The 144179-nt window shown below is 39.2% G+C and overlaps 5 protein-coding genes across 6 annotated transcripts; 2 read left to right on the forward strand and 3 right to left on the reverse strand.

Annotated features, from left to right (window-relative positions):
- Positions 1 to 6198: 6198 nt before the first annotated feature.
- On the reverse strand, positions 6199 to 10170 carry LOC122659530 (zinc finger protein CONSTANS-LIKE 13-like). The gene is made up of 5 exons (XM_043854633.1): positions 9537 to 10170; positions 8426 to 8834; positions 7267 to 7290; positions 6865 to 7183; positions 6199 to 6344 (listed from the first exon to the last, which is right to left on the reverse strand). The coding sequence occupies exons 1-5, from the start codon at positions 10152 to 10154 to the stop codon at positions 6254 to 6256; spliced, it is 1461 nt and encodes a 486-aa protein (XP_043710568.1). The 5' UTR covers positions 10155 to 10170; the 3' UTR covers positions 6199 to 6253.
- A 3603-nt stretch (positions 10171 to 13773) lies between these two features.
- On the reverse strand, positions 13774 to 77805 carry LOC122657403 (WD repeat-containing protein 48-like). 2 transcript variants are annotated; one of them, XM_043852100.1, is made up of 19 exons: positions 77670 to 77805; positions 76372 to 76482; positions 75398 to 75556; positions 59617 to 59682; positions 59427 to 59516; positions 58946 to 59254; positions 58243 to 58340; positions 28847 to 28882; positions 28018 to 28138; positions 27657 to 27893; positions 26720 to 26815; positions 26536 to 26601; positions 26374 to 26412; positions 26139 to 26273; positions 25430 to 25791; positions 24611 to 24704; positions 17170 to 17364; positions 15117 to 15235; positions 13774 to 14378 (listed from the first exon to the last, which is right to left on the reverse strand). In XM_043852100.1, the coding sequence occupies exons 2-18, from the start codon at positions 76468 to 76470 to the stop codon at positions 15137 to 15139; spliced, it is 2301 nt and encodes a 766-aa protein (XP_043708035.1). In that variant the 5' UTR covers positions 76471 to 76482; positions 77670 to 77805; the 3' UTR covers positions 13774 to 14378; positions 15117 to 15136. The 2 variants fall into 2 exon arrangements, with proteins under 2 accessions (XP_043708035.1, XP_043708036.1); XM_043852101.1 differs by having other exon boundaries at positions 13774 to 14383.
- A 12982-nt stretch (positions 77806 to 90787) lies between these two features.
- LOC122658828 (kinesin-like protein KIN-14U) lies at positions 90788 to 93852 on the forward strand. Its single transcript, XM_043853955.1, has 9 exons — positions 90788 to 91031; positions 91116 to 91199; positions 91293 to 91454; positions 91553 to 91659; positions 91767 to 91954; positions 92031 to 92195; positions 92288 to 92506; positions 92717 to 92882; positions 92957 to 93852. Exons 1-9 carry the CDS (start codon positions 90806 to 90808, stop codon positions 93596 to 93598), a joined length of 1959 nt encoding a protein of 652 aa, XP_043709890.1. The 5' UTR covers positions 90788 to 90805; the 3' UTR covers positions 93599 to 93852.
- Positions 93853 to 106336: 12484 nt separating this feature from the next.
- Positions 106337 to 108139, forward strand: LOC122658829. Its single transcript, XM_043853956.1, has 2 exons — positions 106337 to 106708; positions 107138 to 108139. Exons 1-2 carry the CDS (start codon positions 106380 to 106382, stop codon positions 107790 to 107792), a joined length of 984 nt encoding a protein of 327 aa, XP_043709891.1. The 5' UTR covers positions 106337 to 106379; the 3' UTR covers positions 107793 to 108139.
- A 5939-nt stretch (positions 108140 to 114078) lies between these two features.
- LOC122658895 (protein TRANSPORT INHIBITOR RESPONSE 1-like) lies at positions 114079 to 118027 on the reverse strand. Its single transcript, XM_043854048.1, has 3 exons — positions 117241 to 118027; positions 115472 to 115964; positions 114079 to 115361 (listed from the first exon to the last, which is right to left on the reverse strand). The coding sequence occupies exons 1-3, from the start codon at positions 117699 to 117701 to the stop codon at positions 114564 to 114566; spliced, it is 1752 nt and encodes a 583-aa protein (XP_043709983.1). The 5' UTR covers positions 117702 to 118027; the 3' UTR covers positions 114079 to 114563.
- Between the last annotated feature and the right edge of the window lie 26152 nt (positions 118028 to 144179).

The raw sequence follows: 144179 nt of genomic DNA on the forward strand, positions 1-144179 counted from the left end.
ATTGACACCCTTAAGTGCACTTGTTCGCAAAAATGTGGGGTGAGACAGGCTCGAACTCTCGACCTCAGGATCACTCTAAGCTATGAGACCTACGCGCTAGCCAACTGCGCCACCACCCCACTTGTCTGACATGGTAACACATTTTTTTAATTATCTCGTTTTATTCCTAAATTTTTTTAAGATTCTAGTATAAACAGATTTTCAAAAATAATTTCGAAATAACATATCATTATATTATTATGGCATTATCAAAATATTTATTGTCATATATATGTTATCCGAATAAAAAAATTTATATACCATACTAAGAAAGTAAAAATAAAAAATTATTTGATGCACGGAGAGTGTCCATTAAGAAAAAATCCTTTATTTATATATCGTTGTTAAACACTCTCACAGTGTTTAAACTTTAAAGTCTAAATATCAAAGTTAGCTTCATTCTGACCTTCCAGAAAGATTTTGAAGTCTGTGGAATACAAAGTATTTCAAAAAACTATTAAATACAGTTTGGTTGGATTATTATCCTCCCGAATTCCTGAAGCTCGGATATCCAACGGTTTGAGCTCAACATAGTCAATGAGCTTGGACCGTTGGATGTCCGAGTTACCACATGTTGGCATCTCCACCTAGTACTATCGCACTGCCTTGCTTTAGCGAATTGGAGAGGATAATTTTCCTTTGTCTAGCACAAAAGGGATCCCAGCTCAGAAAAAGGTCCCCCTATCAACCGATCAACGAGTGTGGACTTTCCTTTCATATTTCAGTCAATCCCTCTTTTTTTTTTTTTTTTTTTTGTTTTTTTTGTTTTTGACTTAAAAAAGAAAAAAAAAAAGTCTCCAGCATGGTTTTAAAAAAATGGTATTGCATCTTAGGTATCGGTATATCATAAGCTAGCACCTTATGCGTCGATCTCACTCTTTTCCTTTTTGAAATTACTCCTTTAACTTTCAAAGGGCGGAAGAGAGAGATAGACACATATCTAGCTTACACTTTTGTTAGCTTTCCCAGCCTTTTCCCTAATAAAAAAATTCAAAGGGAAAGATGCCATGCAAATAAAATGTTACAAAAACTTATTAAAAGTGAAACGGTTCAGGTTTCGTTTATGGAATCATTTAGTTAAATGGTTTGGTTTTAATTTCTACCCCTAAACATGTTGAACTGAAGTAAACCGAATTGTTTAACACCCTTAATTAGAAGAGAAGGGATTTGCTGTCAGGTTACGTGACCCTTGCACCAATGCAGATGGCAATGGGAGCGTATGTAGGGACTTCCAAGGGGAGGGGCAGGGTGTTCATTTCACTACCCTATGTGAGACGTGCGTAAGGGGCACTGCCGTGCATGTGGTTTTTCCCAAATTCGAAATAACTTTTCCCAAAAGTAATTATTTGATCGTTTGCCAAAATTTTCTCTCACCAGTGTAAAAACGGTCCCATACCCAAATTTTCTTCTTTTCTTTTCTCGCTTTTGAGATTGCAGAATATTCTCTTCCCCATTCCCCATAGAATTTGAAAAAACGAATCGGATCAATTGACTCGGGTCTTCCCGACTCCAATCAATCTGATCCGACCAATCCTATACGAAAACTAGGGTTAGAGTGGTTTTTTAGCTGTTTTCCTCCTATTTTGGACTGATTCCAATCCAATACAATCTAATTAAGATCAGAATCAACCAAGATCGATCCGGATCTCGATTTTGGGTTTTTAAACATTGATTCCCAATGTCACACGTAGATGAGTACATCCCTTGTCTTTAATCACTAATCTATAAAACCTTATACAAAGGGGAGGGGTTATCTCTCTCTCTCTCTCCCCTATTTTCCTTCGGTTATGTTTCATGAGTTACATTTTGAAGATGATCTTAGCATGGTTAGCAATTAGGTATTCAGCTTTCCTCCGAGGATCCAGCCCAGTAAAAATAGGGATGTTTGGATTATTTCACGGCCCCCCCTCCCTACGAAATGACCAAACCCCTCTGTTTTGCTGGGCTGGATCCTCCAACTCCCGCCACGATTGGAGGAGAGCTAGGTCCAGCAATCAGAAGCAGCAATGGGAAATGATGCTCGAGTTCTACTTCTTTCAAACTGGATACTGTTGAACAATGAAGAAGCCAAGAGGGACATAAGGGTTTCAATTTGAGACCAGAACCAAGAACCATCATGGAACTAAACCCGTTAAAACCAAGAACAAAATCCATCTCAATTATCTTGGGAGCTGGTTTGGGGACCGATTACTAAAAAAGATGGAGCGATTATGAGAAAGATTTTTTAAAGCTTGTGCATTTTTCGTCGTTCCTAAGGTTGCACCGTTGCAAATCTCCTCTCCCATTCCCAACAAGGTTTGAAAACCGAAACGGATCAGCCAATCAGGGCCAATCTCGATTCTAATCCATCTAATTGATTTGATCCCAAATGGAAACTAGGATTAGTGTGTTTCTTAGCCAATTTTGAATCGATTCCATCCGATCCAAATTCCAATTCATATGATAGAGGATCAGACAAACATCTCATTGGTATAATTTCAGATTCAAATGTGTAAAGGAAGTACCTAAAAAAATTACAAAAGATGTCATTTTGATAATTTATTAAAACTTTGAATCAGAGTTTGAGCCAATTTTCTTACTTATTTTAGACTAAAATTTGGCCATTGAGATATATGTTTGATCCTCTATCACATGGACTAACTTATGTAGTGTCAAATGGCAATTAGTGAAACGTTATATTTCACTAGGCATAGAGTCACTTAGAAAGACCTATTTATTTTAAGAGACATTGTTTAAGAGAGTGTGTGAATGACACCTTTTAATTTCCATTGTTTTATACCTTTATTCTGGAAAAAAGTTTTTCAAAAATAATTTAAAAATGACATAAAGGGATATATTATTATAATATTATCAAAACATATCATTGTCATTCATATTTTTTGAGTTCGCACATGAAAGTGATTGAACCACACAATTACCCTCATTAGAAAAAAAATTATGTGTCACCTTGAGGGGTGTTAATGAGGAAATCACATTATTTATAACTATTGGATAAATTACAGATGGGTTTAATAGATTTAAGAATGAGTTTTCTTTCTCACCGTACGGAAAGAAGCAATGGAGGAAGAGAAAGATAACTTCGAGTTGTTTCTGAGTGTTTGGGGGACTGCCAGGTTCAAGGTATCGGTATTGTATCAGCCAACACATCGTTACAGATGCAATGTATCTGTCTGTATTGAGGGTAAAATGGTTCAAAAATATATTTTTTTTTAGAAAGAGAGAAAAACCACTTGATATGTGCTCGTATCGGCCTATTTGAATCACTATAGCCTATAGGTATTGCTGGTACCAAATAACGATACGATATCGACACCGGTGCAATGTGTACTGAGGGCAAAATGGTCCCAAATTTTTTTTTAAAAAAAATTAAAAAAACAAGGGCAAAACCCTTTGATACGGCTTTGAATCGGGCACATAGATCTTCTATGACGCGCTGCCATATCTTGCCTGTGCTGTGCAGACACAAGATCACACGCAATGACTGTCTTACACCCCGCTCGGGCAAGACACTTGGGCAGGAGTAAGGCAATCAATGCTCGTCACCTTGTGTCTGCGCAGCACGGCAGGACGGGCAGCCTACGCCATAGAAGATCTGGAACCTTGTATCGGCTGATTCGGAAGGGCATCGGTTGAGATGGATACCGGATGACTGGTGGGACTCTGTAATTAGCTTCCTTGTAACACTTTCCATTTCACCTCAAACCATCAGCACCAGAAGTCCAGAACCACTAGTAGCAGAAACAGAGACAAAATTCTGAACTAGAGCAGAAGTTGCAGAAAGAGACATGTACCCACAAGAATTCGTCAGTGGAGGTGATGGTTTCCGGCGACATTGCCTTCTTTAGGGTAGACCGGTAGAGGCGGCGAATGGCGATACATAGCAGTGAGGGCATTAATGGTGTTGGAGCAGCACCAGGCAGAGATACTGCCATCCAGATTAGCCTCTAATGACCATAACTCAACATTAAAGATCACAGAAGTAATCAAGAAGAGCGATGGGGATGAGATCCAGAGGATCAAAAGGTACTTCTTGATCTGGAAAAAGGTAGGACCAGAATGAGGCATTGTGCCGTTCCAACTGTGCTACAGTCTCTTTCCTTCTCTGCAACAAACCAAAACAAACTACGACGGAATCGAAATATCATCATTGATCTTCCGTACATCGCACATTCTCCTCTCAGCTCTTCTCTCTCTCTCTCACACACACACACAGGAAAAGTGAGGCACTGGGCACAGAAATCACTCTCTCTGCTCCAGAAAATATTCCTTAACACGTAGTAGAACCGCCATGATTCACCAAGATCGACCCACACACCCATTTCTTGTTATATTTGCTTAACGGTTTTTCTTGGAAGAGAAGCAAAAGAATGGAAGAGGAACAGGAATGGCTTGAAGGAGTCACAATGAAGAAGAGTTCCAGGAACGTTGTTAACCCTTTATCGTCGGCTTCAAGGGGTATCATCAGCATTAACGAAGAGAAAGCTTCAACTTCAAGCGCAAGAAAAAGAACTAGAGACGGTGCTGCTAGGAAAGAGAATCAGAACGAACGAGAAAGGAGAGATAAGGTGGCTGAGTTCTACTCAACTCTTCGATACTTGGTTCCCGATCTCTTCCCTAAGGTAACTAATTAATTAATATATTCCAGATCCTTTTTAGTTTATGGAATTGGAGATCGATCGATCTTCTTCTTGTTGCTGCTGATGATGATTTGTGTTTGGGTTTATTGGAAATCACAAAAAAATGAAGGCTACGAGAGTGAGGATTCTCGATGAAACAATCTCTTACACAAGAAAGCTTGAGCAAGACCTGAAGATTTTGCAGGAACGGAAGGCAGAGGCGGAGGTGGTGACGCAAGAGACTACTTCTATACGAACCCATCAGAATTCATCCATGGAAGTGACGGTTTCAGGCAACGTCGCATTGTTCGGTATACGTGCATTGATAATGAAGCGCCGGATTACTGTAGCGATTGAGAGAATCTTCAGGGTGTTTGAAGAGCAAAAGGCGGAGGTGTTGGCTGCTAGTGTCGTTGTTAAGGACCAGATGTTGACGCTAACGATCACTGCACTGGTGAACGCCGACGGAGACGCGGATGCTAAAATTATGGCAGAGCGAATCAAAGGATACCTCACGCTCTTAACCTTCTAAGTTCTGGCATGATACGTCTTCTTCCTCTTCTACAGTACTTAATTCCTCCTCTTCCTCTTTTGGGCTTTTCTGTCTCGTTCTTTTGGGTTCCTTTTAAATTTATCAGTTTTTAGGTCGATAGGTTCAGTTGTTCATTGGTGTACAGGAAGTCAGGAATGCTAGAGAAATATATTCAAACAACATACTTTTTTACGAAGGTTGAGCCAATTAAGGAAACAAGAATATGGATTATTGGAGCTTCTCTTTGTGTGCATAGAATATTACCCAAACCAGCTCCATTGGAGTTTCATAATTCATAAGGTCTGTTTTAATTTGGTTTGATGTGTATCCTCCATGGTTGATGGAGGCAAAGTCTCTGATTTTATTTCCTGTACAGGAAACCAATTTTAACCTTGACCCTCCCAAACCCTGTCTCTGGTGAAGCAGGAGTGTCATACCCAGTAATCTTCTGTAAGGTAAGGACCATTCCACCCCAAAAAAAGGGATAATATTGGTTTGATGACAGATTAAATGAAAAAAAAACAATCCATGACTGAGTTTTAGGGAGCAGATGATGCTGGTTTGTGCGTTTTGCGTTTGGATTGAAAGCAAGTTCATTTTTAATATCTGGTCATCATTCCATGTAAATTCAACATTCTTTAACTGATTTGTCGACAATGTTAACGGCCAGCCATGGAGGTGCCCGCAGAAAATTCAGGTTTCAGACCTTTCTAGGGGAGAACATTGATATCAGTCCACAATGGAAAATGTCATCTGCAGAATTTTCAACATCTTCTCACCTCCAGAAATCTGAGCTGGGATTCTTTCTCCATGGCAATATCATCAACTATCAAGCAGAAAACTCAGTTCTTGCACTTATTCACTAATTACAAATCAAGGCCAATGCAGCAACACCTAACAATTTAACTGAACAAAAAAAGGGAAAATGTAATACTAATTTCGTGATCTTATATCTTTACAAACTATTTAGATGTACAAAAAATTCATAAAATAAAAAGATTGAAGACTCAAAGGGGTCTGTTAAAACACATATACAAGCCTCCAAGAAACCCAGTTGATCCAAATTTCAATGATCCACTTTTGCAAAACGTCCCCTAATTCTTGTCCTGCTTTCTGCACGAGCTTTTCGGGTTTCATACCGGATGTGCTTGTCAAATCTAAATTTAAGAATATCAGCTCATGAAATTGATGATAATGATGACACCATTAAGTGCATATGGAGATTCAGGATAACATTGAATCTAATGTAAGACTCCACATTAGACAAGTGATTCCATAGAACCATACTGGTTGCACAATCTGAAAGATTTAATGCAAGTAATGCAGCTTTGGAATATAAAACATGCATCTAGAACAGAATCAATCAAGACCAAATGGAACAATTGAAATACGTGTGCTTGAACTAGTCGTAATACATGGAATAGCCAACTCTTTGGCACCAAAAAGGGCATACTCAGTGCACGAGACTCCCGCCACTGCGGGTTCTGGGGAGGGTCATAATGTACACAGCCTTACCCCTGCTTTTGCAGAGAGGCTGTTTCCAGACTCAAACCCGTGACCACTTGGTCACAATGGAGCAACCTTACCGTTGCACCAAGGCCTACCCTCAACTCTTTGGCACCAAAAGCCCTTAATAAAGAGATATCATATCGGCGACATGGGAAATAGAATGGTTACCTCCTCATTTTCCTCTTCTCCTTGTATCGTAAGATCATGGAGTCTCTCTCTTGGCTTGATAACTCATGCGGAGCAACTGTTGGCAGGCCCTGCAAGCTTTCTCTGACAACTGGATGCTTCATTTGCTCTTTGAAACCACCATTGATGTGGCAGCCACTGCCACCAACCTCTGTAGGTTTCTGATGAAACGGCAAGCTTTCCTCTGCATAGCTTTCTAAAGAACTAGAAGGGATGGGTTCGGGACCAGCTGATTTACAACTGTTACTGTGCCATCGAAGTGCAACTCCCTGAATCAAGAGGAACTCAACATTCTGATGTCAAATTCTAATATGGCATTCAAGTTGACAGAAGGTTGAACCTAATAATAAATTATCCAACACTCTTAGAAAGTCACAAAAATACCATGATCGATTGTAACATGAAACACTGAAAAAGTTCCACATATAGGTACTGAAACACTGCAAAACCATAACGATGGGCTCACACTATGGCTGCCTAATTGGATGAAACCCACAACTCTTCTGTACTCCATACACAAGCTTATAATTGGGATCCTTCATAGGACTCAGTATATGACTGGTCCATCAGGTCATATATAGATGTACTTTAACACCATTATGTAGATCATCTAAGAAGGGTTTGGTCATAGACTCATAGCAATCTCTGGTGTGGGAGCCCATCAATATGAGAAATCCATCCTCAGTTCCAAGCCAATCTGATTGTATCATTGCACCAGTTACTAGTCAGTGTACCATTAAAACTAAATTTCACAATAAAATGAGCAGAAAGCCTCATCTATCTTTCTACACTGAAAATTGAAAGCTTTGTGTGACCAGTTTTAATCTCTTATAGCTTAGACTAGTCTTGATACTACAAATTTATTACAACTCAACAAGCAGTCTCCTTGTCATTGACTTTTGTGCAAAAGATCTAATGGCTGATGTGATTCTATCTTTCCAGATTGCCCAAGATAACAGAGCTAAATGAAAGCATGAAAACTGAAGTTCAAGGACCAGCATTACATGAATCAGTTAGTCTGACATCACACCACACATAATAAAAGATCCAAAAAAAAAACCTGCAAACCCCACAAGCAAAAGATCTGGGAAGAAATTGTCATAATTATCTCTGATCTCAACAAACTGAAAGATCATATAAGGAATATCAATGAAATTCCAGACATCACAATTTAGCACAAATTGCTATGGGGGAGCAGGAAAATTTACATAACATACAATAATGAGTTTACCAATCAGGTAAACAAATAAATAACCTTGTTAAGCCTGAACCAATGAACTGTACACCTCTTTCAATGAGAAACAATTCTCATGGACTCCAAACCAAACCTGAAATGGATGGCCAATCCAAAAGATCCTCCTCCTAGTAGCTAGTCAAGTAAATGTACTCACCATCCACTCAAACAAAGGAGGGCAACCCTCAGGACATGCAATATCAATTGCTCTCACCACTTAATCACATGCCTCCTATCCAACCCTCCAGATTGGCCTAAAAACTAGATCCTTTCTTACCTCTTTCAGTCTGCTCACTACTACACCTTAACTTCTGCACCACACCCCATGGAAATGATTAAGAATGAGCTGATCAGAAAATGCAGAGCAACCTACTGTGATGTAATTCCAATTTCTAACCAAACATAACCTCCACACCAACAGAACATATGGAAGTGGAACACAAACAACAACTAAAGAAACTATTCCAGAAAAAGCACTCAAACAAAACCAAACAGGAAAGAAGCTTACCTTGTCAATTTGTTCCAGATCATGTTCAAATCTAGCTTCCATATTATCCATATTTAGAGGTTGAATATTTGGTTCTGCCACCTGTGGTTCGACTCTGATAAGTGATTCAACATGCGCATGATCGATATTCAAACAGTTCTCCAACTTTGCCAATTCATGGAGTTGAGAGAGAATATCTTCCTTGTGTCGCCCGCAAGTTGTATTTTGGTTCTGATACAAAATCAGAAGGCTTTTAAATATAATTATATAGTAACAAACAAGCTAACCATTCAAACAGCATGAATGAAATCTTGCCCTGAACAAATTGAAGCTATATTCATAAGCAGTTACAAGAGAGAGTTCAGATAGACATGTAACTGAAGCAAACAAAAAAAATCGAAATAATCCCAATTCTCATCTTTCTAAAGGAATATCAAAACCCAGATTTTGAAATTTGAACACAAAATTGAAATCGATATGATATCAGATCAGAAGACAATTGCCACAAAACTATTGTATAGTAGAGATCAACTATGAATAATTTATCAACTACCCAGGACTCAAAACTCAACGGACTAGTGAACCTGTGTAATATTTGTCATTTTTGCTGTTGAGACTTGAGAGTCTGAAGTTGAGCAGCAAGAATGAAACCTATGTGGTATCTGAAAACCACTGCTAGGAAACCATAGTTACAGTAAAGACCAATTAAGAAGAAACTTTACAACCTTCCATGATTCAAAACTCGAAGGAGAAAAAATAGTTCCTTTTATAAGAGGAGCAAGAGCAGCAAATCATGAGTATAATAACAACAATGGTTAAACGTATTCACCCTAAACACCACCGGCCCTGAAAAAACAAAAAGCCCTCAAAAGAGCGATAAATTTATTGAACCAGAAACAGAAGAAACAATCCACTTGTGTGGTTATGTCTCACCATGGGCAGAGGAGGATTTCCAGTAGCTTGGAAATTATGGTTGGAATTAGTGAAAAGAATGAGATCGTCGAGACTAACAACAGGCAGAGTCTCCCAAGAAAACGCAGCAGAAATCTCATCCACTATTCCTCCCATGGAACCATAAAGCTCAGAACTCACTAAGCCGCCACCATCAGCCTGATCTTCCATCGGCAAAAAGGACTTGTCCCCAACGTTTTCAAACCCAAGAATTGATGAAAAATCAGTCACCGACGGACACCCAGAAAAGCCATCGAACGGCCTCCTCTCATGCCGCGAGGACAAGGATTGACCATGGGTGTCCCAATCACAGGTCTGGCAGAGAACAAGACTCTCTGTAGAACAGAAAATTGAAGCCAGGCTCGAATCACAGACATCACAGAGCAGCGAACGAGTGTGCTTCCTGAAGAGCGAGTTTCCAGAGTGGACTTTATGGTCGCACGAGAAACAGAGCTTGGCGCTGTCGGCTCTGCAGTACAAGATGGCCAATGATTCTCCACAGAAATCACAAATTCGCTGGTGGGTTCTGTCATTCTGTTCCAATTTTGTCTCTTCTTCTTTCTCCCCTGCAACTACTAGCATTCCGCCACTGCCTCCCATCTTTTCTTCTTTTCTACGTTGTGGGTCTATTGCAGAATCAGCCATTTTAGTATTTTCTATCTCTGTATTGCTTTGTTTTCCTTTTTTTTTTGTTCACATCGAAAGAAGTAGTCAGTCCCCTTTGTGGTGGTCTACTTGTCCCCTTTGTTTCTCTGCGTTTTGTTGCCATTTGGGGAAAGAGACGGAGAGAGACAATGACTAGGTTGGCCCAGGTTTTTACTGAGAATTGAAAGGTAAAGATGCGTAACTCGTAAGCCTACTGTGTACATTAAATGAATGAGTGGAAAGTTCCATAACCCACCCAAATATCTGTGACTTTCTATTCCTGAAAGAAGCTTTCATTGTAGTCTTAACAGGCAGGCAGCGGCTTTGAACTTCTTCTGCTGTTGTTGACAGATGAGAAATGGATTGGACTCTTTTAAAAATCCAAGTGCTGAGGAGAGAACCCATATCGGTTTCTGATTCAGCTTCTTAATCAAGATGGTTTAAGAGAACAAATGGGTAGTTGTTAATCTTCTTCCTCTAGTCAGATATGGTCCCCTTGAAGTTATTGGCGTCAGTTAGTCTTTTACCATTTAATTTGCCTATTATCCATGATAAAGAGAGTTGGGTTCCAAGATAGAACATTCATTTGGGAGTTGAAACCATTCAATCACGCTCCTGCAATATCTGCAACTTGGTCCTTTCTGAATAGAATGCTTCATAAGTCAAGGGAAGAGGTAATTAAATTAACACCAAGTTGATTTAAAGAGGAAGTAACACATGATAAGTACAGATCTGTACTTTCTAGAAAAAACTAACAACCTTCCCTCCTATCTGAACAAGCGGCACTAAAAAACGCATCAATGAATAAGATGCAATAAAAAGAGAAGGAAAAGGAAACAGTCGCACGTGAAATGATCATTGCACCCCTAGTCCTTTCTATCTTTTCAGGGATATGCACCAGTCAATCATTTTGCCTATGACTATGTTTGGATGCAAGTATACGTCGCACTGCATGACCCGTTAGCGTTTTTTTATCTCAAAAAGAAAATAATAAATAGGAGGAAAGTAGTTTTCGGACAGAGAATGTGGCTTACGTTAGCACTCTCATGTGTCTATCTCTCTCCTCCTCAAAATAGGGAGGAGAGGTGTCTTTTCATATGGGAATGAGAGGGATAGACTCATGAGTGTATTGGCGTAAGCCACAATTTCGGACATAGTTCTTTTTTCCTAAAAAGAAAGGTCATTACTTTGCTTGTAAGCATATTCGTTTGCCTAAAAGGTTTAGGTGGGCTTGGATTGAGAGACTCAACTATCCATAACAAAAACCTACTGATTAGATTGGCATGGGATTGTTAATCAATTGTAATGGGCTTTGGTCTTCAGTCCTGAAAGCTAAATACCTGCAGTCAAAGTCTCTTCTGGATATGATTGTTCAAACTTCAAACTAAGAAGAGGTCATGGGTTTGGAATAGTATAGCTAAGGTCATGTCCATTCATAGGAGAATAGTGTATATTTGTGTTTGTAATGGGACGATCACTAATTTTTGGACATATCCTTGGATCCCATCTCTTCAAGGTTTTTACTTACCTATCGACTTTAATCCTTTGTTAAAGTTAGTGAATTCATCATAAATAATAATTGCAATCTTCCTCACTTATGTAATCTAATACATCTTTATTGTGTTTTTGCTATTCGAAAGATATCTTTATTCTCTGGCTTATTTCAAGATGTTTGGGCTTGCTCATTGACTACATTTAGCAACATATCCTCCAAGTTGGTAGTTTCCTTTATCATGCGTTCCTCCGGTATGTTCTCTCTATCAAGCTCAAGAAACAAAAAAAAAGGATCATAGAGCTCAGACCGTTGGATGTCGCACCTGCCAGGTGTCGACTTCTCCACCTAAACTGCACTGCACCTGAACCATTGGGGAATTGGAGGGTATTTAAATCCGTGAATAGAATACATTTAGTCAAATGGTAAAAATTCTTATGCAGATTGAAGCTTCATCCGAAGTTCAAATTTTTTTTTCCTGGAGGATGTTTTTTGTTGGAGTGCCCTTAAAATTTAGAATAGTGAGTTGCGTGTGTGATGGGGGGGGGGGGGGGAAGGGGAGGAGGGGCTGATGAATTCCTCTATGGAGAGTCCATATTGGGGCTTTGTCTTTCCTTATTTTCTAATTCTAACCTGTGTGATTTCTGATTTGAAATGGCTCTTTAGTGTTAAGGCTATTACTTTCTATTTTCTTTAGGCCCGTCGAAACAAAATTTTATAAAAATGTATCCCATAGAATCAACAAATTTGTCTCTTAAGTCCTTGGAACCCCAGCCTTGTTTTTTGTGGACCAGAGGACTCTGTTTCTTATGTTTATTTTAAAATCCATGATTTACTTGTATTGGATCTTCTCGTGGTTAATGTGGCTGCTTCTTTTGATATTCGCACTTGTGAAACTTGATGGGCATGTTTGATTGTCCATCAAAAATAGTTCACTTTTGTCTAATTTGATTCTGGTTGGGTAGGTGACAAGGTCTAGGTTGAAGCCAGGAGTCTCGCTCAAGGGGTTGCAGAAACAATAAGAAAGGGGTCAATTGCAGGGTCTTGGTCAAATTCAGCAGAGGTGGTGTCTTTAATTCCAAAATCTAGCCGGGTGATATAGTCTTGTGGGGTCATTTAGTTTACGACTTGACATTTGAATAGATAGTAATATCTTTGAATGTTCAATTTTAAGTTGTGACAATGATCTGGTGAAGCTACATGTTGCTACCTTGATAGAGCAAGCAAAAAACAATAGAAAGAACTATGTGGTAGACGAGGATGTGGTACACTTAGTTTCTTGGTTGTCTTTAATTTGTGTATTTAATTTCTTTCATCAAAACAAAAAATGAAGAACCTTGATGAAGATCACTAGCATGATCCAAAGTGCAGTTACTCTCTTATTCTCTTTTCATTAGGTCTCTATCACCCATAGCATCGCCCCTGGCCCTCCTTCTGTGCACCCAAAAAGGAACAATCAACCCCATCTTATCTCCGCCAACAACCGTCTAATAAAAACCCACCACCTGCCCCGTCGGTAGACACCCGCAGTTGTGGGGTGCTTACACACTGGCTTTGAAAGAGACCCAATACAAAGGTAGATGGAGATGCAGTTTGTTGTCTTTTCTCCATCATCAGGCTCTTGGAAGAGAGTCATGATACAAACTTGATGATGTTAACTAAACACCAACTCTGAGATTAATAATTGAAGCCAATGGTTTAAGTTCTATCATAGGGAGAAGTGGAATAGAGAACTAAATGAGCCAGATCTGCAACACCTGAAATTTCAAGTGAAATTTGTTGCCATTAGCAAACTCCCATTTGCTGGAGGATGACGGAATCTAGCAAAATTTGGGGAAAAACCTGTCAAAATTGGCATAATATATCTGTTCCAGACATTAGCTAGATGTAACCACTTCCAGCCCAGGTACTGTAGATTTGACTCACATCGTTGTTTGGCCATTATAGTTCAACCTTTATGCCCCGGAGTTGGTTCAGGTTTGGAGAGCTTGGCTGAAACTGTTTGAAGAGTTAATTCCAATCCAAAATTAACCCCTTAAGAAACAGACACAGAATATACTGAGTACATAGTAAGAAAAAGAGAGCACATGACAGGTATGGCAAAACTTCATTTGATCCTTACTGATTTAACATTTCACAGAAGATAATTGAACAGAACGATAAAAGAAAAAGAAATATATAGACATATATTGAATTGACACGTTTGACATATATGGAATCCTTTTATTCGAAGGCCAATTACCTCCAAAACAAAAGTCTTCCCATTAGGCACCCCACATTCACATCTACAAGGCTCTCGACCATATTGTTCCTACTTTTATCTCCTCTTGGGGGGATTCCTGAGCTTGTTCATACCTGCCAATCTCCTGTTCTCTTCCACCAACTTGAGACCTTTTGCTTTAAGCTGGCAAACTCATCCTAAACCACATCCAAAGTAAATAACCACCCCATCTGCATGCCTGAGAAACAAAACTTGGAAGATCACTCATCAAAACAGGAAGTTCCCTCCGTGCCCTCTCTACAAATTTTGGAGAAAATCCAAAGCTTCATCTCGAGTGATCAGCTTCCCAGATTTACAGTTCTGATCATGATCAGCACCCCCAAAAAATCAATTACGCTTTATATTTTATACAGCAGAAGATTGGCCCCCACAATCTCCAGACCAGAATGCTCATTCCCACAAGTATCTACATTTGGAGCAGAAAAAAACCCCATTAAAATGTCAAATGTAAAATATTCACACTAAACCGCTTCTCAGGTTCTGTTTTACCATATTAAAAATCTGAACAGATCCGAAATCAACAACATTGATTTAATTCGACAGGGATTTCAAGAGTAAAGTCATGTTTGTCAAGAAACACAGCTCAATCAAATGCCCAGTAGTTATTTACCCCACAAGACAATATTCCTCAAGGTAGCAAAAGGTTCATCTCACAGGCCAAATAGGAAGGCCTGCAGTTCACCTAATTTTGCCATGTAGAAAGGTGATGTTCTAGCCATTGGATAAATAGGGCAAAGATTGGATTGGCTACAAGTCAAATTTTATAACCAAATTCAATCATATACCCCTTATGTATTAGCATTTTCCCTTGTATTTCAGCCATTCATTTGTTTTTAACCATTTTTTAAAAGCAAAATTTTCCTAGTGGATTTTCAGAGCTTTATTTTGAAACGTAGTGTACTCCGTTTGGGCTGAAACTTGACACGTGAGCAGGGGACCTCATGCCCTACCTGTCCACAAACTTTTGGCACCATCAGACTATCACATAGCAGATATCAAGGCCATACAGGAATGCATTCCTAACTGGGCCATCTAGGAAACAACCCCAACCCCCCACCCTTAAAAACAAAAAAACTATAGAAAGATCTAGCTGGAAAAAAAGACGTTAATATGCATAACACAGGATCAATCAGGCTGCACTCACCTGCTTGAAGCTCTATAGAATCATTTTCCTTGCAAAAGTCTGTAATTAAGGACCAAATCATCAGGTTTCTTCCATATATAAGCTCGAACTGTGGCTAAGCTCATGTCTGGAGATAAGACCTGAAAAAGGAATCCACTTGATCTAATGATAAAAAAGAAATTTCTGCAATTGTTGATAGACACAGAGGCAGTTATTCTCCCTTTGTAACAATGTGAATTATGAGAAATCTCTGCTGCAGCATTGAGCAAACTTTAATAAGCTCAAAGTGCATATTTTTGTCTTACAATTCCAATTGCCAAGATGATCTGAAACAAAAACAGGAACCAGGCGAGCTCTTTTTTCCCTTTTGGTTTTCATGTGAATATTTACTGGAGCAGATCTTGAAACTAGACCATTATAAACTATGTAAAAAAGGAAAGATTTTAAGGTACCAAAAAGAGATGTGTTCATGAGAAAGGAAACAAAGTAGAACAATGATCATATTTTCCATCTTCAGATACCAAAGTTGAACTTCATATGTACTTATCAAGATTATCTTCCCAGAGTAATACAGGAGATTTTCACTCGAGAGAACTCCCATTCAAAACAAGGATAAATGAACTAAGAATCTGCATGATTCTCTGAGGAAAGTTAGTGAAGAAATAATGCCAGCAGAACCATGATAATATTTCTTCGAGAGGGATCAGTTACACAATATCTTAGCTGTACATACTGTTAAAGACTGATACCGTGAGGGTGTTTGTCATTGTTAACGTGAGGAGTGTCCTTGTTTAGTTGTAATTGTTAGGCTATGAGTAGTTGTTGTAGTTTACTTTCCTTGTAATTAGACTCGTACTCTTAGTTGGTTTCCTACTAAGAGTCAATTGCTTTATGTTGTAGGACCACGGTTGGGAATAATCTAAATCCTATCGTGGTCCACTCTCTCTCAGTCTCTCTCCACAGGTTCTGGTTGTTGAGGTTTTGTCACACATTTGTTCATATAAAAGACAAAAATTTTCCTTTTGGGGTTAGGGAGTTGTTTTCAAGAAGTTTAAAACACTGAATTGACGTTACAGAAAAGAAAGTAAGCATCATATTTATAAAAGGGTAAAGAAGTATATTATTTGATAAGTTACCAACCTTGTTTTTTGGACATTGACAGCTCTTTGAGACTATCTATTTTAAATTTTGCTCTAGTCTAGACAGGAATCAGAGCCTGGTGTTAGAGAGTCTATAAGGCATCCTAAACATCTGTGCGTCTGTTTATGAGCTATGACCTAACTTTATGGTGAAGTTCTCCTTCAATGATCTATTAGGCCCAATAACTGTTTGTGCAATTGTAGTGTTACTTGCCTGCTATTTTTATCAAAGCAAAAGTGTCCAACTTTTTTTTTTTTTGGATGAATGAAAAAATAAATACGAAGAAAGGAGAAGGAATATAAGTGCATTAGCATGTAAGCAGATCCGTTCCAGGACTTAGAAACCATAGGTAAAGAGCTTTGTTTCATATGAAACCAATATCTGCATGAGTATCCTTCAAAACCCCAAAAGCTAACATCATGCATAGCTGATTGCCTAGGGAGTAGGTATTCTGTGTTGGACAATTATGGCAACAGCCTGAAACAACCAGTTGCGAAAATCAGCTAATTGTCCAACAGGGACTTAGATTGTGCCAGACTCAATGTGGTATATACTCGTTTAGAGTTGTTTATAAGCCCTCTGTCTTCCTCTAAAGCTTCAGGTTGTTTGGACTTTGACACTATGAGAAACAGAAGTCATTGTTGACCCTCAATAATAGAATTTCTGCTTTTTCTTGTTGGGTTTATTGACCATCATTAACATGACCCACTACTAGTAGAGCATTGATCACTTCTTTGCATGAAAGCCAAATAAATGATTACCTTTTTTTTTTTTGGAGGGGGGGGAATAAAAAGCAAGTAATTTTTGGGATTCTAAACCATCGATCAGTCTCACTGGCTTTGAATCACGTTGATGCAAGGAAATCCTTTTTTCAGTTGTTATGTCAACAATGAGTGAAAACAACAGGAATTGTATTGCAACTAAATTCACTTGCCTGATTATTGCACAATATCTCTATTGAAGGTTTTAGCTTCTGCCAGGGCTTCAAGCTAGGCCGGAAGGAGCCTTCTCCCCCAACTGTTGACAGTTGCGAATGTCCAACACCCAATACTGGAGCAAATGTTCCATCGGAATTCCCACCATCCAATGGTTTGTCAAGAACTATTTTTTCTATGACATAGTTTATAACCTGCAGAGACAAACCCGACATTTCAAAAATCCAATTCTGAGCAGGCCAATATAAGGGTAAATGCCAGGAATTTCATACCAACAAATTTCCCCCCAAATACAAGTAAGGAAATAAAAAAATCAACCCGCATCATATCACGCACACACACACACACACATAGTTGATAACCTGCAGAGACAAACTCGACATGCAAATGAATCCAATTCTGAGCAGGCCAATATAAGGGTAAATGCCAGGAATTACATATCAATAGAGGTGTAAATGAATAGCCGAAATCCGTTTCCGTATCCGTGTCCGTATCCGTTTAGCACTATCCAAATCCGTCCGAAAGCTAAACGGATGCGGATACGGATAGGCTATAGCTATCCAAAAAGCTATATTTACATGTAAACGGATAAAATATCCGATCCGTATCAGTGTCCGTATCTGTTTAGCACTATCTGAATCCGTCCGATAGCTAATCGGATGCGGATGCGGATATAGCACTATCCGAGCCGAATCCGATCCGTTTACAGTCCTACATATCAACAAAGTTCACCAGTGAACTAAGCCTACATCAATTTGATGCTACAACAATTTAAACACAAACATGAATTCAGATAAGTACATCCAAATACAAATAAGGAAATAAATAAATAAAAAAGCAACCCGCATCATATGTATAAATAGAGAGAGACTCGAAACCTATTTCCTTGAGTGGCCCCTCACTGTAGAGACAATGAGCAAACCCTCTGCTATCCAAGATGCCCAAAATCTCCCTAAAACTATCCCCCGCCTCTCTCTCTTATGTACGCCTTCCCTCTTCCATTCCCCTCCTTTCCTTCAACTCAAACCATAAACAAGCTTCACTCCCCAAATCTCCTCAAATACAACCTACAACCTACAAGCATTTCATCGAGTGCTGAAAATTCCACAAATTTATAAGGCAATAAGAGATAAAAATAGACAAACATTTTTTGATGAAAAAATGAGGGCTGGAAGTTAATTCACAAACTGATCAAAAAGAATTATTGTTCTCTCTCTATCCACCAAGATGACCGATCTAGGACACCCTAGAATTTCACAAGGCTGGAGTTCTCTCCACTGAAAAACAACTTTATTTCATTCCAGTAATCTGGATGTGCAAAATTAGGACATTGTCATGGACACAAACTCAGCAACTGAAGTAGATTGATGTGGAAGATCCAACCACTCCTGCAGCCTAATAGTCAGCCCATCGAACCAGCATATTTGGGCCATATTCTGTTATTACTTGGGCCCATATTTAAGCGTATAGTCTGGCCTATGAAGCCATCGAAAAGCAGGATTTAAACAGATTAATTTAGGGTTGTAGACTGTAGTAGTTCCCTTCTTTCTTATTTATAATCTCTAATCAATACAGAAAATAAAACCTTCCTTGCATGGCTTACAACTTTGGATCTTTTAGAAATAGAAACCCCCTAAAAAATAGAAACTAGAAGGTTTATAGAATCCAACATTCTAAAACAAACATGGGTACGAAAAATAGAAACTGCTATGTAACCTAAACAAGTAGTAATCAAGAAGTAATCTCAACTCAAAATTAGAAACTAATTACTAATAGTGAACCCCTCCATGCAAGGACTAGGTAAGAAATATAAACTACGATACCAAGTTATAGGAATCTTAACACATCTCTAATCAGCTGGGCCCCACAAGAAGATCTCTCACGCAATCACACTCAAGCCTTAAAGAATAATCCCCACACAATCTGGTCCAGCCCCCAATCGACCCCTCCTCCATCCTTCTTCAAACTACATCAACTCTCCCCATGTTGGAAAAAAACTCATTCACGAGTTTGGTAGAGATGTCGAATCAGACTTGCACGATTGGGAAGTAGAATTCAACAACCGTCAACTCCGTTTGTCATCCCTCCACGGCTTTGATATCAATTGATGGAATTTAGACAACAACTAAACAATCAAAATATAAATCTTCCTCCAACTCTTTCCCACACAAGCTGGCTATGGGGCCCACTAATCTGGGAGGGGGGGGGGGGAAACTCTTCTTTAAAGCCTGTTGTTCGATGTCTACATAGACCAGAATAAAGACTTAAATCTGGGCCCAAGTAATAAAAGAATACACATGCTGGTTCGATGGGCTGACTATTAGGCTGCAGGAGTGGCTGGATCTTCCGCATCGATCTACATCAACTCGCCCCTTCTTAAAGAAAACTCGACCTTGAGTTTTAGACATTTGAACGATCACCTTGGTGTTATGAAGGTCAAGCTTCAGTCCATAACAAAACTCCAGCAACTCTTGAAAACAGGGTATGAAATCTTCTAGGCAAGGAGTCTGCTCTTCATAATATTTTGGTGGGATGACAAACTCTACACGTTCGTCTTCTAAATCAGAGGTGTAGTCAAGTCTCATGAACCTAGAGTCCTTAACTTTGGGAACTAGCTCATCAAAGACTTGAGATATGAACTCCCTTTCTTCAAGGACAGCAGCATGCTTGTTCATGATTTCTTGTGGAGTGTTCTCGACCACTACATCATCTAAAACCACTTCAGTTGAGTCTAATATGATGTCTACGTCAACTGTAGAACCTTCTACTTGCTGCTCTTCCATCTTCAAAACTTTAACTGCAGTCACGGTAGTATCCCTTGGTTATTGAGGGCAGAGCTTGGCTAGGTGACCAAGCTTGGCTTCAAACTTTTGCTCAACAGCGGTCATGCGGTCTGTTAAATGCTTCACCATCTCAATTACTTGAGCATGAAATTGAGAGGTCTGGTTTGGGGTCTTTGATGCACCTTATCCATAGCTCTGATGCCAAATGGTGTGATCCAATAACCTATAGGACAGATTACTAGACAACTACTAAATAGAAAGTAGATTGTCTCCCAGGTCAACAGTAACCAACTCCTGATTTATCTCCATGCAAAGACTAGATTGGATCCCTCACAATCTGAAAATCCTCCACCAACTCTTTCCCACTCAAGCTGGCTATGGTGTCCACTAAATCTGAAAAAAAAAAATCCCTTCTTTAACTCCTCTGCTGTTTGATGGCTACATAGGCCAGAATATAGACTTAAGTACGGGCCCAAATATGCAGGTTTGATAGGCTCCCTATTAGGCTGCAGGAGTGGCTGGATCTTCCACATCAATCTACATCAGCAACATGGTCAGTTCATTAGATGTTGATGGTCCCAAGCTGAAACTGAGAGGGAAGAGGTGAATCAGTGTCTTCTAAAAATTTTGAACCCTTGACCTGATTTGCATTGCTTGACATGGAGACAATGAAACCCTTGTAGTCACGATTGGCTGGTGCTGACCAATTTTACCAATCACACAGTTGTATGCAAACCCCACCTCGCAAGCACAACGTGGCCAGGTATACCAGGTAGTGTACACCCACCCTGCAAAACACACACCACAATATCCAAAATAAAGACCAAACCACAAAGACACAGATTTACGTGGTTCGGCAATATGCCTAAGTCCACGGAGCAATGCCCTAATAAGACTCTGTATTTTGCTCAATACACCACACAATTTTGATCGCCACAACGACCAAGGAGCCTCTACCTCAAATACACATCTTTGCTCCAACAAAGGTATTTAGGGCCACATCCCAAACTCTATCAAGCCCCAACTTGATAGCCCTTACAATGATAACGATAAAATAAAATAACATAAAAAAATCCCAACCCTTACATAAAAGAAAATAGGTTTTCTCAACACGAATCTAAACTTAGAATCATAAATACAGGGATTTGCTTAATGAGTTTACCATGACCTCAGTACTCCAACTGGAAGAACTGTAGACAATGTTCTCCCCTTCAATCTCACCTTCTAGCAGGCATAGATGGTGAAGATCTTCTTTTCCCGAACTTCTTAGAGAACCATTGGCATGGATGAATCACAGTCTTGGCTTGGAATGGTCTCTCACTCTTTTATTTCTCTTCAACTCTCTTAGGGGTTTTCTCTTTTTTTGCACAGGAAAGAATTAAGAATGAAGCACTAAAAACTTCATTAAGTTGGTTAACAATAGCCCCAATCCCATGCATGGTCCAACTGCTTGGTTCAAATCGGTGCCTGCGCACCATTACCAAAACTTTGATATCTCTCTCAATTTAAGTCTGATCAACCTGATTCCAGTGGCATTTGAAAGATAACTTCAAAATCCTCTAATTCTGCCCGGAACGTGCTCAAAAATCGATCCAAAGTCACACAATTCGAAAATGTCACGTGTTGACAACACTTGCCATTCAAATGGCCAGACTTGACACATAGGGACTGTCTATCGACAGTGGCTCATTGTATAGAGACCCCCCTTTGAGTGTCGAGTGGAATCTTCTGGTTGTCAAGCTTCTCAGACATAAAACTCGACATTGGGATAGCCTGGGTTGACATCTAGGCATCATCGATCGAAAATTGTCATTGTCAATTCTAGGCAGTTGCACGCTTCTGCCAAAATGCCCATATTTTCCTTGTCTGAACTCCGATTGACACAGTATTTTTCCTATTTAATGAAGACTCGAAGTATTTCTCATGAATACCCTTTCAGCTCAGGAACAATGCACAATCCCCAAAACTGAGCTTGAACCTGACAGATGTGCAGAACATGTCAGATGTTCTTGCCATAGCTTCCAACTCTGTTATCGGATTGAACTAATACTTGAATAGTTGGAAAGATGACTGAGAAGGATTCCTATCTCATGTTTTGAGCTTCCACAAAAAACAACTAAAGGATAGCTCAAAATCCCTATGAAGTCACTGCTATTGCAACATACCAAGAAGTTGCCAACAATGACAACACATCAACATGCCCAACAATCTTTTTGAAGCTCTTCCAACTCCACATGCCCAACAAATGTTAACTAGCCTACAAAATTTTACAGATTGAAACATGGCTACAGTTCTTAAGACACGAGAGGTGGCTACAAATCAACAATTCGAAGTCCTTGATGCATATCATCCAAATAGGTACTCTAAAAACTACCAGAGGAAGAAGAAGCACTTGAAGCACTCTTGACTCAGTTCTGTAACTGATTTAACTCAGTCATTGATTGGCATTAGTTAGCCTAGAACCTCTTTTTTTGGGTGAATAAATAATTCATTACCAAAAGGAGAGAGATACAAGGAGCCCCTATAATAGGGGGGGGGGGGGAAGCAACAAGGGAGCTATACAAAGCAAAGCAAAACCCAACCGCCAAGGAAAGGCAATAGAGGGCTGCAGTAAAGAGGTAGGCAAACCCCAGGACACAAAAATGAGCATGTTCCTTTGGGAATCAACCACACTACGAAAGGAGATCAAGGATAGCTTACTAGTCACATCCAAAGAAATGGACTTCCAAATCTGCTCATAGGGTCTACAGGTAGAGGACCATTTTCTGATATTACGTTCCATCCAAATGTGATTGATGGTGGCACCAAAGCAAGCTTGCCGATGATACCACAGATAGTCTTGTCACCATAAGTCATATCCACCCCAATCCATTCTCTGGCTAGAGGAAGGATTCTTCTACTTGGCCAGCATTTATCGAAGAGACCTTTCCAAACTGTAGAGAAGGGACAAGAAAAAAAGAGGTGGTCTACATCTTCCCTAGCATTCTAGCAAATGCAACAAGGGGAGACGGGAATCTGGCGATGGAAGAGAAATGACTGCGTTGGGAGGCAGTTGGAGAGGGCCCGCCAAACAGTGAAGCTGCGATGAGGTTACTGTCCAGGACCTTTTATTTCTGTTTTATTGTAAGTAGTGGGCTATGCCCATTAAGGCCAGGCCCATATTAATACATTGTTTTTATTAAAAGTACCTTAAGTAGCCCAGGATAGGAGTTGGGATAGTTTTAAACTCTGTTTCAGTTTCCTATATGTTTTTACTTTCCTTCTTAGAGTATGAGTCATATTAACTCAACTCTTTCTAGTTTTGTTTAAGCCGCAAAGCTCCCAATAATTTTGAGTAAAGATTTTAATGGCTCATTGCAATATGGAGCTGTGAGAGACATATTCAGCTACTGTGGGAGACAGCGGCAACCTCAGCGAGACTGAGATCCACAGGAGGGAGTCTGGTCAAGATCAGGTGGGAGATCTGATCATATCACATTCCCTTAATTCTCCTTCTTCCTTACAGTTGCAAGTAAGTACAGCTCCTATTGTCTGATTTCTTTCTTTCATTTTCTATGGTATTCATTAAACTATTACTAAATATTCATCAGTCTGTTCATTGGGGGAATACTGGAATTCTTTTTACATGAGTCGCTGTTTTCTCAAGTGGTGGCTGTTTTGGGTACTTCCCTGGTGCAACTAGGAGTCGACTCCAAAAGACATCTAGCCCTTGGATTGAACAGATATATGGAGGGTTCGTTCCTCACTCCATAGGGGATATACAGTCCAAGTTTGGTTCTGATCTAACCACTGGATTAAGAGTTACTGAAGTTCCTAATTCTATGGCGTTTGACTTGCTACTTCTGAAACATATTCTGCATAGCCTAATCTAACCATCAGATTTCTATCATATTTTGGGGATTCATTCCACCCCTTTAGGCCTTCCTTCGACCAGAATTTGAGGGTGATCAGACCCTTGGATTTTGAGTAATTAAATCTTTAATTCTGTTTTTTTGAGTAGTTATTGTGATCCTGTGAATTGAGTTGCAGCTTAACACCTATTGCTAGGGTTTGTCAACCTCATTGGTCCGGGAAGCAGAAGCAGATACCAAACAAATTCACAGAGCTTTGGTTTCATTAAACTAAATTCAATATGCTACTGTTTAAATCACTTCTTTTCATTTAAACATTTCGGTTCTCCTGGTCTTTTCTTCATTTGCTTGGTAAGATAATTTAAGTATTTCTCCTTCATAAACATGTATAAAACATACTGAAAATCTAGTTATAGGGGATAAAAATAATAATTCATTGAATGCTTCAGCAGTAAAAAGCAGTCCCCACACAGTTTGTAAACATTAAGCATTTCAAAGGAATTTTTTTTTGGCATCCTTCAAAACTTCCCAGCTTTTCCAATAAATATCAACTGTGTTGCATGCACAACATTTTAAATATGGGTATGTCTACAACACAAATTGCATTCATCAGCACACAACATTAAAAACATCAGCATTCCATGCATCAATAACCATATCTGATATCCTAGTCATAATTGTCAGCAGGTCACATGTCCATGCACCATCAATTCCAAGAAAACCAGGCGACCATTTCAAGTCCTGCAGATGGAGGCTGATCCCAAATGCAGAATTCATGGCCAAGTATACCAAAGATAAATCCTTACTTTATGCATTCGCAATATCCGAGGTGCACTCAGTTTCCCCTGTGTGACAATTTGGACAGTTGCTCCTTCACAAGGTTGTAGATAAAAGCTGCACCTGTAGAAAATAACAGGAAACATATTTATGAGCTGCTTTATTTCAGCCACATACAGAGACAAGCAACCAAACCATCTTGCAGAAAATAATATCACACATAATTTAAAAACATTTCGGCCATAAGCAGAGAACAAGAAACTGAAGCAGTTGCATACTATTGTAAAACCATAAATGAAAAACTGAAGGATTATTTCCCATCTGGATCTACTTTTCTTGCTCTATTCTTTTCCTTTGTACAACCCCTTTCCCCCCCCCCCCCCCCCCAAAAAAAAAATGTCACAAAGGAGAGTACTACATAACATAATCCACATGGAACTGGCAAGCGATAGGGATTTTTTTTTCTTTGTTTTTGCCCCCCGGGGGGGTGGGGTGGGGTGGGGTGGTTCAAGAAACAAGAAAGATGCACTCGAGATGTGAGCAACAATAACAAAGAGGGATTAAGAAAATTGAAGTGCAATATCTCTCTTCAACCTTGGACCCTGCAAGTTTTGGTGTGCTCGATAAGAGCATAAATGCAAGTGTAATCACAAGTATTCCCACCAAATCATTAGTTTATCCGACTATAAAATGCCTTTCATGAAAGTTGCCCATATCCTTCACAGATCAACAGCAAAGCAACAAAGCATTTCAACATAATAAGATTAAGACTAGCGGACTAATCAATTGACTTTTACATTCAATGTATCTATAAAACATTCACCTATGCATTAAGGTCAGATTATTACTTGGTATTTTCTTTTGGCGGCAATCGACTATTTAAAGTACAATCAAGACACCACCATGGAAAATCCTTCTCATCTTGAGTACCATCCAACTCAGTGATCTGCTTTCTCCATGGACCTCCATGAGAGCCCTCAGTAATTATAGAAGGAGGAGAAACCGTAGAAAACTCAAACGGAGGGTAAACCATCGAGTCATTTTCTGCATTACCATCAACCTCAACTCTTGAATGGGAATGATTTCTAGCAGAAAAATCCTTCCCTGATGAACCATCACCATTGGCTGAAGCTTGGGATGTTGCTCTTTGCCTTCTTTTGGTCAACCAATGAGCCAATAAACCTTTAAGCGTCTCCCGTGCTAGATTGACCTGCAGAATTGCATTCACATGCACGTCAATAAAATAAAAAGTTAAGCCCATATCAAGCTAGAAAATGAGATTGAAATTTAATCATTTCACTGGAATCCGCTAGTTCTACAATAGGTTAGGTTGCAAAAAAACACATTGGAGTTTTCCAGCAATTACAAGATGATCCCTCTCACAATCAACACTAAACACAAACCTTCGAAAAATTTACAAAAGAAAGTTGAAACTAAACTAAAAGGTTGGCACAAGAGGCCTGATGTAGACTACACCAGAACTTTTGAAGCTTCCAAGAATAACACAACAAAGAATACATCCTTAACCCTTAAGTGATTCATGAAGAGTCTTTTTACCTTGTCATCCTCAGGTTTCCCAGGTATAGTCAGGTCAGCAGAATACATTTCTGCAGAAAAGCATTGTGGTGTGTCCAAATGGATAGACAAGCTTCCAAGCCTAGTATCTGTAGTGAACCATGCAGGAATACTGACCTGGAGAAGCCAAATGACAAAACACAACGATAAGTTCAAAAAACTGAGTATTATAGGTTTAAGACTACCAAATAGGGAAACAAATCTAAAAAATCTATACCATCTCAAATAGTTCTTCCTTCTTCTCTTCAAATGAAACCTGCTGCAGATTAGATATTATATGAATAATTATTATAAGCTAGCCCACGAGAAGAAATCTTTAATTATTACTTTTAATTATTTAAGAATGGCCTAGGCAATGGAACTATTTTATTCTTGAAACCTTGCCATAATCCTCAACCACAATTCCTCTGGTGATCTCCCATAATTTCACTGAGCCTGCTGTATCCTATCAAAAAGTCACAATAAAATTACATTATAACTATAGACAAAGACAATTTCAAGGTGTCAAATCTCGATGGGTATTTAGATAAAAGTAATAGTTGTGGAGCAAGCATCATGATCACCTTTGTCAGGACATGCCTTCTGTTGTTTAGAATTTCATGTTGAACAATTCCTGGAGTTCCAGGAATTGTAAATGATGGTTCTTTGTAAACAGGCACCTGGAAAAAAGGTCAAATAGTTAAGTCCCACATATAACAAAGAAAGTAACAATTATATACAAAAACAAAAAAAACAAAAACAAAAGAAAATACACCAGCGTAGCATGGCAAATTATTAGTATAAATATCAAACCACAAGTTTAACATCCAGATTTCAACTACCCTTTCACCTACCTTCAGGATTTTCTTATTTTATTATTTGATCTGAGGAGAAACAATTCCATAAATACACAAGCTAGCCTTGAAAGAAACCTAGGATTCAACCAGGTCTCTTCAACCATTTATTTCAGAATTGGGGGGGGGGGGGGGGTTGAGTGGGAGGGAGGGGATAGATATTTTCAAGTTTCCATCATCCATGCAAAATGAAAACAGAAGTTCATAAGTGAAATCAAATATGAAGTTCATAAGTGAAATCAAATATGAACTCAGAACATATCAGGACTCACCATTGGAAAATGCTATGATAAAAGTATAAAAAAAAAGGGCGTACCCAGTGCACGACGCTCCTGCCACTGAGGGGTCTGGGGAGGGTCATAATGTACACAGCCTTACCCCTGCTTTAGCAGAAAGACTGTTTTCAGAATTGAACCCGTGACCCCTTGGTCACAACGGAACAACCTTACCATTGCACTAAGGACTACCCAAAAGTAAAAATGGCAAAAGAGGCTTGACAGTTACTACAGAATTAAGACAAGAAAAAATTCATTTTGAAAACAAGATATGGCATGCATAAATGCATGTCAAATTGTCCATCCGCAATGAAGGCATTAAACTAGAAGTATGACAGTTTCATATGAGAGAAGGATTCTGTATGGAGTAAATAGGGACATGTATGACTTACGGGAGTAGATCCTTCTAAACAAGCTCTTGCCCTGGAAAAGGACAAATTGCCAGCCAAAAATGAACCACCTCTCTGAAAAGCCTTCTGCGGGTTACGTCCATCAGAGGGCCACCTATGTACAGAAGAATCTGTTGTTGCGACCCATATGCCATCATCATGCAGTGCAAGTTGCAAAACAGGGTGTTCTTTTGTGCAAAGCAGCACACTTTCTCTTGTAGCCAAGTCTGTGAGATATAACTGAAACAACATCGAGAATTTTCCAAAAGAGAACAAAGATCACAGCAAGTCAAATATAAAAACTTGGGTTCTAGCAAAACATCTAAATAAGATTCATTAAGCCCTTCTGAGAAACGTTACATACAGAAAGGTCCCTCCCACCACTATAAACATGGCTGAATGTTGGGGTGCTGGCAAGTGCCCAAACAGAATCTGTATGCACAGCATAGGAATGTACACAACGCTGCTGACCAAGATCCCATAGTCTACAGTGGGGAAAAAAGACAATCAACATATGAAGCACTAAATCTCCTCTTTATTTCTACTTTTAACATCCATCCAGTTCTTCAAGAGTGAATACAAATGTTCTCACCAGAGGGAAAATTATTGCCTCTAGTGTAAAATCTTTTTGTTTTGACATAAAACAAAGGGAAATTATCAGTGACACCCCCTCCGATAGCCCGTTAAATTAATGCAACCCCACTAAGCACCAAAATATCAATTTTGGCCCAAAAACTAACGGAGTTAACTGAGTTGAATGCAAATGACTAAAATACCTGAGACCCACTAGCATCTTTTAGGCCGTTGGATGAAATGGAAGGCATCTCAACCATGAAATCAATCCGCAAGTTATCTTTCTCTCTCTCAACCATTCAATCAATCCGCAAATTGATATTTTGGTGCTTAGTGGGGTTGCATTAATTTAACGGGCTATCGGAGGGGGTGTCGCTGATAATTTCCCTAAAACAAATTAATCGAAAACAAGAATCTTGCATAGGAAAAGTAAAGTTCCACATCACAGATCTTCCCAAGCCAAAGAATTCCAATCCATGGTGAGCTGACAGTTGCTCACTATGGTATTAAAGATATGCAATAAAATATATAGTAAAAGTTTGAATAAAGACTGGTTAAAAAGATTTAATTATAGGATATATGATTAACCAAAAACTAGTTTACCAACTACTAATACTTACCTGATCATAGAATCAGAGGATCCTGATAAGCAAAATCTGCAACAAAATAACGAAAATAATGGTTGGATTATATAAAACAATGACACTTGGATAGATGGCTAAGGAGAGTTCCAAACAATTACATCTATGCCTAACAAACTCATATAAAAATCCAGGTATAGTTTTTGTTTGGGGTTCCTTCGAGGATGTTCTTTGAAGGGGTCCACACATTCTAACCATTTAATAAGCATTTTGTGTTTGAGTCGGCATAACAGGCCATGTCATGTATGAGTGTTTTTTTAGCATAGGCCCCCCTGACCCACTGCCAACACCATTGAAAACTCAGAAGTGAATGATGATAATAGAAATTAAAAGCAGTGGTACCCACCAAAACTAATTATAAGCTACTTATCAATGGAAGGATCAGTGCATCTTATAATTAAGAAAAACCAGCCTTGTTACTAGGCCATTATTTTCGCTTAGCCATGCAAACAATTGCTCCAAACCCAGTGCCACCCATCAGAGGTGGGAATATATATTGTCACAAATCTGTCTGATGGATTGTTGCAACCTAGGGTCCCCAAACCTAATTTTGGGCACTATAGGCCCACCAGAATGATAAAATTCCAAATATAAAGGAACAATGGTAATTTCGTAAGTATTCAGAACAGTTCAGGACTCTTGAGGTATGGTCAAGGATTTAAGTCTCGGTATCGGGTATCGTATCGGTCAGGCGATTTTAAGAGACGTATCGTATCGTATCGGAGATACGTATCGATCGGTGCAGAAACGCATGAAAATGATCAAAATACACATGAAAATACACTTTTGGACACAAAAAACAATATAAACAAGCAATTTGTGTCATATATCATGCATATATACTAAGAATTGTGAATAATCAATAACCAGACAAGTGCAGCACCTTGAAATTGTTATAAAAGATTAAATGATGAAATTCTTTACATATAGAGTCACTCTATTGCCATGAAGAATGTCGGGGTGGATCAAAGTCATGTCCGTAAGGGTCTTTAACAATAGGAGCGACTAGGATGATGTTGTGTCTTGTCCGAACATAAGCACAATCATCGAGCCCAGTCAAAATATCGATGGTAGTGACTCTCCCACTCATAGTAGAATCGTGTGTACTGCTGGAGTGGCTAATGTCACGACAAAGACTAGGTTGTGCTTGTGCTTAATTCTCTCCGTATCCATAACTTCCATACCCTACAGAAGCCCCATGTCCATAGCCTGAAGAAGAACCTGATGCATAATGCCCATGGCCTGATGAAGCACCAGCATAATCAGAACTAATGCTAAGTGACTCCATGCCACTCATAAGCATATCACTATCATATGGATTGTGGGAGCGCTTGGCAGACTTGCCTTTATGCGGCTTCCGCGAGTAAGTCTTATGGCCAGCAGGCTCAGCACCATGATCCATATCTTGGGTAGTATGTGTGTATCCTGCCTCACATGTGAACTGAACCCCAGCACGATGTTGTGAAGCCTCATGGCCACCACCACTACCTCCAGCACCATGGCCACCACCACCACTACCATCATCATCATCGTCATCATCATCATCATCATCATCATCATCATCATCATCAGCAGCAGCAGCAGCAACAAAACCACCACCACCATCACCATCACCATCGTCGTCTTCATCCTCATCATCAACATGTTGTTGAGTTCCTCCATACGGATGACCTGACCTCGTCCTCCTGACTAAACCTTCTTCAGAGCTACTTTCATTTTCTTCAACATTAGGACAAGGATCTTGTGATGGTGGCTGTGTTGCATCCTCATCCATCTGTTGAATGATGCTCTCTATCACTGGATCAGGTTTGGTTGTCTGGCGATCCTCACTTAATTGATCCATCACCAATACCTTATCGGTATCTTCTATCCATGCTCTAACTGGATCTTCATCGTCAAGTAGGTGGTTGATGTCGATTGGGTTGACATCTACATCATCTCCTTCTCTTTCCAGCTCTAAATATTTAAGCTTCAGCTTTATGTTGTAATGGACATACACTAGCTTCTCCAACTTTGAATAATCGAGACGATTCGGGGTTTGGTGTGTATCAACCCGAATGTACTCCGATTCACGTTCGCGCCACTAGAGGATGCCGTCAGGATAATACTCAATTGCAATTCGGGTTAAGTGTGGAGCACTAGTACCCCATAATTGAGCCACCAATCACCGCACAATAATAAATGAAATATTAAAAGACAAAACCTTAAAACAAATTTTAAATGATATAATAAATTAGGTAAACCTAACTTACCAGGCGTTGTGTGTTCCTAGCATGGATAGCCATTCTATCAGCAAAACCACGAGTGGCCTCCCGAAAATACTTAGCCTAGAGAGGTATTAAAAAAATATATATATTAGTTCCACTTCCACCAATCACTCTATTCTTGGTTTCAATCATTTATACAACTAATTTAGTTCTAACCTCATCCATGGCAAGTGTGGCCTTCGCTACATCTGGCTCCATTCTGTTCACAACATTCCTTAGGGCACGCAATAGATCCGATCTACACCCTATATCATTGGAGTATTGGATATCCGGATTCAAATAATATGCGCACATGGTTTGTAATGGATGGTTAGAAACCTAGAAATTCTAATAATGAATAAATAAATAGTAACTTACTAACTACTAAGTGTTTAAAATGAAACCAAAGTCATATACTTATAAGATTACCTGCCCAATGAACATCTTGAACCAACATATTTTCCCATCGATCGGATATAATCTTTAAATACTTCTTGTTTGATGTTGGATTATTCTCATGTATTTTTCTCTTCACACATCCCATGGCATCTGCCATCTTACCCATGGTCTGCTCTTTATCCCCATCAACCTCTCGAAGCATAGAAAAGAGTGGCATCATAACATTATAAAGTCGGCCCATTGCAGCCCAAAAATTTGAGGAGGTAACAAGATCTTGAACAAATCTCCCAATTTCAGACCTTGCATAATTGCTAGTCAACCACTCAGTAGAGGTGAACATCTGTAGCAGCCCATGCTTTCGGGAAATGAGGCTATCAATTGCAATGTAATTTGTTGCAAATCTTGTTGTTGCAGGCCTCACTAAATCCCCTTGTGTATAACTCCTCATCAATGCCAAAACCCAACTATGGTTGTAAATAAAGTTGGTGATTTTCCTTGCATTACCAACCAACTTTTGGACCTTGGGCAATTCTCCTATGTCCTTAAACATCAAATCTATGCAATGAGCTGCACATGGTGTCCAAAATAAATGTTGCCTCTTTAACATAAGCAACTGACCAGCTTTCTTGAAATTTGCTGCATTGTCAGTTACTACTTGGACAACATTTTCTTCTCCTATGTCCTCCACAACTTCATCCATTAACTTGTACAAGTAGTTGGCATCTTTGATTTCACTAGATGCATTGACCGACTTATGGAAGATCGTCCTTCCATCATAGTAGATAAGAAAATTGATGATGGATAATCTTGTTGGTCCACTCCATCCATCACACATGATGGTCACTCCATATAGTGGCCACTTCTCCTTGAACCTCTCTACATACTCATGCACCTCTTGGACAATATCATCCAAGTAAGGCCCAGCAATCTCATGAGGTGTGGGTGGCTTAACATTTTTCCCACACCGCTGAATCTCCTTTACCATGGTCTTGAAGTGGGATCTTTGGCCTTATGTGGTGGAATCATAGAACTGTGGAACCATCCGGAGATTGCTCGCCTATCCTTTTACTAAGTGTTTTGGGTTGAAAGCTTTCTTCAATCCTCTGTTGGCTAGCATCCCTTGCTCTATAGACATTAGGATCCATGTCTCTGATATCTGGGCTCTTCTTTCTCTTACCCTTACCACTCTTTGTAAACCAGTCAAACATCCCCTTCACACTGGTTGCTCTACTAAGGCCAACAGGCTGCTTACCCTTACTTAGAGATGGACGACAAGAGGAGCCAACACCAATATCTATAGGGCCCTGGCTGGGTCGAGTTGATTGACTTCTAATCAATTGCTCAGCTCTCCATTGTTGCTCTTTTGCTTCATGTCTTGATTGTTTCATCGCCAATGCCAACTCTGGGTCCTCCTCTGCTTCCATATCCGATCCTTCATAATCTTCAAAATCTTCCATCAAATTTTTCACCAATGCATCAACATCATCATGTGCTTGCTTGGATTTTTTTTTTGGAATCTCTAAGGTGTTTTTGCATTGCCCTGCTTAACTCTACAGGGCAATCGTGTACACTTGGAAACATTTCCATATCCTCCTGCCATGTGCTCTTTTTGCCGAGTTACCCCACCTCCAAGATGTTGGGTGTCACAGAAGTTGCACTGTGTATGCAATCTATTATTGTTTATTTTGGTACAATAAGACCACCCAATGTCTTGTTGTCGCGGCATCGTCCTAAATACCAAACAAAAGTAGATAACTATATAAGATATATATTAAACAATATTCAAATCCACACATCAATAATTTATTATTTATACAACTATACAAGTATAGACACATATTATGATGCATGTCATGCATTGCATCATCTTCTTTTATTTACTACCTAGCAAAGTTGCCATAAACAATATTTAAACATTTTTATATTTTCTACAACTAGTTACACATTATTTAATTTTTTAAATAATTAAAAAAAATGACATAATGTACTACATATATGAATCTAAGTCTTTGATTCTATTTCAGCCAATTATACATTTTATCAAACTACAATGAAAGAGTATAGATGGAAAAATCAGATTTTTTACATTTTTTTAAGTATTTTATAAATTCAGAAAATACCCAAAAAAAAAAAAAAATACAGATTTTAGGGTAAATGTATAATCTTCTTGGGATGTCATACATCTATACATAATGTACTCCATATCTTATAAACATTACCATTTGTTTTAAAGTTAAGAAGAAAAAAAAAAAAAATTTCATTTTAAAGAAGGAATTTTCGGTTTTGGGTAAAAATGGTCAAAGAAACATGGATTTGAAACCAAATCTTTGTAAATGCATACAAAGAATGCAATTTCTATGTTTGTTTAACATATTCTCTTTGATTCATACCAAAAAACATACCAATAATCAAAGATTAAAGCAAAAGATTCAAGTTTTTTTCAAAAAACTTACCTAACCCTTCAAGAACAGCTTTTGAATTCGAATGTAGGCTGTTAGATCCACCAAATGATGTGATTTCAGCTCCTCTAAGTTCGTTTTTGGCAAAGAATTGAAAGCCCTCAAGAAATCTTACCCAAAAAGCAAGTTTAAATGTGTTTTTAGAAGGGTTTCTCAAAGCTGGGAAGACCTTTTTTCCGCCTGGACTGCTAGAAATCGAGTTTTGGGTGAAAATGATGAAATGGCCATGTGTTTTTTAAGTTAACGATACATACCGAGACGTATCGAGTCGTCTCGATATGTATCGGTATGTATCGGTCGATACATATCGATACATATCGAGACGTATCGATACGTCTCGATACATATCGTTTTTTAAATATAATAAAATAATTTTTTTTAAAAACTCTCAGCTGTATCGATACGTATCGATCGTATCGTATCGTATCGGTACGTCTCGGTCGATACGTCTCGATACAGTCGAGACATTTACATTTTTTTTAAAAAAAGATACGTCTCGGCCTGTATCGTATCGACCACGACCGATACCGAGACGTATCGGCCGAGACGATACGATACGCACCGAGACTTAAATCCTTGGGTATGGTAACTAGGAACTGGGACCAAAATGAGAAATAAAATTGAAAGGTAATGATTAAATTGGGATTTCAGCAAAGCCTAGGGATAAAACAGAAGCAATTTAAGATAAAAATGGCTCTTTACAATTAACCAAAGAATCTTGCCTCAAGTGTGAATAACAGCACATGGTCAACCTCTCTAATCTGAAAACAGATCACTGGAAACACCTCCCTCCCTTGCAATAGTTCCTGCCCTTTACCCAGGGCTCCAAAACACATGTAAGTTTTAGGATTGGGACTGCATTCCCCAATCCTGTTGAACCCAACTGGTAGCAGACCAAAGTATTGATTGTAAATTAAGCAAAAAATATCTGAAATTGACACAGATGGTAAGGCAGAACTGTGTTTTGGTTGCAGAGAAATTTCACACATCAGAAAGTTATTTTAGGAACAAGCACCTAGGGTTTGGGTTGCCCCAGGATGGTGAAATATTACCAAAAATCTGGAGGAGAAAGGACCAGGGATGAAGTAGATCAATCAAATATCCCATAATCCTGTTGGTTCAGTAGAAACAGGGAAAAGATATAAAACAGAAAATAATGGAGGAAAAAATTAGTATAAGAAGGAGAATAGTAATGGAAGAAGACGAGTACCAGAGGGATAGAACCAGGACATCGTAGCTGATAGGAAAGAGTCGATTCGAAGAAGAGAAAGAGAGGGGATACAGGTTTATCACCAAACTGGGCTTCTTTCCCTAGAAATAAGTTATAGACATGTTGGGCCTTTGGTCCCATGGGTTTTCTATGTAATAGGCCACTTTTATGGGCCTAAAGTTGGGGTACATAAGTTGCATACGGGATTAGCCCTATACTTAGTTTATTTTCATGTTTTAGTCTTTGAAATTGAACCCGTTGAACCACTAGTTTAATTTAAGTGACTTTAGAATATTCTTTTAGGATAGAATCTTCTTAACTTAAGTTTTATTTTAGGGTCCACACCTCTACACGAATTTTAGAGAGGGAGTGTTTTGTTTTTAGACTCAGCCAAGGATTAGGGATCCAATTCCTAGGCTGCATAGGAATTTAGGCCTTTGGCCATTATAAATAAAGGCAAACCGTGGGGCTCCTCTTTACCTCACTATTTTATGAAATCTGCTCTTGCAAGCTGCTGCAACCTTTCTTCTATTGAAGATCTGCTCTGTCTGTGTGATCAAAGCTGGTGGAATTGGTGTGTGATCCAATCGACACCTCGCGGTGCGAAGCCCGGGTGGTTCGTTGGTGGTATTGGTGTTTGACCCAATCGACACTCTGCGGTGTGAAGCCCGAGTGGTTCCTCTCAAGTTCTGCTTTTAAGTTCAAGTTCAAAGATTCAAATTTTATTAAGTTTCATCCTCACAAAAGCTGCTTCCAAGAGTAATCTGCCAATACAATCCTGGTTTACTGGCTCCTAGTTGGTCTTCTACCAATCTAGGACGACATTAAGAGGGAACGAAGAACCAACCATACAACCACTACTCACAGCAGCACAGGTAAATCAAACTAACTTCATTAGAATTCTACTTGATCGTTGGGTACATCCATCTACATAAAGAGGAAAATACTCCTAATCATATCCTGAAACTGGAAACAACTTTAACTACAACTCCTAAGATTCTTTCAACGGGAATAAAATAATAAAAAGAAGGGAGAATGTTCTCTGTGCCACAGCGCAGCTTGCGCCCAAGCACATGGGCAGCCTGTGCAGGGGGGCAGGGTGATCACTGCGCCCACCCCCATGTGCCTGAGCGCAGGCTGCGCTGCGGCACAGAGAACAGCGCCCCTAAAAAGAAATTACAAAAGTAACATCTAATTAACCTTAGTGAACCAAGCAACTACATCAGCTCCCCACTTTCAAAAGAACTCGACTCCGTCAAGTTAGTCGCATACCCAATATGCCTTTGTAAGGAACTTGACGATGAGGTGACACATATCTCGGGAAAGACAGTTGAACTGCAACTCCATGAATAGGAAGATTAGTCTGATTTTTAGCTGAAGGAGAAGCAATCTGTTGCCGTCGAGGCATATCCGTAAACGAATGAGGCGACATAAGAAAATACCCCCTCCTTGTTTCGTATTGATGGTGTTCCGTGCGTCATATAGTATACCACCCTCAGGCTGCCATGATCACCCTAAGAGAACGTCACAATACGCCATAGTTAAAAAACTCGTCAAGATCTCGACCTGGTCGAGACGAGATTGCATACGAGATATCAAACATACATAGTTTCGATCAAGTTTTCTGAGATTTCGGTACTATTTGTACCATCTCGTCGAAATATTACAAACCCCTACATAAAAAGGCAAGGTCTCGAGCTTTAATTCGAAATTTTGGACATATTACGTCTGTTTCGTAGATTTCGACTTGGAGAAGAGAGAAAAGCCTGAAATCTTATTTTTTGCCACATCACCACTCAATACTACTAGGATACACTATTGGGGGTTGCCACATCACTACGAATAGATCGATTGCTGCTTACTGGGGAAGATTTGGCAACATTCAAATATTTCAGGCAAACTTACTATTCCCAAAAACTATTTTTTGAACAAAAAATGACAATATGTTGTATGGGGGTAGATTTTTTATATGTCAAAAATACTTTATATTTCTTAAATAATTATTCAATATTATGTGTTTTCATCTATTATTGCAAATTTTAGTTGTTATACTTGCTAGTTATGTCTCATAGCACTCAAACAAATGTGTAGAATAGGCAATATTACATAAGGGTTTGACGTTTACTACCAACCAAGGGACCAAAAAAAAAGGGTGCAAATCCAAAACACCAAATTGGGTGCAGTTTTTTACAATTTGAAATTTGAAATATGTTTATTAAGCCTAAAACAAGCTTCGCATAAAGTTTTGGAGCCAACTACGGTCTTTTGGCCACCGAAACCCAAAACAAAAAAAAATGCAGTGTCTCGCCAAGATCTCGAGCATAGTTCGAGAACTCCAGAGATCTCGTTTTTTTGAGAAGTCGAGTCGAGTTGGTATACGAGTTAAAAAATTACACTTTCTCGGTTGAGATCTCGGTTTTGTCCAAAAGCTGTTTTCTTCCCCATTTGAAGGTTGTGACTCATTTTAGCTCTAGATTTGAAGTTGTAACCTGCGGGAGAGCAGATTCAGCTACACATTTGAAGGATTCAGCTACACATCTTCAAGACTGTGTGGCACTATTAGGGATTGAAGGAGAGTATGCAACAGTGCAGCAACACTATGTCATGGGAAGACTATGTGGCACTACTAGGGATTGAATACTTGATTCAAACTCAGTTTATGTGATGATAGTTGTAACTTGTAACATTGTTAAACAGTTTGATGTATCATTTTAACATTTCTAATGCTTATTTAAGTTGTTTAGCTATTAATTGAATGTTTTGCTTGCTTTCTATACTAAATTATGTGTAGAGTAGGGTATTTTAGTGCGTCATCGCTTACCAACTTAAGGTCCGAAGTAAAACTCCTATTTAGACTTTGTTTTTGCAAAATCTGATAATGCCATTGTGTTTAAATGGCCTAAAATAGGCTGAATACCAAGTTTCAGACCCAAACTATGTCTAAAACCACCAAGTTGAGGTTTCGAGCTGAAAAAAAAACACCAACTCGACCGAGATCGCAGTTTTTCCCAGGTTTGAGTTGGGGTCGAGTTCCGAATTTTAGTACCTTGACCCCAACTAGTAGCAGACCAAAATATCAAGTACAAAATTAAGTAAAAATCCCTGAAATTAACACAAGCGGTAAGATAGAACTATGCTACAGTTGCATGGAAATTTCTCACAGCAGAAAGTTAGTTTAGGAACAAGCACCTAGGGTCATGGCATAGTTGTCATGGCGTCGCCATGGCGTCCTAGCGCTGGGAGAGGTGGCATATCGAGCTACGCCATGGTGGATGTAAATATATCGTTCGATATGGCTTCCATGGACGCCATACCACGATATGTTGGCATATCGGTCGATATTTGTACATATAAAAGTTAGATTTAAATTTTTTTTTTTAAACCATTTAATAGCTTAGATGCTTTGGCGTCGCCATGGAAGCCATATCACGATATGTTGGCATATCGGTCGATATTTGTACATATAAAAGTTAGATTTAAATTTTTTTTTTTTAAACCATTTAATAGCTTAGATGCTTTGCTCCAAATCACACACACTGAAGAAAGACCATTGCTATCAAGCTTCAGTAAACAGGTTAGCCTATCATTTGATTTTTACTATTGCTTTCAATTATTTGACAGGTTAATCTATATTTTCAATTTTTCATACTTTCATATACACTAATGGATATTAGTTACACTTTCATGAATTAAACCATAGTGGCATAGTATATTAGTAGTAGTGTAGTACACTTTCATGTTGATTTTTGATGTTATAGGACATATATTATAGCATACTAAATGACATTAAAAATACAGAAAATAAAAAATTAAACATGGTCGACATGCTCGCCATGGCAACGCCATGGCGGGCAACATGTCGATATATCGACGTGACACCCTTCCACCGACTTGGATCGCCGTGACGCCGTGACAACTATGGGTCATGGTTTAAAGTATCGACTGATACGATACGGACTGATACCTATCGGTATCGGTCGATACCGATACGATACATACCGATATGTATCTTCTTTTTTTTTTTTAATGAATTGTCTCGAAGTGTATCGAAATGTATCGACCAATACGGGCCGATACGATACGATACCATCGATACGTCCAGTAAAGGGTTCAGTGGGTGGTTTAATATGTATCGATACGTATCGGTCGATACGGCTCGATACATACCGATACGTACCGATACCATCGATACATTCCATAAAAAAGCCATTTTCACTCACAGACTCGATACAATTCCAAATCTAACGAAAAAATGAAGGAAAACTCTCAACCAAGAGTCTAAAATCTTGCATTTAATCTTGGTTTTTCACACTATTAAACTAAAAAACGAATCAAGGAGTGCTACAACATCATCCTTTGAATCATCCAATACTCTTCAGGGCTATAGACGATTACAACATGTGAGAAACTTCATCTTTTATAACAATTTCAATTTAATGCACTTGTTTGGTCATACATTGTTCACCATTTTAGGATTTATGCATGACACTTATTATATATTGCTTATTTATATTGTTTTTTGTTCCAAAAGTGTATTTTCATGTGTATCTTGACCATTTCTATGCGTATTTGTATTGTTCGATACGTATCTCCGAAACGATACGATATGATATGATACGTCTCTTAAAATCACCTGACCGATACGATACCCGATACCGATACTTTAAACCTTGCCTAGGGTTTGGGTTGCCCTAGGATGGTGAATTATCGCCCAAAATTTGAAGGAGAAAGGGCCAGGGAGGCAGGGATGGGGGAGATTGGTCAAACATCCCTCAATCCTGCTGGTTCAGTAGAAACGGGGAAAAGATATAAAGCAGAAGTATAAGAAGGAGAATAATAATTGTGGAAGAAGAGTAACAGAGGGATAGAACCAGGACATCGTACCTGATAGGATGGAATCGATTCGAAGAAGAGAAAGAGAAGGGAGGAAGAACCAACCATACAACTGCTACTCACAGCAGCACGGGTAAATCAAAATAACTTTATTAAAATTCTGCTTGTTGGTTACATGCATCTATATAAACTATAAAGAGGAAAAGACTCCTAATCATATCCTGAAACTGGAAACAACTTTAACTCAAACTCCAACTCTTATGATTCTTTCAACATGCATAAAATAAAAAAAAGAAATTACAAAAGTAACCCCTAATTAAGCCTAGTGAACCAAGCAACTGCATCATGGATCGGACATTCAGACCTGGGATTAACAGGGTTTGGACAAAGATCCAATGTCCAAACCCAAACAATTAGCTCTTGCCAAAATTAATACCAAGTCAGCTCAGAATCATAAATTCAAGCGACTTCATTTGGATTCATCCCATTCAAGGAATATAAGATATATTAAATAATAATTTAATTCAAGTTCGGAATTGTAACTAACAGGCTTTGAGTTCAAACCTCGAAAAAGGCACTCTCAGCATTAACTACGGTCAATTAAAGTGGTATTTTTGGCATTAAGTACTAACATTTCTGCAGCATTAATTGCCAAAAAAATGGTTGGAAACAGATGAAGTCTGTGTCCAAAATCAGGCCGGTCGGACAGATAGTAACAGACACCATATCATTGTCCAATGCAAACTTAGATTTGTCGACTCTTTTGCTACCCTCAGTCCACATCAAAACAATTCAAGCTTTGCACAGACAGAACATTAAGGGCATAAACTGAAGTAATCCTTTTGAAGTTACTCAGGCATCGCTTGGATAAGTTTAGGTTTGAATCTGTTTACAAATGAAATAATAGAAAAACTGCTTTTGATTTTGGTTTCTGTTTTAGTAACAAAGCCATATCCAAACGCCATTTTCCACAATTTTAAAATAAAATAAAAAGTCAGAAAAAGGAATCCACATTGAAATTGATTTTTATCAATACTCAAGGTAAAAGATTATAGTCCGACTCTGGTGAGGTGAGAAGAAGGAATCTCTGTTCCATTTTTACATCAATGCTCCATAGCTGCAATGGCAACTGCATGAGATGTTATCCAACCTCCACCTGTCTGAGCTGGTTGTTGCAAAATGGAAGAGAGAACAGAAGGAAAGAAACCAGTCACAGCAATCTAATCTCTGCCCAATTTGGGTGTTTTCACAGGGAGAAGAAAGAGATAGATAGAGGGGAGGGCATGGTCAGAATTTGTGGCCTGATTTGGGTGTTTCACGGTGATATCCTTCTTAGCAGTGGTGAAACCAGGCTGCCAACTTTGTGTTCAACAGGCTAGTGGAGTTTTCTGTGCCACTGTAAGCTTGGAAGGATGGTGTTTCCTAGATTAAAATGTGATGTATGTGAAAGAGAGAGTGTACTTCTCTTACTAATCTAGGGTTCTCCATCACTGTCTCTGATGGGGGTGGCGATGGCGACAAATCTGACGCAGTTAAGGGTGTCCAATTGGGCCTTGGAATACTTTGTTTTGATCCATGGTTGGGTTTCGTGGGCCTTGTGGGCTTGGTATTTTTGTGTTTATTGCAATCAGCCTCTTTTACAAATTCAAAAGTATATGGATAAGATTGTGTGGATCCCATGCACTATTTAGTAGTCAAGTTATTTTTAAGGGGTGCATGAGATTAAGTACATGAATAAGATTGTGTAGGTCCCATGCGCTATTAAGCAGTCAAGTTACTTTAATCTAGAGGAGTCCTTTTAAGTTAAATGTTGAAGTTTAGGAAGGTTAAGAGTCATTGGTGGAATCAATTTAGAAGATTTTATTTCTGTTTTTATAAATAGCAATGTAACCAACCCACCCCTTCCATGAATTATAAAAAAGAGTGTCCAAGTGCACGAGGTTCCCGCTATTGCAGGATCTGGAAGGGGCAAATGTACACAGCCTTATCCATGAATTATGATGGAATGAAATCTGGATTAAGTTTGAAAATTGAGTGGCATTAAAGTTTTAGTGTTTTATTTATTTTATTGCAGGGGTAGTCTTGTCATACCCTGCGGTTGTACTTTGTTTCCTTTATGTTTCTTTTATTTAAGGCCACACATGGGGATAAAGGGCATACTTGTTCATTCACTCCATTGAATATTGTACTGACTTATTATATAACGAGATGGGGGACTGCCGGTGGGACTATTCTCTTCTTTTCTCCACTTGGCAGTTTGTTCTTCCCTTTTCTCCTCTCTTCTCCTTGGTTTCTCTCGGCAGTACCTTGCTGCCCTAGTTTCTTCTTCTTATTGATTGTTTGAGGTCTGAAACTGCAACCACAATTCTGTTTTCCCAATTTTTTCTCTCCCTATCACTCTCTAATTTTCTACTGTTTCCCTTGTAGTTTCTTTCTATTTCTGGTTATATCAATCTGATAAACTGACTAGTTGCTCGCTGATTCTGAAGTTAAATCTTTAAATCTCGTCATATACTCATCTATATTCTGTTAGTATAATTATAGATCAGTTTGGCAGTTTGATTATCTATTCCTGCAAAATCTTCTCCGATCTTGTATATAACTTGAGATACAAGTAAAGTATGCCCACCATCAGTAGATCCATCAATCAATCTGCATTAAACTCTCTCCCCCATCTCTATGTTTTACATCCTAGAAGACAATTTTATCCTCAATTAAAACACACCCACATTAAAATTAAAATTCAGTACAAAATGCAAGAACAAAAAGCAGCCCATTCCTGATTAAAATGACAAACTTTTCTTTGCTTTAAGAAAACAAAAACAACTGTACCATTTTATCTGTTCTTGAAGAAAAAGGGGTAACTATGACAACAAACAACATTGTTTTTGTGTTCAGACGGTCAGACCTGTCTTTCTGTTTTTCAGAAACCTCCAAAAGCAGCCTGTTCCTGATTAAAACGACAAACTTTTCTTTGCTTTAAGAAAAAAAAAACAACTGTACCATTATATCTGTTCTTGAAGGGGTAACTATGGCAACAAACAACATTGTTTTTGCATTCAGACCTGTCTTTTTGTTTTTCAGAAACCCCCAAATAATTTCCAAATGTTGCCTTACTGTTACATGTTGACACATCCAGAGGTGAGATGCTCCTTCCACGTTAAGGTGTTCCTCCAGAAGTTTGTTTCACTTCTTAATTTCAGTGAATAATAGGTATTGCAGACCAATATTATTTACTTGAAAAACTTAATACAAAGGAAGGGGAAAATGTGATCTATCGGATAGCTAAAATAAGAGAAAGGAAGAGCAAAGATTTGGACCATGTTAAACGCATTAAGAGCGAGAATGGTAGAGTACTCATACGGGATGCGGACATTATAGAGAGATGGGGTGAATATTTCTACAATCTACTAAATGGAGCTACCTTGACAGATGGGGTGGATTCGGAAGTGCAGAGGAATAGTCTTGAAGCCAACACACGTCATGGACAACTACAACGAGTTGGTGAGGCCGAAGTTAAAGAGGCCCTACGAAAGATAAAGGTAGGCAAAACACCAGGACCAGATGAGATCCCAATTGAAGTGTGGAAGAGCTTAGGAGGATGTGGGGTATCTTGGCTAACCAAGCTGTTTAACAAGATTTTGAGTACAAAGAAAATGCTAGATGATTGGAGGAGAAGCACTATAGTTCCGACTTATAGGAACAAAGGTGATATCCAGAACTACAATAACTATAGAGGCATTAAACTACTGAGTCATACCATGAAACTCTGGGAGAAAATCAGATAGAGTCGCGCCTACGCACCTGGAAAACGCGCTTACCAGGGGAAGGGTGGCAACCACTATATTAGCTAGAGTATACAGCCTCGCTGAGCGATGTAGGACTAAAGGTTACGCACCTTCGCCACATATCACACCCCCAACGAGCGCTGGCTCTGATACCAAGATAGAGTCGCGCCTACGCACCTGGAAAACGCGCTTACCAGGGGAAGGGTGGCAACCACTATATTAGCTAGAGTATACAGCCTCGCTGAGCGATGTGGGAATCTCCTCCACCTGTCACGCCCTACTGTAAACCAGAGTTACCTCCGGCTCCGCCTTCCCCTCCAATGGATCCCCCGTTAATGTTGTGGCAGACTCAGATCCAGCAGCCCATTCCTTGTTTTATGGCTTCTAGTTCAGAAGGGATCAGCAAGAATTTCCCTCCCACTGCTGACTATGAAGATGCTGATCGTCGCCGCCACAAATGGAAAGTCACTCCCCCCAATGTCCTTGACAACATGGGACAGATGGCTGCCAATTCCACAGTTGAAGCACAACTTAACTGGCAGGCAGAAAATGCTTTGGTCCAGAACCAGTATCTGAACAAGCTTCTTTCCTACCAAGAGCATCATACTCTTGCACTCCGGCAGAACGAATCCGACATCCATTACCTCAAAACACGGATTGAATCTCTCCACCAAGAGCTAATGACTATAGCTATGACGGTGAAAGATTCCTCTTATGCCTCCTTTCTCATCTCTGGCCGAGAAAAGGAAAAGAAACTGTTGGAAGAACAACTCAGGATGGCCCAGACTCAACCATTTCCATCCAGCCCTACTCTCTTCCCTGAATCATTCACAACCCCAATTTACCATGAGTATTCAACTCCACATAGTTTTCCCACTGCTATGTTTAAGGAGGTACAGGACCAACAGAGACATCTAGCTTCTCTCAAAGCCAGATCCTCGAAACCGAAGCGATCCCATACATCTTACCCTGTCTCTTCCCAACCTGTTTTCCAACCTACTCCTATTTCCCTGCAAAAACCCATGGTTCAACCTACTTTCCAACCTTTACCTGACCAACATACAGGACCCCCTAGTTTTGTTCCTTGGATTCCTCCCAGATCAAAACCAGATATCCCTGATTCAGCTTGTCCTGTTATTCCTCTCCCAGAAAATACTAACACCCTCAGTACTTTCCTCACTCAGTTAACCCTGACTCCACCCAAGACCATACCTGTTTTGTCCATAGCCAAAGCTGCCTCTGTTACCTCCTTCTCGGACACAGACTCTTCCACTACCCAGAGTCCTCTACCTGCCTACCAAACCCATCCCCCGGCGCCAGATGCCTCCCAGGCTCCAACGAACCCATTGTCCATAGCGGGGCGGTGAAGTTGATCTCGCACCACAAAGAACACCATCCCGCAGCCGCCCTGCAGCTCCTCATATCCCCTTCGTGCACCGAATCCTAGTCCTTTTGCCAATCAGGACCCCAAGCGAGCCTTTTCACCTTTGATGGTCTCCCTTTTCATAAATGGCCTGAGCGAATTTCGGAGTTTCATGCTGCTTATGCGAAATGTTAGTTCTTTGGAGCCACGACGGCAGTCTCGTTATTACCAAGTTCTTGGCCCGTACCCATGGAACCCTCGGAGAATGGTTCATGGCCCTTGGTGGTTATCGGCAACTCCAGTGGACTCAGATTCCTATTGATGTCTTCATCGCACAATTGTACAATGAGATGATTGGACCCATTGAGAACAACAGACTCAAGGCCCGAGAAGAGTACTTCCAGATGAAGTGTTGCTCTTTCCAGAAGACTGATCTTGCTAAGCACTATACACGGATGTTGGACCGATTTTACATCCTTGGAGGATTGGATGACCCAAATATGAAGCAAGTGTTCCTCAATTCTTTCCCCGAACCTTTGGGAAAAGAGGCCATAAAATCCTTACACCATTTTGGTCTCCAAATTGATCAAGCTCCTATCGGTCGTCTCTATCAAGAGATCCTTAGTGCTCTGCAGAAGTTGTGTGATCAGCAAGTATTCTTCAAGCAATGGGAAAAGACCACTCATAGACTCACTGATGCTTGTGACACATCTTATCTTAAGATCAAATGCAAAGACAGAGACTGTTCTTGCCCATCCAAGAAGAAGTCCCACTTCACCAAGCTCAGTTCTCGTCCAGAAAGGATCCCCAGGAAAAATGGAAATCACAGATTTCATCAGATCAAACGTAAGCATCAGCATAGGTCTCAGCAGCAGCCCTATAAGTTCTTCAAACGAAAGAAATTTCGGCAGAAGACCTCTACCAAATGCTATGCGTGTGGAAAAATCGGCCACTTTGCTCGTAATTGTCTTGACAAAGCTAAGCAAGCCAAATTGATGCATATGCTTGCCCCCTTTTCCATCACTGATGATCCAGATGCAGATGTTGAATCCCTCTACTCTGTAGATGATGACTTCTCCCCGGACTTACTGTTTGTCCTTGAAAATTGGGAAGAAGAAGGAGAAGACTTGGATACCTCTTCCTCACCCGACTCCGAGTCCGATGGATTTGACCCCATCTACCCGATAGCCTCTCCTTTGTCCTCTCCTAACCCTCCTAAGTCACCAGCTTTTGCCATCACCAAGACCCCACTTCCTCAAGCTAGCCTCTCCATATCTCCTACCACATGGGACCGTCCTATCAAAGTTATTGGCTACTTTGATACAGGTTGTTCCACAACCATATTAGCTCCCCATATCCTTCCTCCGGATTGTTGAAAACCTCACAAGCGCTTCTTCTGCGTGATGGTCAAACCTTTTGGCCAACCTCATCTCCAAACACCCTATCCGTTTCCAAATATTTCCCTCTCTTACCTTATGTCATACACCCTAGGATCCTCTCTTCCCTGGCCGTGATGCCCTTATTGGTTTTGACATCCTTTGTCGTTACCCCACCTTCGATGGAGTATACATGGTCTCAGCCACAAGAAGCATTTCATCCCTTGGACAACTGTTCCTAATTTGCTACTAATCACTCCTATTGCAGATATTAAAGCACAATTGTTCCTCCGTTATGGTGCTGAGAATCATGCAGACTTCCTTACCAAGTGTGATCATCCCCTCTGACAGAACCAGAAGTTCTTCATCCATCTCCCTTTCAAAAAGAAAGAGGATGCAAATCCTACCAAAGCCAGCCACTCTGGTATGAAGCCTGAACATCTCACTAGTGCACGACAAGAAGTTGCCCTCCTAGAAGCACAAGGCCTTATAGAGAAGACATCTTCCCCTTGGGCTTGTGAAGCCTTCTATGTGAACAAAAGAGCTGAACAGAAGCGTGGCAAACTCAGGCTTGTGATCAATTATCAGCCCCTCAATTCATTTATGGCTGACGACAAATTCCCACTGCCTACCCGGCCTGCCCTTCTACTTCAACTTTCCAAGGCGAAGATATTCAGCAAGTTTGATCTCAAAGCAGGATTTTGGCAGCTCGGAATTCATCCAGATGACAGGTCCAAAACCAGATTCTGTATTCCCGGTGGACATTTCCAGTGGACAGTTCTCCCCTTTGGTCTCAAGGTGGCTCCTTCCCTGTTCCAACAAGCTATGCTACAGGTCTATGCTCCCATTCAAGAACATGCTTTGATCTATATAGACGACATACTCCTCTTCTCTGCTACAGAGGAAGATCATGCTCTTCTACTTCAGCAGTTCTTAGACATCACCATAGCCTATGGTATAATGCTCTCACCCACAAAGATGGAAGTTGCAGTCGACACTATTGACTTTCTCGGTGTTACTATATCCAAAGGACAATTCCAGCTACAGCCACATATTGGCCGCTCCCTCCTCGAATTCTCAGATGGTCCCTTCACTCGGCAAGAGTTGCAACAGTTCCTCGGCATCATCAATTACATGACCGAGTTCTTACCACACCAGGTCCGATTCACGCATCATCTTCACAGACTCCTCAGAAAGGATGCACCACCCTGGTCCTCTGTTCATACCCAGGCAGTCAAAGATCTGAAAGCCCTGGCCCAGTCATTACCAACTCTACAGATCCCATCTACAGGACTTCGTATTCTACAGTCCGATGCCAGTGATACCCAATGGGGTACGGTTCTACTTGAAGAATCTCCAGACAAGTTACGACGTGTATGCGGATACCGTAGTGGCATGTTCAAACCAGCAGAACAACACTACCACTCCACATTCAAAGAGATTCTTGCAGTCCGTCGTGGAATTGAGAAATTCCAGTTCTTCCTTATTGGCCATACATTCCAGATCGAGATGGATATGACCGCCTTCCCAAAGATGTTACAGTTCAAGCAGAAGTAGCTCCCTGAATCTCAGCTACTACGATGGGCACAGTGGTTCTCACAATGGTCTTTCACAGTTAGTCACATCAAAGGCAAAGATAATGTCCTTACAGATTTTCTTTCTCGGACCAGGAAGAATCTACCATTATCTTCTTCCATCCCTGCCCTTTGCATGCCCCTCACCCCTGGAGCTTCCTCATCTTCTTCAGCTCCACCACAACCTGATCCACCTGACCCACTCCTTGACCTCTTACCGGCTCTTCCAACATCCCTCTTCAGTAATATCTCCCTTCGTACTCTCAGCACCACAACGGAGGAACAATTGTGCTTTAATATCTACAATAGGAGTGATTAGTAGCAAATTAGGAGCAGTTGTCCAAGGGATGAAATGCTTCTTGTGGCTGAGACCATGTATACTCCATCGGAGGTGGGGTAACTGACAAAGGATGTCAAAACCAATAAGGGCATCACGACCGGGAAGAGAGGATCCTAGGACTGTATGACATAAGGTAAGAGGGAAATATTTGGAAACGGATAGGGTGTTTGGAGATGAGGCTGACCGAAAAGGTTTGACCATCGGCTGCAGTGAAGAACTGCTTGTGAGGTTTTCAACAATCCGGAGGAAGGATATGGGGAGCTAATATGGTTGTGGAACAACCTGTATCAAAGTAGCCAATAACTTTGATAGGACGGTCCCATGTGGTAGGAGATATGGAGAGGCTAGCTTGAGGAAGTGGGGTCTTGGTGATGGCAAAAGCTGGTGACTTAGGAGGGTTAGGAGAGGACAAAGGAGAGGCTATCGGGTAGATGGGGTCAAATCCATCGGACTCGGAGTCGGGTGAGGAAGAGGTATCCAAGTCTTCTCCTTCTTCTTCCCAATTTTCAAGGACAAACAGTAAGTCCGGGGAGAAGTCATCATCTACAGAGTAGAGGGATTCAACATCTGCATCTGGATCATCAGTGATGGAAAAGGGGGCAAGCATATGCATCAATTTGGCTTGCTTAGCTTTGTCAAGACAATTACGAGCAAAGTGGCCGATTTTTCCACACGCATAGCATTTGGTAGAGGTCTTCTGCCGAAATTTCTTTCGTTTGAAGAACTTATAGGGCTGCTGCTGAGACCTATGCTGATGCTTACGTTTGATCCGATGAAATCTGTGATTTCCATTTTTCCTGGGGATCCTTTCTGGACAAGAACTGAGCTTGGTGAAGTGGGACTTCTTCTTGGATGGGCAAGAACAGTCTCTGTCTTTGCATTTGATCTTAAGATAAGATGTATCACAAGCATCAGTGAGTCTATGAGTGGTCTTTTCCCATTGCTTGAAGAATACTTGCTGATCACACAACTTCTGCAGAGCACTACGGATCTCTTGATAGAGACGACCGATAGGAGCTTGATCAATTTAGAGACCAAAATGGTGCAAGGATTTTATGGCATCTTTTCCCAAAGGTTCGGGGAAAGAATTGAGGAACACTTGCTTCATATTTGGGTCATCCAATCCTCCAAGGATGTAAAATCGGTCCAACATCCGTGTATAGTGCTTAGCAAGATCAGTCTTCTGGAAAGAGCAACACTTCATCTGGAAGTACTCTTCTCGGGCCTTGAGTCTGTTGTTCTCAATGGGTCCAATCATCTCATTGTACAATTGTGCGATGAAGACATCAATAGGAATCTGAGTCCACTGGAGTTGCCGATAACCACCAAGGGCCATGAACCATTCTCTGAGGGTTCCATAGGTACGGGCCAAGAACTTGGTAATAACAGTACCGTCTGTGGCTCCAGCAACTAACATTTCTGCAGTAAGCCAAGCATGAAACTCCGAAATTCGCTCAGGCCATTTATGAAAAGGGAGACCATCAAAGGTGAAAAGCTGTTTGGGGTCCTGATTGGCAAAAGGACTAGGATTCGGTGCCTGAAGGGGGATATGAGGAGCTGCAGGGGCGGCTCTGGGATGGTACTGCTGTGGTGCAGTATCAACTTCACTCCTGGGAGGCATCTGGCGCCGGGGGATGGGTTTGGTAGGCAGGTAGAGGACTCTGGGTAGTGGAAGAGTCTGTGTCCGAGAAGGAGGTAACAGAGGCAGCTTTGGCTATGGACAAAACAGGTATGGTCTTGGGTGGAGTCAGGGTTAACTGAGTGAGGAAAGTACTGAGGGTGTTAGTATTTTCTGGGAGAGGAATAACAGGACAAGCTGAATCAGGGATATCAGGTTTTGATCTGGGAGGAATCCAAGGAACAAAACTAGGGGGTCCTGTATGTTGGTCAGGTAAAGGTTGGAAAGTAGGTTGAACCATGGGTTTTTGCAGGGAAATAGGAGTAGGTTGGAAAACAGGTTGGGAAGAGACAGGGTAAGATGTATGGGATCGCTTCGGTTTCGGGGATCTGGCTTTGAGAGAAGCTAGATGTCTCTGTTGGTCCTGTAACTCCTTAAACATAGCAGTGGGAAAACTATGTGGAGTTGAATACTCATGGTAAATCGGGGTTGTGAATGATTCAGGGAAGAGAGTAGGGCTGGATGGAAATGGTTGAGTCTGGGCCATCCTGAGTTGTTCTTCCAACAGTTTCTTTTCCTATTCTCGGCCAGAGATGAGAAAGGAGGCATAAGAGGAATCTTTTACCGTCATAGCTATAGTCATTAGCTCTTGGTGGAGAGATTCAATCCGTGTTTTGAGGTAACGGATGTCGGATTCGTTGTGCCGGAGTACAAGAGTATGATGCTCTTGGTAAGAAAGAAGCTTGTTCAGATATTGGTTCTGGACCAAAGCATTTTCTGCCTGCCAGTTAAGCTGTGCTTCAACTGTGGAATTGGCAGCCATCTGTCCAATGTTGTCAAGGACATTGGGGGGAGTGACTTTCCATTTGTGGCGGCGACGATCAGCATCTTCATAGTCAGCAGTGGAAGGGAAATTCTTGCTGATCCCTTCTGAACTAGAAGCCATAAAACAAGGAATGGGCTGCTGGATCTGAGTCTGCCACAACATTAACGGGGGATCCGTTGGAGGGGAAGGCAGAGCCGGAGGTAACTCTGGTTTACAATAGGGCGTGACCGGTGGAGGAGATTGAGCTGGTGGCGGAGAACAGCAACCCAAAAAACAGGGTTTGTGATTGTCATAGTCCACTATAAACTGGTATCTGCCACGATCTTCTCCAAGTGGTCCGACATTTGGACAGCCGGCTTGGTAGCAGAGCCATAGAGAATCTGGCTGGTGCTTTTTCTTCTTTGGCTTTGGAGGTGGAGGAGGTGGAGGATCTTCTTCGAGATCATCGACGTCGTCCATCCAGGCTGGGAATGCCGTAGGAATCATAGTGCACATGTCTGCAGGCTTTAGGTATGTGACAAGTGTGCGGCCATCCTCAAGAGGCTTGTAGACAGGGTTTGTAGCCGTCAGAGGTGGAGTAGCAACTGGGATGTTATGAGTAGACTCGTAAGCCGTGATCCATGACTCAGGAATGAGTTTGAGCAGGGCTGCTCTGTCGATCTGGCGAGGGACATAAGTGATAGTAGGGATTCGGTCCTCTCCAATCTGAACGAACAGGGCTGCATCATTACTGGAGAATCCAGTATTGAGGTTCATGGCATGATTTTGGAGTCTGTAGCAAACCTGGTAGTGAAGAGCGGCCGCTATCGCCGCTCTCTTTCTCGAGGCGCACTGCCAATCAGACGTAAACCGCCAAGCATCGTGCAGTTCGGATCTTGCAGAGAAATGTTGTAATTGGGATACACCGTGTAGAAAACAGTGCCATCGTTCAGAGTGGTCTGAACGTCCGTGATGGTTGCATGCGGGAAATTCCGAAATATGGTGTCCAAAAGATTGAGGCGCATGGCTACTGGGAAACCCTTACGACCGTGGAAGGTAACGGCTATTTTGACGGCACCAAGATGGAGATGGGTGTAACCTAACTGGATCCATTGCCGGATCAGCTCAGAACTGATGTTCACAGGGAAATATTGCTCTTTACCACTAGCAGTGACCTGGTTCTGGGAGAAAGGAGGAGCCTGGACGTACTCCTTTAGACCGTGCGTCTTTTTAGGAGAGATGATTGTCCTGATCTTCCTGGTGACGGAGGTTGAAGACTGGGGGAAAACATCATAAGGGTTTATGATGGGGAAATTGGTTGGGTGAATTTGTTGTTCAGCCGGGGTATAATTAAGTTCATATAAGTAGTCTACCTTAGAGGCATGGGAAGATTTAAGGGTCACTGGAGCAGTAGGAGGTTGTAAACTCATAATACGAGGAAGGATGTCTTCCGTCCTTCAGAGATGCACCGGACCTATTATCTGGCATGAGATGGGAACAGTAAGCATAGTGTATGGCGAACAGTGTCCTTTTCTGACCAGACTGGAGGTAACCCAAGCGTGCCGGGATTTAGAGCGATCTCTGTCTGCAGACCCACACCTTACTCAAGGGACGTTACCAATCTGGTCGGAGAAGACCACTGTAGTCCACACACACCTATTTCTGATGCAGAGGATCCGTCGAAGACGGCAACTACAGAGCATACTTAGGCGGCATAAAAGGAAGTCAGCATAAGCACAGATAAGAGGCCATGGAGCAGAGCTCCGTCGAACAGAAGGCAAAAGGGATTACTCACAAGGCTCTGATACCATATTCAGCTTGTCCTGTTATTCCTCTCCCAGAAAATACTAACACCCTCAGTACTTTCCTCACTCAGTTAACCCTGACTCCACGACAGAAGCTATTTACCTTCTAAGGAGGCTTATGGAAATCTTTAGAGCTTACAAAAGGAATCTCTATATGGTCTTTATCGACCTAGAAAAGGCTTATGATAGAATTCCTAGGGACCTCATTTGCCATGCCCCCAAGGGAAGAGAATGAGTTCAAGTAACTATATGGATATAATTAAGGATATGTATGAGGGAGTGGTAACAAGTGTCAAAACTGTACAGGGACAAAGTAATAAATTCCCAATTACAATTGGGTTACACCAAGGATCAGCTCTAAGCCCCTATTTGTTTGCACTCATCATGGATGATTTAACCAGACATATTCAAGATGAGGTCCCTTGGTGTATGCTTTTCGCTGATGATATTGTTTTGATAGTAACGCGAAGTTGGAGTTATGGAGATCAAACTTGGAATAAAGAGGTTTTAAGTTAAGCAAAACAAGGACAGAATATATGATGTGTAACTTCAGTCAAACCAGGAGAGGTGATGAAGTGGTGAAACTTGAGGAGCGAGAGCTACCACAAAGTGAATGCTTTAGATACCTAGGGTCAACCATTAACAAAGAGGGTGATATAGAGGATGATGTTTCCCACAGAATTAAAGTAGGATGGATGAAGTGGAGAGGAGCATCAGGAGTTTTATGTGACAAACGCATGCCTATTAAGCTTAAGGGAAAACTCTACAAGACAGTAATAAGACCAGCGATGACATATGGAGCAGAATGTTGGGAAGTTAAGAAAAGTAATATAGATAAGATGAGTGTAGCAGAGATGAGGATGTTGAGGAGGATGTGCGGCAAGACCAGGAGAGATATAGTAAGGAATGTTTGTATTAGAACCGAACTGGGAGTTGCACCAATCTAGGACAAGCTTCGTGAGAGCCGCTTGAGGTGGTTTGGTCATGTCCAAAGGAGACCCATGAATGCACCAGTAAGGAAGAGTGACCAGATTCGATTTGAAGGAGCTAAAAGAGGTAAGGGCAGGCCTAAAATGATTATTGGGCAAGTGGTAAGAAAGGATATGCATATGGTAGGGTTCGATCCTAGTATGACCGCGGATAGAGTTGTTTGGAGGACAAGGACCCCTGTAGCCGACCTCTTATAGGGGGATGTTCCTGGGATGCTGCTTTGACAACTGCTTTTTTTTTTATATATAACTTCCTTCTACTACTTTTATTTCTATTACTGTCATGGCCTCCTCTTCGGATCCATGTAGCCGACCCCATTTAGTTGGGATAAGGTTATGGTTGTTGTTGTATTATGTTATGGTTGTTGTTGTATTATTTACTTGTTTTGAAAGATAAATTTTTGGTTCAAGAACAAAAATTTATGGGTGTAACCATGTAAAGTCCAAAGTTTCCATGTTAGCAAGAGTTGATAACTAGATCATGGATTATCATTTTATGAGAAAATTTATCACTTATAGGCTCAAATTTTCACTTTCTCTGTACCATTTTTAATTTGCTTGTGTCTAATTATATTGGGTGAAACAATTAGGTTTTAAAAGTCATCCATTAGTTAAGCAGGATATTGTTCATAATACAAAAGTCTCACAGAAAAGCTTCCAAAGATTGTAATAGAAGTATAGAACATTAAGCAAAATTATGCAATAGAAAATCTATTCCTGCTCTGATAATCTGCCAAAAAATATCTGGGAAGGATAGATGGAAAAGTCAAGTTTGTCAAAAATAATTGACAAAAAGGATAACTTAGAAGTGGACGAAGCTGCAGTCATTACATTGAATGTACAGTTCAGATACTAATGGACAATTTCCATTAGAGATTAACACATTTAAGACACATTAAGACAAATTTAAGGGTCTCAACAAATAGGTGACAAGATGAGGCAAAACAATTGAGATAGCTTGGAAACAGCCCCTATGTGAAGCGGGGGTAAGACTGCATACATTATGACCCTCCCCAAACCCTGCAGTAGTGGGAGCCTTGTGCACTGGTTACATCCCTTTTAAAAAATAGGCGACAAGATGAGTCAAAAACAATTGAGATGGCATGGATGTACAACAAATACTGCATCATTAAGTAATGACTTATAAAATTTGATGACTCGGTGAAGACTGATGTATAGGGCGGAATGTTGGGTAGTTAAGAAGTGTCGTAAAGATAAATTAAGTGTAGCAGAGATGGAAGTGCGGCAAAACTAGGAAGGATAAAGTAAGGAATGACCATATTAAAATGGATTTGGGAGTTGCCCCGTACAAGATAAGCTCCATGAAAGTCGTTTGAGGTGGCATGCCCATGTTCAATGGAGGTCTTGCGATGCACCATTATGGAGGAGTGATTTGATTCAGATTGAAGGATCTAAAAGAGCTAGGGTCAGGCCTAAACTGACCATAAGAGAAGTTGTGAGGAAAGACATGCATAGTTTAGGCCTTGTCTCAAGCATAGTTCTAAAACTCGCGAGATCTCGGATTTCTGGGAGGTCGAGACGAGTCATAATACGAGTTTTAAAAGTGCAATTTCTCAGTCGAGATCTCGGGTAACTCGAGATCGACCCAGATCTCGACCAATTTTATCCTTTAAAAGTGTCATAACTCAACAGAACTCGAGATTTCTCGATTGAGTTCTGTCCAGAAGCTCTTTTTTCCCCCTTTGAAGACCACAAGCTCATTTTACCTCCGAATTTCAACGTACAACCTGCCGGAGAGTTGATTCAGCTACACCCTAGGACAAGGGACTTGGCATATGCTGGTGACAACTCTTATATGATTGTTGTGGAAAACTATGTGCAACAGTACAGCAACACTATGTCATTGGAAGACTATGTGGCACTAGTGGGGACTGAATGCGTGATTCAAGCAAATTTTATGTGATGATAGTTGTAACATTGTTAAACAGTTTGATGTATCACTTTAACATTTTTAATGCTTGTTTAAGTTGTTTTACATTAATTGAATGTTTCGCTTGCTTTCTATTACTAAATTATGTGTAGAGTAGGGTATTTTAGTATGGCGACACTTACCAACCTAGGGTCCGAAGTGAAACTCCTATTTGGACTTTGTTTTTGCAAAATCTGATAGTACCATTGTGTTTAAACGGCCTAAAATAGGTTGAGTACCAAGTTTCAGACCAAAACTAGGTCTAAAACCCACCGAAACCAGGTTTCAAGTTGAAGGAAAAAAAATGCACCAACTCGACCGAGATCTCGGTTTTTCCCAGGGTCGAGTTCCAAGTTTTAGTACCATGGTCTCAAGTATGACATCAGATAGAGCCATAGTTGTCAAGGCGTCGCCTAGGCGTCCAAACGGATTTTGGGGGGTCTAGGCGATTGTCGCTTTAGTGGTATCAAACCAGGTTTGGCCCTTATTTATGCCAAATATCATTAAGTAAATGTTTTACTTAAGATATTATTTGTAAATAAGCAAATACCCCCCTAATTGAATCCAATAAAAATAGTTAAAAATAAAATTCCAAAAGGATAAAAAGTAAATCCCCCCCCCCCAATTCAAGAACAAAAAGTGGATTTTCAGCGGTAGGTGAAATTTTCAACTTTCTAATGCTGGGGTTTTTCTCAAATCTAAAAATTCCATAAATCTTAATATGGTAAACATTGCAAAAAACTAAAAGAGCTGTAAAATATTCATTTGTTTTGATATCTAAAAAATCATTTTCATTCAGAGCGATTTTGATAGCATTCGTGCACACCAAATAAAGTTTGACCGGAAGTCCAGAACATAACTCCTTCAATATAAATCAGATTTAAGCAATCTTGGATTTGTTGAAAGCCGGTTTTGTGCTCTACCTAATACAAAAAAGTCTCATGTAAAAATAAAATCATTTGACCAGTCAAACTTCTTAAAGAACAAAAACATTTCTCTGAATCAAGAGCAGTTTAATTACTTATAGATAAGATCATATTTTCTGAGAACAATATAAACTAAATGTGAGACTAGGTATGCCAAGACAATGACCAATTCCAAAAACAGTATAAACCAAATGTATGTTTCGATTGTTTCAAACTTTCAATAGCTTATGGCTTCAGTTCAGCAGTCTTCTAGTTCTATGTTGATATTTGATACTTGATGTGGCTTAATATTGATTTTTGATGACTTGATGTGCCTTAATGTTGATTTTTGATGACTTGATGTGGCTTAATGTTTATTTCCGATGACTTGATGTTGCTTAATGTTGATTTCTGATGATATATGGTATATGTTATAGCTACTAAATAATGTTAGAAAAGAGGGGAAATAAAAAAAATAACACTTGGACGCCTTATCACCTAGGGGCTTAGGCACCCATCCACCGCCATGGGTCACCTTGCCGTCTTGACAACTATGGATAGAGCTGATTGGAGGGCAAGGATCCATGTGGCCGACCTCATTTAGGTGGTTTATTGCTGAGTTGAAGTGGCTGTTGTTGTGCTCTTTTCTTTTTACTATTATTTTTATTATTGTGTCTTAGCAAGGATCCATGTAGTCAACCCCATTTAGTTAGGATAAGACAGTTGTTGTAGTAGTTAGGGCTGCAACAGGGTCGGGTTGGGCTGGGCTTTATAGAACCCTAGCCCAACCCTAAGTCCCCTTAGCTGGGCCCAGGCCCAACCCGACCCTGACTTAGGGCCTGAAAAATCCAACCCAGACCCGCCCTTAGGGTCGGACCGGGCTGACCCTGATTGGCCCTGATCATGGAGAGAGGAAGGAAATGCATGGACTGGAATGGGCCGGGGAGAAAATTATCAATTTTACGTAAAATAAGACAATAATAAAATGTATTATATCACTTATTATCTTCATATATAATATATTATATAACAAAATATGGCTGACATTTAAAGTTTATACTATATATATTATATCAATATATATTTTATAGTACAACTTAAAACAGGGTCGGGCTGGGCCGGGCCAGGCTTAACCCGAGGCCTCAACCTTGGCCCGACCCGACCCTGACTCAAGGCCAAAAATTCCACCCTCAAGGCCAAATATCTCACCCAAACCCTGTTCGGGATCAGGGCGGGTTCGGGCCGACAGGGCCAAACTTGCACCCCTAGTAGTAGTTGTTGTTGTTGTAGTGAAGACAATAGGAAGGCAATGAGGATGTGAATTGAGGTACTAAGAAAAGACTTGACCATGATGCTTTAAGAGAAAATTCGGACCTAGAAAGAACAGAATAGAGAACAAGATTCCAGAAGGCTTAATAAAGATTAGGGAAGAAAGACTCAGACTCTCAAGCAAGGGTGTAAAATTAATGCTTTAAAAGAAGATATAACCACAGATAAGAATGGAATGGCAGAAAAGGATCAATGAAGCCAACCAGGATAAACAAGACCATGATAGGTTTGCTAGATAGCACATGCACAGAAAAGATTCCATAAGCAATGAAATTTACACATGAAGCACTCGGTACAACGAACCCCTCTTGTTTCATTTGAGGAAACACAATCAATTAGACTTAGGTTTTGCCAAAATGGAAAAAGATACAAATCAATCAAATAGAATGAAATTCCGGTCACCAACCTCCCACTAGGATCCAGAAGCAGAGCCCTTATGTTATCTGTGTGCCCCCTTAGCTTCATAGCCTTTGAACCAGTTCTAGGATCCCAAACACGGACAACCTACAAAGTATAATAGGTTACTGAGGAAAATTGTTAATCTAATAATTATGGCTTCAAATTTCTAAATCATCAACTGATTCGGAGCATGATTTATGGGTGGGACCACCCATACATTTGTATATGTGGGCAAATGGAGTTGTACCACGTGGCAGATCCGGTGGTGCTGAAATGTTGTGGGTAGGTAGATCCCAAGGTCCCTTGCTCACATGTTAAGTTTCAGCGCAAATGTAGTTGGCCACATGCCAAAACAAATCATTAAAAAAAGGGCTCTACAAAGAGGATACATTGGACATAAATTAGGGGGTATGCCCTTACGCGGGTGGATAACTGATTGAATTTAAGGCTGAATTTTAAAATGAGGCCAATCTAAACCATTCCCTATATAGCCAACAGTCAGAATTGATAAATCAGCCATCATGTAGCACAACTAGCTATGCCCACCCATTCTAGAGTATGGGTGCTCCCACCCATAGAACCATTTGCCTTAATTCAGAAGACATCGTAAAGAAAAATAGGTGTAAGCATAGCCAATGGTTAGGATATGGTAATGCAGAAGTAAAACAACACTGGAAAGAAGAAGCTAACTTTTAACTGTCACAGTATACCTTCTCAGTACCACCAGAAACCAGTAAGCTTCCATCATCATTCATTGCCAATGCATAAACAGACTCTTTATGACCCTTAGCAGCAATAGGACCATATCCATGTGGCTGAGTCTGGTGGAGTGAAATACTGCTGTTTGAACCAATAGAACGTAAACTTGTAATAGGCAGCCCAGAATTCGCAGAACCAATTATATCATTTGAACAGTCATCTTCCTTTGCATCAGTGGACATTGAGGCTGGAACAAGTGCAGCTTCAAGGTCCCATATGAAAACCTCTCCACCAAGGCCACCAGAAGCAACAATATTGCTCTAAAATGCATGACACTACAAAAGGATCAGAAAATCATAGAGACCAAGAAAAGAGTAGTATAGACAAGCACATGCAGCACCATCAAATATTCATATAAGCAATATTTCTACAGAAAAAGTTACTTTCATGCAGGAAATTAAGAAGGAAACCTCAGGTTGAGTAAGAAGTTACATTTTTCTGGGCAGAAGCAAGACAAGTAACATAGTCAGAGTGTTGCCGGAGAGTTCTAGTACAAGTCCCATCAGACGAGCAATTCCACGTCTGAAGTATCCGAATAGAACAAATAATGTGAAATAGAACAAATAAGTTAATAATACAGCAATGACTGCAAACCAACAATTATTTACTGAAGCACATGAACCTTAAGGGTGGTGTCCGAAGAGCATGACACAAGGATGTTATCACCTGCAAGGACTGCATCATTGACCTACACAACCAAGAGAATCATATTATAACTAGTTAATGTGTAAGCAGCATCTGAGATATCCAAAGCTCAAGAATCTAAAGGGATAATGTCAAAACAAATAAAAACCATAGCACAGAGCAAATCTCAAGGAAAAATTGAAACCTGATGCACGAAGAGATGTCTATTGACATCATAAATGTAGCACAGAAGTAACGGAGCAACATACTGGATAAACATTGCACTTAGCTACTTCAGACATGAACAAGCACAAGCAAGTACTATGTCTGCAATTCAATCAGCCAATGAAAAATATGAAATGTATGCTAGTCATAGATACTCTTCAAATCATTCCAACAAGCACTCATCCAACTACTTGGGCCACAAACATGCATCACATAGTTCTGTTCTATCAGGGCTATCTTCTGTTTAAGCATCTTGCTCTACTACGTCAGTCAACTTGCTTGCCAACCCAATCAATGCAATATTAGATTTTGAGCATTCAAATTGAAACAAATCGCTCACTGGTGCAGTAACTATTCTTATTTGTATGTGAACTACCATATATGTCAACTTTCTCCATCTCACCTTAGAGGCTGCCTCTAAGTTCCCATACAGCATCTACCTCTGATTGTACAATCCCTAGGCTTACTACTCCTCCCTCACAGCAGCATCCACACCTATACCCATGCCTCCGCACAGACGTACACACAACCCCAATGATGATCACTATTTTAGCCAAAGGCAACAGCTACTGGAAATGAAGATAACATACACCGTTGATATGATGATCAATATTTTAACCAACAGGCCGTGCCATAACAATTTACATTTTGCACAGTACCCAACAATGTAAACAATAAGGCACTACAGCACATCAGAAGGTCCAAAATAAAGCCTGCTGCTCTTCCAGCAAGACAACCCCAGGAGGTTGCACTGCAACAGAGCTGCTTCCTGTGAATGTCGAGAGACCCACATCTTTTCATAGGCAATCCTCACCTCTGTTCCCCCATGAGCCAGGATTAGACTCAGATTGTCAGGTCTGTTCTATGTCCAGACCAAGGTACTTGGTGTAGTTTAATTTGAGCCATTCAGGCCCAACCCAAGCCTGATTCCAACTTCCAAGCACCCATTTGGAGGCCAAACCTAACCTTTTAAGCCTATTATATACTTGGCAAGAACACATGTTTATCCAGGGTTGGCACAATGAAAACCATCAACATGCATGACAGCATGCTTATTCAAGTAGAGAGATGAGATCCTAATCAATAGTTGGTGAAATGAACATGCATATTTAATGGAATTAATTGTTTTCCCATTATGTTGTGCATTAACCACAGGGACAAGACAACTGCCACAGGATGGAACACAGAGATACATGCAAACCAAAGTAATGCAAAATCGACCTCGAACCAGGGAAACCAGCAGGAAATCGATTGCAGAAAGGATCAACACAATAAGGGTGAACAAATTGAAAAACTGGAACTTTTTATTGCTTTTTTTTTCTCTTTACATATGAAAGAAGAACATAGAAAGGGATGAAGAAGAAGAAGAGGGTAGGGGATGGCTTTCTCAGCCTGGGTCTCTCAGCCACAGCTATCCCAGCTGTTGAAACAAGGATATTCTCCCATAAAAGATGGCAACATGGCGTCATGGCCTGAAAATTCTATTCTCCAAAATCTGCTCCTTCCTTACAATAGGGGGCCTATTAATAGCTTAGGCAAGCTTATAATAAAAATAGAAAGTACGGAAATAGAAACTACTAAAAGCTAACTAAAATAGAAGGTAACTAAAATTAGAAACTACTAGGCTTTATAGTTCAGCCACATGCAAGAATAACTAAAATAGAAACTAATAGATTTAGTAACTAAGTACTACTAAGAGAATAGTAACAAAAATAAAATCAGATCTTCAAGTCTTCTAGCAGCCAATCCTCTTTCTAGTCAAAGCTTGGATTGCCATGTGGTCCCTCACCAAGGATCTTCTAATAATATTCTCGCCAAGGCAAAATAAGGGGCTGTGATACTGTTCATATGAACAGTAATGTGAACAGTGTTTTGGCCTCTCTTGTGGTCCATCAACATTTAGTATTACTTTACTGTGAAAAGCATATGGATGGAGCCCATATTTATTTCTCCAACCCCCACCATCCAGAACTGTTGGAAGATAAAAAACCACAATTGAAGAAATATATAAAGAGTTCAAAGCAGATTCTAGAAGATTTGATCCATAAGTTTCAAAACAAAGATCCACACAGTAGTTTGGAAAATATGAGGTGAATGTACTGAAGTTCACGTCCAGATGAGGAATAATGAAACTGCCTCAAGGCTTAATATTAATTCTCATCATTGCCATATATTGTTTGACATTTATAATTTTTCTCAGGGTGCTTATTCAGGTCAAATACCACTTATGCGTTTTCGGAAGATCACATCCCAATATTTGCCTTTGTGACTAACTACAAGTGAAATTGAAATAGGGATAGATTAAGTAAATCGTGTAAAAGCAATTTAAAATCCCACCATAAAGTAATTGAAGAACAAAACTAGGAATTTTCCTCCCCTAAATAGCTCGCATACTGAGGTTTTCCCCTTTTGTCACTGTATTCCTCAGATAAGGTCGCATTCATGTACACTTCCAACCCATAAGAGGGACAGTAGAATCCCGCTTTCTGTGATTTACTCTTCGCGTCCCAGTATAATGTGCTATGATTGCAAGTTCGCAGGCACAGAGTTAAGTATGACATTGATTGCGTACCAAACAAACCTCCACACAAAGAAAACAGCAAGGGAACAGCTCCAACCACACAATATGGGGCTTCCCTAACAGTGACCACTGACCAAGGAGTACGATCTCCAGAGACTATTACCCTTGCAAACAAACTGTTCGCACCAAAGTGGAAAATCAACACCGCCAAGCCCAAAAGCCACCAGCTCAGGAAGGATTCTTGCACATTATCAGTGTCCAAGCATTACCCAATGAAGTCTCAACTGGGTTAATGTAGTTCTAGATTGGTAGGAGACCAACTAGAAGCCAGACAACCAGGATCCAACTTGAATGGTAGTTCGGCTAGGTCAAATTAGGGTTAGGTTTTGTTGGGACCTAGGGTTTGATGGTAGGGTTAGATTAAGTTGATGTAGGGGAATCTATCACTGAAGATCTAGTTAAGTTTTAATGGTGTTAAGGTTGTAAACTTGAATTGGCAGCAGGTTAGGTTTAGGGTTTTGGATTTTTGAAAAGAGAATAATGGTGGGATCTAGGGTTTAAGATGGTCAATTTGGGCTGCAACTTGGATCAAGTTTCCCAATGGGTGGAGGGGAGAATTCGATCCAAAATTGGGGTTGTTTTGATGGCTGGTTTGGTCTGGGCAGAATTTAGATCTTGAGAAAAGTTAAAACATAAAGGGGAAATCTAGGGTTTGGATGTATGGAAGGTTAGAAGAAGGGCAGGGGTTGGGGATGAATTAAACTTACTATAGTTACAGAATTTCCCGGACAGCAGCTTGTTTGAATGAGATTCTTGAATAAAAATCCAATCTTGTACTAGAACTTGAATGTAGAGCTTCAAAAGAACCACCCGGATTCACACCGCGAGGTATCGATTGAATCAAACACCCATCCACCAACGAACCACCCAGGCTTCCCACTGCAAGATGTCAATCGGATCCATAGTTGTCAAAGCATCGCCTAGGCGTCCAGATGCCTTGATCGCCTAGTTGGTGTCGCCCTGCTTTTGGACCCTCTCCAATACCTTGGGTCGCCTAGACGCCGTAACAACTATGACCGGATCAAATACCGATCCCACCAGCCTAGATCAAACACAAGACAAATATCTCCAATGGAGAAGAAAAGCAACAAAAGCTTTTCATTATTATCAAAATTCGTGTTCAATACTTGCCCCTCCCCCCCCCCCCCCCAAACAACCTTATATACTTGCTCCCCCTTACAACCGTATATAAAAGACTCAAAAACAGACTCCTACACTAAAAAGGAAAGGCCTAACCCAATCCTTAACCTATTAAGTAACCTAAATTGACTAGGAAACTGAAATAGACTCAAAGACAGAGTCCTAATCCAGCCCAACTAAACACTTAAAAGAAAAACTACTAAAGTCACTTAAATTGAACCACTAGTTCAAACCAACTTTGGACCAATTCAATTTAAAACATAAAAAACATGAAATAAAACTAAGTATAGGACTAAAACATCTAATCCCGTATGCAACCTGATTACCCATATTTTAGGTCCATAAAAGTGGCCTATTACATAGAAAACCCATGGGTCAAAGGCCCAACATATATATAACCCAACCCTAGACTTATTCCTAAGCAGACAAGCCCTATTTGGTGATGAATCTGCATCATGGGTTTGAAGTTGCATCACTTGAGAATAAAAAGTGCACATTGCAACTAATAGCTTTAGAAATCAAGGATGCCCATGTAGGAAGGGAAATAGAAGGCCTGACACAACTTACTACTGTACTTTTAAGCAAAATGACTTTTACACCCTAGAAAGATCAAATGGAGAGAACAAAAATATTTCGGTCTGTTCAAAGTAATAGAATAAGGGGGAGGGAAATCGTGGCTGGCACTAGGCGCAAGTCACGATTTCCCCCAGGGACTGTTTTGTCCTTTTCTATTCATTTTGTTGGTTAGTTCTTTCTTGATCATTGTATTGGTTAGTTCTATATATCTTGAATGAAGTGGGCATTCTCAACACAAGGTTGTGACTCCCAAAGTTACAACAACCTCTCTTCTCTTCCTTCTTCTCTTCTCCTTCTTCTTCTTTTCTCTTTTTTATTATTTACATGGTATCAGAGCTCGATCCTTGAACACTGAATCGAATTTTGATTTCACTTCTCTCAGTGTATCAACCCTTCTTCTTCTTTGGTTGTTACTGGTTTCACTCAGAGGTCGCGCCTACACTTAGAGGGGATGGTTTCACCCCCTGGTTTGCTGATTTTTTGTTCGAATGCAATGAAGGATTGATTGATCAATTCAAGATGATGATCAATCCATTTTTTGGAGGGATCGATTCAAGACATATGTGCCATTGATCAATCGATTTTCTGTTTTGAAGTTTGGAGATCGATTTTTTGAAGGTGGGACATTGATTTTGGCTTCAATCGATCAGGGTTTTGAATTCCGTCAGGGTTTTTTGGATTGATATTTTTTTTTTGGAAGGTGTTGCTGGTACTCGGTGCTGCTGTTTGTGTTATACCCGCACCCCGGGAATATAATTAAATATTATTTCTTCCTCGTGACATGTAAATACCGTTGCCATGTATGCTGGTGACCTGTTCTCCAAGATGGTCAAATCCAGCTACAAAATCATTGACCACAGTACGGGCTTGCCTGTAGAGGAAAGGTTCCTCAACCGCCAATGGGGAAAGTTCGTTGATGGCGACTTTGTTGACTATCCTCCAAGTACCAGCCCGGGAAGCGAGGAGTTTAGGAGAGAACATCCTAGACCGTCGCCTCAGTTGGACACTTCGTTCAGTAATGAGCTTGACATTGCTATGGCGAAGCTATTTGGGGTCACGGGTGAAAAACCATGATAAGGGAGATGGAAGTTCGAACCTTTAATTTAATTACTTACCCCTCCCTTCGGTGTCCTCGAAGTGCGGGTCAGGATTTGAACCACCCGAGCTATTATGGTTGAATAGGGAATACTTCAATTGTGGGTCCCACTTATTTAAGGGAGCGTGTGATGGGCTTATAATCCCATGGTGGATGGACCCATCCCTAAGTGGGTTCTTTTTTTATTTGAAACCAGTGGGTCGACCCATTTCTCCCAATAGACCCATTTAACTCAATTGACTCAAAAATGGGTTTCAACCTATTTACTAACCAACCAAACAGACCCTAGGAAGGGTTTAAGTTATAAGTAGGAGCTTGGATTCCCTTAGCCATTTTATTCTCTCCTCCAACAAAAAAAAACGTAGGAAGAGAAAGAAAGAAGAAAGGAGAAGAGAAGAAGGAAAGAAGGAAGAAGAAGGAGAAGGAGGAAAGGAAGGGAGGCCTTTGCTGTCCTTCCCTTGAAGCTCATCTTATCCTCCATTCTTGAATGCCAAACCAAGAGAGGAAGCTGTGGAAAGGAAGAAGTGAAGGAAGGAGAAGGGAGAAGGGCTTGGCTGAAGCTTGAACCCACATCTCTTGGTGGCCAAATCATGGAGCTCCTCTCATTGGTAAGGTAAGCCATTAGAATCTCCTCCCCCTCTTTGATCGATTTTGGGTTTTGGAGTTGGGAGATGGGAGAGAATCGGTCTAGGGTTTATTTTGAGACTCAAGGATTGATGTGAACTCATGGCCATGATCATGGTGGAGCTATCTTACTCCTTTGGCTAACCTCAAAGCTCCCAATCCCATCCCAATGGAAAGACCTAGGGTTTCTACCCTATTATGCCCTAAATGAAGCTCTCCTTGTTTTCCTTTATTGAATCCTTGGGATGCTTAGGCTTAATGAGGTCTTAGGACCTTAATGTGCCAAGGAGGAAGCTCTCTTGGTGTTTTCTTTCCTCCAATCTACTTGGAAATGGAAGCCTTGGTGAAGAATCCTTTGATTTTGGAGTTTGGAAGCAGGTAGTTTTACCTGCGGTTTTAAGACCTACGAGAAACCACCCCTGCAACCACCCTGAGACCATCTCTTAAGAAGCTCTCTGTTGAAGTCGGTTTTACCTGCGGTTTCACATCTGAGGTAAAACCACACGTAAAACCGCACCTAGAAGAACCCTTCCTGAGCCCCTGTTAAAGTCGGTTTTACATACGGTTTCATGCTCTCTGAGAAACCACCCATAAAACCGCCCGTCCCCAGAACTGTTGACATTTGACCTTGACCCACTGTTTTGACCATAACTTGGTCTACGCATATTGTATCGATATGATTCAACTTGCGTTATAAACTAGACTCAAAGGGCTATAATTATTATAAAGAAACCTTGGACCCAATATGAGTGTGTGATCCTTGAGAGTGGATTCAAACCTGACTGATGTGTTTAGACAGCAACTTTAGAATTTAAGTTTTATGTCGGTGACCTTGCCTACTTCGTGGCTATTGAAGTAGAACTTATTAGGGTTTAATGGGGGGTTTAACTACAACCTAAGGTGCCCCTAATTATACTAATTAAGTAATCTATTATGGTGCCAAGGCTTACCATTGATATCCTTAGAATCCCTTTCCCTCATTAGTTTTGGGTTGAGAAACTTTGGAGTTTGAAGTTGGACCTTGAAGTTCCACTTGGAACCTAAGGGGTGACCTTGGTTCAGTGTTGGACCTCATTAATGAGGCCTTGCCTCTAAGTACAACCCTAAAACCCCTCCTTGCAACCTTGTTACTTAGTTTGGGTTTCATTACTTAAAACCCTAGAATGTGACCTTTGGGAGTTCAATCCCTTAAGTTCTCTACACTCAATGAATTTAATGATGTAACCAGGCCCTAGTGGACCCTAGGACACCCTTCCCTTGTCCTTGGGACTTAAAGATCCAAGTGGGACAAATTGGGTTAAAGAACACCTTCAAAACTGTATCATGCCTTGATCGAATGACAGGGAGGATGCAAGGCCCTGCCTACAACCGTGCTTGCATCCGTGCTACCCTAAAGGCCTGCAGGCTATGTAATTTATGGGGTTTCCCCTAAGGGACTTTCCCCGACCCTTTCTAACACTCTTCTACACTATCCTAAACTTTATTAATTGTGTGAGGAGACGCGCTTAGCGGACATCGAACGACAAATCAAATCAATGGAACACGAACTATATTGTGCGTGGGGATTGGATCTTGTTTTATTTTGAGTGTTTCTATGTTTAAATGTTGTGCTTGATGCATTCATGTTATGTGATGCACTTCATGCATAAATACATGTTTGCACTGTTTATCTATGAATGTGTTCATGTGTGTGCTAATTGATGACTATGTGTTACAAATGTGGTTGGAATTGTATGAGATGATACTATGATTTGTTTAATGTCTTTCTTCATATATTATATTTGGCCTGCCATGTGCCGTGTCGTGATGGTACCCGGGTACTAGATGGTATGGGACGTCGATGCACCCAGAACACCTCTCGATACGATTGTTTTATAAAGTATGTTGCATATTTGATTGATATTTGTGTTTAAGGGGTACGGAAGGTAGATGTGTAAGTTCCTACGCCGTATCACCTTACTGATAATCCAGCCCAGGGATCAAGGGTAAGTTCTGGTACCGTGGTTGAGATTATCGGAGGCTTACTGGGAGACCAATGGTGTGTTCTGGGACCGGCAGGCTTCCACTGACGTAGTTAAGGGTATATTGTTGGGGATCGAGGGTGTGTTCCGGTACAAGGGATATGGCCTTACTATGTCGTAGATTAATAGTATTGTATCGTCGGGGATCGAGGGTGTGTTCCGGTACCAGGGATACAATTCCATTACTCTACACAGCATAGCATCCATGCATACATTACATCTCATCATCATAATCAGGGATACAGAAGGTAGATGTGTAAGTTCCTACGCCGTATCACCTTACTGATAATCCAGCCCGGGGATCAAGGATAAGTTCTGGTACCCTGGTTGAGATTATCGGAAGCTTGCTGGGAGACCAATGGTGTGTTCTGGGACCAGTAGGCTTCCACTGACGTAGTTAGGGGTATATCGTTGGGGATTGAGGGTGTGTTCCGGTACCAGGGATATGGCCTTACTATGTCGTAGATTAATAGTGTTGTATCGTTGGGGATCAAGGGTGTGTTCCGGTACCAGGGATACAATTCCATTACTCTACACAGCATAACATCCATGCATACATTACATCTCATCATCATAATCATCATCTTTATTCATATTACATATCATATTGTTGCGTTTGTTGCATGACTGTAAATCGGATCTGATATGTGAATCATCATTGGTGGTATGGGACGTCAAGGATATTTGCTCATCAGGTTCGGCTTGCAGTCCTATATTTGTTGTGTGTGTGTGGATTCAATTTCCTGCTCATTGGGCTAGTGGAAGCTCACCCCTCGGGGAACCCTTCTTTTTAGAATGTGATGCAGGTTGTACGGTACCGGTGGATGATAAAGGACCCGGTAAAGGATGTTGACGTGAAACTTGGTCTACGACCATTGATGCTTATCTTTACTCCTGGTTGCTTTCGATATTATATTTTTGGATATATGTTTCATTCCTTTCTCTATATTTATCAAACAATTCAATTGTATTAACTTTTAAATTCAAGGATAATCCACCTTATGCATTTATTACCATTGTAATTATTCCCTAAATGAGGATCAACAGTATTTATTATAAGTCTTCCGCTATTCTGATAATTGATCTGATTCTCATTTATATGACTGTGAGGTAAGCCACTGCGTCCATGATCCTGGAGGCGGTTTAGGATGTTGGTAAGCATCCTAGTCATACCCTTTTTATTATATTTTATCCCTTGTCGGGATGGGGGTGTGACAGTTTGGATCATCAACTGTGTACCGATTTCCCTTTGTCAGGGTTTTACAATCGATATTATCAGGGTTTTGGAGAAGTTGATTTCCATCAGGGTTTTGGAAAGTTGATTTTTTATCAGGGTTTTGTGGATCGATTTTTGGTCAAATTTGTTGCGTGCTTGCTGATTTCCTTATTTCAATGGCTGAGACAAAGAATGTGGTGGCTGAGGTTGTATCCTCATCCTCCCATAGGATCACTGAGAAGAAACTTGCAAGGGCTGCCAACTTTCAATAATGAAAGAAAATTGTGCAATTGGTTTTGACTGGTCGTGAACAACAAGATCATTTAACCAAGATGAAACCTGATGAAGATGCTACATGGGATAGATACTGTTGATGCCCGAATTATTGGGCAGCTTCTGAATTCGATGGATAATTCTATTGTTGGTATTGTTAGCTGCATTGACATTGTCAAGGAGTTGTGGCAGTATTTGAATGTCCTTTATTCTGGCCAGAATAATCTTTCTCGTTGTAGACACCCCAATTTTGCCCTTAGGATTTTCCCAAAGCTATAGAATACCCAAAGCGTTGTCTCTACACTCGTATCTACGAGTTGTCCCAAGAGTTATATTGGGTTGATCAGAAGGGTCGCCCTTTAACTCAGTACTTTGCTGATTTTAAGAGGATGTATAAAGAATTATATTCTCTACTTCCTATTAGTAGTGATGTGCAAAAGATGCAGAATCAGGCGAACAGCTCGCGGTTATGGGCATTTTGGGTGGTCTTGGAACAGATTATGATTCTGTTCGTTCTCAGATTCTTGGAGATGACAAGGTAGCCGCCCTTGCCGATACCTTTTCTTGTGTCTTACGGGTCTCTAGAGAGAGTTCTCATGACCCTACACCAGCGGACAGCTCCGCTCTTGTTTCTCAGAATACCAATCGTGGTAATGCACGTAGCATTGGCAATGGGATTGGCAAAGGGCACTCTACTGGTAACTCCACTTCTTCAAATGGTTCAGGACCAGTACGAACATGCCACCATTGTGGCAAACCAGGACATATCCAACATTTCTGTTGGAAACTCATGGCAAACCTCCTCAGAAGCAACTTGCTAATGCGGCAGCAAGTACTAAGACTTCCACCCAGCCTGGACAGTCTGAGAGTAACATGGTCATGATGACCAATGAAGAATTTACACGGTATAACCAATTTCAGATTTCTCAACCTGCTCCGTCTTCCACTGCTACTTTTGTCCAAACAGGTAATGCCACTGAATGTCTCTCCACTTCTCGTCCATGGATCATTGATTCAAGTGTTTCAGATCACATATCTGGTGTTTTAGGTATTTTTCCTCTTTCCAAGAATCTTCTTCCAGTGTCACTTTGGCCAATGGTTCTTTAGCAAAGGTCACTGGAACTGGCACCGGCACCGTTCATCCTACTTCTTCATTGTCATTTGTCCTTCATTTACTGCAATTTCCCTTTAATCTCTTATCTGTAAGCAAGCTTACACATGCCTATATTTGTTCCATAACATTTTATCCTGATTCTTGTGTTTTTCAAGACCTTACAACAAAGAAGATGATTAGTAGAGGTCTTGAAGACGATTCTCCTTCCGTTGCATGCTCTAGTGTTTTGTCTCATCATCAGATTCACTACTGCCTGGGTCATCCTCCTTTACAGAGTCTACAAAAATTAGATCCTAGTTTTCGTTCTCTTTCTAGTTTAGATTGTGAGTCGTGTTAGTTTGGGAAACTTCATCGTCTGAGTTATTATCATGTCAATAAACGGTTTCCGTTTGCTCTAGTTCATTCTAATGTATGGGGTCCTTGTCCTATTACATCTAAGTTGGGATTTAAATACTTTGTTACTTTTGTTGATGACTATTCAAGAGTCACTTGGATTTATTTAATGATTGTTTCCTATCTTTTGTGCTTTTGTTGCTGAAATCCAAAATCAGTTTCACTTGTCTATCAAATTCTTACGTAGTGATAATGCAAGAGAATATTTTTCTGTCATCAGCTACAGCAAGTTCCTCATTAGTACTTAGTTGAGCATGGTGAGGAAGGTTAAAACTCTCCTCATCTCCCATTGCTTTGATACCAAATAATGTAGGACAAATCTAGGTTAGATTTAATCCCAAATAACCCAGGAATACTAAGCAGTCAGCTTTAAACAATCCCCAACAGCAGGGTGACCCAAAGGGCGAAATTCAGAAATAGGGCCTAGGTTGATTAAACAAATTAAGCCACTCAATGGGGCTAATATCAGAATCGAGTGTGAGTCTTAGGACAACCAGCCCCAAAGGGAATTGAAATCAGGTGGCTAGATCACAGATTACCAGCAGGAACCCAAATTAGAAAGTAAAAGGAACTTATCTGTAGAAATCAATCCAGCCAATAGAAGAGACCCAAATTCAGATCAAGTGGTGCTTGTATAGGGAGTAATCTCTGCAGGAAATTCCAGCCAATCCTGATGGTGTGATTGTGAGATCCAGAGGTTGATTCCAAAATAGAAGGTCAAGGTGCAGGCTAAATCCAGCCAGTGGAATGGAGTGAAAAGGGAAATCGAGTGGAGTGGAAGGTGAGATGGGATGGTGGTCAAAAACCCAACAGGGTTTGGTGGAGGGGTGAGGAGTTATCACACTCAGAAAATCTGCAGCAAAAACCTGGGCAGAACAGCAGAGCCGTAGGGCATTCTAAGTCTCCCTTCGAGTTGATGCAGTAGAACAGAACTGATCTTGATTGAAACTTGATTCTGATCTTTCAGAGGTCTTCACAGACTTGCGGCAATCTCAGGGAAGCAGCAGGTTAAGGGAATCGAGCAGGGTAAGGAGAAAAGGGAAAAGAAGATAGAAGAAGAAGGGAGGTAGGGGATGGCCTTCTCAGCCTGGGTCTCTCACCCACAGCTATCTCAGCTGTTGAACATAGGAGGAAACTCCCATAACCGATGGCTAATATGCCCTGAGATTTTTTTTTTATAAAGCTTAACTTTTTCCATTAAGATATGATGCCTATTAATAGCTTAGGCAAGCTTACAATGAAACAGAAACTTCCTAAAAATAAAAATAGAAACTTAGTAAATAGCAACTACTAAATCCTAACTAAATAGAAGTTACTAAAATAAAAACTACTTGGCTTTATAAATCAGCCACAAATTAGAAACTACTAAATACGGAAACTAATATAGAAACTACTAAGTGTACTCAAATACAGCTGACTAGTCAAAGGAGGATCTAACAAAATCGTGGAGCATCTCCTCTCAAGGCTGTGGAGCATCTTTGACTGGTCAAGGAGGGTACTTAGCACCATCATGGGGTGTAGTAACCCCTGCCTTTTCTGACTCGAGTTGGCCCTGCTGGGCCGGCTCGAGCTGGTCCATTCCTGGCCCAACTAGGGTCCTGGTTCTTGGCCTTTTATTCTGGCCAGCTTCTACATCAATGATGTTTTGACTGCATGCTACCTTATCAATCGCCTGCCTTCTTCGGTTTTACTGGGTGGTATTCCTCATTCATTCCTTGTTATTTCCTTTTGATCTGTTATTTGTTCTTCCTCCTTGTATTTTTGGATGTATCTGCTTTATTTGTGATCATCGTCCAAGTTTGTCAATTTTGGATCCCAAAGCTCTTAAATGTATCTTTCTTGGTTACTCACGTACCCAGAAAGGATACCTACATTGCAAAAATATTTTGTTACTGCTGATGTATCTCTCTTTGAATCCACATCCTATCCGGATGATTCGTTTGTTGTGTCTGAACCGGATGATGGTCTCCCCATCTATGTTGTGCACCGTTTTGCTCCACAAGCTCCGCCAGTTGCAGCACCGTCACCACCTCCACCATCTCCTTCACTGCCCCCTCCTCCACCAGTGGTTCAGCAGGTTTATTTTCGTCGCCCTCGGGAAGGTCCAGCACCCCCTATCTCTCTGCCGCCTGCCTCATCCTCTTCATCTGCAGATCCTGAGATAAGTATTCCTGTTTCTGACCTTGATCTTCCTATTGCTAAGCGTAAGGGTGTTCGGTGTTGCACCCAACAGCCCATTTCTAATTTTGTGTCTTATCCTAGTTTGTCCCCTACTTTTCATTCTTGTCATTCTACTATTTATCTTGTTCCTAAGTCTGTTGCAGAGGCATTGTCTAGTCCTGCTGGAGGACAGCTATGGAGGAAGAATTATTGGCCTTGGAGGAAAATCAGACTTGGGCATTGGGATCTTGTTCTCTTACCTCCGGGGAAATCTACTATTGATTGTCGTTGGGTATATGTTGTCAAGGTTAACCTCGATGGCTCTCCTGTTCGTTTGAAGGCCTGTTTGGTTGCCAAGGGCAATGCCCAGGTTTATGGTGTTGACCATCTGGATACATTCTCTCCTGTTGCCAAACTTGCCTTTGTTTGTATTTTGGTTTGCCTTGTTGCAACTCATCATTGGCCGGTGTACGAACTTGATGTTAAAAATGCTTTCCTTCATGGTGATCTCCATGAAGAAGTCTATATGGAGCAACCTCCAGGTTCTGTTGCTCAAGGGGAGTTTGGTATGGTGTGCAAGCTTAAGAAGTCTCTATATGGTTTGAAGCAGTCTCCTTGGGCATGGTCTGGCTGATTTACTGTAATGGTTCTTGAGTTTAGACTATCTCGGCGTGACAATGATCACTCGGTATTTTATCGACGATCTAGTGTAGGGAGGATATTCCTTATTGTTTATGTTGATGTTATTGTCATTACCGAAGATGATGTTGAAGGTATACAAGGTTTGAAAACACACTTGCAACAAAAGTTTTAAACTAAGGATCTGAGAAGATTGAAGTGTTTTTTGGGAATTGAAGTTGCTCAGTGAAGGAAAGGAATTTCACTCTCTCAGCGAAAGTATGTTCTGGATTTGCTTACAGAAGCAAGGATGTTAGGATCCAAGCCTTTGGATACTCCCATGGATCCCAATATGAAGGTTACAACTGGAAGTGGTGATATTCTAGATGATCCTAAGAAGTATCGGATGTCGGTTGGAAAATTAAATTACTTGATTGTGACTCGACCTGATATAGCTTTTCTTGTTAGTGTGGTGAGTCAATTTTTGTCCTCTCCTAGGACGCTATTGTTTTTATTTTTGAGATATCACAAGAAGGCTCCAGGTCGTGGTCTAGTATACTCTGATCATAGACATGGACATATTGAAGGCTTTTGTGATGCTGATTGGGCTGGATTTCCTATTGATAGGCAATCAACTACTAGTTAGTGCACTTTTGTTGGAGGGAACCTTATGTCTTGGAAGAGCAAGAAACAAACTATTGTGGCCAGATCTAGTTGAGAGGCTAAGTATCGAGCCATGGCACATGTCACCTATGAATTGATGTGGGTAAGTTGTTGACTGAACTTGGGTTTGAGGGTGTGTCTCCTATGCAGTTGTGGTGTGATAACAAAGCTACTATTCATATTGCAACGAATCCAATGTTCCATGAGAGAACAAAACATATTGACATCGACTGTCACTTTGTTCGAGAAAAGCTACAACAGGGAATTATTTCTACAAGTCACGTTTGCACAGGAGAACAACTGAACAACTTGCAGATGTCTTTATGAAGTCTCTTGGGAGTGGTAGAGTTTATTATATTTGTAACAAGTTGGGCATGGTTAACATCTATGCTCCAACTTGAGGGGCAGTGTTAGAAGTAATAGAATAAGAGGGAGGGAATCGTGGCTAGCGCTAGGCGCAAGTCACGATTTTCCCCAGGGACTGTTTTGTCCTTTTTTTTTATTTTGCTGGTTAGTTCTTTCTTAATCATTGTATTGGTTAGTTCTATATATATTGAATGAAGTGGGCAGTCTCAACACAAGGTTGTGACTCCCAAAGTCACAGCCACCTCTCTTCTCTTTCTTCTTCTCTTCTCCTTCTTTTTCCCTTTTTCATTATTTACAAGATCATTGATAAAGGAGATTTGAAATTAGATTCCCACAATTACATGACTAACCTGAATTTTTATATCCAATCATGTCCCCGCATCATTAACTAAGGAACAAAGGCAATCTTGTGCATTTTAGAAAAAACAGATACGTTTGTGAGATGACTATTTTGCATTTTTCATATTAACATTAATATTCAAATATTTTATGTAGTTATACTTAATTATGAAATAGTTATGCTTGTGAAGCTTATCCCCTGGCATTTTAGGCAAGAGGAGAACTTTATGTCACACCTATCATTTTAAAAGACTGATATTCAATACAGATTGAAAAGGATTAAAAAAACCGCCATCATCTTCCGCTTTGAGAAAATTGAAAAGAGAAGGTATCTAGAGAAAAGTACAAGTAAAAAACAAAGGCAAGAAAAATACCCAATCAACATGAGATTCAAATGTAGCAGAGCAGGTAGCAGCATCTTCAGCCAGTGCCCATCTCTTCAGTGTTCCATCTCGGCTTCCAGTGAACAGATAGTCACAACCATCAGGCACTGATGTCCTTAATAGTGCCAAGCAATTTATCCCGGCACAATGCTGCAAATAGACAGAAGAAAAATCAAAGTGGTATAGTTGACAGCAGAACTGTAACCCATGTTTAGAATACCATCCTATGAAATAAGGAAAATATTTCTCATTTTTCTTGTCAAAATAGTAAATATTTTGCATGAGTAAAGAAAGAGAGCACAACGCTAATCCCCCTGCGTTTGCCAGGAAAGTAGCCAATGAAAATCGATTCCTATTGACTATTGTAAAGTAATTCTGTGAGCATTGGGTTGCCTAAAAATTCACTTTCCAAGAGAAAGTAATCATCCGATGTACAGGTAATTTCTGTCTTCTCTTTACTGCTAAACTTTCCCTAACTATTGAAGAAAATCAAACTATTGGAAGATTGAAGAACTCTCACTGGCTACTAATAGAGTACATTATTTAACTGTTCAACAAAAGTGCATAAAATATGACATTTACTTCCCTCTCTTAGAACTTTACTAGAAAACCAAATAGCCACAAAAAATCTATCCTTTTTTAACTTCAATTCCCAAATTTGCTTTACTTTACTTTTCTACTTTTGCAAGGAACCAAATGGAACTCCACAGAAGAGGTCCCAATCCAAATCACACCAAAACATACAAGGGCACATAATACTATTACCAATTCCTCTAGTTACGGGAAAACATAAGATGAACCTTGACAAACTGACAAGGATCAAAAAAGATGATGAAGACATCAACAAACTATACCCTATTATCGAACGTATTAGATAAGTGCAAGAAGTATGCCCTCTTTCTGCTTCTGAAAAGCCCGATAATGAAACTGACAATGAGAATGAAAATATGAAAATTTAACCTCACCTTTTTGTCATCAGCATCGTTGAGCACATATGTCAACCTCTTTTCCTTCCTTGGGCGGGATGAGTTGGATGTGTTCCCCGCACTACCTACACGGTGCATTGCAAAAAAACCCTGAAACAGATCACGGTAACTGTAAGTTTAATAAATTTGCTACCAGGTTACCTACTACTCCCAATACTCAATACAATATTGGGTTCAATTTTTTTGACTTCTGAAATAACTACCAAAGTGCGAGCTTGGCTGATGCATTACTGAATCATCTGCTACAGCTGTGAACAAGTAAAACTGAATTAAAACAGCTTTGTCAAGGCGTCCAGGTGCCTTGGTCGTCTAGGCGCTTTGGTGGTGCCGCAGGCCCCCCTCCAACGCCTTGGGTCACCTAGACGCCATGATAACTATGATCGAAATTTCTTGGTGTCACAGTAGCTTAAACTGATCTTTTGCTCCATAGTTGTCCTACTCACCTCCTAGCCACTTTACTGAGGACATGCATGTATCATGTCACATTCAAAAAGTACTTCATGACAGATTGGCAATTTTTTAAGTGGGTTAATTTCGTGAGATGACAACTAAAACAAGCTAAGAACAATTAGTGTATTTTGGAGATTACTTCATCTTGCCTTGAGTCATCACTGTTTTATCCCAAACTTTCTCTTAAGGTAAGTGAGCATTAGACTCTGTTTGGCAGAAACTTCGCCATTGCATTAATTAAATTTCCAAAGTTGAACTCAGTCTACAAGTAAGCATAATCACTGGCTGCTTGCTTACTTGTCAAATCACTTTTGAATTTATCTGCAACACATTTAAAAAAGACAGGCTATGTTGCCAGCAAGAATAAATCTTCTAAATTCGAGAATATTCACCACAGGAACACCAACAATGGGTGTATCTCGAGAATCCAGCACTGCGATTGAAGCGGAAACTAATCGAAAATAGATTAGGTTTTTTCCAAACAAATTTAAAAAAAAAAACAAAGAAATATATTAACAATAAAAAAGGTTTCCAGAGGTTTCAAATAACAAACGGTCATAGATTATAGCTGGTATCAACTGCAAAACTCCTAAAAACAATTTCTTTTTGATCCCCCACCCCCTTTTCTCTACGTTTAACCCATCGATTATGTTTTGCACGGCAGACACTGCAATCGAAGTAACAAGGCAATATTATTAAATCACATAGATATCATACATTAAAAAAAGTCATGGAAAAAAATCTCGTCTTTCCAAACTGCAGAGAAACAAGAGAAACCGGTAGAGCTAAAAAGGAATTATCAGAGAGAAATAGAATCAAAGTCCAACCTTCTTCAATTCAATGGGCGACAAGTTGAGAGTATCGCTCGTTTTCTACTGTTGAGCTTCTGCGGACGAACAGAAAGTCACTCCCAAAACGGAACCGAAGCCATTCTCTCTCTCAGCTTTGTTTGGGAAAATAAATGAGAGATATGGAAGTGGCAATCGATTTTTTTCGTCTTCTTCTTCTTCTTCTTTTTTTTTTCTTTTTTTTTTCTGACGAGACATTTTGACTCAGTTTTCCTCTGCTTTGTCATGTCATCGGATTAAGGCTAATTTCGTCTTTTCGTATAATAAGATAATGGATAGAATGTCGTTGGGATCTTCTTACGAACTAACTAAGCCGTTGGATTCTTGGATGTGGTGATCGAGATTCGAAACTGGCAAGTCGGAGAAACGACTTGGCTTTGTCCAATTGAGATTTGACAGTTTTAGATTGATGGCCTTTGCCGGAGTGTTTGCTTACCTGTATTGTTTGCGTATGGTGACGGTACATTTTAGTTTTGGTACTCCAGCGGATCTTTTGATTTTGGCAATTTTTAACGGCACGATGCTTTTGATATGGAGATGTGTGCTTGCAATGATTCTTTTATAACAAAAGGAATATTCTTCTCAATGTGATATGGTTGCCTACCCTCGTTACACTGTAATTATAAACATATTACGTGGATTAAATATAGATTAAATAAGATGAAAAAAAAAACAATTTAATTTTTGTTATAAATTTAAAATGTGTAATATCTTTTTTGGTTTTTGCTTGAAGGTTTTTGGAATCGAAATCAGAATCAGTGGTGGAATCGTTCTTCAACAATTCGGACCCAATGTCATCTAATTTGGGCAAGATCGACCGATTCTAGCCAAACGATCCACCTTATTGTTTCGATATATGGCATGATGGGAAAACCAAATTTTTACTCAAACAAGTCACCCAATGAGTTAAAATTAGATTTGTCTAGTGTAAAAATGACCATATTCGGTATAAAAGTTGATCAAGAGTCATGTAAATTCGTCTAGTTAGACGTCATGAAAGAGAGATCGTCAGATAGATGAAAATATATGGCTATTGACAAAAGTATTCTGTTTTGACTTACTATTTGGTTAGAGCAATAACAATAATATGTATCACAACGTATAAATAAACAATGACCCCTCCACCAATGTAAGGGTCAATGAGAGTGCATGCAAGGGCATCATGATTTTTTTATTTCATGGGAGTGCGGTGGTAATTTCATATGCTCCTGTGTGCATACAAAGACCACGCAACAGACAACATTCATTTTTCTCATAAACTATTAAACCTTTAAATGTGACTTATCCTAACCGGGTTTGACTCATTCCAAATCACTATTGGGATAACCCACTTTTTTAACAAGGTTAGGTGTGAATCAAATAAACAATCATACTTTCATAAAATTAAAAAAATAAAAAATCACACGAGTAAACATAATATATTTGAAATTTAAGTGAGCCAAATAATCAAACACCTCAAGAGCAACACATATAACACAAAAGATTTACATAGAAAACCCTCCAATGAATAGGGCAAAACCAAATCAACTTCCACTATCCAAAAAGGAAAAATACAACAAAGTTTGAGAAATACAACCAATGGAAAAAATACAAGCTACCTCTCTCAAAGTCTCAACAAAAATCTTCAATCTCACCATCAAAACTTATTTCCAAAAATTATGGAGAACCCCTAACCTTGTAGAGACAACCAACTCTTGCAATGACTGATGATGCTACAAAAATTGAAGCAAACCTTCAAGAAACCTATGTTTTTAAACTATCTGCTGAGATTCAAAAGAGACTCTAGCATTGCTTCTCTTTCTTCTTTGAGTTCTTCGTCACCCTTGGAAAAAGTCCACAATAGCAAGCTCCCAAAGAGAAACCCTCTCTTTCTCTTTTTCTTTCTCCCTCAAATTGGAGTTCGTATTTCACTAAATCTCAGTCTCTTTACTTTTCTTTTTCTCTTTATATAAAAGTCAAGTGGTCATATGACCACTTAACGCCCCCCATAAGTGGACATGATGAAATGGGTTTGGACCTATGTGAGCCCAAATACAACAATCTCCCCCTTCAGACACATGAGGAGGGAAATCACCAACTTTGACTCCTCACATGGATTGTACACCGGCCAACTCTCTATAAAATTCTTATTATCCTGTAGAGAATTTTCTCCATCATGTCAGATGAATTCTTATTTGTGTGAATCTTCCCAAACTACATCAAGTTTCTCTTTAACACATTACATATCTAGTGATATCTAACATCAACGTGTTTAGTGCGAGAATGATGTGTAGCATTATTGCTCAAGTCTATAGCACTTTAACTATCACAATAAACTACATATGCTTCTCTTGTTTGTTAACCATTCAAACAAGTCTTCCAATAGGCACACCTATCGGCTATTTAAGTATCTATTAGGAAAGGACTCAACCCTCTAACACATCTTTTATAAAATAAAATAATATTTGAAATATTAAATTTAAAATCATTTCAAATTCCAACAATTTAACCTATCTAGGTAGACATTTATCAGAACGTTTGCTACCCCCTCTATTTTTTTAAAACAATTAAGACAAGATCATTTATTTTTAGATAAAGCTTTCCTTCACCCGTGGTGAAAAACCCATCTAAGGTCATTCTTACTCCCCCCTGCTAGATAAAGGTCGAAACTATCTCTTCTATCAAAATGATATCTATCCCACTACCATAATGAGGTGAAGGGAAACTCGATCCTTTATTTTTATACATCGTCATTTCTCTTCATTATATTTTGTTACAAGAGAATCCCACCACTATTTTCAATAGCAAAGAAGGCAGTACAACAAAAACCATCATCAACTAGGCTCATCATATACTTATCTTGGTCTTCACTAAGATTTGAGCCAGGCATTACTAATATGGGCTACCGAATGGTTCAAGTGCACCCACCCACCCAAATATAATATGGTATACCTAGTTGGGGTAGTGGCTAATTGACCCATATCATAATTGCTTAGATATAGATCTCTAGTTATATATAGGGTGCAAACCTGTTGTCACCAAAGTGTTGAACTAAGAAGTTGTAACCTTCTTTGAATTACCCCTTGTCGTATATCCAAAAAGTCATCCGGTGCATTATTTAATGCAAGTGTTAAAAAAAATATTCAAAAGGTTGATAGTTATTTAATGAAGTATGGGAAAGAGAACACTAACTGGGTGACTGGGTGTGTGCACTCAGCTGTCCTTACGTTAAGACACAGTGACCCGTGAAATGACAACTACACCTCTGAGATTTTTTGCCTTTTCATGGGGGTGTGGTAGTCATTTCACGCACCCCTGTGTCTAGGAACCGGCGCAACGCATTGCACACGCCCAGACAACGTTCTTTCTCCCATAAAGTATTTTTGTTAAATGACAAGATTTACCCTTTCGAGAGAAAAAAAAAGGGTGTCTTATCCATTTTTGTTTTCGGTAAGAGTATTATCTATTTCAAAAGGGAAAGAAAAGAGTAAGGATTCAACTTTTTTTTTTTTTATAAAAACAAAGTTCATTAGAAAGAACTACTAAATTATAACATAGTACTGTCTTGCACGGAAGATGCAAGATTTAATCCTATAGCTAGACATAGAGCATCCTTAAACAAGCTAAAGATAGTGTTTTGAGTTCTATTGCTTATATACAGTAATTCCTTAATATAATTATAAAGCCATGGCATTTTAGAAAGTGATGGAAGAGCCTTGACTATGGATTCATTTGTACACCAAATCTCCTTTATCTGCATGCCTAACTGGATTGCATGGTCTAAACCTGTCCTGATGCTGTACAAATCAGATTCCCACAAAGATGATGATTCTGTTTTCCCTGTAGCAAAACACAAAAATCTTCCATCCAACAAAAAAACGTACAACCAGCCTCCCAGTCTTAGTCCTGGATTCTGGGATCCTGTACAAGTCTTAGTTTTACTATTTTTGCTGAATTACGATTTTCATTGATATATTTATTAGGATTATTAGTAGTCTAAAGCAATTAGATTTCTAATAACTACACATAAAGAGAAGAAGAAGTTAAAAGTGATACTTTATCACGTGGACTAGTCTCTCTCCTTATATGAGTTATTTATACAAGAGAAGACCCCATTAAAGGTCTCATTCTAAGCCATTGACCAACAAAGAAGAGAGAGAGAAAGAGACTTTTTAAATCCATGACCAAAGAGAAAAGACTGGGTTATTTGGAGAATGGATCATTTGCACATATCAACAGGTGAACATACATGTGAGAGCCAACCACCTATCCTATTTTTGCCAGTTACAAGGGGATGAGAGATTTTTATGGAAACAAAATTAAAATGTGATTGGCTCTCGCATGTACGTTCACCTATTGGTACGTGCAGAGGAACCGAACTCGTTATTGGGGGTTGTTCTTCTTCTATATTCTCCATATTATCTTCCATTATTGGCTTCTTCTAAGTGAGGGTTTTTTGTACGAGTTTAGATATTTGTGCTTCCATTTCTTGCTATTATAGATTATGGTTTTTTTTTTTATTTTTGACAGAACACTATAGATTAAAGTTGTGTTTGGTATGCATTCTAGGTTAATTTTACATTCTCGAATGATAAAAATAGTTGTTTATATCGCATGAGAATGTGAAATCGACTTTAATGTATTCAAAAAATGCATACCAAACACAGCCTTAGATTGTGTAACTATATATATGGTCTCCTTCTTTGTTGTGATTGCAAGGTGGAAATCTTTGGGGATTTTGTTCAGTTTAGGTTTGGATCCTTGAGCTGTGAGGCTTGAGAGATTGCACTATCCACGGAGTAGAATGAAAACATATGGGATGATAGAAGGTAAGAGTATAGGAAAGCAAATGGTATCAATTCTCTAGTTTATTTCATATAAAGTTCAAACAAGTACCCTTAATCAATCACGAGATCGGTTGGAACCCTAGAAATGGAATAAAAAAGAAGCAACAAAGATTTTCACAAATTTTATTTATTTTTTAGGGTTTTTGATTAAAAAAGTCTTGTAAGTACTACTAGATGTATGTTTCATTAATTTTCAACTATTGCACTAACTATAGCAAGGAAGAATGACTAACAATGAAGATCTAAGTGCACTTTGTGGCCAATTCAAAAGAGCTGTTTGAGATTCAAGCATTATCGGGCTCGTGATTGACTAATTCGGGTCTGATTTTATGAACCTAGAATTCAAATACCAAATAATAGGGTTTTTCTTACCCCTTTCATGTTCCCTTGCCCTTTTTCTCAATGTGCACAAGGTAGTAAAAGCATCTATAGGTATTTTCGTAAATTTCATTAGAAGATAAATCATGTCAACATGTTTCTCTTCACACGCTATATGTTATGGAACCATAAACGGAATTGACGAAATTGAAACTATCCCTCCCTAATGTAATAATGCAATTAGATGATACAAATGGGAGGGGTGTGGAGATTCCTCCTCACCGTAGTTGTAGAGAAACTCAATCTAAGAGGAGAAATAAAAAAAAAAAAAGATGATACACATTTTTTATTTATTTTGAAATCCATTAAACTCTTGACTAACAAAGTTATTTAGTTCACGAAATGAATAATACTTATGGGAAAAAAAACTCAGTCCAAAAGTGTGGCCTATGCCAGCACTCCCATGAGTCTATCTCTTTCTTCCCCAATTGAAAAGACACATTTGCCCCCTTGTTGTGAGGAGGAGAGAGATAGACTCAGCCACACTCTCAAATAAAAAACTACTTCTCAATATTTATTGTTTGGTGAATGCATTATTTTATAGTTTAGCTAAAGCATATATACCTTACATGGAAAACTTAAAAAGTGGATATCAACTTTAAATGTAACTCGTTCCCATTGTTGGTGTTGGCAGTGATGCGTGTGATAGCAAGAAGGTGGCTTAGTAGGAGTTTGAAGCTCTTCCTATTTGGAGAATTGGGTTATTTCTTTATTGCTTAAGCCTGAAGGTGGTTGTTGTATCCTTTTTATATATGATTTTATAATTGTCATAAATTTGCTTTATGATTAGGATATCTACAGAGAATTAAACACTTAATAGAAGCTCTTTTATCCTTTAAACAGAGAATTTCAACAAATAAGAAGAAAAAAGGAGGAAAGTTCCATTAATACTTTAGGCATTTAAAAAAGCGAAACATTATTGTCACGATGGTCTGTTACTTTTCCAAATTTCATAAAATACCTATTTGGTCACACAAACAGATGATGTGTCCATTCCAACAGTCAGATAGAGAAGACATGGTCTATATTAACCACATGTCAAATTTTAATCTAATTCAATCCAATACTCAATACTTTGGCTTGCATCTCGTGTATGTCCATGCATTTATACCAGTACTTTAGTCATTATTGTGCAGTCTCGCAACCTTGAGCAGGAACAAACTATTTAGATAGGAAAAATCATGCAAATAGACGGCTCAAATATGTTTTGAGATTTTTGGAAGCATCAGAAACAGTTGACACTAATAACTAACATTTTAAAATAATTTTAATCGATTACTAATTGGAAAAAGTTTCTCGCCACCAAGGACTCTCTTCATCCATTGGACGCTTGGACAATGAGTTCATCGACAAATTCACGCCCGCTATTGTACATGTTCGAAGTTATCTTTCCCCACTAAAATCCAAAGGTCCTTCTGGCTTAAGAGTTTCTCACTCCACCATGGGTGAAGGGGAAACTCAACCCTAATTGTTTTATGCTTGAGAAATACACATTAGACTCACCAATTTTTATGATGTAACTTGGGCATGTACCCACAAGGTGAATTATTGTTTGACAAGTACTTTTTTCTTTTGATGGAAAATAAAACTATGGGAAAAGACTCTCTACACCCGTGCCTTCTCACATTTCTTATTATATGAAGGGAAAAACAATGATTTTAAAAAATAATGTGAGAGCGTGTAGTGTATCTTGTTTGCTGAGAGAATTCTCACCCTAAAACTATAAATTAAACAAAAAACAAAATGTTCTACATCAATCTCAACTGACTAAGAAAATTTCTTTACACTAGCAATACTAGCTAATCTAGTAGCAACAAATATCATACACTTATCCTTACGTTTGACAAGTACTTAGTAGGTTTTGGAACACCATAGTTGAGCCTAACCAAATAAGGATTGTAGAATGCTTAGACAACTAGGTGTGGTTCAACAAGGGGAGGCACAACACATAGTTCAACTCAACCTATTTCCATCCCTATCAACAACTCTGAAGTAGTAATGGTTGCAAGGGGGAAAAGTTTTATTCTTCAAATTCTACTTTTAATAATTCATAATTATTTGTTTGGTTATTCATTAAAATGTCTTAATAATGATTAATTAACCAATATGGACTGATAAGTATAATATATAAGCATTTTAGGAGATAAATTGGTCTAATGTCCATAGTTAATAACCCTTATACAATATGCTTAAAATATAGCTAGATGTATTCTAGTAAGAAATTAGTTTATTAGCGAAATGAAATTTTAATTATTGAATGTTAACTATACAAAATATCTGAACAATAGTGGCATCCTTGTGATTTTGTGTATCTATATATTCATATTCTATACTTTTAACATATTTTGATGACTGTCAATTCTATTATATTTCAAGGGCTGCAAATGTTGTTGCAGACACCCTTGCCAGGAGGGCACAATCTGTTACGGAGAGAATTGTTTGGTCCAATTCCGATTCCTGCCTAGTTACCTCTGATGTGGTAGATGGTAGGAGTGTAATCCGGTTTCGTTAAATGAAACTCAGCTTTCTTGACCCAAAAAAAAAAACTATATATCCATATTTATTGAATTTTTTAAAATCATTATAGATCAACCACAGACAACCTCATCTAATATAGTAACATATTAAAAAGATTTTTTTTAATATACTAGATTAAGATATGAAAACAAAATAATTTAAAGTATAAAATTAATAGAAATGATTAGGTCTTTCTCCACACACCTCTTGTTTGGGTGGGCAATGATCTTTAATCCATTATGCTTGTATATTGTTTCAATTGCATCTCGAAATCAAGAATAAAAATAATAATAAAGAGTTTAAAAAAAAACAAAGAGAGGAAACTTTAATCTCACCTTGTGAATGTACATGAGTTGGTTGATGTAATGGAAGAAGGGGAAAAATGGATGGAAAACTTGCACCTACTTCATTGCTAAGATTTTAATTTGAGAGGACAAAAAAAAAAGAGTGGTTCAAAGTTTAAATTTGATTACAAGTTCCATAAAAAATTGAAATTACCGCAAGAGAAAATATTACACATGAAAAAAAAAAATCTTTAGCATATATAGCAGTAGAGGGTTCTCTGAGCTAACGGGTTGTCGGAGCCAACCAATTCAGAGCATGGAACACAATTCAGTCAGTCAGGATTAGGGGTGCAAGTTTGGCATTGACGGCCCGAGCCCGCCTTGAGCTCGAACAGGGCCTGGGTTGAGATACCTTCGCCCTGAGAACAGGTCAGGGTTGGGAATTTTTGACCCTGTTGAGTCAGGGCCGGGCCGGGTTAGGGTTGAGGCCTCAGACTGAGCCCGGCCTGGCCCAACCCGACCCTGTCTTCTTCTTGTTCGTTCTTCTATTTATGTTTTTTTGTTCTTGTTCTTCCTCTTCCTCTCTTTCTTCTTCCTAGTTTGGCCAGCCCATGCATCTCTTCCTTTCCCCCATGATCAGGGCCAATCAGGGTCAGGCCGGGCTGAGGGCGGGTCAGCGTTGGATTTTTCTGGCCCTAAGTCAGGGCCAGATCGGGCCTAAGCGCAACTAAGGGGACTTTGGGTTGGGGTAGGGTTTTAAAAGGCCCGGCCCAACTTGACCCTATTGCAGCCCTAGTTAGAAGCATAGTTATTTACAGTGTGTTTTGCCTTTTTTTTTTTTTTTTTAAAATACCGTTTTTCTAATTGTTCTCAATAATACGAAAATAAATGCCCCAGAATAATAATAATAAAAAAAAAGAAGGTGTAAAAACACATTTGTTGTTTTCTCGAGTTAAAAAATTAAATTCTTATTTACAAAAAAATGATTCATATAATGGAAAAATGTTCTCTATACTGGGAGTGCAAGATGCGCCCAGACACATAGGGGTGGGTTAAATGACTACCCCACCTCCCTAAATGACTGAAATGACCACCTCATCTCGCCTCATTCCGCCCCATGTGTCTGGGCGCAGCCTGCGTCTTGTATGCCCCCGGGTAGAGAACATCGCCCCTAGTATAATATTAGCTTAAGACCCATATATAAATATTAATAGTTAATTAATAAGACATAAGTTGGTCCACAATTTATGTGTATATCATAGTTGGAAAACTGGGTTTTGACTGGGGCAAGTCGCCCGAGTCGAGTCAAAATTTTGGAAAACTTGGTCAAGAGTCGTGTAAACTAGGTCTAGGTAAAAAATAGCGAGACCGGGTCATAAATCGTCTAAGTCAAATAAGACTCGGTATTTTTACCCGAGTCATGACAAACTCGACGAGTATAGTCAATTTTTAAAAAACCATAATGCCGATTCACTTAAAAATTGGGTTGAGTAAAATAGTAAATCCATATTCTAAAACAATACGAAACCCTCAACTCCTCAACTCCCTTGTTTTGTTCAATGGTATGAACTCAAAATGCAATGATAGGTGATTCTTTGATTTTTTTTTTTTTTTGGTTTCCATATTTTCTGATTTTTTACTAATTTATACATATTTATTGTATTAAAAAATTAAAAAAAAAATGTGACTCGTTTTGATTGGGTTTGACAAGACCAAGTCATTAGGTTTTTCTGAAAGACGAGGCAAGTCAGTAAACCTGGTTTTCCAACTATAGTGTATATTATTCATACCGTTTATTTTCATTTTTAAAATGTTTCTTCTGTATGTTATTTATTGAAATGTTGGATCGTATTTTTGGTCGCCTCATTTAAATTTTGAACAAATTTTAAACACATCATATCAAATAATTTTTTTTTATTATTATTATTTCCATTTAAACTCTTTGGTTAGAAGTGAACATGAGAGAAAATGTCTGAGACAAACAAAGAAAGAGATAGAGATAGAGATAGGGACAGGGAGCACTGATATTGATCTTTTGAGGGTGCCTGATCTTTGATCCCAACCAGTTTTTTTCATCATTAAAAGTGGGCATTGTCATTCCCAAAGAATCCAGTGGTATTTATGGTTTTTTAAGCTTTTAGAGTAGGTAGGGGGAAGTATAATATATACTTATCTTGCTTGGAAGTCTTTGGTAGAAGCAAATTGGCGCATTAATTCAATGATGATTAAATTTAAATTAATCGTTAAGATTCAATTTGTAGGATTTGAAAACTTTTGTAATCCCACCAGCAAGATATGCTTCCAAAGTGGCTATAACCCAAAATAGAATTTTTAAATTGAAAAAAATTTGTGTCACTAATATAAACTAACTAATAAGTATATACTCAAACTCTCTTGTATAGTTTTTATATTTTGATTCTCGCAATAAAATAAAATTTCACATCTCATTCTTTTTAAGGTTTTTTAAATATTGGATAAATTACACCTCAGGTGGCTAATTTTTATAAAAAAGTTGTTTTAGATACCCAATTTTTGAAAACTAATGTTTGGGGTGCTTCTTTCTCTAAAATGATCTAAATTTTCAAATTTATCCCTCTCAAACCCACCTCTTCACCTTCACCTCCCAACCACTACCGCCATCACCATCGCCTCAACCCCTGCAACCTCAACCCCCTTGCGCCACCCCACCCCACCCCACATGCTCCCTGCCCCATCTCTTCCCCAAGTACGTAGTTAGGTCATCTCTCAGTACATACTTAAGAGGTGTAGATTTGAAATTGTGAAACAAATAATGAAATATGCCATGAGGGGTGTAATCTAAGTATTATAAAAAATGGGAGTGGATTTCCCATGTAGCCAATGTGGGAGGAATCTCCCACACACCGCAGTGAATTGTAACATCAACATGGACCCACATGATTATGAGAGGATAAGAATAATAATAAAGGTTAAACCCATGTGAGGGTGCATATGGTACATTGGTTTGATGGAAAACTTTTTCCCTTTTAAAAATTAAGCACATGTAAGACTATAAGTAGTGAAAATTTTAGGTAATACACACATTAAGTTGGACTAAGTTTGGGAAAATGATGTACAAACTACTAGTAGTACAATCTTCTTAATCACATTCTCTCCCTTCTCTTACATTATCTCCTCCTTGACCATGTAGGTCCATCATGTAAAATGTGAAACACTCTCTTGTAAGGTTATTGGTATCGGTGGCTATATTGATCACCGACGATATCATATTGATACAATATAGAATGATCCAAATTGGCATATTAGTCCTAGATTGATCGTAAACTAAAAATTGCTTAACTTTTTGGTTAATACTCTTGATCTGTATCAATATCGGGTATCGGGTATCCATTATAATGATACATATCAACCAATATGGTTAATACAATACCAATACATTGATCATTGCTCTCGTGTCTTTATCAAAAAAAATCATTGCTCTCGTGTGTCCATGAGTTTAGATCACTTACATGTCTATGTACACTTCATGTAAGATTAGATAATGACATTGTTTCGGCTACTACCATTAAGAGTACCTATAGGATTAGAGAAACATTTAACTATTTATTTATTTGAATAGAGGAACATTAATGAAAGAAAAAAAGAAAAAAAGTTTTCTATGGGGAAATTTACTGCCCATGCTAGGGCCGAAGTGACCATACTGTTCCTATGAAAGGCAAAAATGATAGATTGAGATCGTCTCCATGGAGGCATGCGTTCAAGGTGCTGCCAGGGGGCATTCAGGGGTTGAGCTCCACACACATCCTTAACACACATCTTGGTGCACGCCTAAGGATGTGTGTAGCACAACTTAACGGCTGACAGCATCCTGACTGTGTTGGGCTCCATAGAGAAGTTGTTGTACGTGCTCAGTTAACCTGTGTATATGCAGAAGCCACGCTGGCCCTCAGAAAGCACTTTCCCAAGAAAAAAACACACATCATCACTTAAAAGCAGGCACATACGCAAAAGTGACCCAGGCTCTATATCCATTAGCTTAATTTGGGAGGGAGACGACATTACAGGCGGCAACTTATTACTTATATCCATTTAGTTAGTACTTACAAATTTTAAATTCCAACGGCCGGAACCAGACCTTGCCGCCATTATTGCAAGTTTGCCGTTAACGCCAAGTCATCTCTTTGATTCCAGTTAACTGCAAACACAAAGCAACAAGAGAGAAAGAGAGAAAGAGAGAAAGAGAGAGGAATCACTTCAGTCAAAGAAGCAAAAGTGTCAAATCATCGAGCGATGGAAAGAAAAAAAAAAGTTGGGTGACATGTCCCAACTTCCAACCAAAGACAGCGCAAATCCCAAAACAAAGATAGCTCAAGAAGATTAAAAAAAAGGAGGAAAAAAAACATCCACTATCTTACATTCCCCTTTTACCCCTCCGCTCCCTCACGCTCCTGTCTGAGAATTTGAGAAAGTAAGAGAAGTTCCTTTCCAGTTCAGTACTTCAGTTTAGATCTAAAAGCAACAGGGGAGATGGATTCTATTCTCTTTACTATATTGTTGTGTTGTGACTTGTGAGTTGTAACCTAACTGTGCTAATTTCAGAAACCCAGAAGCTCTGTATCAATTCAACCATGGAAGAAGGTAAATGAGAACACAGGTGCCTGAGAGAGACAATTTTAAGCAGGTAAACGACTCAGATGAGATAGATTTTAGCGACCCAGTTGAGCCCAGTTGTCATTTTGATTCGGGTTCTTAAAAACATTTCCATTTTCCAGGGTTTTGGGGAATCTGTACTATTTTTTTTCTACAGTGGGGTTGCAGTGGACAGTAGTGGTAGACTAGTACTACTCACGATCGCTCCAAGATATTAATTGTTTCTTGCTTGGAAACATGGTGGATACAAACTAGGCCCCAATGGGAGAGATTTTATATAAAAATGATTTGGTTGGTTCTATCGGTTTTTGCGGCTTAATTTCGTTTTGTTTAATGTTTTCTGCATAATCCCTCCTATTTGTAATTGTTTACTTTTTTTTCTTAAATAGACGGCCAACTTCGGCGATCTTGAGCCATAAATTCTGCAATTAATTCGTTCCTTGCGTTGGTCACGTCTGTTCTTCCCTCTTCGGAAAGAAAAATGTTCATTTCTAGAGAAGAAGAAGAGATTTCTTTGCCTCCAGAGATGGTTACCGAGTCAATGGAAGTGGCATCCCACCTGTGCTCCAACCCAGATCCATTCGATGGGCTTCCACCGGTTTCTGAACTTCTCATATCGCCTCCTACTCCGGCGGTTTATATGGATGTGAATGTGGTTCCAGAGCATGAAAAGGAATCGCTTGAACGAACAATCTTGAATCTCGAAGGTAATGTTTGTTTCCTCACTTGGGTTTTGTTAACTCCCGCTTCTGCTGCTGCCGAAATGTCTCGAGTTTGATTTTATTTTGCAGGAGAGATATTGGAACTGAGGTCGAAGCTGAGATCTTTGGATGAGAAGCGGAGAGAAGCTCTGAATAAGATACTTGACCTAAAAGGTAGTTGATTGTACACCTCTTACTTGGTTTAGTTGCTATGAATCTCTGAACATTATTATGTTTTTTCTTCAAGTAACTGAGTCCGGTTTCCAGGTAGCATCAGAGTCTTCTGTAGGGTTCGACCTATTCAATCTACTGATATGAGAAGAACTCGAGAACCCATTTCCGCTGGATCAGATAAAATTGTGGTTAGGTCGGCCGGAAGTCGTAAAGAATACGGTTTTGATAAAGTGTTTACTCAAGAGGCAAGCCAAGGTGGGTTTCCCAATATTGAAATCTGTTTATATGAAGTTCAATATTTATCCATTTCTAGCCAAAGTAACAAAGCTCTTGCCTGATTGAGAATCCTACAGAGGATGTCTTTGTGGAGGTTGAACCAATAATCAGATCTGCACTTGACGGGCACAATGTATGCATTTTAGCATATGGGCAAACTGGTACTGGGAAGACATTTACTATGGTGAGTAACTGAAATGTGATTTAGCTACTTCGGTATATCTATGGTGTTGATTTGTCCTCATTTATCAATTAGCATTCACAAATGGTGATTCTGAGATAATTCTATAGGAGGGATCAAATGATCAATTGGGGATTGTTCCTCGGGCACTAGAAGAGCTCTTCCGTCAGGCTTCTCAGGATAGCTCGGCTTCATTTAATTTCTCAATGAGCATGTTGGAGGTTTACATGGGTAGTCTCAGGGATTTACTGGCCCCAAAGCCATCTGCTAGAGCTTATGAAATTTCCTCTAATAAATGGTAATTAAAAGCTTCAATTCAGCAAATTTGCAGGGTATTTATCTGGTTGCTTACTGTAGTTTTTCTTGTGCAACAGCAATCTGAACATTCAGACAGACCCAAATGGAGCTGTGGAAATTGAGAAGCTCACGGATGTGACTATCTCTGATTTTACACAAGCAAATCGGTGGTACACAAAAGGGAGGCGTGCAAGATCGACATCATGGACGAATGTAAATGAGGCATCTAGTAGATCCCACTGGTGGGTTCCCTGGCTTCTCCTGTTGTTGAGTTTCTCTGATGAATTATTTTGGATAGGTAATTATATTGTCTGTTTTAGTTCTATATATCTAGCTTAACTAGAGTTACGATTGGGCGATCATGGAGTCTGGCGGAAGGTAAAACAGAAGTCAGCAAACTGTGGATGGTGGACCTTGGAGGAAGTGAACGATTGTTGAAGACGGGAGCGGTTGGGCAGACTCTTGATGAGGGAAAAGCCATAAATCTCTCTCTCTCAGCTTTGGCGGATGTAATTGCAGCCCTCAAAAGAAAGCTTCGTCACATCCCTTACAGGCAAGTTCTCCTTTACAAAATTGCGGTTAGTTTTTGACTTGTATTCTTCCTTAATTGGTGGGTAAATTGGCCCCAACCATGATGTACAGTTGCAAGTTGCAACACAAGGATCCCAAACTCCGGGGAGAAGCCCCCAAACATGGTTTCATTTCTTCCCTTGCAATCAAGGAATCTTCTAGTTTAACATGGTACATGTATCTTTTGTTGCAGAAATAGCAAGCTAACACAAATTCTCAAAGATTCCCTTGGCAATAGTTCAAAGGCACTGATGCTTGTGCATATAAGCCCATGCGAGGAAGATGTTGCTGAAACAACCTGTTCCTTAAACTTTGCGAAGAGGGCGAGAGCGGTAGTGTCCAACAGAGAATTTCCAGAGGTATTCCAAGTTCAGAACAATTTCTTAGTTATGCATGTCTCTTGGAGTTTTTAATCAGCACTGCCTTTGTTTAGGAATTGAAGAAGCAGCAGGAAAAGAGGATGTCTGAGCTCCATGAAGAAATGAGAGAAGCTGAAGAAGAATGTCAGAAACTAAGGAACAAATTACAGAAAGCTGAGTTTCTGTTACATAAAAATAAGAAGCTTTTCTCAACCACATATCAGGTTCTTGAACATCCAGATGAGATGCCAGTAAACCACATAGAGGATCTTAAAGAAGTCATAGCAACTCCTCGAACAGCTGATAGAGCAGTTCGAAAAAACATGTCTTGTTCTTTGCCTCGTTTCATGACTTCTACTGTTGCAAGTCGCCAAAGGCATAGTGCTGCAGATGGAGAAATTAATGGAAGAACGAATGGAGAAATTAATGGAAGGGTGAGAATTTCAAGATTAGGGCTAGGGGCTAGAAGTTCAATCCTGTTTACAGGGTCCCAGTCCCTTAGTTATTCAGATGCTCATTTCAAAGTAAGCTTACAAAATTCAAATAAGAAGTCCCGGCATGGAGAACCAAAGAATTTGCTTACAGAGAGTCCTGATTTCAATGGCTTGGAGTCAAGGACGTCCTCTATACCACAATACAAAAGAGTTACTAGTTCTTACTCGAATTTGAGAGTCACGCAGTGTCACCATAGAAGAAGGATGTCTGATCTGATCTAAATGAAGGGAACCCTGTAACAGAGTTTTTTCTAACTTTTGTAAAATTTGTTTTCTTGTCATGTTTTTATTTTATTGAGTTTATGTAGTTCTGATGGTGTCACTTTTCATGTACACAGCAGTGTCTCCCCTTTTACTGTGAGATCTGTTATATATTTGTGTGTATAATCCTCAAGAACCACTTGGGGCAGAGCTTTCTGATGTTTCTTTGATTGTTGTCAACATATTTGAGAACTGTATTGTACCTTCGTTTGGACTTTGTCTTGACAATCAATTTTTTTTGTCTTGTTATTTATGTGCCCATTGATCCTAAATCATTTAATCAGATACTGTTGCCTTGGAAGTGTTATTGAATGGAGAACAGAATAAGAAAACAAACATGCACAAGAGAGACCTGGGGGTGAAGGAAAAAAAAGTAAAAGAATGAACAAAAGGAAAAGAGAAGGTGCGTTTTAAGTTTCACCTTATCGTTAAAATTATTTCTGCTTGCTAGCTAGATTCTCAGTTACAGCTTGTCAATTGAAGACACTAGACTGAAAGAGTTTTAGCCAATTTGTGCATATTAAATCTTATGATTTATCATATATATAAACCTACATAAAAAATGTAAACAAATTGTGAACATTCAAAAATAAACAATTTAATGATTAGTTTTTACATGCAACTGTGCTGTAAAGTATCTGATTATAGTTGTAGGGCATTCATGCTAATATGGAGGAGGTAGGTGTTGGTGTCATGTGGATTCCATTATTTGATTTCGCTATGTTTGCATGTCATAACTCATAACTAGCTTTCTAAATCACTTGCCTATTTAGATCCTAGAAGTATTATCTTTTGAAACTTCTCCTAAGAAACTCAAAAAGAAAAAATTCCTTGCACAATCAGCTCAATAGATTGCCACATTAATTTACTTGAACTCAAAATATCACTTATCAAATGATCCTAACTATTTGTTAAATTGACTTGTTTTTGGGTGGTTGGTAAGGTAAATTCGTATATAGGTGTCTCAACCTTAGATCGGAATTCAGGAACATTGACTTGATCAACTGATTAAATAGTCACAGTTTCAATGTTCAGGAACATCTTTTGAAATAATCTCTCCGCTTTTCCTCATAAAGAGTTTGGTGGATTTTGAGCTCTTTACTAGTTCATGGCATCGCCGTTCATATGACTGTTAATTGTGATTAATTTAATATTATAAATGTATGTACTCAACTCATGAAGCCTTATTCCAATTACTTTGGTTCAGCATCATGAATCCTTCCTCCATCCACTCTGTTAAAGGACATATCTGCTGTTAGCTCTCAACCTTACCTGGGAAGATGTATAATGACCAGACACCCTGGCCACTTATTTGCAGTTCCAAAAACTGGTTCTGAATTTATTTCTCTTCTAAAGAACTTCTGTTATGCTTTTATTTGGTTTTTGAGGTATGTTGATTTAGATATTCATATCAAGAAGTTGGCAGCCAAGTGTTTCTCTTCTTTCTTAAACAGATCATATTTTTTTCATGTGGTATTTTGTGGGAGCAGTGATATGTACTGAAGGCACAGTTTGAATTGGTCAACACCATGTTATCTACCCTCTGTGAGCTTGAATGGTGTTGACATGTGATACCTTTTACATTTCATTTCCTGAACAGTGCAAAAAATAATTTAGTCAATGGGCTTGTTTATTATTTACCAAAGAACCATTGGAGGGGCCTTGTTGTCTTGTTTATTTATTGATTATTTGCTGCTTGTGCATATTTTTCTGTTGTGGCTGGTGATCGATGAAGCTGATTCTCGTTATTCGATAAAGCATGCAGGAGGTAATAGATATTTTAATGACAGGAATAAGGATCAAACACAACTCTTCTTTTTTACAGGAACTCTGATACTAAGACCAGCACTGAGATGATGATGGGAAAACAATTGAAAGTTATGCTTTAGTTTTTCTAGCATGAAAGAAGGGAGAACTAAATTTTCTTGCTTACTCCTATGCCTAAAAGCAAAATGAATGACAGATAATATATAAATTATTCTTTGGACTTTCCTTCTAACTCTAGTTTCCAAAGAACAGTATCATCATTTTATATATTGGACGATAGTATTTCATCCTTCCATGGGTCGTATTATATTTTTTCATTTTTGCATACCTGGTCAACACCACAAACTGTCTTGAGAGTATATATACACCCAGTACCTAGAATAGTAGAATGTAAAAACAAGGGATGTAGTGAAGTGACTGATTTTTTGTTTTGGGGGGGGGGGGTGTGGTGAAAGTAAAGTGACTAATATCATCACTTTTGGTGTCTGGTATGTTGCGGAATATCATGATATAACTTATAACTTGATGTTGCAGGCCAAGTCTGAAACCATTTTTGGTATGATCAGAACTGTTGCTATGTTGCACTTTTATCCAATACCATTTTATGTTGATGAGTGTTACTGCCTAGTTGAATCACATACCATGCACGTAAGATGGAATTAACATATCCCTCATTCTGTTGTCACATTATTTATGTATCACCTTTAAAAGTGCATTGCTAGCTTGACTACTTGATGCATATTGCTGTACAAACTATGGAGAAATATTTTGTATTCCTTGTTAGGTTAATTCATCTTATATGGTGTTTCAGCCCTCCACTGTGCATGTGTGTCTGCTTTTTTGGCCCTCTACCATGTAATGAACCAGTGAACTGATCTGACTGGTTCTAAAGTCTTACTATTTGAGTAAGAAACTGGAGATAGTTTTAACTGTAGTTGCTGTATTAGAGAGGGATCGGTTTCTTTGGTGAAGCTCTAGCAAAACTCAAAAATCACAACAGCAGTTGCTGAAGCGCCAGGTCCCTCCAGTAGGATCTAACTGAGAAGATTCCTGGACAGAAGTAATGGGATCCTTGTGGCAGACAAGTTTAGGATGTAGGAACCTAGGAAATTTTGTTCAACGCCAGTTAGGGGCTTTTCTCTGTTACTTTGATTTTTCCCATTAGCAGGCTTGGTCATGGATTCAGACCATTCATGTTGTGATTTTTCTCTTCCAGAAAAGTGGTAGTGTTTTCATATTGGAGTAAACAAAAAACTATATCCTACAACATTTCACGTCCTTGTCAACAATAATGAAAAGATCCAGAGAGTTTTTTTTTGGGGGGGGACTCCAATCCAGTGAAATTTGATTTACAGAAAACACAGTATGCAGAATGTTTAGGCTACATTGTTGGGAGAATATCCACCACCTGATCTTATTTGAGTAGAATTCACCTGCAGTTTCCAAGCACCAGCTTGGTTTTTCATGGGTTCACAATAATGAAACCTCAAATGACAGTTTTTCCCCTGCCTCAGCGAAGCCAAGGACAGCTTCATTAACTATTGAAGCAAAGACATTGGCAGCAAGCCTGTACTTGTTCTTTTAACATAACACTATTATGCTCCTCTCCCAAGTGCTGGAACTTGAAGCGGAATCTAGGTTTAGTTTTGAATTTGAGCAATGAGAACTCGTCCCTACAAATTCTTGCATATCTAATCAATTTCTATGTTTGATGTGATCGAACGTAACTGAGATATTCATCACCGCTGACCACATCTCCTGGGTATATGATGCAGCCTCATTGGAAGCTACGGATCGGGAGAATCGAAATCACGTTCCCTATGTGACTAGGAATTGATCAATCGAACATGAAGATAAAAATTGCAACGGAAACTCCAATTGAGAGTTCCAAATACTCAACTGAGCAATTTTCATTAAACTTCATAATCTGCCTTCATTCAATCATGGAGGATTACATATATAGACTTTGAGCTGAGTATGAATAAGGAAGAAAAGCTTTCAATCTCTAATCTTCAATCAGCCAAAAAGACTTCAATCAGAATCTCCAATCAGCCAAAATACTTCAATCAGAATCCAATCTTTTCTTCAATCAACCCAATATACTCTCAATCAGAAATCCACTCTTCAATCCAATCTTTAATCAAATCTTCAATCAACCCAATATACTAGCTAGCTGATTGATCCTTTATTTATTTAGGCATTATTTATTTAGAAACTGAGATCATCCCAAATCAGTCCAAATCTTCCTTCTTTTAGGTGCAACTTCTTTCCTTAAAATTATTGGGAAGATAAGGAATGGATGGACTATCCTTGCAGGGGCTGTCCTTGCCTGGCATGCCTCTCCTTGACCCGAACCGATCTTCGAAGAACCTTAGGGTGTGAGGTGGCGGCTTCTTCATGGTCCAGGTCCAGGGTGGCATCATTCCCTTCAGGTTGAAAAAGAGTTCATCCTCGAACTCTTGCCCCGATCAATGGTATTCGTCGTCCACCGGGATCAAATTGGAACCAAGCAAATTCATTGTTGTAGTCTCCAATTGAATTAAACAAAATTTGCATATCAACTTCAGATTTGACAGTGATATCGAATGAGGTGCTCACGACTCAAATGAATGACGTGTTGAAATATGGATTTTTGGTAAAGCTCATAATTCGAACAAATTGAGATAGAGATGTGAAATTGATAAATGTCAAATACGGATCATCATACGTACTGGCAATGTCGAACCATTGAAACGAGAGGGGATCATGGGTCGTGACCTCACTGTGATGCGGGCAGAAATGTTGTGCTTTTGAAACGTAATCTGGTTCAAGACTTTCAAAACTACCGTGTTCATCGATGTACTCATCCTGGTACTCATCGAAAATTGGGGGTTTATTGAAATCAACCTGAACAATGATTCGTTCGTCTGCAACATCATCGTTGTCGTATGAATTTCACTTGTGTTGATATCCTCCATGGGAGTTGTACGACCACCTCTATGCCTGGGCATCATCACAACTACTTGCTCTCCACCATGTTGGTTCCCATTCCGGTGTGGCCTCCTCTTCGGGACAGGTTGTGCGTCGCCGGATGAAGGTGAGTCGGGATCGGTCGTCTCCTCATTCAGATTCGGAAGTCTCGATTCATTCTCAAAGCTTCATTCTCACGTCGCAGGGTAGCAATTTCTTGGTGCAGGCGCAAGTTTTCTTCCCTTGCATTGATATCCTCGACGGGGATTGTACGGGTAGCTTGTCGGGGCGCCATTACAGTCTTCTACTCTCGCAATCCTAGGCTCTGATAACCAAATGATGCAGCATCATTGGAAGCTACGGATCAGGAGAATCAAAATCACGTTCCCTACGTGACCAGGATTTGATTAATCGAACAAGAAAAACAAAATTGCAACGGAAACTCCAATTGAGAGTTCCAAATACTCAATTGAGCAATTTTCGTTAAACTTCATAATCTGCCTTCATTCAATCATGGAGGATTACATATATAGACTTTGAGCTGAGTATGAATAAGGAAGAAAAGAAAAGAAAGAAAAGATTATAATCTCTAATCTTCAATCAGCCAAAAATACTTTAATCAGAATCTCCAATCAGCCAAAATACTTCAATCAAAATCCAATATTCTCTTCAATCAACCCAATATGCTCTCAATCAGAAATCCACTCTTCAATCAAATCTTCAATCAACCCAATATACTAGATAGCTGATTAATCCTTTATTTATTTAGGCATCATTTATTTAGAAACTGAGATAATCTCAAATCAGTCCAAATCTTCCCTCTTTTAGGTGCAACTTTTTTCCTTAAAATTATTGGGAAGATAAGTAATGGATAGGCTATCCCTGCAGGGGCTGGCTTTGCCTGGCATGCCTCTCCTTGACCTGAACCGATCTTCGAAGAACCTTAGAGTGTGAGGTGGCGGCTTCTTCATGGTCCAGGTCCAGGGCTGCATCAGTATAAGTGCAGCTCACTGGTCTGGTTTTGAAGTATATGTTTAGACCTGGACCATAATCATTGGCTTTTATGAACATGATAGCCAAAGAAAAAGGACTCCAAGTTCCCTTCACCCACAGTGAAGATAGTCTCTTAATCCACAATATTTGACCATTGGATTGGACTGGGGAAGGCTAGTTTTAACTTCGTACAATAAGGGACGAGATTTAATGATGGAACACATCTGCTCAAGAGTCCAATCATAGAGTCACATCATGGTGGCTGAAGAGATTTCGTTAAAGGTAATTTTTTGGCATAGTCAAAACTTAAACCGAAGATCCATAAATTGTAAGACTGCCAAAAGAAAAGAGAAAAAGAAGATCAAAAACTGATCTGATGCTCGTTGCTCCTTACACAAGGCAAAATGATGTAGTCTTTCTTCCTTTCCTGGAAGAAATCCACACTTGCAACCTATAGAGAAAAAAATTAGAGATGTTTCTTCTTCCTTAATAAAATAAAAGAGAACAAATAATTATGTTGTAGCACCAAGAAAATAAGAGTTGCATGTCTGGAGTTAATAATTGTCTAGTCCTAAGGTTTTCCCAGCATGTATTGACAATATGATTCTACTTTCCAATATGTTGTTAAGAAAACAACGCCCAAAATGGCGATTTGCAGAAGAAAAACGAAAAGAGAGAGAGCACACAACGCACAACATAGAGATTTATGTGGTTCACCCCTAAGATGGAAGCTACATCCACGGTCGAGCAGTAGAACAGGTTTCACTAATTTTTCTTTGGAAATGTTACAAACCCTAATAACCCTATCTCAAAGAGATAAGAACATTATATAGGGAAGCCCTAACCCTAGAAAGTACAAAAGTGCCCCTATCCCAAAATTGCCAAAAAAAAGGGCCAGACCAAAACATAACACATGGTTCGAAAGTACTCATTTCGAAGATCTCGACGAGCCCAACACAACTCTTAGAGCCTCGCCATTTTTTGGCATTCCGAGGTTGTTTTGAGGTCGAAACGGCCCTCCGAAGGTCTCAACCGCAGTTTTTGGACCAAATCAGGCTTCACCAACAACATATATTTACACTAACACATGATTTGATCTGGTGGTTATCGTCTGCCTTAACCACCATCAGGACCTCAGCCTCCCCATGAACCACGACCCTACCAAGAAAATTAGTACCACGACTATTACTGTCACTGTTTTAAAGCTGAATTATACTTAGAGTAAGTTGACTCAGATTTAGAGAACAAGGGAGACACAATACATTGAATCCAAGACAAAGCCTCATTTATGGATGACATCTTTTCTCCTTCAAGTATTTGTCTTTTGATGGGTTGAAGATCAGAGTCTAAACCAGACAAAATGTTAGTAACTAAGAATTCAACACGTTGAGACTTTAGGACTTCATTATCAGTAAACAAAGATTGATATACGTTGAGTTCCTCCCATATGAACTTAAAGAACTATAGTAGTCGCCAACAGATTTTTCATTCTACGTAAAGGAGAAAAACTACTTAGATAAATCAAATACCCTGGACATGTTTTTGTCTTGAGAAAAACTCTCTTTGAGATTGTCCCAGATGTAACGTTCTTCATGTATGGGTTAATACCAGTTATTGTGTGGGTCGAATTAGTGAATGAATATTGATTGGTAGGCTGGGTTAGATGAAGCCCAATACGGGAGTGATCTCTTAATGGGTATTGTGGGCTTCAGTTAACCGCCTTAAAGTGTAAAGATTAGTGGGTCTTATTATGGAAGATGTCTACTTGTATTCAATTTTAGAGTTAATCCCTACTCCCCATCTATATAAAGGAAGCAACACGCATTAGTTGTTATCAATTCATAATTTACATAGAGAGGGCAATAGACGAGGCTGACAAGAGACAAAGTTATGGAGAATAAGAGAAGAAGAGAAACAAGTGTTCGAAGAATTTTTTAACAAACGACATGGATCTGAGTATGGTTCCAATTGAATCTCTATTATTGTATATTGATTGTATTCATTGATTCAACATGCTGATTCTATAAAACAATTCTAACAATTGATATCAGAGCCAAGTTATTTGAATCATTGAACTAATGATGCTCTTAAGATTTTATTTTTATTATTTTGATCTATGGATAATGATACATAGATATTGATTTTGAAAAATTAATTTCTCTACATCTCTCTCTCCTATTTTCGATTACGGAACAAGTGAGAATGATGATACATAGATATTGATTTTAGAAAATTAATATTTCTTTTCTATTAACCACCTTAAAGTATAAAGATTAGTGGATTTTATTATAATTGGGCCTTATTATGGAAGAGGTCTACGTGTATTCTATTTTAGGGTTAGTCCCTACTCCCCATCTATATAAAGAAAGCAACACTCATTAGTTACAACCAATTCATAATTTATATAGAGAAGGGAGTAAACAAGACTGACAAGAGACAAAGTTGTGGAGAACAAGAGTAAAGAAAAAAATGTTCGAAGAGTTCATTTATTCAACATGTTGATCCTATAAAATAATTCTAACAATTGGTATCAGAACCAGGTTGTTTAAATCATTGAACTAATGCTCTTGATCTATAAAGATATATAAAATTTTGATTTTGAAAAATTAATTTCTCCGCAAAAGAAGAAAGGGATGATACATAAATATTGATTTTGAAAAATTAATATCTCTTCAGTTAACCGCTTTAAAATGTAAAGATTAGTGGGTCTTATTGTGGAAGATGTCTACTTGTATTCTATTTTCATCTATACGAAGAAAACAACACCCGTAAGTTGCAACTAATTCATAATTTACACAGAGAGGGGAGTAGGCAAGACTGACAAGAGACAAAGTTATGGAGAACAAGAGAATAAGAGAAAATAAGTGTTCGAAAAGTTCTTCAACAAACGATATGGATCCGAGTATGGTTCCAATCGAATCTCCATTACTGTATATTGATTGTGTTCATTGATTCAGTATGTTGATCCTATAAAATAATTCTAACACCAGATATCCTTGGTTGTGATATGAAACATAATATTAGCAAATACAGAAGACTTCATATTATTCCACAGCCAACAAAGTACTATGGCATTATTCACTGTCCAGTCAGGATACTCAGTACAAGTGATAGCAAGTGGTGGTTAGTTAAATAATCCATTTTTCATTTGACAGTGATATTATAATATTAGAGATGAAGAAAGATTGAAAAAGTAAAACTAGATTAAAAGTCCCAAAAGAATGGAGAAGTCGCAAGAGAGCTTCCTCCAGATAAAGCAAGAATGGTGGGGGCCATCATAACAGATGTACATTTGAGACCCTCCCTCACCCTCAAACCACCTTATATAGGCTAAGGTAGATGGAGGCGTTTCCTCGCCTTAAAACAATATTTCATAGGTATAAAACATAATATTAACAACCACAGAAGGCTCCATACTATTCCACAACCAATCAAGTACTATGGTCAAGTACTATGGCATTGTCCACTATCCATTCAGGATACTCAGTAGCAGTGATAACAGGTGGTGGTTTAGTCAAATAATTGATGTTCCATTTGACAGTGATATTACAACATTGGCTGTAAAATAAATTATTTTATATTAATTTAATAAAATTAAATTGAATATCCATACCTTGATGTTGTTAAAGATTGAGGATGAAGAAAGACTAAAGAAGAAGAACCAGATTAAAAGCCTCAAAAGAATGGAGAAGTCGCAAGAGAGTAAAATCCTCGAGATAAAGCAAGGATGGTGGGGACCGTCATAGCAGATGTACATTGGAGACCCTTCTTCACCCCAAATCACCTTATATAGACTAGGGTAGACGGAGACGATTTTTCGCTTCGACAACATTTCATAGGATAAAGACAAAACTTATAGTAGGTAAGAGTGATAATTTATCAGGCCCAACTAGGCCCACCTTAGTAAAGACAGTGGGGGCCGTCATAGCAGATGTACATTGGAGACCATCCCTCACCCCCAAACTACCTTATACATGCTAGGGTAGATGAATGTGTTCTCTCACCTTAAAACAATATTTTATATGATGATGACAAAGCTTATAGTGGGTACAAGTGATAATTTACTAGGTCCAATTGGGCCTACCTTAGCAAGGATGGTGGGGGCTGTCATAGCAGATATACATCGGAGACCCTACCTCACCCTCAAACCACCTTATATAGGTTAGGATAGATGGAGACGAATAATATTTCATAGGATGATGACAAAGCTTATAGTGGGTACAAAGACCTACCTAAGCAATGACGTTGGGGGCTGTCATAGCAGATGTACATTGGAGACCCTCCCTTACCCCCCAAACCACCTTATATAGGCTAGGGTAGATGGAGGCGTTCCCTCGCCTCAAAACAACATTTCATTGGATGACGACAAAGCTTACAGTGGGTATAAGTGATAATTTACTAAACCCAACTGAGCCTACCTTATCAAGGATGGTGGGAGCCGTCATAGCATTTGTGCATCAAAGACTCTCCCTCATCCCCAAACCACCTTATATAGACTAGGGTAGATGGAGACGTTCTCTCGCCTCAAAACAATATTTCGTAGGATGATGACAAAGCTTATAGTGGGTACAAGTTATAATTTACTAGTTGTAACTGAACCTACCTTATCAAGGATGGTGGTGGTCGTCATAGCAGATGTGCATCGAAGACCCTCTCTCACCCCCAAACCACCTTATATAGGCTAGGGTAGATAGATGCGTTCCTTTGCCTCAAAACAATATTTCATAGGATGATGGCAAAGCTTATAGTGGGTACAAGTTATAATTTATCAGGCCCAACTAAGCCTACCTTATCAAGGACGGTGGGGGTCGTCATAGCAGATGTACATTGGAGACCCTCCCTCACCCCCAAACCACCTTATATAGGCTAGGATAGATGGATGTATTCCCTCACCTCAAAACAACATTTCATAGGATGATGACAAAACTTATAGTGGATATAAATGGTAATTTACTAAACCCAGCTAAGCCTACCTTAACAAGGACGGTGGGGGCCGTTATAGCAGATCTCAAAGCCACCTTATAGGATGGCACTAGCAGAGCTAAAAGAATTGAAGGAGCGGCTGCAAGAGCTCATAGATAAAGGATTTGTTAGACCCAGCACATCCCCGTAGGGAGTACCATCATCTTTATGAAGAAGAAAGATGGGCTGATGAGATTGTGCATTGACTACAGAGAGTTGAGCACGGTCATTGTTAAGAACTAATATCCGTTACTTCGTATAGATGACATATTTGACCAGCTACAAGGTGCGAATGTCTTCTCCAAGATTGAACTTAGATCTAGTTATTATCAGTTGAAAATCTAGAAGGAGGATGTTCCCAAGACAACATTCAGGACCCGATATGAACATTATTGAGTTCCTTGTCATGTCATTTGGGTTGGTGAATGCCTAGTTGTATTTTTGGACTTGATGAACTGGATATTCCCTAAATTCATAGACTGGTTCGTTGTTGTCATTATTGATAATAACTTAGTGTATTCCAAAAGTGTGGAGGAGCATGCAGCGCATCTGGAAGAGATGCTTCAGAAATTGAGGGAAGGAGTTGTTCGCCAAACCTAATAAGTGTGAGTTCTGGCTAAACCAGGTGAACTTCTTAGGCCATGTCATTTTTGAAAATGGTACCTCAGTAGATCCCAACAAAGATTGAGGTTGTGGTCAGTTGAACCCGACCGTCCAACGTTACAGAGATCCGGAGTTTCTTAGGATTGACCGAGTATTTAAAATATTATTAACCTTTTATTTAATCAAATATTAGTATTTTATCTAATAAAATATTAGCAATTTATTTAATAAAATATTAGTATTTATCATTTTATTTAATAAAATATTAATATTTATTTTAATTAAATATTAGCATTTTAATTAATCAAATATTAGGATTTCATAGTGTTTTTCTTATGTATTCGTGATGAACTAGCAGGTCATTTCATATGAAGAGGAGAGAGACACAGAGGTGTTAGCTAACGTACTCTGCCCTAATGGCTTGAAGAACCTTTTCCCTTGAAGTAATTACACATACATGATTATAAAATTTTCTTCTTAGGAGAGGGTTCCCAATGCCACTAGTGTGGGGGAATCTCCCACGCCACACCCATCAGGTATAAAAATGTTTCATCAATAGGAGGCCCAATTGGTCAGGGAGGCGTGAGAGTAAAAGAAGTGGGAAAGGGTGTGGGAAAACACTCCTCACCCTAAAGCCATGGAGATCTTTTTCCCTTTCTTCTTTTAAAACTAATTTCAACTTCCCTTCCTTTCTCTTTGCTTACAACTAGATGATGCCGTTAAGGCAACTCATTGGACTAGTAGTTGTTGGCCCACAAGGTAAAGGGATTCATTTTCTTGCTCTTCACCTTGGCCCAAAAATGACACCTTTCTCAGGGTTCCTCCTTGCCCCTCTCTTGTAACCAAGGTTTAAAAAATTGGAATTAGATAGAACATTTCGATTCCGATCCTGATTCTGTCCACTTCAAATTGGTAGTGTGGTAAGTGATTTCTAGAGTTCAAATTGATTCCCAATTGATTTCGACCAATTCCTGAACCAATTCGGCTGGTTTGGGATTGTTTTTTGCCTCCACATGGCGATTTCGTCCCTTGAAACCCTATTTGTAAGTTGTAACCCTCCCGACCATTTACTAACATTGCTACGGTTTATGCATCCATGGTTTCAAAAATTGGAATCGGATCGGTTGAATCGGCCAATTCAGATTGGAATCGATTTCAGACATTCTAGAGCAGTCGATGGTAGGGGTTTTAGGTTTTCAGATATGAGGGGATGATTCTATGGTTTTTAAAAACCGATTCGACCCAACTCGGAGTTTAAAATCCTTGGTTTATGCAAATCCACAAAAATGAAAATAATCATGATCTTATTCCTTCTGGGCTCTCTGCCTCTCTCCCATTGGCCTGTGCGCTGGCGCAGGGGCCACGCTCCCGGATAGAGAACGTCTTTCCTTTCTTTTTAGTTTCTATTTCACCTGAACACCACCGGAAGGAAGGAAAATGGGAAAGGGTCGTCAGCACAGAGCACACAATGGCTCCATCGAAGGGGGTTGTGATTACAGTCCCAGTGCTTGTGCTCTCTGTGGCTTCGGCTGCCATCTTCCTCTTCTTCCTCCTCTCCTCTCTCTCCTCATGCTCCTGCCCCACCACCACCACCACCACCACCACCACCTCCACCTCCACCGCCACCACTGCCTCCGTCAACAAGAGATCCACAACGGATCGAATCTCTCCAACGTCAGAAGATATTGCGTGGGTGAGAGATCAAATCCAGCGGAACAACCTACATATGCAACTCAATGTTCTCCGCAAGGGCATCAACCCTCGCACCCGTGCCCAACAGCTCCAAGATTTGAACCAGTATGATCCTTCTCTCTCTCTGTTTCTCCCACCGTATTCAATTCTATTGTTTAATTGTAAGTAGGAATGGAACGTGAAATGTCAAGTTGCAGCTGTAATTGTACCCATCAAAAAGTTGCAGTAGTGATTAGTGTACCCCTACTGTTGGGCCATTACCATTTGTTCGGCACCAATACGGAGTGATAAATTTGGACCATTTCCTGATTCAGATCTAGGGTTTAATCTGTTGGGTATGAAGACGGGTATTTCTCGTCATAGTTCTTGTTGGTTTGGTATATCTCGCATAATCACTATTGTTCCAATTTTATTTGAGATCTGGAAAGTGACAGAGTCTCCCTTGTTCATTTGTTTCTTTGTGCTTTCAAGCATTACAAGTTTAGATCATTGGATGGGGTTTGGGGTTAAGTTCTTACAGTTTTGAACTTTCAGATTCAAGGGTATCTCGCACTACGAAGGGGATGAAGCGAGCAACCACACTTCCTTGCCATGCCCTGGGGAATTACTCGTGGAGGAACACCACAGCAACTATGGGGAACCTTGGGCTGGAGGTCGCGATGTGTTTGAGTTCCTTGCAGAGTCAGTTCAGCTGAAGCCAGACGCACGTGTCCTTGAGATTGGATGCGGGACGCTTCGCGTTGGACTGCATTTTATCCGTTACCTGGTTCCAGAGCACTTTCATTGTCTGGAAAAGGATGAGCTTTCTCTTATGGCGGCAATTAGGTATGAGCTCCCATCTCAGGGTCTCTTGTACAAGCGTCCTCTGATTGTGAAAGGCGAGGGTATGGAATTCAGTAGGTTTGGATCGGGATTCCTGTATGATTTGATCTATGCAAGTGCTGTATTCCTTCACATGCCGGATAAGCTCGTTTGGGTGGGATTGGAGAGGCTGGTGACTAGGTTGAAACCTTATGATGGCCGGATCTTTGTCTCTCACAATATAAAGTTCTGTTCTCGATTGGGGGGAGAGGAGTGCACAAAGAAGCTGACGAGTATAGGGCTTGAGTATCTTGAAAAACATACCCATGATAGCTTGCTCTTCAACCACTATGAGATTTGGTTTGAGTTCAGACGATCTAAGGTTTAGAGCTGTCACCCATTCTTTGCAGATTGAGATTCAGTTGGTTGTGATTCACACTGAAGGTTGATAAATTTAGTTTTTATGTGCTTGGGTTTCCAATTGATCCTTCCATGACATTCTGGGGCCAATGAAGCTAGAATACTAACCATGAAGCTGCTGATATGCCAGTGGACCAAGGATTTGCAAAGAAGTTGGGACTCAACTGTTTAATTATGGAAATGCATCTGTAACTTTATTTTCGAGGTAATTTTTTTCAAAATGAATACAATGGGATAGATTAGCATGCCATAAAGTAGAATGTTTTGGGTTGGAATTATGTTAGCCACTATAATGATATTTTTGGATCTCTTTTGTTATTTTAGAGATGGCAATAGGGGATTCTGGGAGGACCATTGATTTGTGGGGGTGGGGGGGAGACACCTCTTGATGCAAATTCAAAATAGGCTTATTTAATTAGGAATATGTATAGAGTTGGGTTCTATACATGTTGGGCCTTTGGTGGTTTTTAACGTAATAGGCCACTTTCATGGGCCTAAAACATGGGTAGTAAGATTGCATATGTGATTTCCTTTATTAGGACTTAGTTTTTTAGTTTATTTTTAAGTTGTTCTGAGTTAGTGGTAATCCAAATCAGCATTGGCTATGTTTAACTGAATTCAGTTATAAGTTTCCCAATCCAACTCTAGGTCTTCTGTCTTGTTTCAAGATTCATCGAAAGGAATCCTATTTACACTTACTTCGATTTTTTTGATATGGTATAGACATGTTCTTATACAAATAAAACTCTCGTTTTCATACTAAAATATCACCCGTTTCTACCCAAGATCCCAGCATCACAATTCCATTTCTGTCTAAATTTCAGAGTAAATGGGCTTCTAAATGCGGTATTTCATTAGTGATCCTTTCCGGGGCGCAGTAGTTTGATTGCTGAGTGCGAGGTGACTCGCGCGATACGGCTTTGTTGTGCAGATTCCATTCTTTTTGGTACAGAAGGTTCTATAAAAATGGGAAATGCCCTACCTTTGAGTGCGGTTTGAACCATTGATTTACGCAATTGGAAGTAACCAATTAGGTTTACGATCAGCATTGGCTATGTTTAACTGAATTCAGTTATAAGTTTCCCGATCCAACTCTAAGTCTTTAGTTATTTCGTTGTCACTTAAAAGTCATAAGCATGTTAGGGCTTAAAGTGTGACTATGTTTTTTTATTTAGTTTCCTAGTCAAATTAGGTTATCTTGTTAGTTGTTAGTTAAGGATTGGGTTAGGCTTTTCTTTTTTAGTGTTTGAGTCTATTTTTGAGTTTTTTATATAAGGTTGGTTGCAAAAAGGGGGGGGGGGGGGCAGCATTGTACACGAGAATTGATTAATGAAAAGCTTTTGCACTGCTCTTCTCTTCATGCTGTGAAGAAATCTCTTATGTTTGATCAAGAAAAACCTTGTGTGTGATCAAGGTAGATTGCTGTTTGATCCAATCGAACACCTTGCAGTGTGAAGTCCGGGTGGATTGCTCTATTGTTCATGTTCTTGTGTTTCCATTCTTATACTGGTTTTATTGAATCTTTCTTCTAAATTTCTGTCATTAGCAATTAAGTTCAGACCTTAAATTTTTCTTCGAATTCCTGTTCTACCTAGAATTTACATGTTTATTGAGATTGTGCAATCCAGCCATTAGATTCCTTCTAGATTTTGACCATATGTTCAGGAACCCTAATGGTGAACTTGATATGAGTTTGACCTAATTCTGATCATCTGTTCTTGAGATATTTCTGTTTTTCCCATTAAAGCTAATGTTTTATTAACCTTTCTTGTTAAATCGATTTTGAGATTTAAGATACTGCTTAAGTTATATGCTGTTGAATCGATGGACCACTACAAACCCCAATTTCTGAATTCTGATTTCAGTGGTAAATTACTGTTTTACCCTTACTTCGGTGACTGTTTGTTTTCTCATCGATATACTGATTTTTTCAAATCTGTTTTAATCATTAATCACTAGTTCATAACAGATTTCAGTGTGAGTCGATTACCTTGTTTTCTGTTCTTGTTTGTTGATTTATTACCCAGATACCCTTCTCCTAGATCTACTAAGATTGTCTCATATAGCCTGAATTATTCTTTGATTTAAAAGTTTTGTTTATTGGCTACTGTTTTGAGTTTTTCAAATAAAGTACTGCATTACCTCCTTAATCTCTGAAGTTTCCTCTGAGCACTTAGAAGGTAACAACTACATCCTTAATTGTATACCCATTTCTTCTTATGGGTTTTAATAACCTTTGTTTTCTTGCTTGAGGGGACTGAGGTTAGGAAAGTTGCCTCTATCATTGAACAGGGATTCAAACAGTCTGAATCCTCGACCATATAATGGTGAATCATCAACCAATTCATTATAAGTTTTTGCTTTGAAATTGCAATCTGCTTTGAGCCTTCTGCAGAAGTGCCCCCCCCCCCCTTGGGGCCTCTGACGGCAGGAGGGAACCTTGACAGGGAAAGGAAATTACAAAGCCTTTTGCTGACAACAGTTGAGTAAGGCTCCAGAGAAGATGAAAGAAGTGATGCCAGCAACCTTTGGGATGCATCATGAAGATGAGAAATTGATTAACCACCTTTTCATCCACTGTAAATTTACTAGTAGCGTGTATCTGGCATCACTTTTTGAGTTGATTCTGTTTACTTGCACCGAAAATTGTTACAGTTTTTGTTTTTCAAGTTACTGTTATATGGTTTATTGATAGGATATCGGGTGTAGATGAGATGATCTGTATACTCTATGGCCAAAAACGATGTGCTCTTCTCATTCATGTTTCACATAGCCAGCTATAAGTATTAGCATATACGACTTGGCATCTATTGGTCAATGCCATTCATTCTCTTCGAAGGAGTACTAGATGATTATTTATTTAACAGTAAAAGTTTGCAGACTGTCATTTTCAAATTTAGTAATGAACTTTTTAAATTCCATTGCAACTCAAAGGAACCAAAACACATTCATTTCTTATTCTGTTATTTTCTTCTATGTTTGAAGGTGCTATGCAAATGTTCCATTATTTCATGATTCATGGATGAATGCTGTTGTCTTTGTGGCATGAATTTGATATTTTCCCCTAATTTCCCATATGATTTTTTCACAAAGTTTTCTAAATTCTACTTGGTTTGCAGTGGTGAACAAAAAAAAAGTATTGCTCAGAGATGCCAGAGCAAAACAGCATTATATAAGATGAATTATTGTGCATGAATCGGCTCTTGCATGGGGATATATGCCAGATAAAATTTAAGAGTAAAGGCTGTTGGATAGATTGTCTGAATGACACATAGATTCTTTCTTGGTTACCCCTTGCTTCTTTTGGTTTTTTTCTTCCCCTTTTGGGCCCCGATTCTCTTGTTTTTTAGTTACCTCGAGTACTTGATAAGTGATATGAAATATATTCTTTACAGGCTTTGCTTGATTTTATTGAAAAGGGTTTTTACAGAAACCGTCATAGAAAACAATAATGAAATTTTGTGGGCATAAAAAAAAATTGGAATTACTTTATAGAAATGCATTATAAGTTTGATGTACCCAGTGCATGAGGCTTCCGTCACTGCGGGGTTGAGGAGGGTCAATGTATGCAGCCTTATCTTGCTTTAGCAAAGATGCTGTTTTCAGAGGGAAAATATATATATTTCTGTATGTTTTGAAAAAAAAAAAAAATGGCAGTCCCTGTGATGCTATTAGGTCCCATCACCACCACGCCTATCATATGGTTGGAATTTTTTTCTCATCAAGGTATTAGGTATGGTATCAGCCATGATCAATATTGATTCCGATATGATACATACATCCAATGTTTTCTGTTAAGAAAATGTTGTTTTGATCTCGATACAATTAATATGAATCATTATCGGTATCGCTGGCGACCAATACTGATGCTGATACCATGGATTAAATCCTTGTTTCTCAAACAATCACCTTAAAATTTACCTCTATTTTATACAATCAGGAAACAAATAGTTTAAAAAAAAAAAAAACAAATTTGGTCTATAAATAATGGTGAAGATATTTTTAATATATTTGTTCCAGTCGGAATAAACGGAGCCTAAGATTAGACTCTCTTTTTTGGCTCCTCTCTAAACACTAGAGACCTCCAGTGCTTCAGAGAGAGAGAGAGAGAGATCCTCTCTAACAAGCTCCATAGCTCCACAACCCCTCCTTTTTTTCTTCTCTCTCTCTCTCTCTCTCTCTCTCTCTCATTAGACCCTGTAGTCATTGGAAGGATCTGGATCTACATTATATAAATCTAGCATCAAGGCAGTCTTTTATACAACTTCACTGAAATGGGATGAGATCTTCAGTTGTTTTACTTCAATTCTTCACGTCTGAGGAGTTGATCCAAGCTCCTTGGAACTCGATAGCAAGGTCAGGACACTGTTTTAGGGATCGGTATTGGATCATCAGGCGAGGCAGAGGGTGATACCAATTCTGGAGTGATCCTTTATCGATGAATTGGTACAGGATTTTATTGAAAACCAGGGAAAAAATTTGGTCCGATCTAGGGCAATCTGGATCAGTATTGGCCAAGACTGATCCCACCCGAATACACAGATTCCTAAAACCATGGGTAAGGATGGGCTAGTAGCTCAGAAAGGTGAGCATTGGCTTGGGATGATTTACATGGCAGAAGCTATAACACATTCCAAATACGACTCATAGCAGCTCAAGGCTCTGGAGAAAGTACTAAAGTCTAAAGAACAAAATATATTAGAGTCTGACAGATCTAGAGGCTTTTCAGGAAGAACAATACCTTGGAACCCATAAAAAAAAAAATCCTAGAGGATAATAAATCTTAATACATTAATGTGGGTTCTGCTAATTGTGGTATTAAAATATTTGGGGACACTTATCTACCTGGACCAGCAGGATTGTCTAGCATGAACCAGACTAGTTCTTTGTGGTTTTTAGACTTCTTCAAGTCAGTTTACTCAGTTGTTACATTGACAAGCTGAGGGTCCTAATCCATGGGTCAACTGATTCAACCGCCCTGCCTGGTCCAAAAATAATTTACAACATTAATAAATTTTATGGGTAGAGAAAATGAGAAACTAACTTGCTAAATACAATTTTTTTTCCTGTTTGAAAAAGACCCTTGTGTGCTTTAGAGCCTTTAGCAGTTTGGCCGCTTCTTCTTGTTTGTATATTATTGTATCCTTGTCTATGTTTTGGTTTTCCTTCTCTTTTGTTTTGGCAATAAACCATTGTTGTTATGTATCAAAATTTCCTCTCATTATATTATGGATCATGTGTATGGTTCACAATATTCCTTTAAATGGGTGGTCTCAAACAGCACATCCTTCCATTCAGTTTATGCATCATTAATAAATAGCACAATACCAGAAGCCATGAAATTACCATTCAATTTCTTCAGCCTCTTTCTATCATTTTGTCGCATTTGTTGATTAGTTGTTTTTGTCAAGCACAGTCTCCATAATCTTCTCATCAGGGCTTTTTACTGTTCACATGATAAGGGTAAAGAGGGGGTAGGAGTTTTTACTTAAAAGTGAAAAGCTTGGCCTCTTTCAAAAATCTCAAAGTGAAGCATGGACATAACTCTTTGTTGTTGCTTGATCAAGTTTGTAAACCAATTAATTTCCTTTGGTCTCCGCTATTATAAGATATCTGGGAAGATGGTTGGGTTCCAACCTTATGATTAGAACAAGCCCAAGACTCTTATATGACTCCATTGATGAAACATAAATCAGATCAGAATCGCAGCTTACTACTAAAAAACGTCTAGTTGGGTATTAGAACAGCTATCTTGCGGTTGGTTTATATTCTTTTGGGTGTTGGTGTCGAATTATTTGATATGATAATTGAACAACTCTTGTGAAAAACATAGATACACATGCATGATTTAATACCTAACACTTTCCCCTTCAAAAAACACACAGAAGAAGAATCTATACATGAGCAGGGAGAGAAACAAGAATCACGCTACGCTTCAAGAGACGATTGAACACAACCCCCCCCCCCCTCCAGAATAAAAAAAAGTGCAAAGAAATGTATGGAGCAACTGAGCAAGTATTAAATATAGAGATAGATTTACCCTGGTTCTCAATCACTAGTTGTCTAGTTCCCAGTTTGCAATGCTCCCATGGATGATTATTTGATCCTTTAAAAGCTTTTTTCATGGAAAAAGACCTATGAGAACCTTAATATCAACCATGAAACTTAGATATGGCCAAATAACAAAAACCAATCATTGATAATGATTAGAAACAATAAATCATTTGGTAGGAAAGTTTGCATAATTTTTGTTACCATAATCTGACCTTATTTATCTGAGAATAGAACATCTCAAGCTATGAGTTAAACTGAGTTAAACTCAAATCCTTCCAATGGAAAATAAAAGATACAATATCTTTGATGCAAATATCCGCATATACACAAAGTTCATGCTCTAAGGCTGAGAACCAGCTTACTTTCTCTTACAAAGATATTTTAACAAGTACTTGATCTCTTTATTAACCACTAATTTGAGGCCCCTCCCCCCAGATTTCTCCCCCTTCTGCTCCAGACAAGTAATAAAGTAAGTTCATCTAAGCTCCTGAGGTCCTACATACCCCTTCAATGACTCTTTTTCATCTTCACTACCCAATATACCACCAGTGCAGTCGTATCAAGTTCTGCAAACTAAAATACATGATGAAGTAAAGAAAGTAAAACTCTTTACCTGAAACTCTCCGTGTCCCAGATGCAAACCCGCACCAGAATGATGGATCAACCAATTCAGTGGATGGATTAACTAAGAGAGCCTCAAGGCAGAGTTCTGATCCATTGTCCAAACAAAGCTTGGCTTGTCCAATCTAGGCCCACCAACCGATCGATAAACATAGAGCCTTTCAACGGAACAATTATCTGGCCTAGAATCTGGTGGTTCCCCCTCATCAATAACCTCCACATTGAGCCTCCGCATCTTCTGACCCAACAGCTTACATGCTCCAAAACTAATAGAGCATGAAGACATCCAAAGGGATCGCATTGTCTCCAGCTTTGATGCATTGGCCAAGAGAGCCTTGTCACCAAAGGGGCAGTCCCGGATCTCCAGCTTCCGGAGGCTCTTACACCCAGACAGCACATGATGGAGGCCTAAGTCGCTATTCCCAGCAAAGGCCACTGACAGCATCTCAAGCTTCTTGCCATGAGTGCCAATGTATTCAAAAACTTGATCTGTGAGGAGACCAGAGAGGGAAAGGCGCCGGAGATCCTTGCAGTGTTCCACTATAGCACCGAAGCCCGCATCAAGGGGTTGTTGAGTAAGGTAATCAGGAGTCAGAGGCTCAAGGATACACAGACGGAAACGGGTCATGTTGGGGCAGTTTCTAGCAATGGTAAATAGGGCAGCATTGGACATTCGGCGGCAGAAGTAAAGCACTGAATGAAACTTGGGACAGCCCTCAGAAACGGAGACAAGGCCCTGTTCTGTTAATGAGACATTCTGTACTGCACTAAATGGGGCTGAAGGAAATACTCTCAGTTCCTGCAAGTCCTTGCAAGATGCTGCAAGAGCGTAAAGACCGCTGTCTTCAATGTAATCCAGTACCTGTAGTTTTGTCTTCCTTTAGGTAAAAAATGAACAAGGTACGCAACCTCAAACTTTGAATGTAAACAAAAGAATACCAATTAGCTTACACAGAATTATTCAGAACATACCAACAACCGCTGCAGATTGTGACACTGGCTAACAAGCTTGATGATTTCTGGGCTTTGGATAGTAGCATAGCTCAAGTTCAAATATGTGAGTCCAGCACAAACAGGGTAGATAGCTGGTAGATAAGCAGGAAGCACTTCCCAGAACCCAGACAGGCTTTTAAGCTCCTTGCAGCCTGCAAAGGCACCGGCAAGCTTTGAGTAGAGATCAGGACGGATCTCAGCTGAGTAGACCCCTGTACCCAGATCAACCAGCTGAGGAGCCCGACGGAGGAGGTTGGGAAGTTTTTCAAGGGGCACAGCTTGGTTGAGCCGTAGGGTCCTGAGGTTGGTGCACCTTCCTACTAAACGTTCCAACGCAGAGAAGCTCACCTCCCCTTCAAGGCATGCAAAGTTAAGGGAAACAAGTGAATTACATGACTCTGGGAAATGGCTAAGCCAATTTCCACTCAGATCATTCACTTCACTCTCCCGCAAGTCTAACTCTCTTAGGTTCCTGCATTCACAAAAGGGACAAAAGAGAACAGCGTTAAGTCAAATATAGAGAAGATTTAACAACTTAGCAGCAGCAGCAAAGGGAAAAAATAAAAGATGGATAGAAACTTAACAGCAGCTGAACAATTTTTCTGACCAAATCCAACTTACCATGAAATTTGAGTAATATACTCTAAAAAACATGGAAATGCGACGCAGTTCAGGAAAGCAATGTCAAGAAATGGAATTTTTAACTTGACTATTAAAATAAGACAAATATAGAACCTAATCCAACTATTTCATAATGGGGGGAGGGAATTGGCAGATCAAAAAGAGCAGATGAGGAAAGTATTAAAAAGGAAATAAAGAAAGAATAAGAGGGACAGAATTATTTTTGCTACCAAATACAACCGAGCACAAAATCTGAACTATCCTAATTACGAAATGAGATGGACTTTATGTGTTATAGAACGGAATTTACGATTCTCCAGCCTAGGCTTTTCGCACATACCCATTGATGTACCAAATACCGTTGCACCACAAGACACCCAGAAGAGCGAATTAAACATAAAATTTTATACAGATAAAGTAATAAAAGAGAAAGGAATCCAGGAATCGGAAAGAACCCGCATTGTCGAAGGAGCAACTATTGAAAATCAGGAAAGAACCCTACAACATAAAAGCCAGAACGAAAGTAGTAAACAACCAAATGACCCTGACTAGATTTCCCACATCAGCCATTTGAACAATCGACTACTCTCTAGATCTCTAAGAAAGAAAAAGGCAAAAACCCAAAACACTAACTGCAGCTTCAGAACCATGGATTCCCATTCTACATGCCAAGTACACGAATCAGAACCCGCAAGGCAAACAAAGTTCAAATCTTTCACGAAATGAAACCATAGTCAAGCTGAAATTACGACTACAATCCACAACCTCCCTCCCCTCCCAAAAAAAAAAAAAAAAAAAAAAACTCATCTTAACATAAAGGTGCACAAAATCCCCGCTAGATTTCTTCTATATCCCACATCACCCCACCCCACCCCACCCCAAAAAAAAAAAAAAACAAAAAACTAATCCTTAGAATCAAATACTTTGCGATTCTCAACTAAAAACAAGGAAGAAAGAACTAGAAAAGCAGGAAATATAAAATCTTTCACGCATTGACCGTTAATAAGTACAAGAAATAACCAAGAAACTAAGGCTTCGATTTAAACAGAGCTGAAAAACAGAACTCGGCTACCAAAATCATCCGAAGAAATAACAGAAGATACTGTGAGAGGAATAAGATAGGAAACCTGCAATTGGCAGCAATGGAGGCGAGTCCATCAGTACTGAAACCCTCACAGGACGAGAGAACCAAAACCTTAAAGTTCTTAAACGAATGAGAAATCAGTTCCAAGGTATCGTCCGTGACCACCATACGTTTCAGCCTCAGCTCCTCCAACCAAGGATAGGCCTGAGGCTGAGCCATAGCCGCGACCCAAGGATACACAAAACCTCCCCATCCCGGTGGCACTAGATTAAAATCAGCAAAATGAGGTTTCCCTTTCAGCGACACAGATCGGAGCTCAGGAAATCGTCTGATCGTAATCCTCGGACTAACGGCATAGCAGTTGCCGATGAAGATCCGATGCCGGCACCATCTTTCGATCTCGTACCAAGACTTGCAGACGAGAGAAATGGCATTTCGGTCCTTCTCGGAATGGATGAAAGAGAAAACATGCTCTAGAACCTCTTCAGGAAACAAATACGCCATTGCCACTTTGTTTACCAGAGCTTTGATTGCTTACAAAACTAAATATCACGAGATAATTAGCTCCGGTAGCGATCTTTTGCTTTCACCGGCAAATAGAGAAGTAGATCTGAGAAGCCATTAAAGAACAAATGACTCAAAACTAACTCCAAGATTGTCTCAAAACTAAGACTACAGATTTACCAGTTAACAACTCTGCTTTCTGGTTTATCTGGCGAACAGAAAAAGTAAGATCGGAGATGCCATTAACGAGCTCAGCTCAAATACCCTTTAGAGCAGAGAGAGAGAGAGAGAGAGAGAGCGAGAGGACGACCAGTATGGATGGACAGTTCAGGGGATAAGGGTTTTATTCTGTGTTTGATGGGGTTAAATCTTAACCGGGGTTAATATAGTCCAGGTGGTATCACGGACGGTTGGGAACCTCACATGATTCTTGAAATGTATTATAGCCGTCAGATTGCGATGCGATCTACGTCCTTATCCGCTTGCGAGGAAGTGCAGCCGCAAAAAGTAAAAACAGAAATCGTATAGTGTATTTTTATACGTATCTATATACAGGTAGACCGATTTCCGAGAATTTGATAATATCGATACCCATATCGGGAATTCCCAATTTCTAGGCCAGAAAACGACGATCTAAAGTGTAAAGCTCCGCGTAGCAGAAAGACTTTAAGTGGGACCACCGTTGTTTTCCATTTGATTAGGATCACGCGGTCCATCTTGCTTCAGAGTTCAGAAAAAATTTTTATTTTGGTAGAAACCAGAGTCCAGAATTTATACTCTACGAAATAAATACGGTGGATAATCAAATATACGATATATATACGGTATTCAAGTGGGTTAAGTACTTAAGTTAACGTTGCTTGTTTGCTTCACGTAAGCACGTTAGGGTAAAGTACAGAAGTACGATATTCACTCTCCCTCGTAAGTCCCAGACCGCAACAGTCCTTTTTTGATTGACCGAATTATTGATTCTTTCTTTCATGAGATTACAAAAATGGACCTCACACCTCATGAAGTAGGAAGGAGGAACTGTAGGGGCATTTTAGTAACACTAGGTTAAAAGAGGACAAGGTATGATGGGTAGACAGTATGGACTGATGGATCTGTCGTTTTATGTTCGAAAGCGGAGCATTTGGACTACGGACGGTCTAGATGAGTGAAGGTATGCCAAGAGGAAATATCTTGACCGTTGAGTCGTTGACAGGCGTATTGGTCACTAGTCCTCATCTATCGAATATAAAATGGTTTTGCACGTAGGGTATAAAAATCATTTCAGGTGAAGAGGAAAAAAATTAGAGAGTACAGATTAAAAGGAGAGAGTACGAGTATATTAGATTTACAATGTAACTCATATACAATTTAAACCCTTGGACTTTGTATTTATCATTTCGGACGGAAGTTTTGATTCATCCATCAAGAAGGGAGGATGAGAATCTTCAATCATACATAAAAATGAAATTGTTGCATCTTATACGAATTCTGGACTTGTAGGATCAGCACAGGAAATAGAACTCAGAGGACTCAAAGAAGACGTCCAAAAGACATTACTGACAAATTGCAAGAATTTAACAATTTGGACTGATTCGGAAGAGATACAAAATTGGCTAACAAATCAAGAGAAGCATCCATGACCTTGGGATATATTTCCTCTCCTTTTTTATATCCAATTTCTATTTAAATCTTTTGAGAATGTAAAACTTATTAAACAGCCTAGGTACTTAATTGGTCCAACTCATATATTAGCTATGCAGGCAAGACTTTTTAATTCTGTTGAACATTGTATGATGGATTTGTTTGAGTAATTCAACTTAGTTTATTTTCATTAAAAAAAAAATATATGACTCATCTACAGGAGTATAGGACCAAAGATGAAGGAGGCGGATCGACAATCAAATCAACCTTTGTTTATTTCGATTCAGCGAAAATCGACTGAACCCCTAAGAAATAAATCAATTTTTTTAATATAGAATTGGATCCAGTTGACTCTGATTTGATTTGACCAAAATCCACGATCCGATCGACTCCTCAAACAAAGTACAAGCCTACATTGCCTTAGGGATGGATGGTGCATCTTCAATTCATCTCTCAAAGTTCTTTTCTCTCCCTGCTTTCTTAGTAAGTTTCTTCGTCGTCTCTTGCATGGTGCACAACTACTATCCCTCTCATAGTTTTAGACATTGCCTCTCATGTATGATATTTGTCCGACACCCCTCGTTGGTGTCTCCCACTAAGTTACCGCATGAGGGCAGTGTGTGTGTCTATCTCTCTCTCACAAAATAATAAAGTATTGATTTTCTTACATATTTATACATAATACACCCATTGATTTAATTAATGGTATCAACATTGGTGTCACTTGTTCGCAATAGCAATACCTATACGTATTTAAAACATCATCCTTAAAATAAAAAATGGATGTTCATGGCAGTTGATCTGTATCGATTATGTATTAGTATCGGTCATGATCTATATTAATATGAATCTAGTACCAATACCTAAAGCCCTACATCATATACGTCGTGTATATGAAACCTTTCACCAAATAATAATAAATAATAAATGACACACGCGTGGTGTCTCCAGGATTCTCTCTTTCCCACACGAGGGGAGAGGTGGGGGGTTGTCCTTTTGTTTCTTTGGTGTGTGTTTACAATTGAAAATTTGAGGAGAGGAGCGGGTGAAGTGATGCATCAGCCGCCCACGCACGGGGTACTACTGTATACTATCTTCTTAGCCACAATTAGAAAAAATTAAAAGAAAGGAAAGGAATGATTTGTGCGGTGTGATGCCGTGTACTACTTGGAATTACTTTCTTGTTTGGTTTTCCAAATTTGGTTAATTATAAGAGAGAGAGAGAGAGAGAGAGAGAGATTAAAAGATACAGTTTTGACTATCAATCCCATCCCATGATCCCATCCCATCATGCACTGAAAGCTCAGACTTGTGATTATCTTTTTAATCAAAGTTTGCTGTTCTCTCACAATCAGTCATTACTTTTGTTTAGTTAAGAAGAGTTCCATCATGCTCCTTCCTCTTATCGTCATCTGCTACTTTGTTTGGTTTAATTACTAATTATCAATAGTTATCAATTACCCACCTCTCTCTCTCTCCATTTTGTGTCAAATCAGGGCAAGAAAAAAACAAAGGAGACTTCAGCATATTCCAAGGAAAGTTAATTACACCTCCAAAAGAAGTAAAAAAACCAAAGAAGGACAAGTTACACACTTACACGCAGTCTACTATATTGTTTTCAAAAAACCAAAAAAATCTATCAGTTGGAATTATGAACCATGTTACATGTGGCGGTTGGAGGGTATTAATTGAAAAAAAAAGGGTGTAATCTATGCACAAGGCTCCCTCCACTGCAGGGTCTGGGAATGGTCATAATGTAAGTAGACTTAACCCTATATTTCGTGAAAGAAAATTCTCTCCAACGTGCAAGTGAGCAAGTGAGTGCAGTGCGCATCAGACAGTTGGAGTTGTCCTTGAGGCACTTGTCAGACAACTTCAATCGTCCGATACACATTGCACTCATTGGCACATTGGAGAGGATCCGATCTCTTATTTCGTGATGAACCCAAATTTACACGGACCAATCAAGAGCCACCACGTGTCCTGGCCTGAAAAAGGTGAGCCGACTTGGGACCAGGGGAGAACCAGACAAGCGCAAACCAAGGAGGGACTCGACGAAGACCACCCATAGGAGCGGATCGAAGACCACCCACAAAAGTGGATCAAAGACCACCCATAGGAGCGGATCGAAGCCCCAGGAGTGGACTCTCCCTCAGGCGTGAACTACCCCATGGGTGCGGACTCCCCCAGAATGCGAACCTCGAGAACAGATCAGCCTCCCCAGACCTTGATCTAAAAGCAAGGTATCACCGCCGCCATCAACAAGACATACACCAACACGAGGATTCTAGGCCACCGCCTACCAGTCCTGTAGTCTCAACGGACTCAAACACCGAGGACCTTATCTGCCATGTAGATGAGTCTATCCATTAAGAACACTAACCCTATTGGGACACTACATCCCACGGGAAGACAACCAATCAAGGAGGAACCCTGCTACCTAGGAACTCTATCAACTACGAAGGCCACTCTACATCAACTGGGACTCTCCACACCATCACATTCCACTATAAAAGGGAATGTACTCTACCCCATCTAGGATCAGCTTGAATGCTATTCATTCATCTGTTTACTCAGGAGATTTAACTTTGGCATCGGAGTCCTAGGCTGGAACCACACCGGTTCTCCTTTGTCACCCTGGTCCTTTTGTAGATTATGGCACTCGAAGGGACCCTTGAACGATTTCTTGACGCAACACTTCGCAAAGAGGCTATTTCTTGAAGTGGAGGGCATTAATGCTAAATAAAATTGGGATCCATAGAGAGCCCATGCAAAGACATTATCAATATAGATACAATTTTTTATTTCATTAGGGTAGGTGGTACTTTTACGTGCTCTTCAGTTTGGGTGCACAGGAGCCACGCCACATGTAAGCATTCTTTTTCCCTATATTAAGGGTGTCAAAACCAAACCAGAACCGAATACCAAACCTAAAATTGAGCTATATTAACTAAATCAACCCGAATTGAATAAATTCGGTTTAATTTCGATTTTGATATATGAGTATTTAATTTGGTTCGATTTGATTATGATTTTAGTTAAAAAATTACCAATTCGAACCGAAATTGAACTGAATAACCCACTTAAATCCAAAACCCTATATGGCCTCTCATATTTCCCCTTTATTATTTTATGGTTTTACATTTTACTTGTACTTCGAATCTTCAACGGTTTTACTTTTACAACTTTGCGCTGGTAGGGTCAAAGTGCGAAGGGAGAACGTCATTGTGTGATTTGCATGTGCTACAGAGTTGTTTTGTCTCACTCGGTCACTCCTTCAACAGTTCAAGACTCCAACTCCTGCCCAATTCGATCGTCCCGTTCTGCTAAGCTGTGCCGCAAAGTGCAAAACTGTACTCAAATCACTACAAAGGTACGTTCTGTATTCTCTAGCATTCTCAGCTTTCTCTCCGTTTCTCTGCTTGCCTTCTTCTTCTTCTTCATCATCTGTTCTTCTTGCCTGCAACCTCCATCTAATCACAATAAACCCAGTGGAGCCGTATTGTAGAACCAAATTAGAACCGTAACCAAACCTAATCGAGCAAGTTTGGATTCAGTTTCAGATCACACCATCAATCCATGGAACTGAACCGAATGATCGAAACAAAACTGATTGACATCCTTACCCTAAATAAATATAGTCCATCACTATGAATAGACTAAATAATTTGTCTACTAGATGTCTAGAATAGAGTAACTGGAGAAGTACCTCCCCCTTTAAGGGTTTAATATACTTTTTGGTAAGATTGAGAATTTAATATATTAGTCAACCATTTCATCAATAGAATGTATATGCTATTGTGCCTGCCTTGGGGAGGAAGGAGGGAGAGAGGGGTGCCTTTTTTCTGACACAAGTATGTAAATTAGGAGAATCAAACCCTTGATCTCTTGGGGGCATGCATTTCAACTGGCAAGCCACCAATCAATTGACCAAACGGTTGTTTGCTAGAATATATTGACTACGACTGCAACAGGGTTGGGTTGGGCCGGGCTTTTTAAAATCCCAACCCAACCTTGAGTCACCTTAGCTAGGCCCAGTCTTGACCCGACCCTGACTCAGGGTTTGGAAAATTCAACCCTAAACTGCCCTCAGAGTCGAGCCTAGCTGACCCTAATCATGGAGTGGGGGAAGGGAGAGATGCATGGACAAGACTGAGTTGGGTTGGGTTGGGTTGGAGAGAAAAATATTGATTTTACATAAAATAATACTATAATAAAATATATTATCACTTATTATCTTCATACATAAAATATTATTTAACAAAATATATGTGACATTTAAAATTTATAATATATACAGTATATCAATATATATCTTATAGTATAACTTAAAATAGGGTCGGGCGGGATCGGGCCGAACTCATCCTGAGATCTCAACCCTGGCCCAACCCAACCTTGATTCAGGGCCAGAAATTTTCAGCTTGATCTGTCGTCAAAACTAGGTGTCTCAGCCCAAGTCTTGTTCAAGCTACTTGACGAATCCGGATCTACTCCCCACTTGGGAATGATGGGGACAGATCTAAACCCTCCGTGGAGCATGGGTCCCACAACCTATGGAAGGTTGGGATCTGTCCCCACTGCTCCCCATGTGGGTAGGCGGGGTAGCTGATCCCAACTCATTATTGACTACATGAGAAACTTTTCCCTTAATTTGGAAACGCATTTTTCCATTACTATTAATTTGGAGATGCCTTTAGAAAAAGAGTCGAAGAAAGTGGTGAGTTTGGGTCCACTTTAAGGTAACTTTTATCTGCATGGACATCAACACGTGTCACCCATATGATAGCTGCATGGTCCACACTTGGACTTAGCCCTCCTCCATGGAAGTTGACCGGTGAGTCCGTGAGTGACGCGTAGATGAAGGATGGAGATTGGAGTGTGGACCACCACCGCCTACCCTTACCGAAGCTGCTCCCACACGTTTCAAAGTTTGGAATTTTTGAACTAACAAATTACTAAATTACCCCTCTCCCCCTACTTGATGGGATAGTCCTCGGTACTTCCTTTTCCCATCAACTAATATAATATACTGTTAATCAAGGATCAAGAGTTTATCTACTCTGACAAGTCGCATTGATCCAAGGGCTGAAGGATTGCAGATGTACGAAGTAGATCATGTGGTGTATGCATGAGATGAACACCTCGATTCTGTGTTACTTTACTTGATTGGTGTGTTGGGGTTTGTGTCGTCTCACTGTCTTTTCCCTCGTTTTCCGTTGAAACAGTATTACAGACTTACAGTAGTGGTGAGGGAGAGAGAATGTGCGCCAGCTGCCTGCGCAGGAGTTGTTGAGATTCCTTTCTATGCGACCAGGGAGGTCTGACGTGACAGATCCATACTGTCCCAGTTGCTTAAGAAAGCTCATATACGTATTAGTGTTGAACCGGTTCTGTTGGGTTGAACCGGTTGTGGTTGGACTGGGCCAAGTCAAAGCCAGTCCTGATAAGGGAAGATTGGGTTTTGGTTTAATTTTGGTGTTATTTTATTGGCCTTTAATTGGTTTGATATCGAGTTTGGTTTGGTTCGTTCTTTATTTATCAGGTATATTAATAAACATTGATGGGAAAAACATGGTTTTTCAGGTTTTCGGGTTTGTATAATTTTTCTATTGGGTTTTATTTATTAATTTTTGATCGGTTAATTTGGTCGGTTCCTTATGGCTTGGTTACCCAAACTGAAGCCGGCCTGACAAGGAATTGGGTTCAATTTGGTTTTGAATTGTTTGATTGGGTTTTTGGGCAAACAACCGCCAGCTCAGTTAGTTGGAGGCATTGCAAGTTGAGTGCATGTCCCCCAGGAGGTCAAGGGATTGACTCTCCTGGATTGCATAGCGTGCCAAAAAGGCACCCCTCTCTCCCCCCCCTTAGTTGTAAATTGTGGGCTTGTCTTAGCCTTTCCCTCCAGTTTGTAGCTGGCCTACGGACACTCCCCCAACTCTGTGCAAGAAGAAATGGTTTACATAGAAAACAAATCATGAAATGGACGATTCAGATTTGTTTTGTGACCTTCATAAACAATACAAACACTTGCGACACCAATAACTACCACACTCAAAGACTTATTTGTAAGGATAAATTTATAAAGGGTGCTTCTTATGGTCACCAAATTGGTGAAATGAGAAGTTGCAATCTTCTTTTGATTTCACATTGTCTTATTTCCAAAAGTTATTTAAAGTAGGGGTTAAAAAGGATTTTCAAATTAATTGGAAAGTGACTTATCTTTATGTGACTATGTCATTATCAAAATCTATCATTGTTTAACATATTTTTCTAGTATACACATGTCAAAAGACAAGATTTACCTTCATTGAAAATAAAATTGTTATAATAAATTGACAAAAAAGTAAAATTACAATTTTTTTTTACCAACCTTGGTTAAACAAGCTATCCCCTTCCCAATTGCAATACAACAACAACAACAAATTCAGCTTTATCCCAACTTAATATGGTCAGCTACGTGCATCCAAATAAAACAAGTAGGCAAAACTGTGATTTAAACAAAAAGGGACTGAAGAGATGAGAAAAGATGGATGGGGGATGAGATGAGAAATGCAAAATGGAAAATAACAAATGAATGATAAGAAATAAAAAGAAAAAAATAACATACTAACAAATTAAACCTACTTAAAAGTCTATTATACTCATAATTATAACCATGTATAATATTGATTAGTGATTAGTGCATACATAGTTAACTTTGAGCTTCAACAATTTTCACCACATCACCAATAAGAGTTAACCCTCCATAATTATTATACTCATAATTATAACCATGTATAATATTGATTACTGATTAGTGGATACTTAGTTAACTTTGAGTTTCAATACTTTTCACCACATAACCAAATAAGAGGTCACTCTCCAATAGATTTCTTGGAGAGGGTTTCCATGATGGTGTAGGGAGGAATTTGTACATCACACCAATGGTAGTGCAGAAAATGGTATCATCCACATGGAACTCACATGGATTGACATAGGGGAGAGAGAGAGAGAGCCCCACAACTCATTTTTTGAGAGGGGATATTATGAAATCTACACTCCAATCGGTATATTGACATTTTACATGCCAATCCAATGAGAGGGAAAGGGAAAAAAAAATCCCCTTTAATGCCTTATTCTTGTGGTGCCTTACAGTTCGTATATGAGAGTTCGACACGTGGAAGTTGCGATATTCAACGGTTCCAAGCTCGAGAAGAAAGAAAAACAAAAATGGTTCAATTGAGCTTGCACTGTTGTATGAACATCTTCCACATGTCGAGCTCTCAGACCCGAACTGCAAGGCACTGCAAGATGAAGAAATTGCAAAGGAGGAAAGAGGGAGTGTATATCGATGGATGTCGGCTCATCATATAAGAGGATCTACATAATTTTTGAGAAAAAAGAAGAAGAATGTATTAATGATTGTGAAAAGACGTGTACTGAATTGTGTTGTCATCTTTTTCCCTATTTCATAATCATAATTGTCAAATCTACACCAAATTACATCCTAATGGAATATGTAGAGTCTATCACTTGTCAAATGATTAATATATTATTATTAAATTATGAAACAAATTAACTCATTAGGGAGTTGCTAGTTATACTTCCTATTAATAAATAAATGATGGCTTTGATTTATTGTAGTTGGTTGATAGCAATATTTGTTTATGCCTTTAGTATTATTTACTTTTAAAATTTTAAATAACTATTTAAATCTGAAAAAGGAAATTGATGTGTCAATTCAAATTCAAAAAGGTAGATGGTTTCCATCAAACTAAAATAGTGGTGGGTGTGTATTTGATTGACAGAAACCGATATATGCTTAAGTGCACATTTTGCCTCTAATAATGTTGAGAGAGAGAGAGAGAGAGAGAGAAATCACATCATTGCAAGTCTAGATCAACCCCAAGAGGGGTCTTATGTTTTCATACATAATTAGTTTATTTAAATAAAAAACAAAAAATTTTCAATATTTCATTTTAGGGCAAGAGATCGTTGGATCGCAGGACCATTGCACCAGCAAAGACCAATGAGAATATAAATAAAAGCATCAATATGGATGATATTTTTTAATTCACAGAAATGATTTTAAAACCAAACTGTTGAAGGCGAAAGATATGATCTTTTAAGTAACATGTCATATTTCATAGCAATGACATCTTTTGTTTTCTATCACCCCAAATAAAAAAAACATCTTTTTCAAATACTCTTAAGGGAAAATTACTTGTACACCCCTTTATGATGGGTCGATTGCTTGATAATCTCAACTTTTCAAATAACTATTTGAATACCCCTTGCATTTTAAGATTTCTTACTAGTAGCCTCCGTCTGTTAGTCAGTCACCGTTTAGTGATGATGTCATGGGTTAGAAAAATCTTAAATATCCAAACTACCCTTTAAGGGTACTGAAATGACCCTTCTTCTTTAGTTCTTCTCCTTCGTCTTCCTGCAACCCCACCACCCCTACCCTCTACTACAACCCCACCTTACGGTCAAGTTCCGACATTCTTGAACCCTTTTCTACTATCTTTAAATACCCTTTTGTTTTCCTCCATTGGAATCAATCAACCCTGAAATTGCACTTGCACATACAGAAACAAAAAAAAAAAAACCCCCATCGTTTCTACCTTGAAATCGGGCCATAGTACAGGGGTGTACAAGTAATTTTCTCTATTTTTAATCATTTAAAAAAAATTAATTAATCAACTTAATTTATATTGCCAAATGGCCACTTAATTAGAGGCGATAAAACCATGGATCAACTTATGCTAATGAAAATATATTTTGTATTATAAGTTAAATCTTCACCTAAAAATCATGGACTTTGAATTCTAAGGAAGCATGGTAAAGTCAATGTGCTTCACTTGTGGGAACTGAACCCTACATCTAAGAGTGTATATAAGAGAGAATGAAGTATTGGAATTTCTTATGACAATTGGAATTCATATGGCAATTTATGTTAAGGGCAAACTTTCTCCTAACGTGCGCCCTCTCACCAAAAAAAAAGGTCTCACATGTTTTTTTTTGGTTTTTCGGTTTCAATTATTTTAAAAATATGGGCTCCACATGAATCAAGCTTTTTTTCAGAACAGCAATTGGTGTGATGTGTAGATTCCTTTCGATTGCTAGTAGCGGGAGTAACCCTCCCTTAAATTAAACAAAGAAAAATATTTTTTCCAGATGGCCTGTCTGAAAAGGGATCTCTCGAAAAGCCCGCCTTGTTTGTACCACATGGAGGGGTGAAATGACATTTCTAATTGTTAGATATTTGGAAAATGGGAAACAGTTTTCTGTCCGAGAGTGTGGCCTACGTTAGCACTCCCATTGTCTATCTCTCTCATCCTCAAAACAAGGGGAGTAAATGTGTCTTTTCATATGGGCAGGAGAGAGACAACCTCATGGGAGTGCTGGCATAGGCCACATTCCCTTGGAAAATAGTCTAGTTTGGCATATGTCAAATTCCATCCTCAATTTCAATCAATTACTCTCCTGTGTATGTCCATATACTTTCTGGTAGTCCATACACCCTTTTTGTAGTTACAATTTTTTTGATGCCTTATTTTGTCACATGGCAAACTCCGCTTAGGTTTAAAGTTGATATTGTTAACAAATGACCTTATTAGGTTCTTCCTGTGTGTGAAATTTGGGTCCCATCCTAATTGCGACATGGCAAATATTTAGGTCAGCTAGAAGACCTCTTCTAAGTGGGCTACCTAGAAGACCTTCATCCTTGTTCAAAGGTAATCCTAAATTGCCATTAGTTATATTTTACAATTCATACATTTTTGTATGGACAAAGCTTTCCTCCACCCGTAAAGGATGGTTCACGCACCATCCTAGGGCTCACAAACCCCGCCTAAGGTTGTAGTATGTTCCAAAATACCCTCTCGATATCCATTCCACCCTCTACCACCCCTCGGTGAATGGGATCCCATCCACCATGGATGGAGGGAAACTCGATCCTTTTTTTATTATCAAAAAATTTTCCTAGCTATTAAGACTTAAAAAATAGTATAAATGCAATGATAATTACCATAAAACATTGAAATATTAACAAAAACTCATGGAAAACTAATAGAATTCACAGAATTTTTTGGTGAACATTTTGCAAGCTCTAACAAAAACCGATCAAATAAGTTAGGAGAAATGCTTTTCATCATCCATGATAAAGAGAGAATCTCTTCATCCAAGGAAATATGACCTTATGATTGGACACTTGAATAGTAAATTTCATCATTAAACTCTTATGTTTTATCCTAACTGATTGGAACTACCCTTTCTGTGACGAATTAAGAGATTCTCACTTCACAATAGACAAAGAAAAACTCCATCCAATAAAATTATTTAAGTCTTGAAAACTAGCTATCATTATATCAAATCAAACATGGGAGATTGGAAATTAGGCGAATCCTATGTATTTATTTTCCACAAAATTTGACTTCAATCTATCAATCCTCCATGAAACTTGTAGTTTTTGTTTCTTCCATTGGATATAGGATGGAGACGTAGAAACTACCCTTCTTCAGTCTAATCGAAGAGTCAAATATGGTGACTCAAGAGATTCTCTCTTCATCATATCTCAATCAAATTAAGTTACATATATAAGTCTTAGAAAATAATTGTCATGATATCAAATCAAACATGGTAGATTAGAAATTAGCCGAATCCTATGCAAATTACTTTCGAACAAAGTTTTCCTCCACCCATATAGAATGATTCACCGACCATTCTAGGGTTCATAAACCCCTATCATGCTTTGGTATTTTAACAAAACACCGTCGTGGCGCCCTCTCTAGTCCATCCAACACCCGCGACTCAGTCCTTTATTTTCTACAAAAGTTGATTGAATTGAATCTATCAATACTCCAAGAAACTTGTAGGTTAGGTTATGTTTACCCAATACATATTGGATTCAGGATGGAAATGTCAAAACTACCCCTCCTCAATCTTATCAAAGAATCAAATATGATGACTTAAGAGATTCTCTCTTCACCTTATCTCGATCAAATAAGTTATCTAAGTCTTGAAAAAAAAAAAAATAAGGAGAATGTTTTCTGTGCCGGTGGCACAGGTTGTGCCCAGACACATGGGGGTGGGCGAAATGACCACCCTACCCCCCTGAATGGCAAGCCCATGTGTTTGGGCGCAGCCTGTGTCCCCGACACAGAGAACATTCTCCAAAAAAAAAATTTGCTGTCATTATATCATATCAAACATGGGAGGTTGGAAATTAAAAGAATCCTATGTAATTATTTTCCACAAAATTTGACAATCGATTCTATCAATAATACTCCATGAAATTTGTAGGTTATATTTGTCCAATGTAGAGTGGATATATATATATAGGACGGAGATGTTGATTACCAACTTAACTAATTCATGCTCCCCATGTCAAAAAAGGGATTAGGAATATTTTGACGATGGCTTCTTATGTATATCCACTAGTGTTCCCTAATACACTTTATTAGTTTGAAACTTCTCTTTTTGCCTTCCTTTTTCAAAGAAAACCAAACGCATAGAGTCTTAAAAGGAATGGTTGATAGAAATATATTTGAGCTAATCCTTTTAGTTTTGCACATGACATTAATGGACATGCGAGAACTGAAAAAGAAACACCAATGGGCTTGAAGTGGCATCCATGTTCAGCTCAATAGGGAGGAGGGGGGGGGGCAATGACCACCCTACACCTGTCCGAACACTCTGTACGGGTGGGGTCATCCCCTTATTAAAGGCACTGGGAGAACTGGGCCGAGCAGGGGAACTGGAGGTGATAATTTTCCTTAAGATACTCCTATCAGATTTTTTTTGGAGAAAATGTGTGTGTGTGTGTGTGTGGGGGGGGGGGGGGGTTGGAAAAGACCCCCCGCTCCCATGAAAGGCGAAAATCCTGCCCCTCAAGATGCCAACGTTCGTGCACGTGACCCTTACGCTTTCCCCAAAGAAGTGCTCCCCCTTTCTTTTTCACATTTTATCCTTATATGTACCATTTCAAGGATGGGTATCGGTATCAGAGCCGGCTAATACGATAATACCAAACCAATACCAAAAACATGCATGGGTAGGGTTTATCATTTTAGAGGGAACAGGGTTTTCTTGGTTTTGATTTTTTTGATGGATAAGAGAAAATACTATTAGCAAAAAGATGAAAGAACATCATTGTCAACAAGAGCCTTAATGCGATAAGTTCTAGTCTTCACCGCTAACTAATGAGCTATTGAAACCATTTCCCTATCCTTACCCAAAAAAAAAAGGGGGAAACCATTTCCTTACTCTGTTTAACAACTGAGACTGAAACAAACTGATTACAAGTTTTGACACGCACTCCAACCGGTAAATCACCAATCAATCGACCGACTAAACAATTGTTTGCAACATACAATTTCAATCTATTAAATTTCAACCTCATCAGAACTACCATGTGACCCTCAAAAAAAAATTTTTGAAAAAAAAAAAATCTCATATCTCTCCCCCTTTTGTGAATTTGAAAAACTTTTTATGCATAGTCTGCTTATTTTTTTACTATTTTACCACAAAACCTTCGGGGCACACATGTCGTGTTGTCATTGGTGATGGACTTATTCATCGTTCAGTCCACATCCAATGCTGGACCACCACCAGATACAATTATAGGAATTGAAGGATCCAATGAGAAGGAAATGGGAAGTGGACATATCAACTATATAAATTGGCATCAATTAATCCAAATTGAAGATTTAAAGTACGTGATGACATGGATGGAAAGCTTAATTAAGATTTAAAAAAAGCCCATGGGAGGGCCCAATTTTCTTATGATCAAATAAATGGGCTTTTCATTATATGTAGATTAGGTAGCTCATTAGGTAGTTTACTTTTCTAGAGAAAGAAAGAAAGAAAGAAAGAAAGAAAAGTGTGTCTTTCTCTCTTATATTGATTGGTGGGGGGAAAGAGACTTCATTTTCAAAAGGTGCTTTTCATGGAAAAAGGAACTTTTTTCATTCCTGATTCCTCCTTCCTTCCACCGGAAACGTAGAGAAAGAAAATTGATTCAAATTGGGAGATTACGTGATTCTGTGTTTAGCTTCTTCCTCTTGCCTTAGTTGTTGTTTGGTTTCTGAAATTCTGGTCAACTTTCACTGCGATGGAATCAGGGATTTAGTTATTGGTATCCCGTCAATATCAGACGATTTTGCCCCTCAAGATTTCGATAATTTTTTAAGGTTAAGAGAACTCTAACCAGTTGTGTAGCCCTGCACCAGTGCAAAATAGCCAATGAAAGTGCGTGTAGAGGCATTTATTTAGATGCGATTTTCAATTTCACTAGGGGTAGACGGTTTTTTCATACACCAAGGTTGAACCACGCGACTGGTTAGCTTTCTTCCCTCCCCTCCTTGTGAAATAAAAAAAAATCCTTGTTCATATTGATGCCTTCGTGTGCGCTGCTCTCATTGTCCCAACTCTAGGCAACGATCTCTTGCCCTTTTAATTATTTTGCCATCTCTGACTGTTGTACCACTGATCTGGTGTTGGCCGTGACTGATACCAATACAGATTGACCATGCGGATTCCTAAATCCATGGATTGTAGCATAGTTTCAAGAATCAAAATCATTCGGCTGAGGTCAATCCTAATTCTTATCGTTTTGAAGCATCCGATTCTCATAGTTTTTAGGGTTTAGGCTAATTCTAACCGATTCTCGATCAATTCTGATTGAATCGAAACCGATTAGACCCGATCTGGATCCCGATTCCAAATTTAATAAAATTAAATAGAATAAAAAAAAGTGATGAAAATCAAATCTTGAAAATTTGGAAAAGCAAACAATCATAAAAATCCTAATTATTAGCTTTGTGATGAAATAACATGTTTCATTTATCACATAATAGTATTATGTGGTACCTGGATAGGATAAGATGGGGTCAGTGCAGTTGATGTTGGGTAAGGGTTAGGTTTTTTCTACTTCTAGGTATAAGTGCCTAATCATGGAGGAGGGTTTTAATGGGCTGGGCTTGCCTTTTTAGACTTTTAAATACTGGCCTGCTGTTTGTGGGCCCACTTTCAATGATAGATTCATTTGAATTTTTTTATTTTTTTTTGGACTAAACTGTATGGATTTCTGTCCAGATTATATTTGGAATGATATGATGAGTTAAGTGAAGATTAATGCCTTGTAGATTAGGTATTTTGGTTAGGACAGTTAGGGTTTCAAGAAGGGTTCTTATGGTCTATGGCCAACCTCTTCTGACTTCTGAGAGCCATAGAAGCCACCAACCAGGATTTACCATAGCCATGTTTTTTTCATTGTAAAATTTTCTTTGCAAATAATATATATTTTACTTATTTTTAAAAAAAATATTTTATGATAATATGAACAATGGAAAATTCCTATTTTACATGATTTTTTTTTTCTTCAATTTTTCATCATTTTACTTTAAAATAAATAAAGCAATATAGCACAATATAGGGACATTGATATTTTGGACCTTTCTTTAATTAGTTGAGAACCTAGAAAAGGGGTTTGCTGCTAGATTGTGTGGCTCCACTGCCTAGGTGGATGATAGTGGGAGCAAGTGCACGGGCATCCAAGGGGAGGGGCAGGGTGATCATTTTACTTTTTCATGTGAAAGCATGGATTTAGTACATGGTATTGGATCGGGTATTGACTATCCTGAAACAGACACGATACTGATTAGATTGACATAGATCAACCCGTATCAAACAGTTTTACCCCAGTTTTTCAAAAGATCCAAATTTTTTTTTTTTACAATTTTACCCTTAATTCTTACTGTTTCACCAATACATCATTGGCCAAGTATCGAGATCATCCTGTGTCGATACTGATATGGTCGCCCGGTATAACTGATCGGATCACGATACCTCAAACCATGTGTGAAAAGACACAAGAGGACGCTACGGAGCAATGTTCTTTCTCTCTAAATTATATCGAGGTTTTCAAATTCACAAGAAATATAGATATCAAAATGTTAACCAATATTGTGCCATGAGAACAAGATTTAATAGCAAGGAGAAGCATTTATTGATGCTAGTCAAAGTTTGAATATATATGATTCTATATTATAAAACTAGATTAGCTATAGATAAATGGCATACTTTAGTGAAGTTAGAATACATCTCTCATTCTTTTTCATGTACACTTTTTCATATACAATAGAAGAGAACATGCCTTCTACCCAAAAAAAAAAAAAGAAGAGAGCATGTCACTCATAAAGAAAATTTTCATTAGTGAAACATTCTTGGACGGTCTCAACATATGAATCATTAATAATTTATAAGGAAAAAGAACGCTGCTTGATCGTGTCCCCTACATCCAGACACCTAGGGTGGTAAAATAACCATCCTGCCCCCATATTAGATGCCTAGGTGCACTTTTCCATTGGCCCTTGGTGCAGGAGCCACGCAATCAAGCAATGTTCTCTCTAATTAATAATATGAATAGAGACCAAAGAAACTATATATTGGCTCCCAATCAGGGTTTCAAGAAGGGGGATCAGATTGGAATTGGTCTAGGTTGATCCCAATCCCAACTGATTCGACTCGTGAGATTATTGTACGGAAATTAGGGTTAGGACATTAAGACAATAATTCTCAAGCTGACAGACCGATCAATGCTAGGTTTGATCCAAATTCCAATTCCTAAGGGTTTCAAAAGTTTGCCTGAATTGAACTAATCAGTTGAAGCTCGAGACTGGTCTGACTGATTACAAAATGGATTGAACTGAAGCAATGACCAAATAATAATCAAAGTGTTTCTAGTGCAAGGTATCGGCCCGACAGTCACCTAAACATGATTGACCAATTACTAAATGTGTCAAACTCAAGCACCGATCAATTAATAATCGGGTGTTTTAGGGGATCTTTATCGTCTCCATTTATCTGTCCCTCCATTTTCTTCAATTCCTCTCATAGGGAGGCGGAAATGACCACCCTATCCCCTGCCCGAACACACTGCCTGAGTGGGGTCCACTCCCCCCTATTAGAGGAATTGAAAGAAATGGAGGGACAGATAATTGAAGACGATACTTTTTCATGTTTCAAGTACAAGGTAGTGGCCTGACAATCACCGGATTAGGACCGACTGAATACTGTGATCGATCGATAACCAACCGTTTATAGGCTTATAGCACGATTATCCCGTATACTATGAGGGATAAGAAGGCCATAAAGCTGTATTTACTATTTATGCGTTCCAGTTGCCTAAACTTTAGGTTATATGAAGAAGCTACCCAAATTAGGCGTGTATAAAGGAAAGGTAGCGGTCCAAAGTCCAATGTTGTCAGTACTCAGGAATCAGGATACGGATCGTTTGTCTTTGGTGATCCAGAAGTGATGATGATATTGATGATCATGAATTTGCTTGGTCCATGCGTTTTCATTATATATCTTTAGAATCATTGAAAAAGAACACCAAGAAATCTAAAACTGATTGGAGCGAACCAAAACTTTGATGAAAACAATCAAAACTTACAGAGGCATTTATTCATACACTTGGTAGGGGACCATATTCACTTCCAATTTCTCAGTTTGCACGAGGTCCATAGGACCATAATCCAGTAAAGCTCGATCTGATGATCCTCTTTCATATTCTATCTTGTTATCCAATTCAGAGAGCTCCATTTGTGGAGTGAGGCCTTTTCAGATTGAGATGAGTTTTAAAGAATGTATATACATATGGAAAATCGAAACCAAACTGACAACAACCCGATAATAGACTGATAAGAACCAGTTAAGACAACTTGTTTAAAGAGTGAAAGAGACCGAAACGGAACTTTGGCTTAATGATCTGGTTTAGAATCACCACATGGGAGCCACTGTCTTGTATTTTCTATTTTCGTTTCGAGTGGTCAAACGACTGGTGAATGATTGTTGGGAATAATCTCACATTGGATAACTCTGAGAGACACATTAAATCTCATTATATACTAGTTGGGCTTGGGCCTCTTCACTTACTAGCTTTAGATATTTTGATTTAACACTTCGACATTGTATCAAAACCATCACTTGATCCTCTTCCTTTTCCTAAGAGATGATCCTATCAAGGGTGTTAAACGGTTTGATTTGGTTTGATACAAGTTTTTGTTAGGTGAAATCAAAATCGGATCATTTAATAAACGGTTTCACATGTTGAAACCGAAACCATATATAAACGGTTTTGATTTAATCGATTTTAAACGATTTTATAAAGTTTTTTTTAAAACTTTTTTTATTCAAACGGCTATTTTCCATTATACGTCTTTTAGTTTTTTATTTTTGAAATTTAAGTATGAATTTCTTATATGTTTTCTTTAAATAATTGTTTATTTGTACCATTATATATTGACTAATTATTTATTGTTATCATTAATGCTTAATTATTGCCATTGCATCGTACTACTAATTATTGTTTCGATTTAAACCGTTTAACTAAGCAGTCTCAATTTTAAAATCAAAATCGAATCATTTATTAAATGATTTCATGGTTTTGGTTTGATTTTTTTGATACCCTTAGGTCCTATATCAGTGTTTTAAAACACGGAATTGGGAACAAAATCCATCAGTGCCGATTCCATTGTCCATATTGGAACAGTCGGAAACGGTCTCCAAAAACCTAGAATCAGCCCTCAAATCCTAAAACAAGGAATTTCTAGGGTTTTTGAATATGAATCGGCTGAATCGAATTGGTCATGGCCGATCCAGATCCAAATCGATGGATTCACCTATTTGATTCTTGAAAACCTGGATCCAATCAACTTCTGCTTCTTCTTACTAATCTTCTTCAGTAAGAGGAATAATTTTACTGATGAACTTGTTTGTAATGTATTTGACAACTCTGGCTCTCGTCCACCTTCAATTCTGCACATGCTGCCAAATTGCTATCCCTCAGCTTGCTCTGATCTTACCTTTTTCAATAGTGCAGACTCTTGGACATGCTCAATTACTAACAATGGTGGATTTTCGACTAAGAAAACAGCTCATTTGTTTATTCCATTAAATTCTAAGCATTCTTCTTGATGGCGTTTCCTTTGGAAGCTTCCTTTACACTCTACATTTAAATTATTCATTTGGTGTGTTTTAAATGCAGGCTTACCTAATAAAGCGATAATCTCAAAATGGGCCCAGATTGATTCCCGTTGTGTGTTATGTGGATCTAATAATAAATCCATTTGAGATCTCTTCATATCATGTGACTGGACTAAGCACCTTTGGGTGGCAGGCCCACTGGGCCTGAGAACAGAGCATCTTTCCTACCCCTCTTTGATTCACCTATGTATCTCAGTATCCCTTAAACAAGAGCATATGATGCTTTCGAACAATAATATTGTACAAACTCTATCTTTGCTTGCTTAATATAGTTTTATTTTCTCATAAAAAAATAAAATCTTCTTCTTCAGGATCACCTGGGCCGAGCCCAATGGTAACAGTTTCAAGTTGGGTTGGGCCTATTGCCTACCTCAGCCCAACCCAACTTATTAGGCTGGGCCGCTAGGGTTAGCTTCAGGCTCCCGCTCTGGTTTATCATATCAACCACCCTTGGATGACGCTTTAACTGAGCAGAAGAACTTCGCAGAATCATGTAAGCTTGAAGCAGTGATGATTCAATGAGAATGATAGCTGATGAGATGACAATGGTTGTGGCGTCAGCTGAATTACCATCTTCTCTTTAACCCTTCCAGTGTTATCCAATTCGTCGCAGATCAATGGTGAAACCACAAGAGGTTTCTTTTTCGTCCTAACTTCTTCTCCTTCATTTCCTGTTCCCGAGCTTAGGAAATTACTGATTTTCCTCTCAATTTTTAATGTAATTGGTTTTTTTTTTCTTGATTTTATCCCTTCCAGCCTTTCCCTCTCTTCCCCCCTTCTATTGTTTTCCTTTCCCGTTTCATATAGCTGAGATCACATTTTCATGTATTCAGTGTTCTTAGGAAGCTCATTCACCAATCTTCATAACTGAAAGATGAAGATTTATGCATTCCATTGCTAATGAACCCAGTTACCAATAATGACAACACTGGGCATGAGCCATAACAAAATTTGCGCAGCAAGGTGGCTTCATACCTGGGTTGTTGCTGGTAAGGAAGATTGTGCCAAATGCTAATCTGGGCTTAATCTATTGATAAGATTAACTTTGGTTGTCAGGTTTCCTAGGGTTAGTACGAGATTTGTTCCCCGATCAAATGTCAAAAAAGTATATGGTTCTGTGGAAAACACTCTTTATGTCTTTTCTTTATCTCTCCACTTTCGCTTCTCTTTTGCCAACAAAACAGAGCTGAAGGCTTTATCTTGCAGTTTAATGGAATGGAGTAGCTAAGTTAAGGTTCCTGACATCTTGATTGATGATGGTTGTTGTGCTCATAAATTCCTTTTCTGCCGATGAGGATAACTTTAGGCATGAGCCTCAACAACATATGCGCACCAAGGTATATATACATACCTGGGTTGTTGGTGGTGAGGAAGAATGTGCCAAAATGCTAATCTGAGGCTTATGTATCAGTTTATCTATATAGTAGCAAGTTTTCATTTTTTAGCTATGAATTTTGCTGAAGGCTTATTTATTCTAAACATGGTTTGTTTTTGATGATGGAAGAATGCTCTTATTTGTTAATGCTTTTGATACTATTGTTTATACTCGATGTTACTTCCTTACCTGAACTTGGTTCTCCTATGTGATATTCCTGTTGGATCATTGTCAGATTTGAGATTTGTGACTGAAGTTTGTGCAAAGGTAGACAATTTTTCTACATAATGAAACATTTGATCTTAGATATTATTGATATTTGACCCAAGTTTAATTCTCCACTACCATGTTAAGTATTGGAGATGTGAAAACCTTGAAAGGACAAAATTAATAGCTTTAAAAGGTGTCATGTAGGCGAATTGGGTGATTGTTGAGAAAGGAGGTTTTAGAGTGGAAACAGAACTTTATGTCATGCTTAGTAAGTCTTGGCTCCAAGTTCAACTAGAGAGTTTATGTCACCCAAGTCTACTTGCTTTTGGTTAGCAATCTTTGTTACTTATGGGCTGTGATGCTGTGGCAGATCTTCAGCGTCTGGATCCTGATCGGGGCAGGGTGGGTCCTAATACCAGCTCGCTGGTCAGCTATATCTCTTCATTTGATGGATGACTAACGGTTAATAAGCCCTCAGGCTCACCTAGGGATGTTAATTTATGAGTTTTGGTTCCCTTTTATTTGCAGCTGTGGGTTGGCTGCCTTTGGTGAGGTCCTTAGATCTCCTCTTTAGTTAGTGCTGATAAAGAGCATAAGCTGTTGGTAAGAACTCAGGTTGTAGGTGACTTTGATGTACTCCAATATGGTGAGCTGATAATTTTAACAAAGTTCCAATCACCCTTGTTCATTATGTCTCTTTTCTCCCATTCAGGTTCCACCTGGTAAAGATGGTGAGAGTGGGGAGATTCCGCCTCTTCAACACTAGGCTGAGTATGTGGCACCAGGTGGGAGTACTCCACCTCAACAGCACTATATGGACGGTGTAGCATCCGGTGGGAGTGCTCCACCTCAGCTGCCCAGAGTAGATGATACTTTGCCACCTCCACCTCCAGTGGCGGCATGGACACAACATGATATTGTAGATGCCATCAATGCTCTAGTTGGCGCCTTACGTGGGCAATCAGCTGTAGCCAGAGCTGGTCATTATGTTCCATATGCTCCGGGGACTGAGATGATGAGGGCACTCAAGCAGTTCCAAAGATTGAGACCCTCAGACTTCGAGGGAGTAGGATCTGATCCCCTATGGCCTCCAACCTGGATACGAAGGGTTGAGAGGATCTTTGAGCTGTTGGACATTACAGATGTTCGGAAGGTGGCCTGCGCCACATTCATGTTGGAAGGCGAGGCAGCCTACTGGTGGAATTCTGCCCGCCATACCGTTGAGGCTGGTCCACAACCATTGACGTGAGATCGGTTCACTGAGGCTTTTCTGGATTGGTTTTTCCCGATCAGTCTGCGACAAAGGATGGAGGTCGAGTTCCTCCAGCTGACTCAGGGTTCCCAGCCTCTAGCTGAGTACATTAGGAGGTTCGAGGAGTTGTCAATATTTGTTCCACATATGTTTGCTACTGAGGAGGGCAAGGCGCACAAGTGTGAGCAGGGCTTGAAGCCCCACATCCGTGCTACCATTTCAGCATTTCGTTTGGGCATTTACATAGAGTTACTCGAGCGAGCACGAATATTTGATGTGGGCAGTAGAGATCCTACTCACACCGAGGACAGGAGTCAAGGCAAGCGCCCTCAAGGTGCACCAGATGCCAGAGCAGCCCCTCCTCAGAAGCAGCAGAGGACCAGAGAGCAGCAACACAATACAAGGAGACTTCACAGAGGGCCATGTTTTTCTGGATCTGCTGGTTGTTATAGATGTGGAGTGGTAGGACACTGGGCGAGGAATTGCCCAGGACAGGGTGGTCAACAACAACAGGGTGGCCAGGGTGGACAGCAGCACCAGACCTGCAAGAACTACCAGCCTCACAAGGACACCATCAGGCCTACCAGGGGCGACAAGCACCCCAGAGCCAACAGATGCACCAGGTTCAACAGACCAAACAAATTTCTCAGGGAGCTCAGGGCATTGTCTTCCCGATGACTGTAGAGGATGCTGAGGCCTCAAATTCTGCAGTGACTGATACGTCTACATTGAGTTATGATTGACTCTGCATTTATTTATTGAATAATTTGAAGCATACTAGTAATTTCATTCGTGAATAGTAGAGAAAAAGTATTACTAAGGTATTGTGGTGTGTGGCAGGTATGTTAGGCATATCAGGACAACCTGCAAACACGATATTCGACTCTGGGTCTACATATTCGTTTCTCTCATATTCATTTGCAGCACGAGTCAAAGTTGCCCCTAAGCTTATGGGCTGTCAGTTGCGCATATCCACTCCATCTGGTAGTGTATTGACGGACAAAATATATGAAAGATGCCTTGTCTGTTTAGAGGGTAGAAACTTAGCGGCAGATTTAGTGCTCTTGAACATGATAGAGTTTGATGTGATACGGGGCATGGACTGGTTGGTTACCTATCATGCCAGTATCCATTGCTTTGAGAAGGAGGTAGTCTTCAGACCTAGAGATGAGGACGAGTTCACTTTTTGTGGAGTGAAGTTGGGTGCATCGCCGCTACCCTTGGTATAAGCCCTTCAGGCTATGAGATTGATTTACTAGGTGAGCCAGGGGGAAGGCCATAAGACCCCCTGAGTAGATGATCAGAGAGATTAGAGACATTCTAGAACTTGTGTTAGAGTTGTTGTAATGAATGTAAAGGTTTGGAAGAAGTTACTTTTGATGTAATTGATGAGATACTTACAGAGATGTATCAGAAAGTACAATGGGTTATATGTGATAGTTCTGATGTTACAATTATGCTATGCGAATGGAAACATTCAGTTGTTCTAAGTTGACCACGTTGATGTTTGTTGATTTTAGACCCTTCTGTTGTAGTAAGATTCTGATATAGTATTAGTTTCCGCAATTAGAGAGTAACAAAAATGGAAGACTTTTTTTTATCAGCTATCACACGGTGGCCCATGAGGGCCAGCACCCATATTTTTTACCCGGATTTGGGGCGTTACAAAAGGTCTTTTGAAGGTCTTTCAATGGACACATAATTCATCGATGATTAACCTTTGTGAGAGATGTCCTTCCTTTTTCAGGGCTATGCACAGTTTTGTTTTTGTATAGATTTCATATTCGTAGACTGCTATAATTTTTTATTTTCTTTTTTACATTATAATATTTTTTGGTTATTTTGATGGGAAAGAAATGAATACAAAAGAAAATAAAAAAAAATCAAACAAAGCAATAAAAAGAAAAGAACAGTAAAAAATGAAACATTCCTGCCAAATCTTGTAATTTTGAAAAGAAGTTGTGAGGGAAGAAAAGTTCACCATTCTTAAGATAAGTTCAAATATGGAAGAAGATTAGTCTTTTCTTTTATTCTTCATTATCAAACAAACTACTAGAATCTTTTCTTTTCTATTAATTTCTTGTCAAACATACGTGTCCTTTGCTCTCTGCTTCCACCCCCCCCTCTCTCTCAGATGTTACGAATTGGAACTTGGGACACCTGAACTTTGGAGATTAGGTAAGTGATCTCTGTTCTATTCAATGTGCTATGACTGACTCCTAGAGTGCTTTCAGCACAAATCAAATAAGCAATTCTAACATTCTTTTCTTCATTATTTTCCCGTCTGGTTCTACTGAAAAACCATATATCACACAGCCACACCTGATCTTTTCGTTGTAATCATAGTTGGATATTCCCTCTATTCCATAATTCTGCAATCCAAGAACTTAATCTTCTTAAGGTTTTCTGTCCATTGTTCAGGCTGGCACCGGTTTGTGAGTTGAAGCAGGATTCAGTGGCTTCTTTCTTTTCAGAGACACCACAAATAAACTTATGAAGGAACTCACCCATATCTTCAATGTTTTTATGAATATTTTTGCTTTATTTACAAAATGTTTTTTGCATGGATGATCGTATTAGGTGGTGGATTGAATCTTATGATTTTGAATTTTTATTATGCTTTTTTATTAATGAAACAAATGCTATTCTAACGACTGATGAAGGTTTAAAGTATCCTTCCGTATCCGCCGTTATTAATCGATATGTATCGTATCTTTAAAGTATTGATACGATATGGTGCCGATACAGCAACACCTCAGCCTTATCCCAACTACATGGGGTCGGCGATACGGTGTTGATAAGATACCTAAAAACAATTGGTTTCAATACATGTAAGAAACCTCGTCCTTTATATTTAATCAATTGAATGCACTTGTATCGTCCTACTTTGTTCTCCTTTTATAACATGATATGTTATAAAACTATATTTTGCATATATCTTAAGCATTTCCATATGTTTTTTGATGATTTCCATATGTATCTTTAGCATATCTTGCTCCTCTCTGATACAATACGATACGTCTCTTAAAATCACCCTTCCGATATGGTACCTGATACCAATACTTTAAACTTTGGGACAGATATGGTCAAGGATCTCATTATAGCTTTTGAAGTTTGACATGGACAAGGTTTATCACAGGAGTCTCTCTTACTGTAAATGTTAATGCTCATCTAGGTTTTCAGTTCATTTCGAAAGTACTTGACAGAAGTATGAAGTAGGTGTATGTTAAGTATGAGTAGCTTGCTTCCTATTATGGAAGAAAATATTGCAATTCAATTGTGTGGAAGTTGATAAAACATTATATTAGAATCTGAACATGAATTACTACAATGAGGTGAATCTATACCCTTTGTGAAATGCTGAGAGAAAATGGGGTTCACCATGTACAATTTTAAGTTCCTTTCCCTGCACCATTTCTATGCTCATGCAATATTAGACCTGCTGTATCCAGTTTACTAATGATCTAAGTTAATGTAATGAAATAATCTCTCCCCGCCCCCCCCCAAAAAAAAAAAGGGGCTAGAATGAGTTTTTGCAGGGAAACGGTAGGACTTGCATTAGTTATTCATAGAGCTGGGATTGAGGGCCTCAAGTGTTAGTTTAGTAATAAAGAGAGCATTTATGGTTCTAAACTGATGTCTATCAGCCCCTTCCACCTTCCCATCACCCCCCCCCCCCCAAAAAAAAAAAAAAGAAAGAAAAATAATAGGAAAAAAATGTGTTCAAATGACTATTCTATAGCATATAGTAGTTATTTAATATGGATTAAAATAACTATGGTCTTGGACTTCTTTGCACTTGTCTGTTCCTTTTTATCCGAATGTTGGTACTAAACTATTATCTTTCCTGCTACTCTGTTTCTTTTTCTTTTATCAAACAATGAAAAGCCTTTGAATTACAATATCTGAGAGGGCGGGCCTTGGTGCAATGGTACAGGTTGTTCCATTGTGACCAAGTGGTCACGGGTTTGAGTCT

Source organism: Telopea speciosissima, chromosome 4, assembly GCF_018873765.1.
Source record: "Telopea speciosissima isolate NSW1024214 ecotype Mountain lineage chromosome 4, Tspe_v1, whole genome shotgun sequence".
Lineage (NCBI taxonomy): Eukaryota > Viridiplantae > Streptophyta > Magnoliopsida > Proteales > Proteaceae > Telopea > Telopea speciosissima.

Excerpts from the sequence above, each read along its gene's own strand:
- LOC122658828 (XM_043853955.1), top strand. The coding sequence starts at position 90,806 with ATGTTCATTTCTAGAGAAGAAGAAGAGATTTCTTTGCCTCCAGAGATG. Across the intron at positions 91,200-91,292 it reads TAAGATACTTGACCTAAAAG|GTAGCATCAGAGTCTTCTGT; the intron begins GTAGTTGATTGT and ends TCCGGTTTCCAG. Across the intron at positions 91,455-91,552 it reads TACTCAAGAGGCAAGCCAAG|AGGATGTCTTTGTGGAGGTT; the intron begins GTGGGTTTCCCA and ends AGAATCCTACAG.
- LOC122657403 (XM_043852100.1), bottom strand. The coding sequence starts at position 76,470 with ATGCACCGTGTAGGTAGTGCGGGGAACACATCCAACTCATCCCGCCCA. Across the intron at positions 59,255-59,426 it reads TTGCTTCTGCCCAGAAAAAT|AGCAATATTGTTGCTTCTGG; the intron begins GTAACTTCTTAC and ends CATGCATTTTAG. Across the intron at positions 25,792-26,138 it reads GGAAACCTGAGGATGACAAG|GTCAATCTAGCACGGGAGAC; the intron begins GTAAAAAGACTC and ends GCAATTCTGCAG.
- LOC122658829 (XM_043853956.1), top strand. The coding sequence starts at position 106,380 with ATGGCTCCATCGAAGGGGGTTGTGATTACAGTCCCAGTGCTTGTGCTC. Across the intron at positions 106,709-107,137 it reads CAGCTCCAAGATTTGAACCA|ATTCAAGGGTATCTCGCACT; the intron begins GTATGATCCTTC and ends TTGAACTTTCAG.
- LOC122658895 (XM_043854048.1), bottom strand. The coding sequence starts at position 117,701 with ATGGCGTATTTGTTTCCTGAAGAGGTTCTAGAGCATGTTTTCTCTTTC. Across the intron at positions 115,965-117,240 it reads TCCATTGCTGCCAATTGCAG|GAACCTAAGAGAGTTAGACT; the intron begins GTTTCCTATCTT and ends TTGTGAATGCAG. Across the intron at positions 115,362-115,471 it reads ACAATCTGCAGCGGTTGTTG|GTACTGGATTACATTGAAGA; the intron begins GTATGTTCTGAA and ends ACAAAACTACAG.
- LOC122659530 (XM_043854633.1), bottom strand. The coding sequence starts at position 10,154 with ATGGGAGGCAGTGGCGGAATGCTAGTAGTTGCAGGGGAGAAAGAAGAA. Across the intron at positions 7,184-7,266 it reads TCATGTTACAATCGATCATG|GACATCAGAATGTTGAGTTC; the intron begins GTATTTTTGTGA and ends ATATTAGAATTT. Across the intron at positions 6,345-6,864 it reads GAGAAGAGGAAAATGAGGAG|ATTTGACAAGCACATCCGGT; the intron begins GTAACCATTCTA and ends TCTTAAATTTAG.